The 144,179-nt window shown below is 38.4% G+C and overlaps 1 pseudogene; it reads left to right on the top strand.

Moving 5' to 3' along the window:
* Positions 1 to 88,942: 88,942 nt before the first annotated feature.
* Positions 88,943 to 89,937, top strand: LOC138809210 (serine/threonine-protein phosphatase 2A catalytic subunit alpha isoform pseudogene; annotated as a pseudogene).
* The last annotated feature ends 54,242 nt before the right edge of the window (positions 89,938 to 144,179 follow it).

Below are 144,179 nucleotides of genomic sequence, written 5' to 3'. Positions count from 1 at the left end.
GACCTTGGGCGCGAGAGAGCGTGCACCCGAAACACAGCCGCTTATATAGGAGAATCGGAATGCGGGTCTTTCTATTGTTGGTCGCCTGCCTTTCACCATCACCAGGTGTCATGGGATTGGCTGGGGACTCTACCTGGCTCATGCACGCGCACAGCCCAGGCGTCCCGCCAAGCACCGTCTGGGGTGGTTACCTCAAAGCTGCCAGGGAGTGGGCGGAGTCTCGCCTCGGCTCCCTACAGTAGATTGGTGATGTCACAATGAGTTTGTGTCATAAAGACAATGGGATGACAATCGACCTGATGTCCCAAGGGGTGTGTGATGTTACATTTTCATGTGCACATCTCAACTGTTAGTTCACAATGAGGATATGGGTACACAAAGGAAGTGGGATATCACAAAGATCATGTGTTTATTTTTTTAAAGATTCTAACAAGTCATAATAGATTTGTCATTTCACAATGTGATCTTGATGTCACAATGGCAATGTCATGTCCCAATTGGTTATGTCACAATGGTGATGAGGTTACTTTTGGTTTGTGATGTCACAACGATTGTAATATCACACTCACATGTCAAAATTCAATTGCTGCTAGTTCACAATGATTATACACTGTATTTGCTTCAGGTCCCAAGGGTCATGAATTTACTAAAATGTTATGAGGTCCTATTATACGTTTTTGAAAAAAGATAGGACAGTAGTATCACAATACAATGTGATGTCACTATATCAAGACATAATAATGTTTTCATGTCACATTTAGTTGGTGGTGCCATATTGATGAGGTTAAAATAGGTGTATATCACAATTTTCTGGCAATGTCACAATTACATTCTGGATCTCAATTGTCTTTAACTCACAATGAGTATATGAGTTCACAAAGGGACTGTGATATCTCCAAAGGCATATGTTATGACAAATGTGACGTCCTAAAAGTTTTGTGATGTCACAATGTGATACAATGGTCAGGACCTCTGGCAGTGTGATGTTTCCGTGGTCTGAGGGCACTGTTGATTTCTGATATCACATTTCATACTTGAAGTGTCATGAGGTCAAACATAGATAATGAGTTCTTGACATCTGGTAGGGTGATGTCTCCGTGGTCTGAGGTCACTGTTGATTTCGGATATCACATTTCATACTTGAAGTATCATGAGTTCAAACACAGATTATGAGTACACAAAATTCCTGATACCACAATGAATGCATGACACAAAAATTATGAGGATAGGACAGATTTGTTATGTCAGAGTGGGTTATTGATATCACAATAACAATGTGATATGACAAAGGGATTGTGATGTCACAAAGCTAATGGAGTCATAATGGGTTTCTGACATCAACCAACATGCCACATTTGAGAGAGAATGGAATCACAGAATAGGCATTCACAATGTTTCTAGGATGTCACAATGACAATGTGATGTCAAAATACAGATATAATTGTAGTTTTGTGACATTTTATTTAACCATCTACAGAGGGGCAGCTGGGTTGTTTATATTAACTATGGTGAATAATGCTGTGATAAAACATAGTTGTGTTGGTAGATTTCTTATGCCCTTGTTTCTGATTCTTTGGGTAAATGCTCAAAAGTGGGATGCTGGGTCAAAGGGGAGCTCTATGTGGATCTGTGGAGGGATCTTCATACTGCTTTCCAATATGAAGTTTCCACTCCCAGCAACAATGCAGTACAGTTCCCTTTTGGACACAGTCCCAACAGCATCTGTTATTATTAGATTTTTTTTTTATTTTGTTGGTCATGTGGCCTGCACCATTGGACTGGGTGCTGTCCCTCAGGTCTTCAGCTGAAGGCTAGCGCTCTACCGTTTGAGCCACAGAACCACTTCCAACTTTTTCTGCTTATGTGGTGCTGAGGAATTGAACTCAGGGTCTCATGCATGCAAGGCAAACTCAGGGTCTCATGCATGCAAGGCAAACACTCTACCACTGAGCCACCTTCCCAGCCACCAGATTTCTTGATTGTAGCCATTCTAACAGGGGTGAGGTGGAATCTCATTTTTTTTGGAAGAACAAGGGAAAAGTTTACTGCCAGTAAGGGGACAGGCAAGTCCCCATCTTACCAGGTAAGAGGAAGTGAGAAGTGCTGGCTATTGTCTCAGGTGACCTTTTACTAATCCCATGTATTAAAGGCAGCAACGATCAGCCCCTACCCCCTTTCCCTGAGAGATCACGTTGCGGGATTTTTATATCATTTTAATAGAGTAAGAAATTATATAAATTGTTGTTTTGTATTTTCTTTTATTGTATATATTTTTATTGTAAAGATACTCTATAGAGGGGTTATAATTACATGAGTAAGGTAATGAATACATTTCTTATTGAACATTGTTACCCCCTCCTTTGTTTTTACCCTACCATCCCTTCCCTCCCCACCTCCTCAACTCTTCCATCTCCCCTAAGTTCCTTTTCTACATAGTGTCTTGTACATATCATTGTTACAATGGGTCAACTTGTATCCTTATTTAAGCATTATGTTATTTCCCTTTCCCTCCCTAAATTAGAAAAATGTATATACAAGATGCAGGGCACCAGAAACATTGAAAACAGCAGATTCCATGGGATAAAATATTCATAAGAAACTATCAGCACATTATAAATACATTAAAAACAACAGCAAGGAAGATAAAACCACTTGTGTCCTTATCTTGGGGTTCACTTCGCTAGTTTCATCTTATATGGTCATATGTACATAGTTTTTTTTTTTACCTTTTCTGCTTATTCTAGACAAATACTAGTAATTGCAAATAAGGGAAACCATGGGATCTCTGTTTATTTGGGCCTGTCTTACTTCCCTTAATATAAATTATTCCAAGCCTTTCCATTTCATAACAAATGGGGCCGAGTCATTCTTTTTGATGGAGGTATAGAATTCCATTGTATATATATGATGAGGTCAAACTATGTAAAAACACAATTGAACAGTGATATCACAATGGCAGTGTGATGTCAAAATATCATGTCATGATAATGATTTGATGTCACAATTAATTGGTGAGGCCATACTGGTCATAATGGATTTGTAATGTCACAAAGGGTTGGTACTGTCACAATGGCATGATGGGTCTCAATTTTCTTTAATTCACAATTATATGTGTTCACTAAGGTACCATGGTGTCTCCAAAGGCATGTGTTGTCTCAAATGTTCTCAAGTCCTAACTGGTTTTTATTTTCATAATGTAACACAATGGTCATGATATCTGGCACTCTGATGTCATAATGTTCAAGATGTCACAGCGGATTTTTGATATCACATGTCATATTTGAAATATTATGAGGCTAATACCAGAATATTAGCTCATAAAGGGCCTAAGATGCCAAAACAGATGCATGTTGCAAAATTTATGAGTACAGGACAGGTTTTTGATGCCACAATAGTTTAGTAATATCACAATGACAATGTGATGTCACAAAGTGATTATGATGTCACAATGGTTATGAGTTCAAAATGGGTTTCTGATATCAACCCACACACTTCCTTTTTACAGATAATCTCTTTGCTTTTGCTTGTTCCTAAATGTAGAGAAGACTGTCTCGGTTTCCTACCATGATTTCACAAACATGAAAAGTGAGATCTCCTCAGGGAATCAGGTTCTTTTTTTTGGGGGGGGGTCCAGTCGAGGTGCTTGAACTCTGAGCCTGGGCACTGTCCCTCTGCTCCTATTCTCAAGGCTAGCGCTCTACCACTTGAGCCACAAAGACACTTCCGGCTTTTTTCTTTTTGCTTATGTGGTGCTCAGGATCAGGGACTCAGTTTCTTTGTATAAAATATATTTCTAGTTGTAAAGATTCTTCAAGTGAGTAACTTCATAATTTCCTTAATTTTAATGAAAAGGAAGACAGAAAGTTTATTGGTGAAGTCTCAAGATTAAAGCAGTGGTATATCAAATTAAGTGTAGAGAATTTGAAAAGGTAAATCAGAGATAGGAGGTCTAATCTTATTCAAGTGATCTTTGATCAAGTCAGCAAAACCTTAGATGAATTAAGACTGTCTGACCTGTTCATGCCTTTCTGGCCACTATTTTCCTTCCCTAGACTCTTGGATTTTCCCCCTCTATGTTAGTTCTATTTTTGTTGTCTACTGCTGCCTTTGGTTTGCTAAACTCTTGAGAAAATTCTTTTCCAGGACCTCTTCAGTGTTTCCCTTCCTGCTAATTCTTTCCCTTCTTAAAAAGTAGTCCTGAATTCTCTTGTGATATTATTTTCCTGTTTATTTCCCTACTTTCTTAACTAAGTCCTAAGAAAACTTTTAGTGTCCTTTATTCCTCATCCTCTATTACCTTTTCATCAGTTTCTCTCTGAGGTCTAGCTCCTTAGAAGCAGACTTTGGGACATGGATTCAAATGCAAATAGCTTACATGGAAAATGATCCTGGATCATACAATAGGAGAGGCACAACAGTGAGATAGGAAGAAGGCATCCATTGATGGTATGCAGTCAGAGCATCATTTTTATGCTGATGATTTCCAAATATTTGTCTCCAGCTTGTATCTCAACTTCAGAGTCCAAATTCACAAATCTTCTGAAACCCAACTGCTACAAACATTGGCATAAGGAAAACATTCAAGGCCTAGCACTCCTAATCCCTGAAGATGTTGACATTGAGTAAGTTACTTCTCCAAGTTCCAGGCAATGCTTATGCAAGAACAGGGACAATAATAGTGCCATCAATATAAATGTCTTAATTATGAAATGAGGTTGTTTATGTTAAGTAGTAAGAGGAGTGCCTATTACACCGGAAGCAGTAAGTACTCACTCAGGATCTGCCATTGCTGATGTTATGATAACTTTCTTCACAAACCAATTTCTTTCTTTCTTTTTAAGAATTTGAAAGTCACCATTTATTAACTCCAAATGAAATAATGTCTCTAGTCACTGTCTTTGAGATTTGCATGTGCCATTAAGAGAGAGGTTTATGAGGAAACTTTAAAGTTGGTAAATCGATGGCACTGACATCACGCAAATCTACAGGTCTATATTAACATCTCTCCACAAACTAATTTCCTGTTACACATTCCATGTCTTTGTTAATAGCAATTCCATCTATCACTTGCATCAGAAATTTTAAAGTGCTCCTAGAATCCTTCTTACTCTCAACATGAGGCACCACACCCTGCCAACTCCGACTCCCACATACTTCTTAAATTTGTCATTTCCTCTACATTGTTCTTCCTCTGCCTAATGCCAGCCTTCAGAATTCTTTGGAGGGTTATCTCTGACTACAGGTTGAATATAGTGTCTGACACAAAATAATCACAATAAATGTTTGAATGAATAAATATCATCAAATCATCTCTAATACAACAAATGATACCATCGTACTCTGGGTGCTTTGGAGTTGCCCTAGATTCCACATTTTAACCTCTGCCCTTTAACTTCTACCTTCAAATATACCTTGAATCTGAGCAGCTTTTAACACCACACCTCATCTGTTCACCTAGACTTTGTTCCTCTTGACTTTTAAGGTGCCACAGCACCTTTCACTATTGAAAGGCCATCAATGAAAGAGCTTCACATACATCCCAGGGAACCACGTGGAGGCAAGCAGGCACAGGAGAAAGGTTATTACAAGGTTTATTAGAGAAGTCATATTTCCCTCAAGAGGGAGCACATGGCACCTGTCCATAAGCAGGTAGCAGGAAGATCTGGGGCAGGAAGTGAGGTAGGTGGGAAGCTCAGGTGGGCCTGGCAGAGAAAGGGAGAGGCCAGGTGTACGGTGAGAACTCCAGGCCTGGGAGCAGCTCAGGTCTGGGCTGAGTTGAGGACCAAACGTGAGCATAATGCTTATAACTAGGCCTTTTTTTGTTATCTTTCTGTGTTATCTATTGACTTCTCTAACCTTATTGTTTCACCTGTCCCATTCCCTCACCTTGTTTTGGTCATAGTCATTCCACCAACAAACAAAACGTTCAGTCTTTGCAAACGTAGTTTTCCTGGGTCTTCAACCAGCTGTGAATTTACAGTAGTTTATTTTTTGTGGGTACTGGGATTAGAACTCAGGGCCTGGGAACTTTTGTACTCAAAACTAGCTTGCTACCACTTGAGCTACAGTGGCACTTCCAGTTTTTTGGTGTTCAATTAGAGATAGGAGTTCCATGGATTTTCCTGACTGTGTTGGCTTCAAACCATGTTCCTCAGATCTCAGCCTTTTGAATAGCTAGGATTACAGGCATTAGCCACCAGTCCCCATCCATAGTTCAAAGTCTTAACTCTCCACAATTATGTCCTTCTCTGTATTTTCACATATTACTGTCTTTCTCCATCTTAGAATGTAAGCTTCTTAAACTAGAGTTTATGGCTTCTTTTGATTGTCATCTAGATCTTAAGACCAAAGTTAGCATATAGCAGCACAAAAATAAATATTTGTTAATAAACATTTATTGATTACTCTTTAAAATGAACACTCAATAAGATGTACAAGAGGTTATATCAAAAAACGAACTTTACAAGTTGTGGGGGATGGGAGGGAGGGCAGGGACGGTAAGGGGAAACAAAGGAGGAGGCAACAATGCTTGATAAGAAATGTATTCATTACCTTGCACATGCAATATCAATATCAATAGGTAAACATCAACTATCTTTTATAGGTAAGAATAAGAATTGAACTTGGAAAATTAGAAAACTGATTAATATGATACTTCTACCTTGCTCCTTTTTTGAAAATTCCTTTATTGCCAATAAAATGTGGGGTATTTAAAGAAATACAAAAATTTCCTAATGTAAAGCAAATTGCTATATGTTTGCTGGGATAAAATGCCCAGCAGCAATCCTAAGGAAAAAAAAGTCTTATAACCAGGGTGAATTCAAAGACCATCTTCTATTAATTAAGTCACTCAGTTGACAAAGAACCGATTAACATAATATATAATGAATATTCTTTCATTTCTCAACAAATTACAGCAATACTAACACCTTCATGAAATAGAGCATTTCCAGTTTGATTTCTTTGATGACTGAGTTGAAATTAGATGAAAGGGGCAGGGGTGTTATCGACAGATGTTCCTAGGTAAGGGGACAAAAGCTGCTCTGGAAATTGCAGGTGTCATAGCCATGTCATAGCATCCACCTTGCACTTGTCCTGGAAATTCTCAGCAAGTTTCTTACATTCTCTTGATTTCCTTTGAGAATCCCTGTACCAAAAAGAGCTCTTATGGTAAACTTGAGCTGAGAAACAAATTGATTCAAAAACACTCCCATTATTCCCATTACCAGAGTATACTGCTTCTTTTAATTATAGCACAGAGATTTATTTTGAGATATTTGAGAGGAAGAGAAACTACAAGAATAATTTTAAGGACAAGGACAAGAAAATGTGAGGAGAGCTCTAGGCCACATGGTGTGATAATTTGGCAACATAAACCCCTTTTTGATTTCTACTTAGGTCAATAATGACAAAATAGAATATGTGAACTGTTTAAAGGTAAAGATTTCAGGTTCATATGTCAAAATCAAAATTAAACAAAAATACATATAGATTTTGAATTGCTCATATAGCACAAAGGCTAAGCAACATTGTTATTTTTGTTTCCCTGAACTGTAAAATGACAAATTTGAGATCTTAGAAAAATTATTGATGGAGGAGAAGCCTGGTGTCTCATGCCTGTAATCCAATCTACTGAGGAGGTAAATATTGGGAGGGTTGTGGTTCAAGGTCAGCCTGGGTAAAAAGTTGGAGAGACTCCATCTCAACCAATAAAAACTGGGTGTAATGGCCCATGCCAAGTTTAAGTGGGAAAGGTAAACAAGAGGGTCTAGAATAGTCCAGGCATAGACCAGAAGATGTCTTTAGAAAAATAACTGAAACAAAAACAACTTGGGGAACGGCTTAATTGGTACAACACTTGCAGGGCAAAAACATGAGCTCAAATTGCAGTACTGAAAAAAAGGAAATGAAAAGTTATATTTTAGTTTATTCTTCCTAAATATTGAAAATTTTCATTTTCTTTTAGATATCACAATGACATTAAAACGTACAAAGCATTTGGCTATTATGGTAGAAAATTCTAGCTGTTGACATCGAATTTTTCTGTACTTTCTAGGCATCCAGCTAGACTGAATTTATTGCTGACAGTATCTTAAAGTTACTGCAAAGTGACTCCAGTCAATAGAATGAGAGCAAAGAAAATGCATACTCCTTTAGGGCCAGTCCATAACAGATACCTTGTGTAGTTAGTTGTCTCTGTCCTTTTCCCTTCAGGTTTGACAAAAATGAAAGGAATGTTTTTGAAAACAACTTAATGAAGTTGTTAAAGCCACAGGATGAAAGAATATGAATCTTTGAATCATTTTGTAGGAAGTTATTTTTCAATCAGTCTTTGACCTCAGTGAAGGAAAATTTCTCTCAAATGGACCCTCTGAAATATGGGAATTTATTTTATTTTATTTTAGTGTTTATTTTTTGCCAGACCTGGGGCTGGAACTCAGGGTCTGGGCACTGTCTCTGAGCTCCTTCTGCTCAAGGCTAGTGCTCTATCACTTGAGCCACAGTGCCACTTCTGAATTTTTCTGTTTATGTGATACTGAGGAATCAAACCCAGGGCTTCATACATGCGAGGCAAGAATGCTACCTCTAAGCCACTTTCCCAGATCTGGGAATTTCTTTTATTAACCACATCACCTTACCAAATACAGCAGGTTGGAATGATTAGAAATTAAAGTTCCTATTAGTTCTGTAACCAACTTTTCATTGTGGTGAGATTTTAAACTTCATAGTTTTATATTTTTCTCACTCTATATGTACAGTTTCAACAATAATTCCCCATTGGGAAAATTTTGCTTCCACTGGTATTATATCTTACATAACTGCCCTGACTGAATGTTTCATCAGAGCCAGGGATTTGTGTACTGAAAACTTTTTTTAGGTTAGTTAACAATGAAATTTAGAACTGTGGTCATTTATTAAAAGGAAAATGAAGATAAAGTACATTCATTATGTTAATTCCAAGGTACACAATCATTTTTTCCAAAAGGTATCCCAAAATAAACACCTTTCAAATAAATTGTTTGGAAATCAGGACACAAATTATCATTTTTATTCTGTTGGCATAAAGATAGCTCTTTGAAAAATGAATAATGACCAGTCTTCAAAAAAGACAAAATATATCACCTTGGTGTTCTCTCATAAACACATTGTCAGATAGCTTTATCTTACATGCCTACTGACTAAAGACAGACAATCTCCCCCGCCCCTTTTAAACAAAGGTTTTATTCAGAGACACAATCATAGGTCACAGTATAATTCTCTATACAAGAAAGTTTTATTTTTCAATCCTATAATTTCCATTTTAATGCTACGAATACTTTTGTTACTGGTTCTAAACCAAGATTCTCATATAAGGAATTAATCAATCACAGTTCCAAAGTCACACTCTGCAAATGAGAAAACAAACTGCTCTGGGCTTTACAAATTGAAGATTATGAAAATAAATTCTAAGGTGTTGACTCATGCATTAAATTCTATTACTCTATCAGCACTCAATTTGTATACGTGAATATTTATGAACCCCTGGATGTTTATAAGTAATATGAATGAGAATTTTTGCTAAAGAAAGAATGGGAAGATTGTTTTACCTAAAATTTGAAGAAAAGCTCAACTCTTAAATGTGCTAAACTTCCTTTGGAACAGACATATAAACTTTAGTTCTTGTCAAGGTATTAACTGATTCATTGGTATCTTGCTTTCTTTCTTGCTTAATGTACCCACCACAGCAGTGACTCCTGATTATTGCAAAGCTTTACAAAATGGAGCTGGACATTTGATTACTATCAGTAGTGAATTACTGGTTGGCACTAAGTCTCAGGTGCCTTTCAGAGAAAATCCATTTTGCTTCACATTTCTCATTAATTCTCATTTGTCCTTTTCTTACTTTCTTTCTTTTTGCTCAAATTTTTCCCCTTCTCCTAGACTTAGCCCATTCTTTTCATCCTAGCTCACGCTCTAAGAGAGGATAGTATTTTGTGGCATCTTTGCTATTGCATTTTATCCATCTATTTCTGCATCCCGGAGTCTACCCAAGCTGTTTCTTTAATCAAAGTTTAAAGAAACCCTAGACTAGAATAAAATAGCTTAAAGACCTTTGTCACTTATAATGGACTCTCCTTAACGTTTCAAAATTCTGTTAAGTGTTCATATCTCTCTCTCTTTCTTTCCTTCCTTCTTTCTTTCCTTCCTTCCTTCCTTCCTTCCTTCCTTCCTTCCTTCCTTCCTTCTTTCTTTCTTTCTTTCTTTCTTTCTTTCTTTCTTTCTTTCTTTCTCTCTTCTCTTTCTTTCTTTCTTTCTTTCTTTCTTTCTTTCTTTCTTTCTTTCTTTCTTTCTTTCTTTCTTTCTTTCTTTCTTTCTTTCTTTCTTTCTCTCTTTTCTTTCTTTCTTTCTTTCTTTTTTCTTTCTTTCTCTCTTTCCTCTCTCTCTCTCTCTCTCTCTCTCTCTCTCTCTCTCTCTCTCTCTCTCTCTCTCTCTGCATCAAAAGAGTAGGCATAGAAATGAACAACATTTCAATACCTAGTATTGAAAAAATCTTAGAATTTCTAGGACAGTATAAAATTACCTATAGAATTTCTGGCATATAGGATAGACTCGAAAAATATTAGTGCTTTAGATTTTGCTGCATATAACTGATGCCCAAATTTTATAGCTTAAAACAGCAATCATTACCTTATACATTCTCATAGTTTCTGTGGATCAAGAAGTCCAAAGGGCTAGCTTGGTCTGTCCTTTCTCAGTCTTTCATGCAGTGCAGTCTGAAGTCAACCTGGACTAGTCATCTGAAGGAAGGACAAGCTGGCTTGGATTGTCTACTTGAAACCTCTTTCTCTCTATTATGACTTTTGCATGGAGCTGCTTGGTTGTACACATGGTTGAGTGATTTAGGAAATCAAGATGAAAACTGTTTACAAACTACCTTTTCCATTGGTATTTTGTTAGTCACATATCTATAGTACTGATTTGATGTGGGAGAGGGGCTGGCTACCTAAGATTATGAGTTCCAGGAGATGTTGATCATCAGATTGCATCTTGGAGACTGGCTGTCATAGACACGGATTCCCTCAGAGGAAATAATTTGACTTGACTAGAATTCCTGGAATGCTTTCAATGTTTTTGGTGATTATTTATTCCTTTTTATGATAGTTCAGCCCAACTATTTCCTGTTTTGCTTGCTTCCTTCCTTTCTCTCTTTCCTTCTTTCTTCCTCTCTTTTACCCCTCCCTCCATCCTTCCCTCCCTCCCTCCCTCCCTTCCTTCCTTCTTTCCTTCCTTCTTTCCTTCCTTCCTTCCTTCCTTCCTGCCTCCCTTTCTCCCTCCCTCCCTCCCTCTCTCTCACTTTCTCTCTTTCCCTCTTTTTCTTTCTCTTTCTTTCTTTCTCCCTCCTTCCTTCCCTTTTCTCTCTCTTTCTGTCTTTCTCCCTCTTTACCTCCCTCTTTCTCTTCTAATCTCTCTATCTCTCTCACACATACACCTCTGATTTCACTCATATTTAATCATTTTTGTGTATAATTACAAGTGTTAGAAAACAATAAGAATGGGTAAAATTCTACATCAGAACCCAAAGCCTTCCAGAAAAGTCTGCAGGCCTCTAATCTTTCATTCTTAGTGATTCTAGGTTGCCATCTTATGTCACCCCCAGTATACTTAATCCCAAAATGCATGACTAACATGCTTTCTTCATCCCTGCTTAAAATCCTGGATGGTTTGTTTCTGCAGAACTTAGTCAACTACTTGAAACTGACATAAATGTCTAAATACTCATTTCTAAGTTTGTATGGCAACCTCATTTTCCATCATTTAAAATTATACTCCAGAACTAAACTACCCCATCAGAGGCTGAGAAAACTGATTTTTAGATGTAACACATGAAGTTTTCACATGCTCCCAATGATCGTTGTTATTGTCAAAAAAGGGTTGCTTATTTTTTAATTCATACTTAATGACAAGCATTGAACAAAATATATTACATGTTACATTTCAGTAAAACCTTATACCAAGACCTTCAGACTAATTATCTCCATTTCAGTTGAGATAATAGACTTAGATGTTAATTTCTGTTCAGCTAATACATGAGAAAATTCAAGCTTACCTCGCTCTGCCTTGAAAGGCTATTTTCTTTTAATGCCATAAAAACTCTATCAGGAGGTATTTACTAGGTTTAAATCTTAAACCTGCCATTTGCAGGCAGAACAACTTTATACAGATTGAATTATTTCTCCAAATGCCCATTTCTTCATTTATAAAAATTAGAATATAAGAAAGCACCCTATAAAATGTTTAAAAGCACTTATACAACTTTCATGAGAATCAAAGGCAGAAATAGTTGAGCTGCTAGTACTATTTTATCTCATCAGGACTATTCTCCACTTACTTCAAATGACACATTGTAATTTGACACCATGTCTAATTTGATCAAATGGAATTGTTTTCCCTGAAGTTCCTCTGTGACTTTACTCTTGTAACCATTTACATATCTATTCTCTATTATAAGAGACATTCTGGAACTCTTAAGTGATTCTATCTTAGTTGAAGTATCCTTCAAATCAAACTCTGAGCCAAAGATCTCTGAGTCAAATAGACTTCTTACAGATGCAAAGAACATGGGTAGGTAAGGAAGAAAGCACTCAGAAGAGGGAGGGCCACCGCCAAGTGATTTGTTAGTTATCAAGTCAACTATTGTCGTAGATAATTGATCACTGCTATACTACAGCCAAACTCTGGAAAACTATGTGGAAACTTACTTGTCAGGATTATCCAGACTAAAGGAATCTCACTTTTATATCCCTCTACGGATTAGCTATTGGTTATGTGCTTTTTCTGCACAAGTCTTTAGCTATGGTATATTCCTGTACCTGTACCTGTACTCTTTAACAAACAATATTGCTTTGCTTGTAGTGTTCATAGGCAAAGTGACTTTTCAAGGCTGAAGGCAACCCAACAATGATTCCAGTGCTTCCTTTGACAGTCAGCCTGCTAGAGAGAATAGAGATGGAACAATGGCAGTGACTTGTGTGTGTGTGGCTCACTGTGAGTTTCCTCATTGATGTGCTTATTCATCTGCCTTTGAACATTTGCAATCTCTGTTCACTTGGAATTTTCTGGTGTAAGGATAGTAAGGAGTGTGCAACCAATAATATTTAAAGATACAGAGAAAAGGAATTTTTAATATGACAACAAACTATAGAATCAGTTTTAGCTTTTTATTTTCCCCTAGCTGATTAGAAATTAAGAATTGCAGCCTCCTCCTTTGGTTTACCTTTCACATCCCTTCCCAGCCTCCCCCTCCCCTCCAATCCCAATCCTTCTCCTTCCCCCCCTTCCGCCCCCACCGCACAGACGTTGTCTTGGTAAGAAATGTACGCATTATCCTGCCCATGTAATTGTAACCCCTCTGTACAGTATGTTCACAAATAAAATAAACTTAAATTAAAAAAAAAAGAAATGTGCTTGCTTGATAAGAAATGTACACATTATCCTGCCCATGTAATTGTAACCCCTCTGTACAGTGTGTTCACAAATAAATAAATAAATAAATAAATGTTCTCATTTCCTTGCTCATGTAAAAAAAAAAAAAGAAACTAAAAGAAAAGTGGTTACAACTCTAGGAAGAAGGCCCGACCCTCAGCATATGTGGTTTAAGCAAGATTGTAAGAAATACAAATGAAGATTGTGTGCTTGCTTCAATAGACAATGAGATTTATAGTAGGAACACAACTGCAAGTTAGGTAATCAAGTAGGTTAGAGCTGTTGATTGGCCCAATGACAATAATTCCTGAGCAAACTGCATTGTACTAAAAAGGATGTGCTAAGGTAAGGTGTTACCTGAATTTTGTGTCTCTAATAGTATTCAGGTCATTGCTTCTGCATATTACAAATGATTAGATTCAAGTAGTGTTGGGAAACAATGTGGGATGTAGAAAGAGCTCTACAAATGAAAATATGACATGCCTATCTACATGAATTTGGAGCATCAATTTTAACACTTGTGAGATTAGGAGATCACATTTGTAATAAAAAAAGGTAAATGAGAAATTGTAAGGTTAGACATCAATATCTACTGAATACCTCCATTGAAAGGGGCAGCTTAAGCTAGGTGCTGGTGGATCACATCTGTAATCCTAGCTACTCAAAATGAGAGCCAATGCAACAGTGATACTCACAAGACAGTATGTTGGAAAGAAACTTTACAACTTGGGGAAGTGACCTTGTGGAGGAGGGAAAGTGGGAGAAAAATGAGGGAGAGAGTAACAATGTTCAACAAGAAATGTACTCACTATCTTATGTATGTAACTGTAACCCCTCTGTATATCACCTTGACAATAAAATTAAATTTTAAAAAATAGATAAAAGGGAAATGTACTGAATAGGTAACTTAAGAAATTGTAATCCCGGGCTGGGAAGGTGACTCAGCAGTAGAGTGCTTGCCTTGCTTGCATGAGGCCCTGGGTTAGATTCCTCAGGACTACATAAGCAAAAGGAAAAAGCCAGAAGTGCCACTGTGGCTCAAGTGGTAGAACACTAGCCTTGAGCTGAAGAGCTGAGGCCCAGAGTTCAGGCCCCAAAACCGGACCCCCCCCAAAAAAGAATTGTAATCCCTCTGTACCTCAACTCTATAACAATAAATTAAATTAATTTCAAAAAATAAAGAGGCTAAGATCTAGCCCAATTAGGAAATTCTGTAAGATTCTTATCTCCAATTAACCACCAAAACCCAAAAGTGTAGCTGTGGCTCAAATGGTAGAGCACGAGCCTTAAGCAAAAAAGCTCGGGCTCTCAGTTCAAACCCTAGTACTGGCATAAACAAACAAACAAATATAAATGATCAGATTGAGCCAACATTTGCCATAATGAAATTTGAATTGTCAAATCTCCTAATGGTTCTTAAGACTCACAGCTTGCATTAGTATAGATCTTCAGAATTTTTATGTGCTGGCATAATTTTTATGAAGACCATGATATAGACCAAAGAAAACTTATCAGTATTAGCAGAAAACAAGTTGTCACCCCTAGACCAGATGAATCTTGAATAGCCTTGCAGTTATTAACTCTCTCAAAAATGATGCAGACACAAAATTATCCTTTGGAGAATGGGATGTCTGATAGTGTTGCTCCCATTGTCACCCCTGCCTTTCCTCCCCTAAGGGCTTTCGGTGCTTTAGCTGAATTGTCATCAACAATCTCCCTCAAAGAAGAAGCTGCACACCAGCCCCATTCCTCCTCTAATTATTTAGCTTATGTCATTGAAATGTAAACTTAAAAAAGGCAGGGATACTAAAACATATATCAGGTAGGTTACCTGAAAATTGGTACTTGCAACCTTTTTTACAGTTCCCCAAATAATCCTCAATCTCTATCTAGAATCGGAGAGATAGACATCTTTCATGTCCAAGTTATACCTTCCATTCTAATGGATGGCATTGATAGTTGCTTATTTCAGATGAGTGATAGAAAGTACAATCTAGACAGAGGAGAGAAATGCAAGCAGTAAGAGCAATAGAAAATACAAAATTAAAGGGTAAGGTGTCAGAAAGGGAGAGATGGCATCAGAGATGCCTTGGAAAATTATCTTTCTTTTTTTCTTTTTTTCGTTTTTTCTTGTGAAAATACTATACAGAGGGTTTACAATTACATGGGCAAGATAATGAGTACATTTCTTATCAAGCATTGTAGCCTCTTCCTTTGTTTCCCCTTCCCATTCCTTCCCATTCTCTCCCCACCCCCCACCCAATCTTCTTCCCCCCACACCAAAGTTAAAGTTCATTTTTCCACATAACGACTTGTTACATCTCATTGTTGCAATGGATCCACGTGTATCCCTATTTAAACGATTTGTTTTTCCCTTCCCCTCCACAAATTATACCAACCTCTTTTTTTCATTTTTTTATTTCTTTTTTTATTTTTTTATTGTGAAAATATTGTACAGAGGGATTAAAATTACATGGGCAAGATAATGAGTACATTTCTTACCAAGCATTGTAGCCTCCTCCTTAGTTTCCCCTTCAAATCCCTTCCCATCCTCCTCCCCGTCCCCACCCAATCATCCCCGCTACCCCCCCCCCACCAAAGTTGTAAAGTTCATTTTTCAACATAACGACTTGTACATCTCATCTTTCCAATGGGTCCACCTGTATCCCTATTTAAAAGCTATGTGCATATGACCATATAAGATGATGCTAAGTGAAATGAATCCCAAGATAGGGACACAAGAGGTTTTATCTTTCGTGCTGTTGTTTTTAATGTACTTCTAATGTACTATATGATTTTTTTATTTCTCTTGTATGTTCTTCTTCCATGGTATAACCCCTGTTTTCACTGCATTTGACTCTGGTGCCCTGCATCTTGTATATACATTTTTCTAATTTGGGAAGGGGAAGGAAAATAACAAAAAGCAGAAATAAGGATACAGTTTGGCCCATTGTAACAATGAGATGTACAAGACACTATGGTGAAAATGAACTTTACAACTATGGTGGGGGAGAGTTGGGGACATGGGGAAGAAAGAGACAGTAGGGGAAAAAACAAAGGAGGAGGTAACAATGTTCAATAAGAAATGTACTCATTACCTTACTCATGTAACTGTAACTCCTCTGTACAATATCTTTACAATAAAAATACATATTTTTAAAAGAAAATGACAAATGTGCGTGAATTTTTTAAAATGCCAAAAAGGTTTAAGATTTAATACATTTGAGATAACCAAAACCCACTTAGGAACAAAAAGAACCAACTTAAAGCCCTTCCTTAGGAAAGTAAATAGTAGCCTTAGAATGTTATACAGGAATTTGATCACAAGATAGAGAGAAGCCACATTCTGAAAGGTCCAATCAGGAATCTTTATTAGAAAGCCAACAACTGTGAGGGATACATGTTCCCAAGAAACTCACAGCCTCAAATATACTTAGAACTGTTTTAAAACACTGAGGCATGTAGATAGTAAAGGAAGAGCAGAAAAACAAACCAGATAAACTCTAATGGAGAGTTGAGAGGGATGCCATGGTGACTTGAGGAGGGCCATGAGATGTGAGGCATGGCACAAAATGATGCTGAGGTGTTGGGACCTAAATAAGGTCATGGTCAGGGACAGGGTCATGAGGAACTTGAGAGTTCAAAGAGTCTCATGAGTTCATGGTACAGGTCTGGTGGTCCAGTAACCTATTGTCCAAGTCTGTGCCCGTGCCTCTAGTAATTCAGGCATGCCTATCACCTAGGGGTAGGGGTCAGAATTCACCTATAAGAGTTTTTAGAAAGTCTCTCATCCATCAACATGTCAAAGATGCTGCCAGTTAGAACCAGTATCCATATTTCAAGAACAATCAGAGAAAAGTGAAAAGCAGCCTCAGATGGTGAAATATGGATACTTTGTCTAAATAATACTATCTGTCCTCAGCACCATCTTGGTGTCTTAATAGGTGTTAGGAAATTTTCACCCAGTTCCAAGAACTGTAGAGGTGACATAGGACTCTCTTTGAACTACAGCTGTGTTGTGAGTTGTTAAATTGCAGATGTATCATGGGTTGTTTAGCTCCAGAAAAAAACGTGTTCCAGAGAATACTTGCCCTTGCTTATCCTTTATTGTTCCCCTTAGATAACTGGCTCTTGATTGACCCTGATTGTTACCCCTGGATAGCTTGCTTTGCTTCTGTAAAACACACTTTGCTAGTTCCCATACCATGTGACATCTGCCTTGATGTGGCTTTTGCCTTCATAAACTTTGCACTAGCTGCATTAGGCACTGCAAGTTTTTTGGGGGTATGAGTCTGCTTGCAGTCACTGGTTCACAGCCATTATGAGTAAAGGATGCTTCACTTGCCAGGCCCTGGTGGCTCATGCCTGTAATCCTAATTAGTGAGGAGGCTGAGATCTGAGGATCATGGTTCAAAGCCAGCCCAGGCACAAAAGTCCGTGAGATTCTTCTTTTTTTTTTTTTTTTTGAGATTCTTATTTTCAAAAAACCACCAGAAAATCAGAAGTGGCACTGTGGCTCAAGTGGTAGAGTGCTAGCCTTGAGCTGAAGAGCTGAGTGACAGCACCCAGGCCCAGAGTTCAAGCTCTACAACTGACAGAAAAAGGGGGGCAGGGAATGGCAATGTATTTCTAATGTGCTGTGTTGTATTGTAACTACCTAAAGAAAATAAAACTATAATAGAAATTAATGATTAATTTTTAATTAATTGTTTAATTCTAAACCATAACAAGGGCTGGTTTTGAAATCAAACAGACCTGAATTTAAATTTGATTACACCTCACACCCTTCAGGTATAAATCCAATTTTAGAAGCCTTCTTTTAGGAAAAATAGAAAATATAAAAGTAAAATTAGGAGTGAAGGAGGTGTCAAGTGGATGTGGTGACACAACCTCTGTTCCTGTATTATGTGTCATAATTTGGCAGTATTATTATAGACATATCCTACGTTGTGATGACTGTCAATAGCTAAACATAGGTATGTCACTATCTCCCGAAATGTGTCTTCATTTGCTACTAACATCTCCACTGTCATGAGAGGAAATTGATGACAAAAGTTGGCCCGATTTCAATTGAACTATCTTACTTTTGAAAAGCTAGGAGAAACATATGACCATGTGACCATAATTCTAGGACGTGTGTGTGTGTGTGTGTGTGTGTGTGTGTGTGTGTGTGTGTGTGTGTGTGTTTGCTGGTACTAGAGCTTAACTCAGGGGGTCTCACTCTAGCATTTAACTCTTTCATTCAGGGCTGGAGCTCTATAACTTGAGCCACATTTACAACCTCCCCCCAACCCCAGCTACCCCGATACTTTATTCTTTCTGGTTAACTGGCAATAAGAATCTCTTGGATTTGTCTGCTTGGGCTGGTTTTGAGTCATGATCCTCAGCCTTCTAGGTAGGTAGGATTACAGCTATGAACCACCAGCCCAGCAATTTTAGGACTTGCTACAGAGCCTTGAGAAATTCCATTATGCAAGTGGAGAAGCTGGAGACCAAGCTGTATGATGCCCTGATAATTCATGGGGATTCATTTGTGATGTCTGTTAGTCACACTATACCTATAAATAACCTTTCCCTTTCTCACAGGTCATACACTGGGGAAATAAAGGAATATATGGTTCATGGCCTAAAGTAAATGATCAATGGTAAATAAAGATTAAAAATATTAAATTTTGCAAACCAATGATAGCTCCTTTTGTGTATTTCACTATGGGGTAAGTACCATCCAAACTCTCAAAGGCTATTGAAGGTTTTGTGTGTTTGGGCTTTTTTTTCCCACTTACAGGCAGTCAGAGAGGGCTACTTAAGTATTTTGTATCATTCATTTATCTTGCTAGCGATGTCCTTTGACATGCAGAAGCTCCACAGTTTAATGCAATCCCACTTTATCCAGCTTTTCTTGTATTTGTTGTGTTTCTGGATCTTTATTTAGGAAGTTTCAACCTGTGCCAAGGAGTCCTAGTGTATCTCCTATCCTTTCCTGTCATATTTTCAGAGGGTCTGCTCTTACTTCAAGGTCTGTGATCTATATGCAGTTGAGTCTGATGCAGGATGATATGTAAGTATCTAACTTCACTTCTCTAAACATGTATAGCCAATAGTTTGAGGCCAGCCGGGGCAAGAAAGTGCATGATATTTTTATCTTCAATTAGCCACCCAAAAGCTGAAAGTGGCTATGGCTCAAGTGATAGGGTGCTATCTTTGAGCTAATAAAGCTCATAGACAAAACCATAAGCCCTGAGTTCAAGCCCCAGCTCCAAAACACACACACACACACACACACACACACACACACACACACACACACACAAAATGGATGCACAAATTCATAACCAAGGTCATCTTGCTTAGACATTTTATTTTAATAAAAGTTTCCAAGTGAATATCAACCCTAGTTCTGGCAAAATTGCAGGGATGTTAGGAATGGCTGGCAAGTCAAAATAAGAAGGAAAATTGCCAGAGACCATCCTGAAGAGGAAAAAGGAAAGATAAATGATTTCATCCTCCAGGAAATGGACATGGAAAAGAGAATGAGACATATGACAAAGTGAGACCTCTGAATGCCCTAGGGAAACTTTGTGCTTCATTGCATCACCCAGGGGAGTCAAGGTATACATGGCACTTCTTCCCATAGTTGCTGTACAAGCAGTAATATCGCTTTGGCCAAACCCAGGTGTGGAATCTATTGAGGATAGTCCTGTGAACCAACTTGGAGAACTGAACTAAACAAAAACTATGCTTAGCAATATTAATAAGGCTGACAGAATGCAGAACATGGAAGTGTGCATATGTGTATATGGCTATATGTAATCTTTGTAGCAAAAATTCTAATATGATTTACAAGAAAATACAGATACAAACATGGAAATGCAAATTTCATGTTGCTAAATAAATTCATGTCTACTATCAGTAAGAGAATCTTAGCCAGATCCTGAAGCCAAATTCACCTTTAATTAGCCTCCTCTTTCATTAATCTCCTCCTGTTCTTTTTCCCTCTCTTCCTCTTCCTCCATCTTTATGTTAGTGGTGTTTTAGCTTGTTAGGCAGGCATTCTACCACCTGAGCCAGGCTTCCAGCCATTTTTGCTTTATTTTTCAGAAAAGGTCTCAACTCATGGTTATTCCCAGGTGGCCTGAACCATGATTATCCTATTTATACTTCTAATATAGTTGGGATGACACACAGCACCACTGTCAGCTATTGATTCAGAAGTGATCTTTCCAATTTTCTTTTTTTTTATTTTGGGGGGGTCCGGTCATGGGGCTTGAACTCTGGGCCTGGGCTCTGACCCTCAGCTCTTCAGCTCAAGGATAGTGCTCTACCACTTGAGCCACAGCACCACTTCCAGCTTTTTCCTTTTTGCTTATGTGGTGCTGAAGAATTGAACCCAGGGCTTCATGCATGCAAGGAAAGCACTCTACCACTGAGCCACCTTCCCAGCCCCGATCTTTCCAATTTTCTAAACAAGATTGTCTCTGACTCTGCCTCTCCAATAACTGGGATTATAAATTTAAGCTACTGCAATTGACCTTGTTAAATTTTTGTTGCTATTGGTCATTGTAGGGAGCCGAGGCGAGACTCCGCCCACTCCCTTGCAGTTTTGAGGATTACCACTCCAGACGGTGCTTGGCGGGACGCCTGGGCTGTGCGCGTGCGCGAGCCCGGTAATGTCCCCAGCCAATCCCATGACACCTGGTGACGGTAAAAGGCAGGCGACCAACAATAGAAAAGACCCGTGTTCGAATTCCCTATATAAGCGGCTGTGTTTCGGGTGCACGCTCTCTCGCGCCCAAGCTCTCCTACAACTAAAAGGCTCTCCAATAAAGCGTGATCTGAGAAGACTCCTGGTGTGGTGGTCGTTTTTCCTCGCTGGTCGAGTAGGCGGTCACTACAACTGGTGCCGAAACCCCGGAACAAACCAGGGACGGGACCCGCGCGAGAGGCCGAATCGGAGCCAGAACTCAACACGCGGAGAGGAGACGTCGGTAAATATCCCCCGGTATGCTGTTCACTGTAGATTTAGATATTTATTGGTTGCTTGCATTGCTTCTTCCCTTGTGGCTTGTCTTTTTGATGGTGCGCAGTTGCCTCGAGGAGGGAGGGTTTGATTTAATCCAGGAAGGACGCAAAGTACTAACGCAGCATCAGGACGCAAAGTACTAACGCAGCATCAGGATAGTCTATCAGAGTCAGTATACAGTAATGGGGAGGAAAAGAGGCCTAAAAGAAAAAGGGAAAAAAGACAGAAGGATCCTAAAGAATTAAAGCGAGAGGGGCTGCAGCCCTCACAAAAGGAGAAGGGTTTCAGAGAGGAGGGGGTCTCAAGGAGACTCCCTTGCCCTTCTTTAAAAGCAAACCGGTTCTCAGCCCTACATGTGGAAGGGCGGGACCAAGAATATAGTAATCTTGTGAGTGACTCAGAGGAAGAAATGTTAGAGGAGGAGGGAGAGCAGCTCGATCCAGCTGATAGTGAAGAGTTAGAAGAGGCTGCGGGGGAGCACGTGGCAGACAGATATGGAGGGTGGCGCCCCCTAGGGGTGGGAGTACCGCAACAGCCAGGGAGAGGAAACGGAGCTGGCCCTCACCCGTCGGCCCCCCCGCCGTGCCCGCCGGCAGGGAAGAGTCACTTTATTAAAGAAAATACCTGGTCGCAGCTGGCAGCTGCTTTCCCAGTTTTTGAAAATCCGATTACTGCTGAAAGAAATTTTGAGCCGGTTTCCTACTCCCAGCTTAAGGATTTAGTTGAGGCAGTCCGGACTTATGGAGTGACGGCTAATTATACCACTGCCTTGCTCCGAAGACTGACCTTCAATGCCATGACACCCACGGACTGGTTTGAGGTAGCCCGTACCTGCCTTAATCATGGGCAGTACCTCGATCTCCGGTCTATTGTTCAAGACAAGGCTCAAGCCCAATACAGACAAAATGTCCATGACGGGCACCCGGACTGGACCGTAGACATGCTTCTCGGGCAGGGAATCTACTCGGTAGACCAGACAGGATATCCCTTTGAAGTATACCGCCAGGTAAACGAGGTTTTTTACATGTCCTGGCGAGCCCTCCCAAACAAGGGAGAGGTGGCTGGCAATCTAACAAAAATCATGCAGGCCCCTAATGAGCCATTTTCTGATTTTGTTGCCCGTATGCTAGAGACAGCCGAGCGGGTGTTAGGAAATCTGGAAACGGCCATGCCATTTGTACAACAAATCATTTTTGAACAAAGCACCAAGGAATGTCAGAGGGCAATTACCCCAGTAAGAACCCAAAGCCTAGAAGCTTGGTTAAAAGCCTGCAGAGAAGTAGGTGGCCCCCTGACCAATGCGGGGCTGGCAGCTGCTGTCTTGTCGGCTGCCGGGGCCGCAAAAGATAGTAAAGGAAAAGGGTGTTTCCGGTGTGGTCAGTTGGGACATTTTAGACAGCAATGCCCACAAAATGGTGGTCCTGCACAAAACATACCCAGGCCGCCAAGGACTCCAGGAGTGTGTCCTCGTTGTAAAAAGGGAAAGCATTGGGTCAACGAATGCAGGTCAGTTAGAGACATCAATGGACATTTTATCCCCCAAATTACTCCAAACACTAATTCGGAACAGGAGCCAAAAAACGGAGAGAAGGGCCCTCGTCCCCAGGGCCCGAAAGTTTATGGGGCATTTCAGACTCTGGCTCCCGGACAGCACCTGCTACAACCCCCCAGCCAAGAAGAGCAACCTCAGGCTCCACAGGGTTGGACCTCTGTGCCACCTCCGGACGGGTATTAACACAGCAGATGGGAGTCCAGATTGTGGAGACAGACATGACAGGACCCCTAGATGAAGGCACTGTAGGAATAGTTTTAGGACGCTCCTCCTCCACAATGAGAGGATTAATAATTTTCCCGGGAGTAATTGACCCTGACTATACGGGGACTATCAAGGTCCTCTGCCATGTCCCCCATGGAGTGGTGTCCATTTCTCCCGGGGATAGAATTGCACAGCTCCTGCTTTTGCCTTCTCTTCATGGCAACTTCCCTGCTAAGGAGATAGAGAGAGGAGATAAAGGGCTAGGCTCCACTGGAGTCGACCTTACATGCCTGTCCATAACTTTAGACCAAAGACCCATGTTAATTCTCCAAGTAGAAGGGAAAAGATTTGAGGGACTGGTGGATACAGGGGCAGATCGAAGCATCATCCAAAGAGGGGAGTGGCCAAAGCAATGGCCAACTCAGAAATCCTCCCAGACCTTGCAAGGGCTGGGCTATGCTGATGCCCCACAGTTAAGTGCAAAAGAATTGACTTGGAGAACAGACGAAGGCCAGGTTGGAAAAATGCAGCCATTTGTGGTAGACGTCCCTGTCAATCTTTGGGGAAGAGATGTGCAGCAACAGCTAAAGTTAACTTTAACTAATGATTATTCTGAGGCCAGTCAGAATATGATGAAACAGCAAGGATTTGTGCCAGCCTTGGGGCTTGGTCGGCGTCTCCAAGGACGCAAGGAGCCGATAGAGCCACTTCCTAAACAGGACAGGAAGGGTTTGGGTTTTTCTTAGGGGCCTCTGAAAACAAAGCTTCCACTGAAGGTGTGGTACCCATACCTTGGTTAACGCAAAAGGCGGTGTGGGTTCCTCAGTGGCCCCTCTCTCGAGAAAAATTGGAAGCGGCTCAAACTCTTGTCCAGGAACAGCTGCAGCTGGGGCATGTTGAGCCTTCAGTGTCATCTTGGAATACCCCAATTTTTGTTATCAAAAAGGCCTCCGGAAAATGGAGATTATTACATGACCTTAGAGCAGTAAATGCCCAGATGCAAATTATGGGACCCATCCAAAGGGGACTTCCACTGCTGTCTGCGTTACCTAGGGAGTGGCCTATTCTGGCCTTAGACATTAAGGATTGCTTTTTTTCCATACCTCTTTATGAAAAGGATAGGGAGCGCTTTGCCTTTACTTTGCCCTCGGTTAATCATGAAACCCCGGATGCTCGCTATCAGTGGAAAGTTCTCCCCCAAGGGATGGCTAATAGCCCAACAATTTGTCAATTGTTCGTGGGGGCTGCATTAACCCCTGTTAGGGAAAGATTTCCAAAAGTACGGATTGTCCATTATATGGATGATATCTTGTTGGCTGCTCCCTCGGTAGAGACTCTTCATAAGGTGTTTGGGCAGGTAACGGAGACCTTAGCTAATAAAGGATTAATTATTGCCCCTGAGAAGGTTCAGCAGACTAGTGTTGTTCAATTTCTGGGAACCATTGTTTCCCCTACTGAGATTAAACCACAAAAACTTTCCATTCGAACTGGTCATCTTAAAACACTTAATGATTTTCAGCAATTGGCAGGAGATATTAATTGGATAAGGGGGTTTCTTAATCTCCCTTGGTCAGAGTTGTTACCTTTATTTGCTATTTTGGAGGGCGACCCTGAAGTCACCTCCTCTAGATCCCTGACACCTTTAGCGCTAAATTCCCTACAAAAGGTTGAGGCAGCTTTGTCTAGGGCTCAACTTTCACGGGTTGATTTAAAATTACCTATTGATTTATGTATATTAAAAACAAAAAATTATCCCACGGGGGTTCTTTGGCAAAATGGCCCCTTATTGTGGCTCCACGGCAATTCTGTGGGAGCAAAAACTGTTCAATATTTTCCTGAATTAGTGGCTAAACAGGCAATTTTGGGTATAAAGTATTGTTTGATGCACTTTGCAAAAATTCCAGATAAATTAATTATTCCATACACCCGTGAGCAAGTTGAAATTTTAGCAGCCACAATGGATATGTGGGCAATTCTTGTTTGCTCATTTCCAAATGTAATTGATAATCATTATCCTAAGCATCCTCTGCTTGCCATAGTTAACAAAAATTTAGTGTATTTTCCTGTTGTCACTTCAAAGGAGCCCTTGGTTGATGCTCTGACCATCTTTACGGATGGATCAAAATCTGGACAAGGTGCCTTTTTTGTTCAAGGACACAAACAGCCGGTAGTCTTTAATTTTCGGCCAAATGTCCCACAGGCTGTTGAATGTTTAATTGTGCTTGAAGTTTTTAAAAGATTTGATCAACCTTTTAACTTATTTTCTGATTCATTATATGTTGTAAATGCCGTTGCTTCTCTTGAAGTTGCTGCTTCAGTTAAGCAGGCCAGTACAATTTCTAATGTTTTGTTACAGATTCAGTCCCTTATCTTAAACAGAAAACATCCTTTTTATATTGGACATATTCGCGCCCACTCTATGTTACCGGGCCCAATGGCAAAGTGTAATGATTTGGTGGACCAGGCAACTCGGGCTGTGGCTCTGGTCGCTGCTGATCCTGTAGAATTGGCAAAAGACTTTCATAGATTGTATCATGTACCTGCTAATACCCTTAGGAAAAGATATAATTTGTCCAGGCATGTGGCAAGAGATATTGTTAAAGCCTGTAAATCTTGTGTTACCTTTCTTCATCCTCCCCATGTGGGGGTAAACCCCAGGGGGTTGAGATCAAACGCCCTATGGCAAATGGATGTTACTCATCTGACGGAATTTGGTAAGTTGAAATATTTACATGTGTCTGTGGACACCTTTTCCGGTGTCATTCATGCCAAACCTTTGGCAGGAGAAAAGGTGTCTCACGTCAGAATACACTGCTTAGAAGCTTGGGCAGCTTGGGGAAAGCCCCTTAGACTCAAGACGGATAATGGCCCTGCTTATACTTCCCATGGTTTTCGCGCCTTTTGCGCACAAATGCAGGTTGCCCACACCACCGGATTGCCCTACAATCCTCAAGGACAAGGTATAGTGGAAAGAGCTAATAGAAGCATAAAAGAAATGCTTCAAAAACAAAAAGGGGGAGTTGCTGAGTCCGCGTCCCCCAGGGAAAGACTTTCTCTTGTGCTCTTTACCCTTAATTTTTTAATTCTAAATGACAACGATCAGTCTGCCGCAGATCGGCATATGACAAGAGACTCCATGGATACTAAAGACATGGTTATGTGGAAGGATGTTATTAATAATAAATGGTATGGACCGGATCCGGTAATAACGAGATCCAGGGGAGCTGTTTGTGTTTTTCCATAGAGTCAAGAAGTACCTCACTGGGTGCCAACGAGACTGACCAGGCCGGTGGAGACTGCAGAAAAACCCCCTCTTGAAGATGCAGCTGATCTTCTTGCTGTTAGCAACAGTGCTAATAGCAATCCCTGTGATAGCTAAACCAATGATGCTGTGGGCTGTTACAATTTACTGACTAGATTGCCTCTGTGGTGTCCTTTGTCAAAGAGCGGGTGGGAGTCGGAATGTTTTTAGCCTGCTGCTTGGGAGGATGCGTGGTCTGCCTATGGTTGGTCTGTCGCCTTCGAGCCCAAACCAGAAGGGACAAGGTTGTTATCTTGCAAGCATTAGCCGCTTTGGAGAGTGGATCCTCACCCCAGATCTGGCTGTCGGCCCTAAGAGGCAGTTAAGCCTTACCATTCTGCATAGCCTTAGCACCCCGAGGGATCAGGGGATCCCATTGCACCGGGACAGGTATGCAATTTGCAATTTGGGACAGGGTGCCAGGCAAAAGTGCACTGCACTTGAGGGTACCATCTCCTCAAGAAGAGCATGCTGGGTAGCAAGTGGGTTGATGCCCAAGATCCCACCTCTGCAAAAAAGGCATCGGACGGGCCTGGTCATCACTGGGGAAGGCGCCCCTCAGGCGAAGGCCAGTGCAAGGTCCTCTCATTAATGTCTTAGACAGAGGCCCAACCTCTACTCTTACCTGTTGCCATAAAACAAAGAAGGGGGAACTGTAGGGAGCCGAGGCGAGACTCCGCCCACTCCCTTGCAGTTTTGAGGATTACCACTCCAGACGGTGCTTGGCGGGACACCTGGGCTGCGCGTGCGCGAGCCCGGTAGTGTCCCCAGCCAATCCCATGACACCTGGTGACGGTAAAAGGCAGGCGACCAACAATAGAAAAGACCCGTGTTCGAATTCCCTATATAAGCGGCTGTGTTTCGGGTGCACGCTCTCTCGCGCCCAAGCTCTCCTACAACTAAAAGGCTCTCCAATAAAGCGTGATCTGAGAAGACTCCTGGTGTGGTGGTCGTTTTTCCTCGCTGGTCGAGTAGGCGGTCACTACAGGTCATAAGTCTTGAACTCTGGGCCTTGGCATTATTCCTGAGAATAGCACTTGATTTGAGCCACAATGCCACTTCTGGCTTTTTCTGTGATTAATTGGAAATAAGAATATCATGGACTTTCCTGACTGGGTCGGCCTTGAACCACAATTCTCAGATCCTCAGTAGCTAGGATTATAGCCATGAGCCACCAGCACTTGGCTTCTTGTTGAATTCTCTAAGGGAAAGAATATTATCTATTCCTGTTGAATCTCTTAAAGTGGTGCTTGGCATACAGTAATTACTAAGTATATATTTGCTGCATGCAGGGCAGATAAATGGTGAACAAAGGATAGTTGACTTCAAGCCATTCATAGGAATGGGCCTATTCTTCATGAGCTTTGTTCCACTTGTAATACTTCTTCTAGCTCAAATTAGTCATAAATATTATAGCACATAAATTGTTAGAGCTCTTCCTTTACCCATGAGAAAAAGTGAGGCTTCAAGGAGTGAATGACTGAGAAGATGGCTCAACTAATTTGCAATCTGATCTGTTCTCGAATCCCAGGGATTCTGGCTTTGAATTCAGTGTTGTCAAATTATTACCAGGAGATATCTTTAATCAAGTACATGCAGAAATATTCTCCTATGTTATTCTGTATGTAAAGCATAAGCATGTTCATGTTTGTGCATGTGTACAATGATTTAGACTCTTCAGATTTCTTCAGCCTTATTTGTATGGGAGACTCAACTCTGTTTCACATCCATGTTTAACTGCTGTTTTGAACCACTGTCTTGTCTGCCTTTTCATCTAGTATATTAGATTTTTTCTTTTTTGCAAGTGGATAGTTTATAGAATTAGCCATGTATAGTATTAGACATGATTCTAAAATCCTGATCTTGAAAACAGTTTGTACTCCTCTTGCACATGGCCTGTTCTATGTGTGGTTTCTGTACGAGCAACATTTCTGACTACCTGTAGTACAATTACTTTACATGAGCTATGTGATCTCACTCTTGTCATCTCAGATGCACTCTGCAACTAACCTTACACGACTGTGTCAGTCATCTTCATTAAAAGGTTCCCCAAGCTTTGACACAGAGTGTAGCCCTTGGCAGCTCTTTTCCCAGGGCATTACACATAGTGCATTAAAGATTTTGGTTCTCTCTGCTGCTCCACCATCCATGACCCAGAAGCTGGCTTTCATTGACCTTCCTATATTTAATTTCAATCTCATTTTCTTTCTTCCATTATTATCTTTCTCAGTCTCTGTAATGCCAGGTTTCAGGTCATACTCAGCTCAACTTTCACTTTCTTCATTGAACTTCAATTCTCCTGAGAGTTCATTTTTTCTTTGTTAAGGCTGCATTTTGAAAAATATTCTGAGGGTATAAATGGGTCTTTACTCATGCTTAGGCAAAAGCATGTACTTTATTTCTGATTATAGATTGTAAGAAAAAGCAAAGCATCATTCACATACGAACTGCTGTAAGCATGAGGGCTGTAGTGGACAGGGACCTCTGTTGCCAATGCTCCCAGGGGAGAGGCAGATTAGAAATGAATGTGCATTCAGCAGCAACCAGGTAGTTAACTTGCTGTGAAGAAAAAGCAGCAGGGCGAGGAAACAGCAGTAGAGATGAAGGAGCCACACTTTGGTAGAGTGAAGAGCTGCTCTGAAGACTGGACACTGAATTGAATGAGTAGACAACACAGAGTTCAGAAAAAAGTGTGTTCAGGCAGAAAGATGTGAAAAACACAAAGCCTGAGGTGAAGGCCAAGCCAGGCATTTCAAAGACAAACAAGAATGCCACCTCTCCTGCAGATTGGAGTTCAAGGAATCCCAAGGGTAGTCCAAGGGTAGAAGGCTGGAAATGTAGGCTGAGATCTGCTCTGAGGATCATGAGTCTCAGCCAGCCTGGGTAGAAAAACTCTGTATCCAATTAGCCAGCAAAAAAGAGGCAAAGATGTGGCTCAAGTGGTAGAGTTTTGAGACAAAAATGCTAAGAGAGAGTACAAGGCCATGAATTCAATCCCAAATACTGGCATGCATGTGTACCCATGCACACACATATATACACACACACACATATACAGAGAAGAGGAGGAAGAGGAGGGAGGAGGAAAGAATCGAGGAAGGAAGGGAGAGGGATGGAAAGAAGAAAGAAAGGAAGAAAGAAAGAAAGAAAGAAATGAAAGAAAGAAAGAAAGAAAGAAAGGAAGGAAGGAAGGAAGGAAGGAAGAAAGAAAGAGAAAGAAAGAAAGGGAGGGAGACAGGGAGGTAGGAGAAAGAGAAAAAGAGAAAGAAGGAAAGAAGAAAGAGAGAAAGAGGTGATTAGGGTCTGATCTCAAAAAAATCAAGAAGGCAATGGATAGGAAGAACCAAATGAATTACACACTAAACAACAACTCCAGCTATTGCTAGGGTATGTAGGGGGCAAGGAGAAACAGTGGAAATGTAGGGAATGCTGGTAGGTGACCAATAGAGCAAGACCTCTATAGAACTCAGTAGTGTGTCAGTAATGTTGTGATTCCAGGGATATTTTGCTGTAATATGTGAAGGAAAAAAAAGAGGCAAAAATGATTCCTCAGTTTGAGGCAAAAGGAGAATGGAGAGGCCAATAATAATTTTTGGAAAATTGGGGTATGGGTGCACATTACTGCTTTGTATGGTGGGTGGAAAAGAAATTCAGGAGTTCTAAATAGAGCTCATCAAGGTGGCGTATACCTGTAATGCTAGTTTCGTGGGAGGTGGAGATCAGGAGGATTTGGATGCAAGGCTAATCATAACCGAAAGCTAGTGAGATCCTATCTCATTCAGTAAGCTGGGCATGATATTTCCCACATGTGATTTCAGCTAGGTAGGAAGATTACCGTCTGAGGTTTCTCTGGGCCAAAAGATAATAAATAACACTTGGTCCTCCATTAGGCCTGTGCCTCATTAATTCACTCTGGATAAATCTATAGGTCTAAAAATTCTTTTAAATGCTAAAATGCTATCTGAATTGTGGTATAAAACATAGGGCACATCATCATTTATTCCTCACAAGACTTCTTCAAATGCTGTAATGGATATAAAATAGGCCTAAAATTCAAAAGAGACAGAGACAGAGACAGAGACAGAGACAAGAGACAGAGAGGCAGAGAAACAGAGATAAAAAGAGAGACCCTATCTGAGAAAATAAAGTAAACAGAAAAAAGGGCTGTAGGTTTGTGCTTGCTTGCCTAATAAGCACAAGGCCTTTAGTTCAAATCCTAGTATTCGGGGGCAGTGGGTAGAGAACAGAGAATGTTGAAAGGGGATACATTAATCAAGATGTCATGTCAGAACCTGACACCTTGAAAGAAAACCCATTTGTATAACTACTTAAAGATAATACAATTTTAAGGTATTTGTTCACTTGAAAGAAAGAAAAAGAAGTCTAATTTGTGTTTGACATGCTAGACTTACAAATATAAAGTTCAAATAATAAAAAAGATATTTTATCTCTGTTTTAAATGCATCAATTTAAACAATGTCAGTTCTATTAACATTGTGCTGTTTTTCTTTTCTGAATGCAAGGACTTTGTATGTATTATTTTACTTTAAATCTAACTTATCCCCCTCCCCAAAATTTGTGTTCTTAACATCACACACAAAACCATTTTGTAATTGATTTGCAAAGGGAGTTTTGTAGAAAAGCTTGTGTTTATACTAAGTATCTATGCATGATTTAAAATATACAAGGCTGAAAAACCTCCAAGTGAATTTAGATTTGAAATCTGAAAAGAGAGCCATAAATGCAGAGACAGTGTTAGTAAGAGCTCCCTCGGTCCACTCAGCCTCTGATATTCAGTGATAACAGGGCAGAGTAGGATGAGGTCAGCTTCCTGAGAACCTCCATGTCCTCTGGGGAAAGGACCATTAATTTTTAGAAGCTTGAATATTGTTATAGTTCAGAGTTCGGAACAGACTGGCCTAGAAATAAAAGAACCTGCCTTTCATTCCCATCCCTGCTGCTTACTGGAATGTAATCTTCTGTCTCCACACATTTGAAATAGAGCTGCCATTATGAAGCTGTTGTGCAGAGCTTTTGAGGATTTCTTACCATTATATAGAGATACACTCAAGGACCATGAAAAAATATGCATATACGTTTTATTCTGAATTATAAATATCTGCTAAAAAATCCCATAGCTAGAAATACTTTATGGATAAAATTGAACTGAAAAAGAGATTTAAGGACAGTGCTGATGTATGCAGCAAAGGAACTTTCTAAATCTTCAGAGTAATTCTTTAACTTGTCACAAGTTCACAGTGGTGCTACAGAGCTTTTATGTAGTGGACACTGACTAAGCCAAAAGAATGAATGCCCTTCTTTAAAAAAGTGTAACAGGCTTTTTACAGTGTCCTGGGTCTATACCAGCAGCTACATTGAGATAAGGCTTATAAAATTCCCATTTTACGTAAGCATTTTTTTATGCCAATAAAGTTTTGAGTTATTTATGGAGCAATCTCGGTAAAAATGATATAGTTAAGGAAATAGATTTACAGGAAAAACAAAAGAAAAGAAAAGTGTAATGGAATGTTATTACACAAAACAATTCTAAGGGATCATTGTCACCATTTGATTATGTGTTTCTGAGTTTCTTGGAAGTCCCAGAACAAAAGGAAACATGAACAATGACTCAGTGGCAATTTCAAAGGGGCAAAGAATTTGCTTTGTTTCCCAAGAAAGATACAACTTGGACAGTCTAAGCCCATATTCCCCTTTCTTCATTAAAATGTTGTGACTTGAATGGTTATTAGTCTTCAGACTAAGAATCTACCTTGGCAATTTAAAGGTGCCACATGAGAGAGATCACCCGTGACTTTAGACTTTCTAAGGGTAAACATTCTAAGTGAAATCCAGGTAACAATCTGAAAAGTTATCTATGATTAACAAAATACCAAGAAGTACTAGATTCTCACAGCAGATAGGGCATCAAGCTAAAATATAAAACTATGTCTTTCTGTGTGATACCATTGCTTATTCCTACTTTTATTATCCAAGATAAGAAAACTTTTTGTTTACATTTTGTTTTTTGCAAAAGTTCTGATTTTGAAATCAAAGACAAAGCAATTATACTCAGGAATGAGATAAACAAGGCAGGATATCTTTAAAAAGGAAAACAACATTTAAGATGATAGGAATTATCTGGGTGCTATTGATGGATACCAAACAATCATCAAAGGCAACAACATGTCCATCTTGTGATTAAATAACTAATTTTGGTTTGAAGATTTTAAGTGTACATTGCATTTTCTTAAATTTCTTGAATGCTTTCTCTCTACTTTACCAACTTGTAAACTATCCAGTATACATACCGCAAAATTTCAACTGCTGAAACCATCACATATCACAAAGCACATGCAGTTAGGTGCCTCTGGACACTTAACCTCTCCCCCTATCCTGAAAAAAAAGTGGAGAAATAAGAATATTAAAAGGACAGTACCATCTAAAAATGATGTTCTTGCAGTCCAATATATAGGGGATTCAGTAGTTGAATATAAAATAAAATAAACTGTCACTCTTTAATTTATACATTTCTGTCCTGTATTGTTAAGTAAGAAATGCACATTTATTGTTTTTTTATTATTTTTACATTCTTTTTTATTGTGAAAATACTGCACAGAGGGGTTACAATTACATGGACAAGATGAGTATATTCCTTATCAAGCATTGTAGCCTCCTCCTTTGTTTCCCCTTCCCATCACTTCCTATCCTTTCCCGCCCCCCCACCCAATCCTCCCCGATCTCCCCCCCACCCGCACCAAAGTTGTAAAGTTCGTTTTTGACATAACGACTTGTACATCTCATTGTTGCAATGGGTCCACCTGTATCCCTATTTCAACGATGTGTTTTTCCCCTTCCCCTCCACAAATTATAACATCAAATACAGTGAAAGTAAGGATCATACTGTGGGGGAGGGACATATAAAGCAACAAAGAAATAATCTTATAAATGTGTTAGAAACAATCTCAAGAAATAAAAAAAAAACATTTGAGTACATATCTTAGGGTTCATTTCCCTAACATCACCTTATCTGACCTTTTCTGCTTGACTCAGACATATACTAGATATTGCAAATGAGGGAAACCATGGGACCTATGTTTCTTTGGGCCTGGCTTACTTCACTTAATATAACTTTTTCCAAGTCTTTCCATTTCCTAACAAATGGGGCAATGTCATTGTTTCTGATGGAGGCATAGAATTCTATTGTGTACATATACCACATTTTCTTGATCCATTCATCTATTGAGTGGCATCTGGGTTGGTTCCATATCTTAGCTGTAGTAAATAGTGGTGCAATAAACATAGTCGTTCTGGTAGCTTTAGTGTGGTCTTGTTTGTAAACATTTGGGTAAATGCCAAATGTGGAATTGCTGGGTCATAGGGGAGCTCTATGTGGAGTCTTTTGAGGAAACTCCATACTCCTTTCCAAAGTGGTTGAACAACTTTACGCTCGCACCAACAATGCAATAAGGTTTCCTTCTGTCCACATCTCCTCCAGCATCTGCTTTTATTAGAGTTCTTGATCATAGCCATTCTAACTGGGGTGAGGTGGTATCTCAATGTTGTTTTGATTTGCATTTCTTTTATGGGTAGGTAGATTGATTGTGTCTATTGGCGATCCTTCTTTCCTCTTCAGAGAAGTTTCTCTTTAAGTCTTTAGCCCACTTATTTATTGGGCAGTTGTTTCTTTGAAGATTTGTTGTTGGGGGATTTATTTTTTTGAGGTCCATGTATATTTTAGATATGAGATCTTTGTCCACTGCATGGTTAAAAAAGATGTTCCTGCAGTCGAATATATAGGGGATTCAATAGTTGAATATAAATTAAAATAAACTGTCACTCTTTAATTTATACATTTCTGTCCTGTATTGATAAGTAAGAAATGCACATTTATTGTAAAAAATTATTTTAAGTAGAATATCTTGAGAACAATGAGAAATAATCATCTGTAAACAGCCCGAACAGTTACTGTCTTAGTGAATTTCCTCTAGCATTTTTCTGTTTATTTCACTAAAAACATTTATGAATTTTCTAGTGGCAGAGTCTATGCTAAATACTCTTTTTATTTTGATACTGAGGATTAAACCTAATTGTATGTACTTTAGGCAAGTGTTCTACAACACTTCAGCCTTTGATTTTTATTTTGTTTTTGAGATAATATCTCACTCCCTTTGTCCAAACTGGATTGAAATCTATGATTTGATCTTCCTGCAAGTAACAGATGTGAATCACCACTCTAGGTGGTGATTTAACTCAATACTCCCTCAACAGTGTGTGCATGTAAACACACATCTACTCACATATTCTCCTTCTCTCTCCTCCCTCAACACTTGTTCTTTTCTGTTTGGAAGAGATTAGAATCAGTCTCAATCACTTCATGGCACTCTAACCCTGCAGCTGGAAAGGTCGGCACCAGGACAACATGACAGGAGAGAAGAACTCAGCCAACCAAGTCTAATATGCCAATCTTGCCTCAGAAAATAGAATTGAGGACCTGAAAATGAGGCAGCAGATAGGAGTCTGTGATGGAGCTTAAGTCTATTTTCAGCCACAGTGCGTTCAATGAGTGGAGCAATCAAGCCTGGAGGAAAAATGAAGAGAATGAGAAACTACGTAAGCTTGTGTCTGGGGTTCAGAAGAGAGAGGGAAAGAAATGGAAAGACAGAGGGGAAAGAGAGAGAGGAAAAGAGACACACACAAACACACATACACATACACAACGAGAGATTGCACTCTTGGAGCATTTCCAATATTCCTCCAAATAAATGTCTATCTTCCCTTCAAATACATTTTGAACTTAAACTTTAAGATACCATGTTAATGTGCATTGATAATGATTGTCTTGCTCTGTACAAGGCATTATTCCAACTATTTAATGTTCATTTATTTCATTAAATACATTTTAATCTTTATATCAACACCTTCTAAAATGTGAGTGTTACTGCCTTCATTTTACGTGGGAGGACTGAACCTCAAAAACTTAAGCAGGAGGCATTGGTTAGGAAGGGCATGCCCATATACTTTTCCTGCCCCCCATGTATATATATAATATATTATAAATATTATATATTATATATAATATAGGATATTATATATAATATATAATATTTATAATATATAATAATATAGAATATTACATATCATATATTATAATATATGATATATATAATATTATATATATATCATATACATAATATATATTATATACAATATATATTATATATATACATGGGGCAAGTGTAGTATATATATATAAAATATATATATATTATATAATATATATATTATACACACACACACATTTACTTTTCCGTTCCCTTTGGCACCTCCAATAGAACTGAAATGGAGGTCTATTTTTAAATATGTGTGCAAACCAGCATCAAGAATACAAGAACAGGGCTGGGAAAGTGGCTCAGTGGTAGAGCGCTTGCCTTGCATGCTTGAGCCCTGGGTTCGATTCCTCAGCACCACATAAGCAAAAAAAGAAAAAAGCCGGAAGTGGCTCTCTGGCTCAAGTGGTAGAGTGCTAGCTTTGAGCTGAAGAGCTCGGGACAGCGCTCAGGCCCAGAATTCAGGCCCCATGACCGGACCAAAAAAAAAAAAAAAGAATACAAGAACAATATAAGAGATGGGCAAATATATTTGTGTGAAAATCTGAAAAACAACTCCTATGCCCCAGGCCTGGATTTCTGTCCTGTACAGGGAGGGGCCTATTTCTACCTCTACTCTCCCAGGCCTCCTGAGCAGGTGCCTGGGAACATAGTTGGAGAGGGACTAATAAGGCTTTTCAAATGAAAGACATCAGTGAATTTACTATAAGAGACAAATGCAGAGGAATTAAAATCCACATAGACATTGACTGCTTTTCTTTACCTTGACTTTCAAAATTCTTTACTTCTTCACATACCCCCAAAAGCCCACTCTTGCTGGGCACCCGTGGCTCACCCCTGTGACCTTAGCTACTAAGGAGGCTGAGATCTGAGGATCGCGGTTGAAAGCCAGCTCGGGAAGGAAAGTCCATAAGACTCTTATCTCCAATAAACTAGCAGAAAACTGAAAGTGGCAGTATGGCTCAAGTGGTAGAATGCTAGTCTTGAGTTGAAGAGCTGAGGGATAGCACCAAGGCCCAGAATTCAAGCTCCATGACTGACAAAAATAATTCCAAATGCTAGCTGGGCACCAGTGGCTCATGGCTATAATTCTAGTTTCTCAGGAGGCTGATATCTGAGGATCAAGGTTCAAAGCCAGTCCGGACAAGAGACACTTATGTCCAATTAACCACCAAGAAAAATAGAGTTCAAGTGGTAAAGTGCTAGCCTTGGGCAAAAAACCACAGGGACAGCATCCAGGCCCTGAATTCAAGCACCAACACCAGCACATGCACACATGCACACACACACACTCTCTCATACTCTCTCTCTCTCTCTCTCACACACACACACACACAAAAGAAAAAAGAAAATATAACTTCATCAGTTTACCTAAGGAAAATTAGTGTTCCTTCATACAGTCTGATGGTCGGCAAATGTTTGTGAGCTCCCGAATACACTCCTAGACATCTGTCATCAATTCCACCTTCAAAACTTTTGCCTTCAATCAGGGTTTCTAAGAACATCGATACAATTAAAGTTAATCAATGCAGCTTTTATTGTACTTGGTCTCATAAAAAATATAATAATTCTACTTTCAATGAAGGGAATTAATTAGCATGGCCTTGAGACATGGCCCTTCATTTGAAATGTTGTGTGTGTTGTATTACTGTCATAAATTTTCATGATGTTTTTTTTTCTTGAAAACAGTATGTATATATTCCTTCAGCAAACATTTACTGAGTGTGTGCAGTGTTGCAGAATATACTGAGTGCTGGGAGCCCAGAATGCCCTAAAAGGTCCATCCACCTTATGTATTATGTACATAATAAAGTTTGAAAATCTGGATCATTTTAGCAACTGAAGGAGAAAATCATTTCTGAAACTATAAGTCTCTTTAGTATGGGGAATAAGTCTGAGGAACTTGTCTTCCTGGTTTCCAGCCAGGAGATCTATCTATTTAAAATCACTTAGCATCAGAATATGTAAGCAAATGTTTAAGGGCATCAAATGATTACAACTAAACATGTAGCATGCACATGTTACTTGGATATGGTAGTTTATATTTTTTTTCAAAAAAATGGATTGAGAAAAAGACTTTTCTCCATATGAAAGGCAATGTCCCCAAATTCAGTTTCTTTATTACACATTCATTATAACTCTAGCTTTTGTTGGGAGAGAAATGAGATCCTCATTCAAAAACATAACTGAGAGCCATTGTTACATTCTCCTTTCTGTCATTGTCAAAGATGCTTCAGAGAAAACAGAGACCTACAAAGATATGAGTCCTGGCACATATTGTAAATGCCAGCATTGAATGATATCTCCATGGTAAGAAGGAGAAACTACACACATTTTCATCCACCTGAACAACCCATCCTATTGCTTTGCCTCTGAGCCTGGATGAGTTTTCCTATTTGTCCTGTGGCACAGCTTCTGTGGAAGGCGTATGACTTTTCCTTTATTCAGCAGATATAGAGTCGAAACTCTTCCTGCAACCATTCGGAGAAGCTATCACCAGGCCACAAGAAGTACAGATAAAATTTTCATCCCATACTCTCCCCTCACAGTACCCCTGTCCTGAAAAAACTGCTTACTGAATAAAACGGAACAATGATTGCACATTGATATAAACCTGAGAGAGCATTATCACATTAGTCATAACACCAGAGAGGAACAGGCAGAGGAATCATTATCTGAGTGTCACAAGTATCAATTGACCTACTTCTCCACATACTTAAGTGGGACAATTAATAGATGTTTGCCAGCTGCCAGTGGCTCACACCAGCAATCCTAGCTACTCAGGAGACTGAGGTCTGAAGATTGTAGTTCAAAGCCAACCAAGGCTAGAAAGTCCATGAGATTCTATTCTCCAATTAAGTACCAAAAAGCTGGAAATGGTGCTGTGGCTCAAGTGGTAGAGTGCTAGCCTTGAGCAAAGCAGCTCAGGAGCAGCACTCAGACACTCACGCCTCAGAACCAGCACACACACACACACACACACACACACACACACACACACACACACACACACACACACAAAGATAGATGCTTCACATTTTCCTGGCCAAGTTATTTTTTCTTATGCTTCTTTAGGTGAAGATTTTGTAATCTTGATGTCAATTAATAACTGTGCTTTCTTGGGCTTATTGTCCTCAAATTCATCTTCCTTGACTTGTAGAATGAAGACATTTCTTTGCAAAATTCTTACAGTGGGCAAATCCACTCATAGTATTCAATGTACATGTGTGAAAATATAATCAGGTAAATTGAGGGCATGGAGTTGGGAGAGATGGAGAAGAACGATCTAAGTGGTGACATTGATCAAGATGTACTATACTCACAAAGTGACATGTTAAATTAGAACTCCTTTGTACAAGTACGTAAGTATAATTTTTTAAGTAGAAAAAGAATGAAACCAGTGCATCAGTGCAATCCATACCTCTTAGGTCTAGATTGTGCATAGCTGCCTCTTTAAAAGAATATAGGACAGAGAAGAGTGGAACAAATCATTTCCAGAATAACAGTGATCAACTCTACCCCGAAGTTAACATCAATAGTGATGTTGATATACACCCTTGATTTCATGCACTGAGAGCACATTTTTCCCCAACCCCCCAATCCTGGGTTTGAACTCAGGGCCTAGATTCTGTCCCTGAGCTTTCTCCTCTCCACCCCTCCCCCCCCAACCGACAATGCTAGTGCTCTAACACTTGAGCCATAGCTCCAATTCTGGCTCTTTTTGGTTACATGGAGATGAGTCTCATGGATTTTCCCAGCGCAGGCTGGCATCGAATCATAATCCTCAGAACTCAGGCTTGGATTATAGGTGTGAGCTACCAGTGCCCAGATTGAGAACATTCTTTTTCTCTGTAATTCTCCTCCCCGAAACCTCATAGCCACAATCTTATGAGAAAAGATTCAGAGAGCTCCCAACTGAAGAATATTCTACAGAATGCCCTGTCCAATACTCCTAAAAAGGGAGAAATATCATCTCTTTCCCTTTGGTGATTATTATATGACAATAATAATAGATATTATTATAATGCTCACAATATGTATTCCCATCCCAATTGCTATCAGGCTTGGTTGTAAAACTAACTTTTTGACAAATGACATATGAGAAGTGATGACGTGTCTTTTCTGAGTTTTAGTCATGTGGTTTCACACTGTTCTCTTCCCTTGGGAACCTCCAGCAGTCAGTCTGAATCACAGAATGGACACCATGCTGAGTGGAAGTGGACATAGATTAGGCTGATAGCATGATAGAGTAATGAAAGTTGTAAGCTATTGCGTCATTGGGGTTGGTTTGCCACAGTATAATTAAGCTCACATTGAGGTCCCAGAACTAGGTAATCTGGGCCTTTCTCTCTTCTGTCCCCTTCTCATTCTTCCTGAATAGTCCCTCTTCTACGAGCTTCTCCTCAGGTGACACCAAGTCCTGAGTCTCCCTATCCTAGAAACTGTTTTTAGGCTTAAGCATTGTGGCTTCCTTTCTTACATTTTCTCTTAGCTGTTTCTTCACTTTTGTCTTTCTGGAGTTTTCAGCCAGAAGCTCTCAAGTGTGATGGAGCCTCAGATAAAATCCCTCTGCCACATCTGCCTTGCTTGCTTTCACTCTTCTCATGTTGGCATACTATCAAACCAGAATAAGATGAAGCTCCAGAAACCCTTTGGATAGAAAAAGAAACCACCACATGGGAGTGAGGGGTGTGTTTGAAGAGATTGGGAGCTGAACACAGGCAAGAAGGCTCATAGCTTCAGCCTCAGCTGTCTTCTGAATCATTGCCCAGTTACCAGATGTAAGTCTTTGCTCCAAAGTCAATGTGGCGAATTCTCAATTCTTATTGACTCATCCACAATCACAGACCTACTTAGGCATCCAAAATGACTTAAAATATAGACTCTCCAAATCATAGAAATCTGTATCAGAGAAAATGGGCAGAAAGAACTTCAGTTAATCAGGTTCAATTCATTTTTACATGCTTATAATTTAACTGAGAGAACAATATCAAACTCACTCAGCCTTCACAAAATCAAAATATCAAAGCAACTACTTTTTATAGGAAGTAAATATTCACATCACAAATCAGAATTTCTGAAGGGGTGGTGTTCTCAGAAAGTAAGGAATGAGGGCTCAGGACACATTTCACATCAGCATCAAGATTAAATTCATTAGCACAGAATGCAAAAGTTGCTTGCTCTCAGCAGGTAAGAACCTATCATTTTTTTCTGGCCCTTAGTAAAAAAATGATGGAAGAGTTTGATTTCCTTTCTCAATTTCAATCTTCAAAGTCACATTGTCTTCTAAGAAAGTCATTTATCTCACTCAACTGAAAATACAGAATACGTCTTCAAAGGAGGGTCTTCTGGGCATCTGGAAGCAAATAGGAGGAGTGAAACAGGCTGCAAGATGCTTGATTGTTCAGGAATAGAATGTTTGTCTTCCTCCACAGCCAAGCTAGTTTTGAGGGCTTTTCCGTTCCACAAGCCAGGTGGGATGGTGGTTAGGTAGGAGGGGAGAAATGTCAGAGAGTTTCAGAAAAAGTCAAAAGAAAGGTGCATGGCTTTTCTTCTCAGAACAGAACCTTTAAATAGGACATGGTCTTTCTCTTTACACAACACTTAATTATACAGTAGTCTCCTTCACTGTAATTTACCCTTCTGTAGTTAGTTACCTGTGATCAACTGTGGTCTGAGTAGATTAAATGGAAAACTCTCATATTTTAGAAGAGAACACATTCATATAATACCTTTTTTGTTTTTTATTTTTGGTTTTTTGGATGTAAGGTCTCACTGTATATTTCTCTCATTATCTTCCTGCATTAGCTTCTGTTTCCTAGGATTACAGGTGTGCACTTCCACACCCATTTCACATTACATTTTTACAGAATATTGTTACAATTCTTCTATTTTATTAGTTACTGTTATTATTGTCTTACTGAACCTAATTTATAACTTAAGCTTTACTGTAGCTATAATTGTCTGGGAAAAATCATAGTATATATGGTCACCTTGGTATTTATAGGGTTGCTTCCAGAACTGATTGAGCATACTAAAATCAGCATAGGATCCAGTCCCATATAGAAAATAGCATAATATTTCATACAAACTAAGTTACACTTTAAATCACATCAATGTTATATCTATTACAAGCATACATGTAACGGTATGTAAATAGTTGCTATATTGTCTGTTTAGGGAACAACAAATTTTTCCTATTTTAAATTTCTGGTTGGTTGAACTCCTAAGATGTGGAAATTCTGGATACCTAGGGCTAACTGTATAAAGTACTTCACTGATTTCACGTACTCACTTGGAATGTATCTCCAGAGGCTAATCAGGAACTACTAAAAAGATAAAAAGACAGAAACTTGACCTTCTTATTTTGCCACAATTACTCATTAAATACAATATGGATAAATTTGATTCTGTACCTTCTCCTCCTCCTCCTCCTCCTCCTCCTCCTCCTCCTCCTCCTCCTCCTCCTCCTCCTCCTCCTCCTCCTCCTCCTCCTCCTCCTTCTTCTTATACTTCTTCCTTTTTTCAGTGCTGAAGATCCAACGCAGGGCCTTGCACATACTAGGCTTGTTCTCTACCACAGTTCTATATCCCAACCCTCTAGAGCTTCTAAAAAGCCTAAGATGTTGACTCGGGTTTCCTGAGAGAAATTCATGTTTAATTCCTTGTTTCTTTTAAGGTTATCAAATGAATAACTTTAAATTTGTAAGATGTTATTATACTAAATATGAAATAATAGTTTTAGGTTACTAGGTGGTACCCAGTTTCCTCTTAGATAGAAAATATGTGGCTGGCTTCCAACCAAAATCTTTACATCTCAGCCTCCTGAGTACCTAGGAATGCAGGCATCAGTCACCTCTCCTGGCTGAGACAAATAATTTTGTTAAGGAAAAACACTATGATATGGAATATGAGGCATGAAGAATGTGGGCTAAACAGGAATATTTTGAAAGCTATAACAAAACTGAAGTTATCACAAATTTGCAGTCTTCAGTGAGGAAAAAAAATGAGAAAGAAGTTACAGAAGCAGAGAATTAGAAACTAAAGAGAAGTTAGTGAATAATTCATTGTTAGCAGAAGTACTGATGATTATTGAGCAACTGGAAATACTTTCATTCTAATGCAGTCCTCCATATCAGGTCAAGAAAGTTCCCATATAGGGGTTGGGAAGGTGGCTCAGTGTTAGAGTGCTTCCCTTGCATGCATGAGGCCCTGGGTTTGATTCCTCAGCACCACATAAGCAGAAAAAAAAGCCAGAAGCGGCACTGTAGCTCAAGTGGTAGAGTGCTAGCCTTGAGAAGAAGAGCTGAGGGAGAGCACCCAGGCCAAGAGTTCAGGCCCACAACCGGACCCTCCCCCACCCCCCAAAAAAAGAAAGTTCCCATATAATAAGTTTGACAAATTTTTACCATTCTGCTATTTTAACAGGACAGAATTATTTTAGGGTCACAAGCAGGGAATTTCCGTGACCTGTCTCCTCTACAGGCATGGAACCCCAATTTGCGAAATGCTGATCATACTGGAAACAAAATTTTGCTTGTAAGGACTATCAGATTTTTGGCACATGTGCTCAGGATGTTTTTCCAGAAAACATAAATCCACACATAGAAGTTAGATAGTCACAGCTGTTTGAATTGGCATTAGTAATAATATTTTTATTCTTGATGTGCCATATATCTATATAAAACAAAATGAAAACACAGCTTGTAGCAGAATAAACATGAGTATATGACCTAGAATTGGGATATGGTTAGTAAACTCTAGGGGATTTTCTCATAGCTTTCAGACTTTTCATAAACATAAATAATTGAAACCAAGTGAGATGGTTTATACCTATAATCCTAGCTACTCTGAAAATGGACTTGTGGATAGTCGGAGTTCAAAGTCAAGCTGGAAAACATACAAGAGACCTCCATCTCAATCAATAAAAGCTGGGTGTGCCAATGTATGGCTTGTCTTCCTACCTGTGTTGGACATCCAACTAGGAAGTTCACTATCCAGGTAGCCTAGGAATAAACAAATGCAAGACTCTATCTCAAAAACAACCAAAGCATGCTGGATGTGGCATGATTCAAGAGGTAAGGTGCTTGCCTGGCAAATGCAAGGCTCTGAATTGAAACCCAAGTACCTACAAAAAAATTTAAAGTAAATAATATGAAATAATTCTCTAGATAACTACACACTTAGTGTAATTATCTTATGTATTCTCCAAATAATGTTGTAGTGAAGGCAGAGAATTGAATAAGCCAGATCAATATAATACTCCAAAATCACAGAGTGGCCAAGAGGTCAGCTTTAAGATCATTCAATGTCTGGATCTTCCTGTTCTTAGATTCACAATCTTATGGGGTGGGGGGAACGAATGTATAAGGACAATGCATTTATTTACACGCTTCATCCAGTTTCACTTATTGAAATCCTATCTCAAATGTAATGTTATAGAAGTGGTCCTTTGTGTGTATGTGGATGGTAATTAAGTCATGGAGGCAAGCCTTCATGAATGGGATTTAAATAAACAAAACCAAATAGATTTCACTCCTGATCTTTAATACAGAGTATAACTCAGAAAAAAAATCTTGACTATGCTGGCATTGCAATCTTGGACCACCAGGCTCCAGAATGTAGAAATAAATTTAGTATTTATAACCAATACAGTGTCTGGTAATTTGTCATCATAGGTCAAAAGGACGAACAGTAAGCCAGCTGAAAAGGACTGTTGTGGTTTCTCTATGTTTTATTCTTCCATCTTTCCAGAGTCCCTGTGATGTTGAAAAATGTTAAGACTCCATAGGGAAAAGTTTTAAAACTGCCTTCTTGTCCAACTCTGACTTCAAAACTTTTGGAATGTAAAGAATGACATCAAGTACTCAAGAGACCTAAGACAAGACAGTTGATCCTCGTCTGCTTTACTCTTCAGCACCTGGTGAAAATTTACACTATATAAACAAGTCAACTAAAGGTAGTTATAATAAATTTTAAAATGCATAGCCAGAAAACACTTTATGAACACTCTCACTATAGTCTCATTGGCTCCCATGTCAAAATAGGAAACTACGGCTGAAAGAGAAGTAGGTAATTTACCCAAGTTTGCAAAATTGGTATATTTGTACATTTAAATGCAGACTAAACTATATCCATACTTAGGCTGACATACCATGTGCATTTATTTTTCTGCAGAAATAAAAGGCTCACGAACTTTGTTCCATGTTCTACACTCATATGGGCTACCATGATATCTCTATCCTTGCTGCTGCCAAGTCATATCAGCTGAAGTTGATACATTTGTACCCACTCAAATACAAATGGCTGAGACTTGGGCAACTGTACTTTTAAATCTCCCATGCAGTAATAATGTGTAAATAACAGTATGAAATGCTGAGCTAGAGAATAAAACTTCTATGATGATGCTAGGCCCACCTCACATATCTTTATCTTTGTCTCTTTCTTCCTTCCTTTTTAGTGCTGGGGATTGAAACCAGGGCCTTGTGCATATTAAGCAAGTGCAACAACACTAAGCTACATGGCCATTTCCATCTCTCCAATTTGATTCACTGCTACCCTGTTCCTGATACTTTGCCTTCTTTGGTCATAATATTTGGAGACTACTAAACTTCATAATTTTTTCATCTTTTTTCTCCCTTCCCATGTATCAAGACACTGTGCAAGAAGGATTTTCCTGACCTCCCAAGGCAGAGTTCATGGCTCATCATCAGGTTCTATTTTACCATGCATATCACTCTATTATTACATTTGTAATAACAACTCACTTAAATAATTGTTCTCTTCTTCAGACTATTGGTAGACTATTGTTCAATCCTATTTTTTATATAACCAGGAATAGAATTTTTCTTGTCTTGTTTTCCTCTTTTTGACTTGGTAAAATTTTCCTGATTTTGAAGAACTATTTATTCTCCATGAATATTGTCTCAGGACATTTCTGCATAATGTCTATAATAAAATTAAGCGATTTCCAGCCAAAGAAGACAACTCAGCATTCTAGAGGTTAATGATTGTACTCTGGATTCCTGAGCGTTGGGCACTGCATTTGGCATCTCTGTTTTACAACAATGGACAATCTATATTGAAAGTTGCTTTTTGTTGTTTCCTATTTTGAGCCATATGAAGTATTTAAGGTGTATAGCAAGTTAATTGTGGAAGTATGAGCTGGTAATCTTTTTTAAAAATATTATTTATTGTAAAGATACTGTATAGAGTTGTTACAGATATATGAGTAAGGTAATGAGTGCATTTCCTATTGAGCATTGTTACCCTTCCTTTGTTTTCCCTCTATATTCCCTCCCTCCCTACTTCCCCAACTCCTCCTTCCCCCTACTCTCGAAGTTGTGAAGTTCGTTTTCAATGTCTTATACATTCCATTGTCACAATGGGTCAACCTACTTGTTTCAGCATTTTTTTTTATTTCCATGCCCCTTCCCAAATTAGAAAAATGTATGTACAAGATGCAGGGCACTGGGACTGGGGTTATATGAGCTGGTAATCTTTAGCCTTCAAATCTTAAAACGAAAATAAGCAATGCATGATGAAATTTGTTCATGAGGATACTCTCAACCTCCTGATTGATGCTCGGATTCTACCATTAAAGTATAATCTTGTTAGAATCAAGTTTTGATACAGGCTAAAATGCAAATACCTGTGGAAATGATGACATTAAGTTGATATTAGTTAATTATGCCTTCCTATTAATGAAATAACTTAGAAAAGGTTTTTACAAAAACTGGATGATAGCAAGAGGGATTTTAGAAAAGTCATTATAGTGGGTAAGGTGTATAAAATTGTACAAAACTGGAACTGTATGATGGGAAAAGAATAAATTCGCAGAGAGGAGTAACTTACTTTTCTAGATGAGCCAAGTTAAGATGAATTACTATGTAAGAAGAAAGTTTGTATTTGGTTCTTTCTAACAACTAGCAGATACTTATTTATAAAAAATAAATACTAGAATGAAAAATTCAAAAGAAATTTGATGATGCATTTAATATTTTGGAGACACCAAAGATTTTTAGTGTAGAGACAGTTCAATAAATTATGGTATTTATAAGCACTGGACTCCCATGTAATCATTATAAATGATGTTCTTAGAACAGTGCAATTTCTTAGGATGTTATTAGATAGGAAATATAAGCATGATATAATGCGATGAAAAGTCAAATTATAAAGTAGGCTCACACCTGTAATCCTATCTACTCATAAGGGTGAGATTTGAGGATCATGGTTCAAAGCCAGCCCCCACAGGAAAATCCATTTAACCACCAAAATGCCAGAAGTGGAGCTGTGGCTAGCCTTGAGAAAGAAAAAAAAAAGCTGAGAACAATGTGCAGGCTCTGAATTCAAGCTCCAATTTGGCAATAAACAAATGAATAATCAAACAAATATATGACCCCAAAGTTGTAGGAAAATATGTATATGCATATATGCATGGCAGAAAGGTCTAACCGTGTGTTCCAATGTTCACCTTGTGGAAGTCCAAAATGGGATCAACATAAACATTTACTTAAAAAAAAACAAAAGTGACAATATATTGAAAATGATCTGTGCAACTTGTGGGGCATTGAGAGAGGGAGGGAAAGAGGAAAAAATGAGGGAGGTGGTAATAAGTTAGACAAGAAAGTAATCACTACCTTATTATGTAACTGTAACCCCTCTATACATCACCTTGACAATAAAATTAAAACAAAAAAACTAAAAAAGAAAGCCAAAAGCTTTTACTTATTGTATTTAAAACTATATTTTAAAAGAATTATAGGCATGTTTTAAAGTTCTAATGCATTGCCCCACTGTACTGGACTGGAATATGGGGAGAATTATTTACACGAGTCCATGAGTAAGAGTCCCAATAAGAATTCTACAAAGAAATGTTAACGTGACCAAAGGGTCCTACTCATAATACCTTGCTTCTACAGCAAATCACACAATCCACCAAATCCACATAATTTGATCATTTAAAGGCAAATGATGAACCAACTTCTCCATTTGTAGAAATACATACCTGTGACAAGGATGGAAAAGGTACTGAGAGCCAAAGTGAATGATACACAATTTTGAGAAAGATTCCATAGATAGATGTGTCCCACACATTTCCAGCTCTCAGTCTGGGAAAGTCAGTCATTCTTGTCATACTAATAAAAACCACAAAAATGCTAACTGTGGGATTCAAAAAGATTGCATGAGAACATGTGTTCATTGTGACAGCACAGCAACATCAGTGCAAATTACTATGTCTCTCTTTCCTTGCCTTATTCCCAACTCATTCTTCAATTCTGAAGGTGAGATTCTGGGGAGCCAGTTCTCTTTGCTCCAATAATTAATGAAAGGAAACAGGTTATTGGAGATAAAATTTCTACACACATAGTTCTTGCATTCTCATTCTTTATTAAGCTTACTGAGTACTAATGGATTATAAAACACAAGAAACTCTTAACTTTTCCACTAATTTTTTAAATGCCTCCTGTAAGAAGAATCAAAATTAATGAAAGAAATAACTCAGAAACAATATAAAGATATTTGTGGTGTATTGATACCAGGAGAAATTGAAATGTCACATGTAAATACCAAATGACATTTACAAAGCACAAACCATAATTATTCTGTGAGCTAATGTGGTAATTACAGATTTATACTTTCCAAAAAAATCACCATTGAGAATACCACAGCCAATTTCAATCACAGAAACAAAGCTGCAAAGAATTTCTGAAATGTTCACCTATTCAGTCCTAAAATTGAGAGGGTTGATTCTTTTGATGTGGATGGTTTGATCCTCTTCCTCCTCACAAATGAATGTGCCTATGTAGAACAATTTATAACTATATTTTAACTTTACGGGTGTCTTGCCTTTCTGGTCTGATCTTCAGTCTGAGTACCGCTATTGAGCATATGTAGTATATAAACATGGGCCATACCTTAACAACCAGAAGCATGCTCTAAAACAGTTCTAACAGAAAATCTGTGATGATGGCAATATTCTATACATGTATTGTCTAACAGACTAGCCACTGGCTACATGTAGCTACTGAATATAAAATGTGAATAGTGTCTGAGAAATTAATTCTTCCAATTTTAGTTAAGTTAAATGAAATTTTAAATAATGAGATTCATCTACTCACTGTTAGCTGGACAGCTCAGTTTCCAAATAAGGACGCTGAAGTTCTCGAAAAGATAGTGACAAAATTTAATCCAAGCTGGGCAAAGGTGGCTAACACTTGTAATCCTAGTTACTCAGGAGGCTGAGATCTGAGGATCTCGGTTCAAAGCCAGCCCAGGCAGGAAAGTCTGTGAGGCTCTTATCTCCAATAAACCACTAGAAAACCAAAAGTAGCACTGTGGCTTAAGCGGTCGAGTACTCACCTTGAGCTGAAGAGTGCAGGGACAGCGCCCAAGACCAGAGTTCAAGCCCCACGGCCGACCAAAAAAAAAAAAAAAAAAAATATATATATATATATATATATATATATATATATATATATATATATATATACATATACATAATCCAAGTGAAGAAAGTTCCATTGGATACTAACTGCATGTCTGTGAATTATCTGAGTTTTTCTGTCTTATAGAATTCAGTCATCACTCACCTAGATTGACAGCTGGGTGGAAAGGGGTGGGGATAAACACAAGCTACTTGGGATACTGAGAACTGCTCCTTGAAGGTGAGAGTTGTGCATGAATCTTTTCTATATTTAGTAGACAGCAAAGTGTCTAGAATGCTGTAGGTAGAAAAATGTATTTCAAAGTGTAAAACAGGTGCTCTGTTTATGAAAATAGGAGAGAAATCAGACAGGTGAATTCTATAAATATACAAGTAATATATAGAAATTTTGCTACATTCTATTCCATGATAGGTTCTGGAATAAACTTCAGTTTTCTGTACATACTCTGTAAATATTCACACGCTAACATACAGAAATGTAATCCTTTATTACTGTTAAAATACATAGAATATCTTCATAAAATATGTTTGTGGATCTATTTTTTCCTTAATTTCTTCCACACCTGCATTAAAAAATGGCTCTAAGAGAAAAGTTTCTAGATGTGTAAAATATGAACTCCATCTATTTCTTTTGTAGAATTTGTACTCGAGATAGGATTTAAGTCCCTATTTCTTCTTAAGGCTTAGGGCTAGCAAAAGAATAAGTAATCTCAACAAATTGTCATGCCTCACTTTTAAGGAGAGCTATGTATTTATTATGAGAAATATGTATGGGTCTTGGTAGCTAGGAATATTCAAGAAACAAAACAAAAAGAACAATTCCACAGCAGTCTCAAGTATTTGCATATCTCCAAGTGAACACTAGCTGCTCTTTATTCTATAGTATATTTACAAAGATATTTTTACAAGCTGTTTCTAAGCTATTGTCATCCTCCAGAGTAAAGTTCAGGCATGCCTATTGCTCATTATATAGATTGCAGTTGCTCAAACTCAGAACCCGTTGTTTATTTAGGTTTCATCTGGCTATCTTTACCTCATTCAGTAGCACTGAGGGCTCGGAGATTTACTTCAAATATATAAATACACAAACACACATCACTAACTTCACTATTGCTGTAAAAATTAAGTGCCTTTTGCCTCTGACCCAAGAGTATCACAAATTGCTTAGCATCCATGTAAATGTGACAAGTTCATTATTAACTTGCAAGTAGTTTAAATTTCTAGCTTCATAGAAGTCTAAATACTCATATGAAGAAAAATATATACCTAGAGTTTTGGTGTGCTTCTACATTACAAAGCTCTCAATTTTCATCTTATTTTAAATAAATTTTTGCCACGCTGACCCCAGTAGAGTCTGCTTAGCATGGGAAACCATCTATCAGACCATGATAGGGGCTTCAGAGACCTATCTCTGAGTTTCTGGGACTTCACCGAAGTCTACCTCAGAGAATGGGGCTTTACAGAAACCTATCTCCAAGTTTTGGGACTTCACCGAAGTCTACCTCGGAGAATAGTGCTTCTAAGAGGTCTATTCCTGGGAAAAGGCTGGCAAAGCCCCTAGGAAAGATGTGGTTTTTGCCTATCTTTTCCTCATAAGAGTGCCTATTAATCTTTTACTGTTTCTACTGCTCTTTGTACTTGCTCATTGTCAATGTTTCCCTATACAAAGCTCTTTCTTAAGAGTGTTGACGACTCCAAAATCTGATGAGTGTCTTAAAAATATGACTAACTCACCAGAGTTAAGTGCTAACCTAAAGCCCCTCTTATGGAGGCTAGTAGACAAGTCATAAGCAAATATAAAAGTATTGGGGGTTTCACAAAGTCACTTCAGCAGAAGGAATTGTTTGTAAGAGATTTACAAAAAGTTGTAGGTGCGGCTAGAACAGAAAGAATGTATGGCAATTGCTGAGATAACTACTTAGGAGAAAGAACTTCCTCATTTACTAAGAGACTTGCTAAATCTAGTCTCCTTGGTGTTTATTATTAAAGAAGGAAGAGAAAAGATCTTATGGGACAATTAAGGCCTCTATAGAAATAAGGTAATGGTTAGTTGGTGACAAACATCAAAACCCATTATATTTCTTAGAGATAAGCCGGAAACAAGTGCCTATCAGGCGACCAGTTGGTGACCACCCAAGGATGAAGCCCTGCAGCAAGGTTGTGTAACCTTTTGCCCTTTCAGGCGACCAGCTGGTGACCGCCCAAGAATGAAGCCCTGCAGCAAGATTATGTAACCTTTTGCCCTTTCTTATGGAGACTTTTTGCTATAAAAGTTTGTTATCCTCTGCATTAAATCGCACTCAGCACTCAGCACTCAGCACTCAGCACTCAGCACTCAGCATCCACTCCTCTTGTGTGTGAGTTGTCTGTTTGCCATCTCCCCACCTATTTCAGTTCCTCCCCTAGGTGTCCTCCGTCGTCCCGACAGAACCCGGTCCGCGGCAAATTTTTAATTGTAAAAATACTGTACAGAGGGGTTAAGGTTACGTGAGCAAGGTAATAGGTACATTTCCTATCAAGCATTGCAAAGCAGCTCAGGGGTAGAGTGCTTGCCTTGCATGCATGAGGCCCTGGGTTTGATTCCTCAGTACCACATACACAGAAAAGGCCAGAAATGGCACTGTAGCTCAAGTGGTAGAGCACTAGCCTTGAGCTGAAGAGCTGAGGAACAGTGCCCAAGCCCAGAGTTCAGGCCTTATGACTGGCAATTTAAAAAAATATTCTGTATCAATTTTCATCTTATTTGCCTTATTTTAGAAATTGGAAGTCTCATATTTCCATCAGAACTAACTAAATTTAATGGCTGCAACTTTCTACAGGGTGTTTAGGACCTAATATGTTGTGGATATGCCCCAAGGCTTTTTACTAAATGCCGAGGGAAAGAGATCCAAAAATGGGAGCCGACTGGCAACCAGAGCATTATTATGTAGCTTTAGTTCATTGTTAAAAAACAGGAGTGCAAATCAATATGATGGTTCATAGTTACAGGACCAGAAGACATACTGGAAACTGACATCAGAGAAGGGTCAGTCACTGTAGGAAAACACAAAACAGGATGCACCAAAGGATGCAATCATCAATGTCCATATAAGCAACACAAGATGGGATAAAGCCATTGCAAGCATATATTTGATGAGTGGTTCACATCAAGAATATACAAAGAACATCCTCCCAACAACAACAAACAACCTGATTTGACAATGTGCAAAGAACTCAGATGTTTCTCCAGAAAAGACAATTAAAGTGTTAACAAGCACATGAAGAAGTTGTTAACGTCACTATTCACCAGAAAAATGTAAGTCAAAACAATGAAGAATATGACCATTTCATATGAATTAGTATAACTACAAAAAACAAAGTAACGATACTGACAAAAGTGTGATAAAATTGGAACCTTTCTATGGGAAATAATGTGGCATCTTTTCAAACAATTAAAAACAAGATCATTCATGCCTATAATCCTAACCACTCAGGACAGGAAGCTGAAATCCAAGGATCAAGGTTCAAAGCTAGCCTGGGTAGAAAACATGAAGTGGACCTGTAGTTGAAAGTATTAGAACACTAGCCTTGAGGAAAAGTTCAGAGACAGTGACCTGGCCCTGAGTTCAAGACCATGACAAACAAACAAAGAAAGAAAAGAGAATTGTCATATTATACAATGGCTCCACTTTTGGTCATATACTCTAAAGATCTAAAGCAAGGTCTTGAAGAAATCTTTGAACACACATATTCATTTTTTACAATACTAAAACACGGAGGCAATACAAATGGCTATCAAAAAATGAATAGATAAAATAAATGTGGTTTAAACATACAATGGTATATTACTTCAACTTTTAAAAGAACTATGTTGTGACAGATGCTATATTATGGATGAATCTTGGGGACACTGGTAAATGAAATAAGCTGTAAAACCGAATTCAGAAATCCTTACCCAAAAAACCATCAGATACATTCACCAATGTAAAAGCAAAGGAGTTTTTATTGCAAGCTCCAGCTTGGTCCTCCGTGCACCAGGTAATGCTAAGAGGCCCTGAACCCAGGGTTATAGTAATTTTTATACACTTTTTTAGGGAAGGCAGGGACTTTGTATACATCACAGCATCTTACTACAAATTATTACATGTCGTGGGGAAATCATAATACAATTCTATAGTATGATTGGCACACTACAAAGCAGAAACAGGCTGTTGGTTAGATCAGAGGGGTGACACACTTTTTTTGGGAGGGGGTCCGGTCGTGGGGCCTGAACTCTGGGCCTGGGCGCTGACCCTCCACTCTTCAGCTCAAGGCTAGAACTTTACCACTTGAGCCACAGCGCCACTTCCGGCTTTTTTTCTTTTTGCTTATGTGGTGCTGAGGAATTGAACCCAGGGCCTCAGGCATGCAAGGCAAGGGCTCTACCACTGAGCCACCTTCCCAGCCCCTAGGGCTGACACACTTTAAATGGTTGGCTTGCACAACAGGGAGTCTCATGGAGGTGTGTGCTAAACTGCAGGGTTCCTTTCTTAAACAAACACCACCTGTGGCCTTAGTGCTGGGGTCACCATGCCCTCCAGCACCTGCCTGCCTGCTATTTTCTCAAGGATTGTTTATGTTCCTAGTGCCCAAGAATTGCTTTTTCTGTTCATTCCTATGCCAGGCTCATCTTCAGCTGCATAACTCATACTTCAGAAGATGACAGCTAGCTCAACAGGGAGTCACTCAGGCCTCAGTCTCCTCAAAGTCAGTGATAAAAAGATCAAATATTGCATAATTCTACTTATATCAGTTACATAGAACAGTCAAATTGATAGAGACAGGAAGTAAAATTGTACTTGATGGAGATCTTGAAGCAGAGGAGAGTGGAAAATTATTTTAATGAATATAGAATTTTAATCTTGGAGGATGAAAAGAGTGTGGACATTGAATGTATACAATATTTTAACTATACTTACTACTACTATTCTGTATTCTTAAAATAATTAAGATAAGAAAACCTGGAAGAGGAGAAGAAAGAGAATGATGAAGGAGTAAATATAATCAGGGTACATTGTATACCTATGTGGATATATCAAAATGTAATCCACTTATATAACTAGGTAATGCTAATACAAAGTTTAAGAAAGATGATAAATTTTGAGTTGCTTGCATTTGAACACAATTACTGATACAAAAAGAAAAAACAACCCCAGGTTCGGAAAACAATTTAAATTGCCAGTAAGCAATAAACCTGGGTTCAAAACTATATCTCACTTAAGTGTTTGAAGCTGTTTTTTTAATGTAACGAGAGAAGGCTCAGGGAAATCATCTCTTTTGTACAAAATACTCAATTTGCTGTAATTTGGATGTTATCATACACATTTAAAAAATATAATAACATATGTAGCATCTGAGATATGTTTCCTCTTTTTCTTAAGCTTCAAAGTAGTTTCTAGTTGCACACAAAATGCATCATCTATTCTGTTTACAAAACAGTAAAACATTACAGGTGAGGTCTATAGCCCTTGATATACATAGCAAAACATCTCAGGTGTCTACCATAATATCCACCCTTCCTTTCTGAATCAATAGAGACACCTTTCCATTTAACTGAACTCCAGGCTAATTAAAATAATGATAACATTTCCCACTAGTGATAATATTTAGATAACAATACAGAGAAAAATGTTACCTGATAGCTTCTAGAATATTGTCTTAAAGAACAGTCTGCACATGTTCTGTATTTCTTTATTTCCTTCTTTCTGTTCCTTCACCTCACTTTCTGGAACTTGAAAGTGATTAAGGGCATTTTAGCCTACACCTTGGGCCAAGACAGTGAGGGCTGTATCCTAACGTTGGGGTATACCTCCATCTTCTTGGAATCTTCATGCTTTTACTGTCTTCCTCTGGACTTTCAACAGATAAGAGATTAAACAATTACTAGTTGCATTGTTATGATCCATTTGAGTTCTCCTTTCCTTAAGATACCTACACTGTGGATATACACTCACAGAAAATACATTGTATTGCTTTTTAGTATATATATATATATATATACATATATATACATATATATATATATATATTATCCTTTAGGTAGTTGTACAAAGGGTCATCACTCAACAAGTCAGTTATCGGTCCTTCATAATTTTTCTTTCAAAATGACATTACCAGTTATATAAAGAACACACTGTTCTGCTACTAAGAACTTGCTTCATCTGTAGTTAAATTCCTAAGTATATGCTTTCAGATGCACAAATACGATCTTCGGCCTGAATTTAGCTCAGAATGTACCTTCAGGAGAAAGTACTTCCCACAACAAAATACAGGACTATTAAGATAATACAAGCACTCAGGAATAGTGGCCCCTACTTCACCTGGCTGTAGAAATACAGTCCAGTTATTTCTCTGCCCTAGATTTGCTAACGGTATCTTACCATATTAGCTCAAAGAAGAACTGAATTTGCCCTCTGTAAGGAGAAATCAAGTTGCATTCAAGGTAAGTATACAAGTTTAGGTCAGAGGGCTTTGCTGCTTCAAACAGCTATTTAGGCATTCAGTCTCTCTGTCAGCATAGTGTTTCATGGGATTCCAGCACCCTGTGAGTAACAAGTGTAGATGTGCCACTCAGAGAGAGTTAAACCATTTCAGCTGGGTAGTTATGGATAACAGGTGATGGTTGGAATTGGCTCCATCACGGTGGGGATGAATGATTCAGCAAAAAATACACACCTTGTTCCTATCAGGCTTCACGTGCTAATGCATGTTCTGTTTCTGACTATGGTCTGGGGCGTGACCCTTTACCTTCCATCCAACAAAAGTGTTTTCCCCACTTGTGCTCTGAGATGGGGCATCCAATAAGGAAACTTCCTACTCATGCTCCGAGACTGGGACACCAATCACGAGATGCCATGCAGCACAAGCCCACCCCTTGACCAATCAATCCAGGAACACGCCCTACAGGGCAGAGTCAAAGGGCTCTATATATACTCAGGGATGTGGGCTTCTTCAGATCCGCTTTTGGCTTCTCCTTTTGCTGAGGGGTCTCTTTCACTTCTCTCTCTTCGCTTTGAAGAAAACCTGTTTTAGGGGGGAGATAGGAAGGGAAAAAGACAAATTGATTCAATAGGGATACAGTGAGATGAGATGTACAACACGCTATGGTGAAAAAAAACTTTACAACTTTTGAAGCGGGGTGGTAGGGGGGTTGAAATGGAGAGGTGGGGAGGTGAAATGGTGAGGTGGGGGTGAAATGGGAAGATGGGGGTGAAATGGGGAGGTGAGTTGAAGTGGGGGGAGGTGGGGTAGAGGAAGTGTAGTCGTGGAGATGGGAGGGCAGAGATGGTAAGGGAAAAACAAAGGAGGAGGCAACAATGCTCATGTAATTGTAACCCCTCTCTACGGTATTTTCACAAGAAAAAACTTATTTTTTAAAAAAAATTTTCTGCTCTCGTATTCTTTAAAGAAAACAAACCTGAGGGGCTGGGGGTTTAGCCCAGCAGAAGGGCGCCCAGAATAATGTAATGAGCACCCTGTAAGACTTCTTAAAAGCTGCTTAACTACTGTAAGAGGTAATAGAAGACTGCCAGGCAGGCAGGATTAACTAAGATGTGGGAAGTGTTCTCATACTCTTCATCTAGAGGGCTAGAAAATATGTTGATCTGCTAGCTGCCTCAAGCAATTAAGAAAGTGGCTTGCATTTTCTAAAACCTAAGACCAAACTTTCAACTTTTCCTTCCCACCAAAAATTCTCCTTCAGGCATCTTCCTACCATAGTGTCTTGGCAGCTTGGAAATGCTCTGCCTCAGAAATGTGGCATCAAGAAAGTGCCCTGTGGTCAGCCAAGCCGCTAGGATCTGACTGATTCATCTATAGCTCTGAAAATGCTGCAGCCCGCTCTGTGTTCTTTGCTATGTCCTCAATATGTGTGCTTAAATCCACAGCTATGTGCCTCCTCTTTCTAGTATCCATAGGAGCAGAAGTACAAGGCAGGTTCTTTATATGAAGCAGCCACACACAGTTGTTGGTTTCATAACCACCCACTGAGGTGGGTTTGCCTAAGGGAACCAAGGCAATATGTGAATAAGCTGTTTCACCTCGAAGCTCATAAGCCTCCATTCCAAAGAGTGAGCTGCTGACAATAAATTCTGTCTGGGAATGGACTCTGTAGGAGTTAGAATCTTTTCTCTCCAAGTGATTGCTTGAAGTAAAGCAACTAAGAATAGCCATCTTACAAAAAGCTATTTTAACTAAAGAATATCCTGTTACTAGAATGGTTCTAGAGACTTTTGAGGCATGGATTAACTCATAGAGCACAAGCTAAGATTTTTCTAAAAATTTCTGGCCTGGTTGTCCTGGTTTAGTTGTTTGCTCTGAAACTGTTAACCCCTTTGAAAATAGCCAGCTGAGCTTCAAAATTGACAATTGAACAAGACTGTGAGCACAACTTCTGATCAAGACAAGTAGTAACTCCTTAAGGGTAAAACCTGGGCAGATTCCCACTCAGCACTCTGGAACTGCACATCCACCCCCTCCCCCATGCCACACCGGCCCAGCCTCACACATACACAACCCCAGCCTCGGGCTGGCCGGGGTGTGCTGGTGAGAGGCCCGACAGCCACGCGGATGGGAGAGTGGAGAGAGAGCAAGGGGAAGGAGGAGGCCCCACCCCAAACGGGATGGATGGGAAGGGGACCGCCCTGATCCCCACCCCACTGGTATTGGAAGGGCTCAGGACAACTGCCCGCCCACGTGGGGGTGGGGGTGAAAAGACAAACCCTTGTGTGGAGGGCTGACTTTCAATAGATCGCAGCAAGGGAGCTGCTCTGCTACTTATGAAACCCCGACTCAGAAGCAGGTCGTCTATGAATGGCTTTGTGCCAGGTTCCACACAAAGGTGCGTTGCATGACAGGAGGGGGGCAGTGCCCTTTCCGGCCGCACCCTGTTTCCCACGATGAGAGGCTCTCAGCACTGGACCCCAGTCCCAAAGCGGGGTGGTGGGGCGATGACCCCGTGCAGACACCAGGGCCGGTTGCTTAATTGGCTTCCTGTCAGTAACATGCCCTTTCACAGAAATAACTTTGCCATTCAAAGTTCTTTCAAGTTGATGGTCTTTCCTGGGATATTGGGGTACACTATGGGATTATTCCCAACAATTTGGGGACTTGTCCAGGATCCTTATTACTCAAGGGGAACCCCTCAGGAGGAGACACATCCTTTTTGAGGTAGCTCAAGCTGGGTTAAACACCCTCCCATGTGGTTAATGATGAACCCAAGATGGAAAGTTTATCAGCAATGTCAGGAAGGGGCCCAAGGAAGCACCCCAATAAAAAGTAACCTCAAGCATTGACCATGAGAAGAAAAATTTGACTAGAGTATAGTACCTTGTTGGTGGGAATTTTCATGGTCTGAATATGTCTTAGGCACAAAGAGAATTTGAGTCTTGACCTGCGTGTTCATTCTCTGGCCCAAGAAAAAAATGTGGGAGCTGGAGGAAGACATATTTGACAACTCCCAATAAGGGGAGAGTTGAATATGAAAGGGGTGCACAAGAAACTTACAATAGGGAGGATTAAGTGCACCCAAAACTGAAATCACAAGAGACCTGATAAAATGGGGAATAAGAATTGTAGACCTAAGGAACCCAAGAAAAATGGATCCATAGACCTGCTCCTGATAATCCACTGGAAGAATGTTGAAAAAGGTCTGAGAACACTATAAATGATTTTCAGGGAGAACTCAAAATATCCTACTCACTAAACTCCTTCAGCTGACCCACTTTGACTCTGAGGCTTGGATGGATCCTATAGCTGATCCACAGATGTATGGCATTGGAAACTGTTTCAGAAGCAGACTTTCAGGATACACTTACAATTTAGGTCAAAAGCTGGGTGCCAATGGCTTGCACCTGTAATACTAGCTACTCAGGATCTGAGGGTTGGGGTTCAAAACCAGCCCAGGCAGGAAAGCCCTTGAGACTCTTGTCTCCAATTAACCACCAGAAAACTGGGAGTGATGCTGTGGCTCAAGTGGTAGGGCATTTGTCTTGAGCTAAAGAGCTCAGAGACAGCACCCAGGCCCAGAGTTCAAGTCCCACAACCAACAACAAGAAAGATGCTTGGGTGAAATGGATTAAATATTCTGTCCACCATTACTGTTAAGATTGTGTGGCACAAAGGCCAGAAAAACAAGTGGTCCACTTCCCACTGTGATGAACCTCTGATCCCTAAGGGCATGGAGTGCATGATCTGTTGGTCAAACACGGCCTGGGGAAACTTGTAAGACCCTGCTGTTGCTGTTCACGAGAGTAAGGATCTAAGACAAAAACCCCATCTTCCCAAGGCCAACTATACCCCTTGCCTGTCTAGGTTGGGGGGACAATTGGCATTTCTGGGAAACTTATCAGGATGAGTGAAGGCTGATCCTGTGAAGAGATGAGCAGTATGCACTAACCATAGCCAGGGGAAATGTCTGATGGTATTGTGGAGGACCAGAGTTTGAGACCTTCCTGGCCAACTAGAGAAGAACCTGTGCTTTGGTTCAATTGGCCTTCACTTTCACCCTAGCATTTCACCTACCTGTCCATTCTCAAACATTTTATACTAGGTAAGGAGAGAGCCCTTCCCTAGTGGGTCATTCATATCTCATATTTTCATGGGTCCTATTCGGGATTCCCCAAAAGTTTCCAAAAAGTTCAAAGCCAGAAACCAAATAGCAGCTTATGAATCAGTTTTATTCTGATGATTACTATAAATAAAAAATGTAGTTTGGGGGCTGGTAAACTATTTAACTAGCATTCATATGAAGTCCTGTGTTTTATTCCTCAGCACCACATAAACAGAAGAGGCTGGAAGTGGCACTGTGGCTCAACTGATAGAGCACTAGCCTTCAGCAAAAGAAGCTGAGTGACAGTGCCCAGGCCCTGAGTTCAAACCCCAGGAGTGGCAAAAAAAGAGTTTTGTTAAAAGATTTTTTAAAAGCCATAAACTAAATAGTCTAGTAGGATAGCATGGGAAAATTAGTTCTAGAAATGTTATCTGAAAAGGGAAGAGTTCATGTGGTGATTGGAGGCCAAAGCTGCACAAAGGCCTTAGAACAATAGAACATTGGCAACTAAGTTAACTAAAATCTCAGATGAAGGGCTGGGAAGTTGGCCCAGTGGTAGAGTGCTTGCCTTGCATGCATTAGGACCTGGGTTCGATTCCTCAGCACCATGTAAGCAGAAAAAGCCAGAAGTGGCACTGTGGCTCAAGTGGTAGAGCGATAGTCTTGAGCTGAAGGGCTGAGTGACAATGTCCAGGCCCAGAGTTCAGGCGTCACAACCGACAAAAAAGGGAAAATATTAAAAACCAGATAACAACAGATGGCTGGAGGGAATGTGGACAGAGGGGAACCTTGCTGCATTGTTGGTGGGAGTGTAAACTTGTTCAACCACTTTGGAAAATAGTATGGAGGTTCCTCAAAAGACTCCACATAGAGCTCCCCTATGATGCAGCAATCCCGGTTTTGGGATTTACCCAAATGTTTACAAAGAAGACCACACTAAAGCTACCAGCACGACTATGTTTATTGCAGCATTATTTACCATAACTAAGATATGGAACCAACCCAGATGCCCCTCAGTAGATGAATGGATCAAGAAAATGTGGTATATATACACAATGGAATTCAATGCCTCCATCAGAAAGAATGACATTGCCCCATTTGTTAGGAAGTGGAAAGACTTGGAAAGAAATTAAGTGAAGTAAGCCAGACCCAAAGGAACATAGGTCTCATGGTTACCCTTATTTGCAATAACTATATGTCTGAGTCAAGCAGAAAAGGTCAGTTAAGTTGATGTTAGGGAAATTAACCCTAAGATATGTATTCAAATGTTTTTTTTTCTTTCATGCGATTATTTCTAACACATAAGATTATTTCTTTGTTGCTTTGTATGTCCCTCCGCCATGGTATAACCCCTGATTTCACTGTATTTGATGTTGTAATTTGTGGAGGGAAAGGGAAAAATCAAATCGTTTAAATAGGGATACAGGTGGACCCATTGAAACAATGAAACATACAAGTTGTTATGTTGAAAACGAACTTTACAACTTTGGTGGGGGGGTGAGGAGGGAAAGGTGGTGGGTGGAGGGAGGATGGGATGGGAAGGGAAACCAAAGGAGGAGGCTACAATGCTTGATAAGAAATGTACTCATTATCTTGCCCATGTAATTGTAAACCCCTCTGTACAGTATTTCCACAATAAAAAACAAAGAAAAGAAAATAGAAGTAACAATAAAAAAAAAAAAAAAACAACAAAGGAGGAGGCTGCAATGCTTGGTAAGAAATGTATGCATTATCCTGCCCATGTAATTGTAGCCCCTCTGTACAGTATGTTCTCAAATAAAATAAAATACAATTAAAAAAAAAAAAAAAAAAAAAAATAAAAAAAACAGGTGTTGGTGGCTCACACCTGTAATACTAGCTACTCAGGAGGCTAAGATCTGAGGATCACGATTCAAAGCCAAGCTGGGCAGCGAAATTCCATGAGACTTTTTGCCAATAAACCACTCAGAAAACCAGAAGTGATGCTGTGGCTAAAGTAGTAGAGCACTAGCCTTGAGATGGAGAGCACCCAGGCCCAGAGTTCAGCCCCAAGATCTACCAAAAAAAACCCTACACCTAAATAGTTTCCTACAAAGAGGGAAGGAGTCTTGGGGGTTTCTATCTAGCAGGAAAGCTGGTTTCCCTTCTAGTTGGGAGGGGTATTGCCTTCTAGTAAGGAGGGGGTTTCTGATCAATTTGATTCAGTTTCATACTGCCCAAATAAGTGTCTAATGTTTGTCAGGTATTGACTTGTGAAAACATCCTGCATGGGGAACTCCAGTCTTAATGACCTTATGGTGACCATGCTTGGCTCCAGGGCCTCAATCCACCCTCTAGTTAATCCTACAATGTGGTTGCCACTTCAGTCTTGGAGAAGACACTGTGTATGACTTCCAATTTTGAGTCTACCAGGACTGAAATTGAAATGGATAAGCAAGGTAAATACTGTGGTGATTCTGTCCACATTCTAAGTACTGCTATGACTGTGTGGCAGGGAGGCCACACAAGTAGTCCTATTTGTGCTGTCATGGATTTCAGACCCCATGGGCATGAAATGCATGATAGGTCATCAAGACAACTTGGAACACCCTGTTGCTCTTCTCAAAAGGAAGAGTCTATTTCAAAAACCCCTGAAACTGATTAGCTCCATTCTTTCAAGGCCAACTATACCTGGGGAAAATTTGACATTTCTGGGATACTTACCTGGATGTAGTGAAGGCTAACCCTTTGAGATGAGCAATAAGCACTAATGATAGCCAGGCGAAATATCTGGTGGTATTGCAGAAGACCAATGTTGAAGATATTACTGACCAACTGGAGTGGAATCTGTGCTTTGGTTCAATTATCCAACCTGCACCTGACCATTCTCAAATACCTTAGGTAAGGAGAGACTTCATAGTAGGTCATTCAAGAATCATATTTACAAATATGGTATTTAGGAGCCCCTAAAATTTTCCCGAAGTGCTTAAAGCTAGAAACCAGAAACAGCAGTTCAAATTAGTTTTATTCTTTTGATCTCCAAAATCGATTATTTGAATATGTGCTTTTATTTATCAGCAAGGTTTGTTAATTGGAAATCCTGCCAAGGTGGGAAAAAACTAGGAGCCACTGGAAGGATTGAATGGGAGAAATTAGCTCTAAGTATAATACTTGAAAGGGAATCTGTGTGGTAGTTGGAGGCCAATGCTACAGAAAGACTTACAAGTATTTAATACTGGCAAACAAGTTACCTAAGAACTCAGGTGAAGCTGAGTGTAATCCTAGATGTTCAGGTGGCTGAGTTTGAGGATCTGTGTTTGAAGTTTACCCGGGCAGGAAAGACAAGACTTTCCAACTAACCTGCAAAAAGATAAACTACTGGAGTTGTGGCTAACGTGGTAACCTTGAGCAAAAAAAGAGATGAGATCAAACTCCGGACCAGCCTACAGTCCGTTAAAAAAAAAAAAAGTTTGTGTCTGTGTGGTGGCAGGTCCCTTTACTAGCTTGATGATTGAACAAGCATTTTAAAAATGAGTCATGGTGTCAATATTTACCTCTTTAGTAACTGTTTTCAGAGGAATGTGTGGATGGGTGCTTTATCTCCTGTATAAAAGTTTTGTTCAGTGACTGAAAAACTGCCTTAACCAAACACTCTTTAATCAAAATACCCTTTGGATACTGCTGAATAGGAAAGTCAGTGCTTTAGGTTGGAAGAAAAAGTAAAATAAGGTGGGAGAATTGCAGAAGGTAAGTCTTCTTGACTGATATAAGCACTGCCCTTGTAAAGGTAGTCACAACCTTACCAAAGCTATTTTAGAGAAGTGCTAGGGGTTGGAGGCATGGCTCTAGTGGTAGAACACTGGCTGGGTAAAAGTTGGTTATTTTTCTTTTAACATGGCCAGGTGTTCTGGGGGTTGATTATTGAAGCTTTTGAATAGTTTGAAAGGGCTCTAAAATTTGAGCTATCATGAAATATGATCCAAAAGTTCAAATTCAGGGGACCCAGTGGTAGGCTGCCCATCCAGTGTGCTTATTCAACTTGGGCATGCAACAGACAACAAGGCAAAGTTTGCTCCTGCAAAAGGCATTCTGAGTTGGTGTTCTTAGGATACCTTAATTTCCCCAGGAATTTCCAATACAAATCTTCCATGCCACTCATGAGGGATCCTAGGAAGCCATCAAGAGGAGAGACACACTACCATTCGGTTGTGGCAGTCTCATGCATGGGCTAAACCTACCATCCTTTGTAGCTGACAATGGACCTGAGATGTAAAATTAATCCGCAACATCAGGAAGGGGTCCAAACAGGCACCCTGAGAAGCAAGCAACCTCATGCATTGGCTTCGGTAGAAAAAAATGAAACTATGAATACTGCTTTGGTAGTTGTGTGTTTGCAGGGGCTGTGTGTGATAATTGTCTTACATACAGACTCTTAAATTCTTTGTGACTAAGAGTCTTAATCTGCAACTTCATTTGTCCAGCTGTGGAAGAATGAAATGTTGGAGATGGAGTCATCTCTGAGAAAAATCTCTAGTAAGGGAGTTAAGAAAAGGGGTGAACAAGAGATGAAATGAACCACAAGATAAGTATTCAAATGTTTTTTTTTCTTTCTTGCGATTGTTTCTAACATATTTATAAGATGATTCCTTTGCTTTGTATGTTCCTCCTCCACAGTATAAACCCTGCTTACACTGTATTTGATGTTGGTATACTTTGTGGATGGGAAGGACAAAAACAAATCGTTTAAATAGGGATACAGATGGACCCATTGCAACAATGAGATGTACAAGATGTTATGTCGAAAAACGAATTTTACAACTTTTTTTTGGGGGGGGGGGCGAGGGAGATGGGAAGGGATTGGGAAGAGGAAACAAAGGAGGAGGCAACAATGCTTATAAGAAATGTACTCATTACCTTGCCCATGTAATTGTAACCCCTCTGTATGGTATTTTCACAATAACGTCTGAAGGGCAGAGTACACCAAAAAAAAAAAAAAAAAAAAAAAAACAACTTCCATTTCAGCATGTCTCTGTGATTTGAGAATTCTAAACTTAGGAAGCCTAAGAAAATTGGAGCTAAGAAGGCTCCCTCAGACATTCTTTATATTGTTGTCTTTTAGGGAGAAGGTGGGGAAAGATATGAAAACATGTATTAAGGCTGAATTTTTTATTTTTGTGCTCTATTTCTAATGTGCACTTGTTAAATCTTGTATATCCATGTCTGTGTAAATATCTTCAGAAGGATCTGTTGCAGGCATTCAGTAATTAACTGACTTAATAGCAAAAGGTTCTTGAAATTTTGTTATTTACAATGTTCCAGGTTTAAGAAGTTATCATTGCGATTACATTTAAAGAAAACTTCATATAGGATTACTTTTTCCTGGATATTCAAAAGAATGTTATGTAGGTTTGAAAGTTTTATAAAAGGAAAAACCAGCAAGTAGAGGAAACATGGTAATGATGAGTACATGTTTTTGGAATAGTTCTATAACAGGCCACTGAAGATTGTTTCAAGGGCTGGGAAGGTAGCTCAATGGTAGAGTGCTTGCCTTGCATGCATGAGGCCTTGGGTTTGATTCCTCAGCACCACAGAGGCAGAAAAAAGCCAGAAGTGGTGTTGTAGCTCAAGTGGTAGAGCATTAACCTTGAGCTGAAGAGCTGAGGGGGAGTGCCCAGGCCCAGAATTCAGGCCCCATTACCGACAAAAAGTTTCAAACAGACTTGGGTGAGGAAAATGGGGTGGGGCTGTTGTGCGACCTTATCAAGCATGAATGTCAGAACTTAGAACACCAGAACAAGGTCAGCCTAGATATGTCATAACCTTCCTTTTATTCTGTATATTTTTATTGCAAAAATGATGTGCAGAGGGTTACAGTTACATGAGCAAGATAATGAGTACATTTAATATTATAAAGATAAACTCTGTTTATACCCTGGATCTTCCAGGGTATTTGAAAAGGTGGGAACTGCATGACCTCAGTTGAGCCAGGCCCACTACTTAATCAGTCAGCTCAAACCTGCCAACTATTAATGAGCAAAGTTGGATCATCAAAGGAAAAAATACAATCCAAAAGCAACTTTATTTAAGTCATAGAAAGGTGTCTGGTATTGCAGAGGACCAGTGTTGGAGACCTTACTGGCTAACTGAGTTGGAAACTGCACTTTGGTTCAACATACATCCATTTTACCCAAGCTATTTGAGAATGCCCAGTTGAGAAAATGCTAACATCAAGTAAGGAGAGAGATTCATCCCCAGACAGTCTTCAACTTTCATCTTTGTGTAGATGCTATTGGGGTCTCCCAAAGAGTTCCTAATCAAAACCTGCTATTTCATTTCTAGCTTTAAACTGGTAATACCTATAAAATGTAGATTTCGTTCTATCCATTAGTAGATTAGATTATCTTTATTATCAGCAGAGCCTTGATAATAATACTAGACACCATCAAGGTAATAACAGAACAACTAAATGCCACTAGTAGGATGGCATGGAAAGACTAGCTTTAGGTATATTAGCTGGAAAGGGAATTATTTCTGTGGTGATTAGAAACTGGTGCTGCACAATGGCTTTACATAGATTGAAGGCTGGCAAAAGGTGTGCCATTTACTAGCTTGTTGATGAATAATTTGGAAGACAAAGGAATGGTGCTGTCCAAATTTGCCTCTAGTACTTGTTTTCATAACAATGCCTTTGTTGGTTGTTGTATGAATGAGGGCAAAACACCCATTTATTAAATAGTCTCCCTTTGGATACTGCTGAATGAGAAAGTCTAGCAAAGCTGACTAGGTTTGAAAAAACAGATAAAACAAGGCAGGACTGTAGGAGTTAGAATCTTTTCTGCCAAAGTGCTTGACATAAGCACTGCCTTTTAAAGAAGAGCTGCTATCTTACAAGAAGCTAAGACTGCTTTTCTGACAAACTTTGACCAGATATCCTGGTTTTTCCTAATTTGAAAGTTTATCTGAGCAAGAAAGTTTATGATCCCAAAATTCTGATGAGTGAGAGATATGGTTGACTGACTGCTCAGCATGCTTGCTTGGCTTCCTGTCAGTATCAGATTCTTCTGCAGAAGTAAATTATGCCTTGCTGGGTTCCTTTCGAGTTGTGGGATATGAAGTGTCACATAGGCGAAAACATCAAAATATTTACAACAACTGCTCTGATGAACTTAAACTCCTTATTTGGGATAGCTTTGGAAAAGCACAAGTTAAAACTGTATATTAATTATACAAAGGGATTTTACTGTTACTTCCATGTATACAAGGTGTACTTTTAAAGAATTTGATCACTCCTCCCCTTTTTATGGCCACCTTTATAGAATGTACTTCAATCATCATCTCCATCACTTTCACCTTTCCCGTTCCCCATCTGGCCGGTTCTTGCTCCAGTCTGAGGATTCTTGTTTGCCTTTTATATCTTTTGCATAAGTTATTGTAAGCAAAAATACTTACAGAAAATACACTATAGACTGTGCTAACAAGGTTAAAAAGTTTTAGAATGGAAGATGCATTATGTTAACTCAGATATGCCTATCTTCAAACTTTTGTTTTCATTCTTTTCCATGAGGGGCCTGCTTTCAAATCGGAAGTGTTTATTATTTTCTGTTTAACCATTGAATCATAAGCATCTCCCATTACTTATTCTGAAAACATAGGCACCCATTGGTGGTGAGCCTGTCTGTTAGTGAGCAAGGGTATTTTTCATTTTATTGGAGCTTTAGTTCTGGTAATAGTTTATCTGCTTCTCCCTCTGCAATTTGCTTTTTGATCTGCAGTCTTTCCTGGAATAAAGCTGAGCAGTGGCAGAGCAAGTAGTCCAATGCTATGTTCACTCAGTTTGCTAGACAGCAATCTGCAAAGTAGGTATGTGCTCAAGGTGGTCCATTGAGGCATGGTGACAAACTATTATGTAAGTTATCCATACACACAAGGGAGTAATCTGTTTTTAGCAGAGATGTCATGAATATAAGATTTTGAAAATATTTTGTGGACTTCTCTACAATTAGGCTTGAGTTAATTTTGTGTTGCTATTACAAATACTTAATAGTCACCTTAGAAAGGCTTATTTTGGCTCAAAGATTTTGAGGTTCCAATCTATAATTGGGCAGACCTATTGTTTTAAGGCCTCCTATGTGGAGGATGGGGATGACATGATGGGTGTATGGTGTAGGAAAACTATTCACTTCATGGTCAAGAAAAATCTGGGGTCCCATTTCTCACTTCAAGGACACACCCTACATAACCAGAAGACCTCCCATGACACACCCTAAATAACCAGAAGACCTCCCACTAGGTCTTACATTCTCATTTGCACCATCTCCAAGAAGCTAAGGGCAGAGCCTTTAAAACACAGGCATTAGGTGGACACTTAAGATCCAGCCTATAGCATTACTTTTTGAACCGTAATGTGCATATAAATTATTTGGGAATTTTAAATGTAGCTTCAGATTCAATGGGGCTGGGGCTGCTGAGAATTTTTGAGTTTCTAATAGGTTCTATATTAACACATATTTGGGTTTGGGGATTACTTTTTGAGTAACACTGCTCTTTGTACCACATTTGTGCCATAAACTTCAAGTTTTCAGCTAGTATCTTAACACTGGAGGAATGAGAACAAGCAAAAGAAGATACATAGCTATTAGGCCCCTAAAAGCCACAGAAGATAGGCAAAGAGGTAGCTTAAACACTAGCATCGGTTTATTTGGAAGAAAAATCTACAGAAAGGGTCTCAGATGTTGTAAGGTAAATTATCAGAATTCAGATAAACCACATTTTGAGAAGTAGAATCTTGGAGTTTTTGTAACAATGCACTGCCTACAGACTGCTAACTGAATAATGAGGCCTGCAATCCACAAATACACTTAACACAGCTAGGGAATAGGCTGGAGAGGAAAGAACAAAACCCCAAAAATTCAGCTCTCTGATGGATAGCTGAATTGGACACCATGATGACTGGAGACAAGCCAGGAGATGAGAGAAAGGACAGGAACATGGGGATACACATGGCATGGTGTCCCGCACCAGGGGGATGGGTCACAGGACACTCAGTCCCAGGCACTGAACTGACAGGTTCAGTAACCTATCAGCCAAGTAGCTACTCCTATCTCCAGGGATCCAGGTGTGCCTATCACCTGAGGGGGTGTGGGAGCATCACCCTCCCCTACCATGAAGATTTCAAACCTTAAATTGACTTACTCAGGTACCAGCAGAACTTTTCCATCTAGGGTATGCTTAGAGGGTACTCAGAGGCTGGTGATCCAAGCCATTTAGGGAGTTAATCAATGCAGTGTGACGACCCCCCGCCCCCACGCCAAAAAAGAATGTAAAATGTGAAAATAGAGACTGAACAAAATTATTGAATTTTAAGAATAGGGCCAAACTATGCAAGGCAGGATTGAACTGGAACAACTAGTTATGAGGAAAGGACTAGGCCTATTTACCCCCTAGCTGTTCCTTCTACTGTAATTACTAGTTTTGAAAAAGCAAAACACCTGGCCCTGAAACCAGGAACTGCCCATTGCTTTAGGTCAAGAAATTGTTACAGGAGTACTTACAGTTTTGTTTTGGGAACGTTTGTGACGTATGAGCTTGCAAAATAAAATAACTGCTAAGTTTTTCTATACACCACCTTGCTTGAATCTGCTCTAAAAGAATGCATTTTTTTACCTTTATAAATCCTGAGCTATTTGAGTTTGGGACTGCTCATTCCCTAGATGAGTTAACCCTGGCTGGTCAATTGAATAAACTATCTTTTAAGATACTGGTCAGCGTCTGTGACTTTGTCCAGGGGGTCAGTCCACTTCATCTAGATGCCCCAGTGAGATCCTATTCTCGCCTGAACAGGACGACCCCTGTCATGACCTGACTTCTGTGTCAGGGGACAGGCCACATGGCTGCACCTAGTGGAAGGCCTTGAGAGACATTCCTCAGTCCCAGGTGCCCTTGCTCTGTGAAACCCCTGAAATGAACTCTGGAGTTTGTTCTACCAGTAAATTTCTGCCTGTAATCATCATGTAAAAATATAAATGAGTTGTTTTAAATTCCCAAGAAAAGTCATCAAGTTTTGGTGTTAGCAAAAACTTGAAAATTAAAGTTCTTCTTCAAAATAAAGCAATATTCCTTCACATTTTTGATAAGTCAGATAATTGGATTACAATATGAACAGCTTAATGCATTAAAACACCAGATCTTTGGTTTTCCGTAATATCCAAGTTACTATTCACTGGCAGAAATTTCTTCGGTTGTCTGGCCTCAGTCCCTCCTGCTGCTAGAAATTTACTTTCTCCCCTGAATCCCCTTTTCCCTGGGGAAAGAATAGCCATGGGTACAAAACTGTGAAATCAGAAAACAAAACAAAATTATTGATAAAGGGCAAAAACCTCCTGGTAAAGAAAAATCCCAGACAAAGGCTGACTAGTAGTCAGCTTTTGTCCCTTCCCCATCCTTGATAAAAAAAGCAAAAGAACATCTCTCCCTCACTCAATTTACCAAACTGGCAGCTTTGCAAAAGGCTATTGACAACCAAAGCTTATCACCAGCTGCATTAAAGAGCTGTTAGGAGCTTATAATAAAAATAATTTCTAAAGTAGTGTCAATAGCTTTGATAGTATTGATCATGCTGACCAAGTCAAGATTATGTTTTGCCTATGCTCCTGTGAGTCAAGGCTATGTTTCTGCCATGTTTTGCTTCTATAACCTTGCTTTCTTGCCTTGGTAACAAGGCCTTAAGCCCACCAATTGAAGACCACCGCTGAGTGGTCCCACTATGAGTGGCCTATTACAAATGATTACATATGATATTACCATAAAGATCAAATTAATTTAAAGGTCATATAACTGTAACCAATGAAAAATTCACCAAACCTGCCTTGCATAGCTTGTATATATAACTCTATCTAACCTACCCCTATAAAAACCCATCCTACCCTGAGCTCAAGGCTGTTCTCCTACTTTCCCAGTGGTAGGAAGTGGTCCCATGTGGTGGTAATAAAGTTCCTAGATCCTTTATCTGGGTTTCATGAAGTCTCTTTTGGATCCAGGATATAATAGATGTAGGCCCAAGTGAGATCCAGGACCCCAGGCCTTGAGCTCAGGGACTTTGGACTGGTGTCAGAAGGGCCACTCCCTAGGGGATGGCTGTGGAGAGAAGTTCCTAACAGGAACTTAGAACTCAAAAGCCTCTAGAGGTAACTTGAAATGCCTGGCCAGGTATAGTGGAAGCGGCAGAAAGGGAGGTGGGATGCAGCAGAACTCCCAGCCACGGAGGAGTTTGGGATGCGCTTCTCCCCAGTGGAGGCAGATTAGGGTTCTTAACCTGGAGTCTGGCCTCACTTGGGTTGTCTTATTTGTTTTGTCTGTCTGTTAGAGGTGCCTTCTGGTGCTGTTTGCTTAGGTCTGTCTGACCATTTGGTTTGTGTGGCCACCTATCTGTGTCTGTTTTGGTTGACATTTCTGTCTAAATGTCTGAGAACCACAAGCATCGAGAAAGGGATGAGATGGGGAATCTCCTGTCAAACCTGTGTCTCCAACCCCAACCCCAGATGTTGGAGAAACCTTGGGATGAGGTGGAGAATCTCCTCTCAAACTTAGGTCTCCACTCTGGTGCTGATAAAATTCCAAGGGGAAAGCTTATTTGGTCCAAGCAGGAAAAGTAAGAAACAACTTCTATTTAAGCTAATTCTGAGATCACTGATATCTTGCTTTTTACAGATATGCACCAAACTTCTTTATCCATCACTTTTGGAAATGTTTTTAGATCCCTTTTCTTATTTTCAGGAAAAAGCCAGGGCATATGAGTACTGCTACCCAATGTCATCTCTGCACTCTCTGCCAGGTAGATTGGCCGTCCCTTAATGCAAAATGGCTGCAGGAGAGCTCCTCTAAACTTACGCCTCTCTTCTAGGTTCAGAGAGTTATTTTGGGGCTCTCAGTCACCGAAATCAGGTCCCCTAAACGCCAGAGCTCACCATTCTCTGAAAAAATAAACCCAGACAATTATTCAAGTTATTAGAATCTGTTATTTTTGTTCATTTGGACATCTCTGGGGGAATAAAAGTTTGTCTAGGCCTGGTCATAGACCTGCTCTGTTTTGTCTGTGTTGCAGCAGTCGAGAGGTGGGCATGGAAGGTTGCAAGACCTTACAAGCTTCAGGCTGCATTTTCCTGCAGAGGCAGCCGGAGGTGAGGGCATAGACAGTTTGAGCCTAGTTTGGACATTTGGCTTGTCCGAACAGCTAAAAATATTGTAAAATGCTCTTCTCTAAAAAGAAATTTGGATAAAAGATAGGCCAGTTCAGTTTCAGGTGACTCCCACCTAGCCTTCCTCCAGTGGAAGTTATTCACAAGGCCAATTGGTAAAATGCCTTGCTAAACAAGCAAGCCCTGGGTAAATGAAGCTCAGCAAAGGCACTATGTTTAACAAATCTTAAATCTTTAGATCAAGATTCTGGAAAATGTAAGACTGATTTTCATTTTTGTGCACTTTAAGGTTTTTATGAGTATGTTGGAACATGTTCAAGATGAAAATCAACATGCTGTAAAAAAAGAGTTTAAACTCTAAGGAAAGTCATCAGATTTGTATGCCACATATCTTAAAGGATTATTGTACTGTTTTAAACAGGTAGTTTAGTTAAACTTTCTAAGAATTCTTTAATTTACAAATCAAAATCCGTATTTTAAAATTCGGTATTTTAAAATGCAAAGGTTGTTTACACTGTAATCAAGTTATCTGACTCAACAAAAGGCATTGGCTGTTTGGGATTTAGTTCCCTCTGCTAAAACTTGGGGATACTATTAGAAATTTAAATATAAAGGTTTATTTAACACTGTCAAAGATTTTACCTGTTCTGTCTGAAAATTTACCTGTTCTGTCTAAAACTATTTCATTCAAGAACCAAGAAAAAAAAGGGAAAAACTTATTCTCTAATAGAAGACCTGTCTTTAGAGGTGAGGGATGTATAGGCAGAAGTGCAGCTCAGCCAGTCATGCAGGGTAGGACAGGCCCTGGGGGGATTCCACGCATGGTAGAAGAGGGCAAGCTGGCACAAAGGCAGTTCAACTAACCCTGAAGAGTTGGGTGCATGCACATTCCTTAGGAGGGACCGTGTGGCCTATCTTTGTCCTGTCCCTTTCTCTTGCAGACAGACACAGGAAACATAATGGTAAAAATGAGTGATGTCATGATCTGATTGGTATTCCTAAAACTGCCACTTGGATGTATTAACTTTGAAAAAGCCTTAAAAATATGGTTAGAAAATTTATCAGTATGTGATTTGCTTTCAATGATACTCTGAAATTGGATATATTTTTTAAAGGCATATAGGTGGACTGGGAAGACGGGTCAGTGTTAGAGCACTTGCTTCAGCACCACATACACAGAAAAGAAACAACCAGAAGAGGCACTGTGGCTCAAGTGTTTCAGTGCTAGCCTTGATCTGAAGAGCTGAGGGACTCCGCCCAGGCCCAGAGTTCACACCCACAACCAGACTCCCCCCACCAAAAAAAAAAAAAAGGCATATAGGTGTTAAGTCTAGCTTATTGGTACAGTGCTGGTGATTAATTCTTGCATTCACAAAAAATGGTCATTTGAGTTCAAAAGTTTTTAATGTATATCTGTTTTAAAATGAGCAGCCAAGAGGCAATAGTGGTACCTAGCCTCAAGATTTCAAAGGAGTTTTCAAAATACAAATGAAAACTAAAGTATAAAATGTTAAAGCAGAGATTAATAAAAGGTTTAAATTAGTAAGTCTTAGTAAGGTTTAGATTAGTAAGTCTTTAGCCCACTTATTTCTTGGGCAGTTGTTTCTTCAAGGTTTGTTGTTGGGGGATTTAACTTTTTGAGTATGTATATTTTAGATATGAGACCCTTGTCCATTGTATGACTAGTGATGATCTTCTCCCAATCCGTGGGCTTTCTGTTGATCTTGCTAGCTATGTACTTTGCCATGCAGAAGCTCTGCAATTTCATGCAATCCCATTTGTCCAAACTTTCTTTGATTTGTTGTATTTCTAGGTCTCTGTTAGGAAAATTTTGGCCTGTCCCAAGGAGACCTGGGTTTCTTCTATTCCATCCTGTAATGTTTTCAGAGTGTCTGCTTTGACTCTGTGGTCTTTGATCTATTTGGAGTTGATTCTGATGCAGGGTGATATATAAAGATCAAGCTTTAGTTTTCTATAAGTAGGTAACCAAATTTGCCAGCACCATTTACTGAAGAGCCTGTCTTTCATTCTATTTTTTTAGCCCTCTTATCGAAGATTACAAAGTTATAGGTATGTGGGTTCATTTCTTGGTTTTCAATTCTATTCCATGGGTCCTGAGATCTGTTCTTGAGCCAGTACCAAGCTGTTTTGATTACTATAGCTTTGTAGTAGAGTTTGAAATTTGGTATTGATATTCCTCTAGCAGTGTTCTTTGTGCTAAGGATCGCTTTTCCTATTCGGGGTCTTTTATTGTTCCATAAGAATTTTTGGATTGCCTCTTTTATTTTCCTGAAGAATGAGGTTGCAATATTGATAGGTATCGCATTGAATTTGTAGAGAGCCTTGGCAAGTATTGCGATTTTCATGATGTTGATCCTTCCAATCTAAGAGCATGGAAGGTTTTTCCAATTTCTAATTTCTGTTTTGATTCCTTTTTCAAGTTTTTAAAGTGGGTTCCTCATAGACTCCACATAGACCTCCCCTGTGACCCAGCAATCCCACTTTTGGGCATTTACTGGAATGACCACAAACAAAGCCATACTAAAGCTACCAGCACAACTATGTTTATTGCAACATTATTTTCCATAGCTAATATATGGAACCCACTCAGATGCCCCTCAGTAGATGAATGGATCAAGAAAATGTGGTATATATGCATAATGGAATTCTATGCCTCTATCAGAGAGAATGACATTGTCCCATTTGTTAGGAAATAGAAAGAATGGAAAAAATTATATTAAGTGAAGTCAGCCAGGCCTAAAGAAACATAAGTCCCATGGTTTCCCTTATTTTCAATAACTAGTACATGTCTGAGACAAGCAGAAATAGTCAGATACGTTGATGTTAGGTTAAATGAACCCCAAGGTAAGGACTGGAATAGATTTTCTTTCTTGTTATTGTTTCTAACATATTTATAAGATGATTTCTTTGTTGCTTTGTATGTCCCTCCCCCATGGGGAGGTTGGGGAGGAGGGTGGGAAGGTATTGTAAGGGGAAACAAAGGAGGAGGCAACAAATGTACTCATCACCTTGCCCATGTAATTGAAACCCCTTCGTATGGTATTTTCACAATAACAACAACAACAACAACAAAAAACCTTTGAACTTAAAAAAAATTAGGATTGGATGGGCTGGGAATGTGGCTGGGCTGCGAAGGTGGCTTAGTGGTAGAGTGCTTGCCTAGCATGCATCAAACCCTGAGTTCAATTCCTCACTACCACGTATTCAGAAAAAAAGGTTAGCACTACGCTAACCTTGACCAAAAGAAGCTCAAGGACAATGCCTATGCCCTGAGTTAAATCCTAAGGACTGGCAAAAAAAAATGGAGATGAATTCCTGGTTATAAAGTTTGAAAGTAAAATTGTTAATATTTGTCTCAAAGTGCAAAAAGGAAAAATTAGGATTACCAAAATAATTGCTTAATTACTATTTCAGTTTGCTCTTATAGGTTTTTTTTTGTAACAGTTCCCAGCAAGCCCACAAAAAGGAGTAAGGATTCTTACAATTTTGTCAGATATAACTTTCAGCCCTTAATAAGTTCTAGGTAGACCATGCTTTAAAAAACTATTTCTAATGACCATCTTTGTTTCTTTTAATGGCAGTAAACATGGCCTTTTGTTTAGACTTGTTGATCTGAGAACTGTGGTTCAAAGCCAGCCTGGGCAGAGAAAGGTCCCTGTGAGATTATCTCTAATTGGTCAGCAAAAGAGTTGCTTTGGGGCTCAAAGTGGCAGAGTGCTAGCCTTGAACTCAGGGCCTGAGCACTATCGCTCATCTCTCCAGCTCAATTCCAGTGATTAAGGAAAATGCCAAGGCGTGTGTATCCCAGCATGGAGAAAGACACTCCTGGGAGCCTGGCAATGATGAAACATCCAGATGCAGTTACAAGCCACTGCTCGGATGGCAGAGATGGTATCAGATCCTGTTTGCCTTTTCAAAAATTGATGGACTGGGAAGGTGGCTCAGTGGTAGAGCGCTTGCCTTGCATGCATGAGGCCCTGGGTTCGATTCCTCAGTACCACATAAGAAAAAAGAAAAAAGAGGGAAGTGGCACTGTGGCTCAAGTGGTAGAGCACTATCCTTGAGCTGAAGAGCTGAGGGACAGCGCCCAGGCCCAGAGTTAGGCCCCACGACTGGACCCCCCCCCCCAAAAAAAAATTGATCAGCGCCAGGAAATCATGAGAAAGTAAATTGTAATCATGCCTTTCTAAATGTTTGTCTGCTTCGTAACTGGGCAAGAATGTGCCAGTCATCTAAGTGGGTTGTAAAATGTGTGGGATAGTTTAAATTCCCAAATTAGGGCTTTGAGCAGATACAGGGCATAACTATTGGAGACTTCTTAAATTACAGGAGGGGTTCATTTTACCTAACATCTTATCTTATCTTTTCAGCTTGTCTCAGACATATACTAGTTATTGCAAATAAGGGAAACCATGGTGAAGAGCTACAGTAACTCCATTTTAAGATCAACCCCTCTGAGCTGTGCTGCCCTCAGAGTAACCCCCAAAGAGAAAGTTCTCAGAAAAACCCCAGGTTGACACCAACCCTGCCCATCCTTAAGGAACAGAACAGTTGCCTAAGTGTTCCATCAGAAAAAGGCAAATATGGTCAGGGCGGACTTATACCCCTTGAACTTGTGGACTTGCTTTTGTGGAAACCCCCTAAACTTGTTTGTTTGATACTATAAAAGCTGTGCTAATTTTGTGCTCGGGACCTCTTAGCGTCACCGGTTACCAAGTGTGCGGAGGACCAAGCTCGAGCTTTCAATAACCACTCTTTGCTGTTTGCAAAGAGTCGGTGGTCTGTGAGGGGTACCCGAAATCGGGTACTTCAATGGGATCTATGTTTCTTCGGCCTGGCTTACTTCACTAGATAAGGACACAAGTGGTTTTTTCTTTCTTGCTATTGTTTCTAACATATTTATAAGGTGAAAGTTTTGTTGCATTGTATGTCTCTTCCCCCACAGTATAAGCCCTGGTTTCACTGTATTTGATGTTGGTATACTTTGGGGAGGGGAAAGGAAAAAAACAAATTGTTTAACTAGGGATACAGGTGGACCTATTGCAACAATGAGATGTGCAAAATCCTATGTTGAAAAGCAAACTTTACAACTTTGGCGCCAGGGGTGAGGGTATAGTGGTGGAGATGGGATTGAAGGGATGGTAGGGGAAAAACAAAGGAGGAGGCAACAATGCTTGATAAGAAATGTACTCATTACCTTGCTCATGTAATTGTAGCCCCTCTGTATGGTATTTTCACAATAAAACATATATATATATATATGTGTGTGTGTGTGTGTGTGTATATATATACATGTGTGTGTGTATATATATATATATATATATATATATATATATATATAAATTTAAAAATTGCAGAAGGGAGCAGCCCAGGGTAAAATTTGGATCTCTTCCAGAAAAAAAAAAATCAATGAATTAATGTACATAAGAAAAAAAGTGGGGATTGAGGTAAGGAGGGTAGATCTGACTGGTGCCATATTGGCCACATGATGGATGATAAGGTCTCATATCTTGTCTTCATGCCGGGGGAAGGAAAATGCCTCCATCATCATCTGACTCCCAGGTGATGGATATTCCCAGATCACTGGAGACAGGGGCGAGCACTAGGCTGCTAGAAATTACCAGTCCCAGGCACTGGACTGGCAGATTTAGTAACCTGTGGACCTGTCCCCTGCTGAGACCCTATTTAGGCCCAGCCCAGCCCAGCCGCCATTATGCCATGCCACATGTGTCGCTGTGATCATGTCTTGTCTTCTGACTCATCTCCAGTCATCATGGCATCACAATTCAACTCTCCATTGGTGTTGAATTGGTTTGTTATTTTTGTTCTTTCTTTCCTCTCTAAACTGTTTCCTAACCATGTTTTTTGTGTTTGGGGGCTTCAGGCCTTTGTAAAAATGGGTGGCCAGCAGCCTGCTAACTGAGTAATAAAGACTCCAATATTCCATCTACCTAAATGTGGCTTCTAGGATGCTTTACCTTAGAATATGCCTAGTGAAGAACTTCTTCCAGTCTGTGGGCTTTCTATTTATCTTGCTAGCTATGTCCTTTGCCTTGCAGAAGCTCTGAAGTTTAATGCAGTCCAATTTATCCAATCTTTCTTTGATTTGTTGTGATTCCAGGCCTTTATTAAGGAAGTTTTGACCCGTGTCAAGGAGCCCTTGTGTTTACCCTAATCCTCACTGTAATATTTTCCAGATGTCTACTTTTACCTAAAGGTCTTTGATCCATTTGGAGTTGATTGTGGCTGCAGGGTCTATACAAAGATCTAACTTTAGAAAGATTTTTTATTAAAACAAAAACACAGATTTCCTTTTTCTAAAATCAACTCTAGGTTAAACTCGTTTTACATTCTTTATATTCTTACACTGATTTACACTAGCAGATATATGCATTATAAATTTGTTTGTGTTTACAACATTAAGAAAATGTTAACTAATTTTCTGAAATTTTCCTTACTACAGACCTTGGGAGCTATTTACATTCCTTTGAAGTAACATTTCTTTAAAGTTCTGAGAATACAGAAGAACTGTGGGCCTCTTTATAAGCTAGTGTATTTGTGAAAGTTTTTCTGTAAGGTATAAGTTCTGAGTAATCATAGTTTTTGTTCTTGTGCTTTATCTCCTTTGGCATTTCCTTCAGTAGATGTAAACTATGGTAACCATATGCACAAACTATCTTCAGTGTATTTTTTAAAACTGGCTCCAAAACTTGACATCAAAAAGCAACTGCAATTTGGATCCGCAGGTTGAACATCTCTTTTGAGACAGGGCAGGTATCAGAATTGGGAAATAAAATCTCATACTGAGTAGGTAGAACAGAAATAAGAAGTCTTTGTAGATGGCAATACTGCCAGAGGCTATCTACAAATTCAATGCAATCCCTATCAATATCCCAACCTCATTCTTCAATGAAATAGAAGAAGCAACCACACAATTCATATGGAACAAGAAAAGACCCCAAATAGCAAAAACAATCCATAACAGAAAGAATAGAGGAATATCAATACCCAATTTCAAACTACTACAAAGCCATAGTAATTAAAACAGCTGTGTACTGGCAAAAGAACAGACATGAGGACCAATGAATAGAACTGAAGACCCAGAAATGAACCCACAAACCTATAGCCACTTAATCTTCAAAAAGGGAGCTAAAAAATAGAATGGAAGAAAGATGGCATCTTCAGTAAATAGTACTGGCAAAATAGGTTAAATGCCTGTAGGAAACTAAAGCTAGATCTTTATTTATTTATTTTTAGGTAAAGGGTATGTTTATTCATCATTCAGGCTGGCACAAGGACATGTTGGTCCTCCACATGGCTGGGAAAGGCCTAGGAATGAGAGCTGGGAAAGAGAGAGAGCTGGGAAAGAGAAGAGAAGGAAAGAGCTGAGAAAGAGCTAGGAAAGAGCAGAGAGAGGGCATCTAGGCCTTATCTAGGGTATGGGCAGAGAAAGATGTGGCCACATCAAATTCAGATGTGACGTATTCCAGCTGTCCCAGTTGCCTAGGTAACACAGGTACTGGGTGGAGACTTTGCTGAGAGGAGGGTGGAGTCTGCTAGCCATCCAGGAGCCAACCTTGCATTGCAGCATTTTAATGATCATGAAATAGAGCGCAGATTCTCTGTAGCTACTTCCTGCTTAAAAGGGGCACCGGCAATAGGGGTAAAAGGCTGGAATTTGGTCCCCTCCCAAAGAAGGCAGAGAGCAGCAGCTGTCCCTTGGTGGCATGAGACATTAGATGAAGTCTAGAGAAGTCTCATTAGCATTGAGGAGCTGTAAAACAAATACCAGAGAACAAATAAATGGCAAGAGGAAGGACATGGAGCTGAAAATGTTGGTAGAAATGTTCCTAGCTACTTCTGACATCTGGCAACTAGGTAGAGAAGTCAGGTGACAAAGGCAAGAATATAAATTCCTGTTCAGTTAATAGGTAGACAGGTATAGACATTGGATGGGCAGGCTTCTTACTTCTACTGACCTCCCGGCTCTGGTTAATTTTGAAAGGGCAGGCACTAAGCAGGTCATCTCCTCTTACTCTTCTCTATGTTCCCTTGTTCCCCAGACTGGCTGAGTCTAGGTGCTCGTTGCTGGGATGGCTTGTCCCAGTTGTTATTCAAGGTCTGAACTCAAGGCCTGGGCACTGTCATTGAGCACTTCTACTCAAGGCTAGTGCTCTACCACGTTGAGTTACAATAGCACTTCCAGTGTTTGGCTGATTAGAGATAAGAGTCTTGAGCCATGCTTCCAGCTTGGCTCCTTGCAGGTTAGTTTGGAGATGGAGTCTTAGGGATTTTTTGAGAAACCTAAGCAACTCCATTTTTATTTAACATTCTATCTCAGTTCTGCGACATGACTCGTGATCCACTTTAACCCCCATGCCAGGAATTTAAGGCAGAAAGCCATGCACAAACAATTCTTGGAGCCATAGGTGGCATTTGCTTAAGGCAGGTGATTGCCCCTGAGTGACATAGGGCTAAGAGTTTCAGTTAAAACCATATAATGGCCCACCCAACCGGTTCTTCAGAGCTCGGGGTGAAACATGCCATGTATATTGTTGTACTATGTGTGATTCATAACTATTTGTGGTCAAGCTATGGAACAAGGATATTTTTCTATAAATGTCAACCAATTATATTTGCCCAGCTTAGCTTGTTCTAAAAGTTAACCAATCATGTATTTTTTATGTAAAAGTTCCTTCAAGTTGTTTGTTTAATACTATAAAAACCGTGCTGATTCTGTGCTCAGGGCCTCTTAGTGTCACCGGTTACCGAGTTCATGGAGGACCAAGCTTGAGCTTGCAATAAATGACTTTTTGCTGTTTGCATTGGTTGTGGTCTCTGGTGGTTTGTGTTGGGGCATCCAAAAACGGGATACTTCAGATTGGGGCTCGTCCGGGACGCTCCCCCCCAGAAGCCCACCCAGATGCCTGATCAGTGAGTCGTCTAGCCGGCCAGAAGTAGAGTGCAGCTGCTTTGTGTTAAGTGTTTCATGTCTGACTTGCAAGTAGGGTTTTGTGGCTGGCCAGAAACCTTGGTGGACACACTATAAAGTAGCCTGTGGGGCTGGTTGGAGATGTCCCCCGGATCCCCAGTGGGGGTAAACTATCCACTAGTGTGGAAGCTTGAGTCTGGCACTTTCTGACTGATAGTTTACAGGGTAGACTGTCCACTAGTGTGGACCTTTGGGCCCGTCTCTAGTCTGGCACTTTCTGACTGACAGTCTACAACACGCATGCTGTCCTTGTCTTGTCTGTGTTTGTAATTTTAATTTGGCTCCTCTTTTTCTTGTTCATTTAAAAACTGCCACTGAACACCTGCAGGTGGCTCCAGCAAGATCTTAGACTCCGGCCTTGGCCTGGCGGGTATGAGCATGGGGGAGAACCTGTCAGTCTGAGGGGATGGCCGCTACAGACTTTTTCCCTTGCCCCAAGATGACTGGGAATTCTCCTCTGCCTTGGAAGTTCCCTGGGTCAACGTTTGCAGGAATCTAAAAGAAAAATTCTCTGGAATGAGTAGAGGGGGTTTGAGTGCCTTGGTAAGTGGATTTGAGATGTTGCCCCGTTCACTGAGACCTGATTTTCTCTTTGTGTGGCCATTTGTCTGTCTTGTTTACTTCGGTGTGTTTTCTTTTCTGTTTTCTGAGGTAAGGAAGGTCTGAGTGAGAATGGCAGGCTCACTCAGCAGACTCTGGATTCAGCTTGCTGAGTGGGAGCAGCACAGAGTTCTGGTAGGATGAGCTGGGGGCCAATTAGTCCCCAACTCAGCCTTTGGTTCTTGTCTTGTCCTGTTTTAGAATTGGTACCAGTTTTAAATATGGGTTCTTGGTTGTTGTGTTTATTTGTGTTTTAGTTATTTATTTGAACATCTCTGGGGGAATAAAAGTTCCAGCCTCTGGCTGGGCTCCGCCACAGACCTGCTATGCCCCCCTCCCTGTGAGGCATGGAAGGTTGATGGACTAGTTTGGTTTCCTTCAAGATTCAGGCTGTATTTTCTCCTTGTGGAGGCTGCCGGCGGGGAGGGTGTAGAAAGACGTGTGACTGGTTTGGACTGTTCAGCTGGTCCTGACAATGTAACAATTTGTAAAGTGCTTTTGTCTAAAATTGGATAAAAAAAATCAGGCCAGTTTAGTTTCAAGTGACCCCTTCCCCCAGCCCTCCTCCAACAAGAAGGGATTCAAAAGGTCCATTGGTGAATTGCCTTGCTAAACAAGCAAGCTCTGGGAAAATGAAGCTCAACAAAGTTACTTAGTTTAAAGAAATAGTGTTTTAAATTTTTGTTTAAAAATTTTAGAAAATGTACATACAACCGATTTTGATTTTTGCGCACTTTAATATCTGTGTGTTTTTTTAATGTGTTTGTGAACATGTTCAAGATAAAAATTGTCAGCATGCTGTAACAATTGGCTGAAATTGAAATTTAAATGTAAAGGTTAGTTTAACACTGTCAAAGACTGTACCTGTTTTGTTTGTTTAAAACCGTGTATTTCATTCAAGAATCAAGAGAAAAGAAAAGGGAAAATCTGTAGGGGTGAGGGGTGAAAAGGCAGAAGTGCAGTTCAGCTGGTCATGCATGGTATGACAGGCCCTGGGAGAAGTCCACGCATGTGAAAGAGGGCAAGCTGGCACGAACGCAGTTCATCTAACCCAAGAGTCAAATTGGGTGCATGCCCATTCCATAGAAGGGGCTGAGTGGCCCATCTTTGTTCTCTCTTTTCCCTGCAGAAGACACTGAAAACATGATAGTTAAAATGAGTGATGTGATGATCTGATTAGTATTACTAAAACTGCCCCTTGGATGTGTTAAAATTAAAATTAAGAAGCCCTTTAAAAGAGGGTTAAAAAGTTTATTTGTATAATGTGATTTGCTTTCAATGATGTTTTAAAATTAGGATGTTTCTAAAAGTCATAAAGGTGTTAAGTCTAGATTTTTGATACAGTGATGGGGACTGTAATTCTTGCATTAAGGAAAAATTTTTATTTGAGTTTAAATTTTAATGTATATCTGTTTTAAAACAAGCAGCCAAGAGACAATGAGTGACACTTAGCCTCAAGATTTTAAAGGATTTTTTTTTCAAAATGCAAGTGACAACTAAAGTATAAAGTATTAAAAGAGATTAATAAAAGGCTTTAAGAATTAGGAATGGAGTTTTGGATATAAAGTTTAAAAGTAAAATTATATTTGCCACAAAATGCACAAAGGAAAAAATTAGGATTACAAAAAGAATTGCTATTCCACTTTGCTCTTATAGGTTTTTAACAGTTTCCAGCAAGCCCAGAGCAAAGCACAGAGGATACTTACAAGTTTGTCAGATGTAACCTGGCTCTTAATAAGTTTCAGGTAAACGCATGCTTAAAAGGTACTTCTATGTTGACCACCTTGTTGCTTTTAATTGGAGTAAAGTGGCCTTTTATAAGACTCATTGATCAGCAAACTGGTTCAAAGCCAGCCCGGGCAGAAAAAGGTCCCTGTGAGCCAGCAGAGTGCTGAAAGAGCAAGCAAAGTTGCTTTAGGACTCAAAGTGGCAGAGTGTTAGCCTTAAGCTAGAGAGCTGAGGGACAACACTCAGGCCCCGAGATCAAGTCCAGAGACCAGCTAAGGGAAATGCCAATGAGGCATTTACCCCAGTGTAGAGAAGACACTCCTGGGACAAGAGCAATGGAGGAGCATCCAGAGGCAGTAAGCCATTGCTTGGATGGCAGAAATGTCAGATCCTAGAGTCATTTGTGTGTGGCCCTTCAAAAATTGGTCAGAGCCAGGAGGTCATGGGAAGATAGTCACGGACGTTAGGCATGCTTACAAACTATCTACCTTGTAAGGAACAGAAACTTGCCAGTCCTCTGTGATAGTAAAAAGCTAATGTTATAAAATGTGAGGGATAGTTTAAATCCCAACCCCTTTATGTGCCAAGAGTTCTAATTGGCAGTAAATTTTGAGCTGACACCAGGAACATGAAATTCATCTGCTCAGAAAAAAGTTTGTAAACCTGAGAGTGTGTTTCTATTGACATCTGTCTGAAGGCCTGCAAAGGTAACTTAGGCTTTGTTAGAGTCACTAGAGATCACATTCCTAAGTCATCCAGAAAGATGCTTTTACAAACCAGAGTGCTAAACAATCTACTCTGCTGTAGCCAGAGAAATGTTCTGTGCTGTTGTAAAAAAAGTTAAAATATTGTTTTTAATGGCATCTAACCCTGATAACCTCTTTGTAAAATAGGCTAAGGTTATAGGTTCCTGGCTAGGTAGGATCAACACCCCTGAAGTCAGCTTGAAGAAGTTACAGAAGATGGACCTTCGCCCATCAACCTCCTGTTAAGATCAAGAGTCCAGAGTCAGTTTTGGAAAAATGAGGCAAAATAGATAAAAATATAATGGTGTTAACAGGTGTGCAAGTGTGGAGACTGCATCTGTCAGAGATGGTTACAAGACTAAGCCTTCTTTGTTTATTTACAAAAATATCTGGTTAGAAAGAAAGTTGTTATTTTGGTAAATTGTTCAGGACTATTGTCTAAACAGTCTTAAAAATCAACGGGGCCACAGCCTGCCAAGCCTATGTAATGTATCCTTAACCAGTCTGTGTAGAAATTTGCCTCCCAGCACAAGGTGTGACAGTTCCTTGGGGCCACTGAGAAAGTTCGATGATAGTCTGACAGTCACCTAGAGGAAATCTACATTGTCACAAAAACCACCTACAACATGGTAAAAGTAGACTGAACTCCTGCCTCATTCCATCACCTAAGATTGCTTCCTAGTTGAAGGTTGCTAAAACTAAGATCTTGTGAGACATTCTTTTGGGTGATATCCAGAAACACTCTCTATTCCCACAGTGGATATTGGGGGCAAGGATATCACTGGCTTGCTAGCCTTAGGCACTTCAGTGCATAGTGACTGGAAATCCGCTCTTAAAGTTACACCATAGTTTGGCTCTGATATGGTAATAACCTGCTGAATGTGTTATCAATACAGATAGTAAAAGGAATGAGACCAGCCCTACTCTTAGCCTTAAAATTTAGCAAGCTTCTGCATCTCAGTGGTGCCTTGAGGCTGTTCTGAGATTAAAAAAAAAAAAAACTCAAGGAATTGTGAAGAAGAGGAGGGTAGCAAAGAAAGCCTTGGGAAAAAAGTTGGGGAAAAATTGGTATCTTCTGGATAAGAAAGGATTTAAAAAGTAAGGGCCTTTGGTACTGTTAATTTTGTTACTTACAATCAGACCTTGTAAAAAGAGATCAGCGCAGTCCATCTATTAGTTCTGAGATCCCAATACCAAACTGTAAATATAAAAGACTGTACCAATTAAGGGACCATGATTAGTCCCTGATGCTCTAGAAGAGGAGAGAATGAAAAAGCTAGGCAACTCCATTTTTATTTAACACTCCATCTCAGTTCTGCGACTTGACTCCTGACCCACGTTAACCCCCATGCCAGGAATTTAAGACAGAAAGCCATGCACAAACAATTCTTGGAGCCATAGGTGGCATTTGCTTAAGGCAGGTGATTGCCCCTGAGTGACTTAGGGCTAAGAGTTTCAGTTAAAACCATATAATGGCCCAACCAACTGGTTCTTCAGAGCTCAGGGTGAAACATGCCATGTATATTGTTGGACTATGTGTGACTCATAACCATTTGTGGTCAAGCTACGGAACAAGGATATTTTTTTATAAATGTCAACCAATTATATTTGCCCAGCTTAGCTTGCTTTAAAAGTTAACCTTAAAGTTGTTTGTTTAGTACCATAAAAACTGTGCTGATTCTATGCTCAGGGCCTCTTAGCATCACCAGTTACCGAGTGCATGGAGGACCAAGCTTGAGCTTGCAATAAACGACTCTTTGCTGTTTGCATTGGTTGTAGTCTCTGGTGGTCTGTGAGGGGGAATCCAAATACAGGGTACTTGATTTTCAGCCAGGGTTAGCTTTGAACTGAAATCTTTGCCACAAAAGCCCTTTATTTTTTCCAATTAAAGCAACAAGGAGATCAAATAGAATAAGCAGAGCTTACCTGGTCTTCATCAAGAATTGCCAAAAAATATTCTGAAATGACAAAACTCATTAGATGTGATGAGAATTTTAGCACAGATATGCCCAGTATTTTAGGTCCATGTACTCAGTAGAATACACAACACAAAACAAAAAAGGCAAAACTCATCCTAAAATTTTGACAACAATGTTTAGACATCTTTGCTAACAAAGCACATCACATGGTTGGGCCTTAGTTACCAGGTCCTGTGAAAAGAACAACTTGTTAGCAAGGCACCTTAGAATAGCTGGATGGACTAGTATGCTTGGTGGAAGGTTAAGGGTCAGATGGGGTCAAACTCTTAACCCACCATATGGCCAAGATGGTCAATTCAAGATGGTGAATTTCTGAAAAATGCAAAGAAACCCTGAACAAATAGATCAAGCCAACATTGGCTAGCCTTTGAGAGGGAACCTAGAGGGGGGTCCCCGGGACCCAACCTGCTTCACAGTCTTCAAGACACAAGCCAAAAAGTTGTAGAAAAAAATGATAGAAAGTTGGATATGAATGGCAGATAGAGAGCAAAGAGAGCCTGAAATTAAACAGACTTCTGACCATTTACCTTGCAGTAGCAAAAACTGTGTACATCTGAGAATGGCTTAAAATTAGGCTCTCTGTCTCTCCCGGGAGCGCAGGAAGCATTTCAAAGGGATTTCATGGCTCAGGCGTGATTCGCAGCACCCCATTAAATAAGTAGGAGAGTCCGGTGAGAGAAGGGAGCTGACCAGGCAGAAGCGGTGTCCCAACTTCCCCCAGAGCCCTCTAGAGAGAAATGAACAAGCCCCCAAAGGTAAGCGTCCTCAGCTTCAGAGGTGATCGGCCTTTCAGCTAGAAGCCATAGGAGCTGTCTGGCGTGGTGCCACATCTGGACAGAGACTGAGCAACAAAGAGCCATAGAGAGTAGTTTCACTCACCAGAGTAGAGAGGTGGTGTGGACGTGGTTGTGAAGGCCAGCAATGGTATCTATGCACTGTGTTCACAGCAGACAGACTGGTTCCCAAAAGGCCATCAGAACTGTGGGTATTCCTCAGAGCAAAAAGGGAAAAACAAACAAACAAACAAAAACAAAAAAGAGGAAAAAAATAGAGTAATCCCAGCTATCCTGACTTTAAGCCCTCTATCCGAGTCATGGCACCATTTATGTCAGCTTTTTAAAAAGAGGTAGCCGAATAAGAACTGCACCACACACCTGGTATTCAGGTAAGGGGTAGGTTTATTCATCATTCTGGCTAGGACCAGGCTATGTAGGCCCTCCATATCGCTGGGAAAGGCCTGGGAATGAGAGCTGGGAAAGAAGAGAATGAAAGAGCTGAGAAAGAGCTAGAAAAGAGCAGAGAGAAGGCTAGATCTTTATACACCACTGAAGTCTTTGATCCATTTTGGAGTTGATTCTGGTGCATGAAGTCAAAGCAGACACCCTGAAAACATTACAAGAATAAGAGAAATCTAGGGCTCCTTGGCACAGGCCAAAATTTTCTTAATAAAGACCCAAAAACACAACAAATCAAAGGTTGGACAAATGGTATTGCATGAAACTGCAGAGTTTCTGCATGGCAAAGGACATATCTAGAAAGATCAAAAGAAAGCCCATGGATTGGGAGAAGATCTTCACTAGCCATACAATGGACTAGGGCCTCCTATCTAAAAACTACTTAGAGCTCAAACAATTAAATCCTCCAACAATAAATCCTCAAACAACATCCTGATTAACAAGTAGGCTAGAGACTTAGAGTTCTCTGAAGAAATAAGAGTGGCCAATAGACACATGAAGAACTGTTCAACTTCTCTAGCCATAAAAGAAATGCAAATCAAAAGAGCATTGAGATTCTACCTCCCCCTAGTTAGAATGGCTAGAATCAAGAAATCTGATAACAGATGATGGAGGGGATGTGGCCAAAAGGGAACCCTACTACATTGTTGGTGGGATTATAAACTTGTTCAACTACTTTGGAAAGCAATTTAGAGGTTCCTCAAAAGACTCTACATTGAGAAATCCCACTTTTGGGCATTTACCAAAATGATCACAAACAAGACCATACTAAAGCTACCAACCCAACTATGTTTATCGCAGCATTATTCACCATAGCTAAGATATGGAACCAACCCAGATGCCCCTCAGTAGATGAATGGATCAAGCAAATGTGGTATATGTACACAGTGGAATTCTATGCCTCCATCATAAAGAATGACATTGTTTCATTTGTTTGGAAATGGAAAGACTTGGAAAAAAATTAAGTGAAGTAAGCCAGATTTAAAGAAACATATGTCCCATGGTTTCCCTTATCCGCAATAACTAATATGTCTACGACAAGTAGAGTAGGTCAAAAGCTACGTACACGTGAACATATAACCTGATGCTAAGCAAAATGAATCCCAAGATAGGGACACAAGTGGTTTTATCTTTCTCGATGTAGTTTTTAATGTATTTATAAAAGAAACAGAAAAATCACATAGTACATTGTATATTCTTCCCCCATGGTATAATCCCTGTTTTCACTGCATTTGATTCTGCTACCCTGGATCTTGTATATATATTTTTCTAATTTAGGGAGGGGAAGGGAAATAACAAAATGCTGAAATAAGGATACAGTTTGACCAACAACATGCTGAAACAAGGATACAATTTGACCCACTGTAACAATGAGATGTACAAGACACTATATTGAAAAGGAATGTTACAACTGTGGAGAGGGGGGAGGGAGGATTTGGGGAGGAGAGAAAGGATAGTTGTAGAGGGGGGAGGGAGGATTTGGGGAGGAGAGAAAGGATAGTAGGGGAAACAATGGAGGGGGTAACAATGCTTGATAGAACATGTACTCATTTACATAATTGCAAAACCTCTGTACATTATCTTTACAATAAAAAATATAAACGTTTTTGTAGAGATGGAGACCAAGCTTGTCCTTAGGAAGCCCAAAGAAAAATGTGGACTCTATACAGGTGTGTGTTGGGGAAGAGGTGGGAGAGATTGTCTACTGCAGTGCTGACCAAAGCTTTTTACAATGTACCTGAAAGTACAAGGGTTTTCTACTGATCTTGGTGTTCAGGCGGTGGTGGGGGAGCAGCGCAGAGCAGCCGCCAGTTCCAGCATGGCATCATGGACATGAAGTGGCTCACCAAGGTGCTGGACCCGTGGATAGAATAGCTGAATAAATGCAAGCAGCTGAGTCCCACATCAAGAGTCCCTGTGAGAAGGCTAAGGAAATCCTGAAAAAAGAATCCCATGTACAAGAGCTTCCATGTCTAGTCACACTGTGGAGATGTGCACGAGCAATTTCAAGATCTCATGGAACTGTTTAGAATTGGTGGGAAATCACCAGAAACAAATTACTTGTTTATGGGAGATTATATTGACAAAGGATATTATTCACTTGAAACAGTCATACTGCTTCTAGCTCTTAAATTTCATTACCATGAACACATCACCATTCTTCGAGGGAATCGTGAGAGCACACAAGTTTATGGTTTCTATGATGAGTGTTTAAGGAAATATGGAAATGAAATGTTAGTCAAAAAGGTCTGTAAACTTTTCCAATCTTCCTCTCACTGCATTGGTGGATGGGCAGATCTTCTAACTGCATGGTGGTTTCTCAGCATCCATAGATACCCTGGATCACATCTGAGCCTTGATCACCTACAGGAATTTCCCCATGAGGGTCTGTGACTTGCTGAAGTCTGATCCAGATGATGGTACTGTTTGGGGTATATCTCCTCCAGCTGGTTTCACCTTTGAGCAAGATATTTCTGAGACATTTAATCATACCAGTGAAAGGGCTGACATTGGTGTCTAAAGCTCATCAGTTGGTGATGGAGGGATGTAACTGGTGCCATGACCAGAATGTAGTAATGATTTTCAGTGCTCTATTGTTATCTTTATGGTAACCAGCTGCAATCATGGACATTAATGGCATTCTCAAATATTCTTTCTTGCAGTTTGATCCAGCACCTCATAGAGGTGAGCCACATTTACTACTTTCATGGTATCTGAAGCCTCAGACTGCACATCTATGTTTAGTGATGTATTCTCAGCTACAGAACCAGATCTCGGAGCTGAATCTCCTCATTTTTCTGAATATCCTCATTTTTCTCTAGCAAGGATTTTTTGGAGAAACTTCACATATGATTTTCCTTGTTCTTTAAGTTGATCTATTAGATTAGTAAATGCTCAACATTAACAGATCTTGCATTTTTGCCCACAATGTCTTGGATTTGGTAATATAGTCAGGAACTTGAACAAGCCTACACCAAACTTGTTCTTTTCTGATGAAAAGAATTCTATTTGCCTTCTTCTGTTGGCCACCTCAATCCATGTTGTTATGTCGATCGTCAACACATTCACTGCTCCAGTTGGGTAAATCCTGATTGTTCATACTTTTGTCAAAAGGACCTCCTCCTGTGGCCATGTTGGCTTTCACAAATAACTTTCTTGGTCAGTTGGTGCTGAAGTCCTGGCCCAGGGCATGATCTCCGGATCCTGCCTCTCCCTCTGACGACCATTCATCATGATTTTTCTGTGTGAGGTACAGTTCAGTGCCCAGGAGGATGATGAACCCTGACATGGATGCAGTTGATGTGGAAAATCAGATAGAACTAGAGGGAAAAACACGACTTATTAATCAAGTGTTGGAACTTCAACACACACTTGAAGATCTCTCAGCAAGAGTAGATGCAGTTAAGGAAGAAAAACTGAAGCTGAAATCAGAAAACCAAGTTCTTGGACAATATATAGAAAACGCCATGTCTGCTTCTAGTGTTTTCCAAACTGACACAAAAAGCAAAAGAAAGTAAGGGATTGAGTTCATTTACGGATTTGCTGCTTCTCTTTCTCCCTCTCTCTCTTTCCTTCACTCCATTCCTTCACCCTCCCTTCCTCTCTCCCCCCTTTAAAATGTGGGTAGATTCTAAAAGTTACAGTACCTTTGTTTATGAAAACAATGTCAAATATAGGCAAAATTAACTACTTAACAGGAGACTTCCATTAGTCTGTGTATTATGTTAGTCTAAGAAAATGTGCAGATATCTTGTAGAGACTTTATGATTAGAATTGCATATATTTTAACTTGAAGATGAATGTCTTATTGAATTTGCGTTGATATGTAGGCTTAGGAATGTCATTTACTACATGCTTACTTAGTGAGATATACAAGAAAATAACCATGTTGTGAAATGTGACCAAAATCATGTACTGAATGCACAGCTTTATGTATGTATCTGACCACCATTGTGTGCCTCTCCTCCATCTGCCTCATCCTCCCTATTTCTCTTCTCCTAAGTCAAGATAGTTTCACATTTGCAAAAGTACTTTGAGTAGTAATCACCTAACAGTAACCTGATGTGTAAGTCCTGATGTTAACCAAAACCTTTCCTAAAGTTTGTCAGTTGTGTTAGTAATAAGATAGGACTGATGGTTTCTGTTTAATTATTTGAAAACAGATTTGGGCTATAAAGAGGATTTTAATTTGAAACTAATTTATCAAATTGAGATTCGTTTAAAAACAAAAAAGCAACTTAATTTTGCACCAAATAAGCAACTTGGTATCTGAAAAGATAAACATTTTGGTTATGTATCTATTAGAAGTAGAAAATCTTGGAGGAATAAATAGAAATAGGTAAAAAAAATTGATAAAAGTAGCAACTTACTCCAAATGTTTTCACTCCAGATTTGTATTGTCTCTGTCACAGAACAGACTTATGGGGAATATATATATATATATATATATATATATATATATATATATATATATATATGAAAGTGGGTTAAGTTTGAATGATCTTATATATGCCACATACTATGCTATACCAGCTCTAGAATTTGGTTGCAAGGTTTATTTGTTGTACCGAGTCAATTAACTGTTACCAAATTCTTTGATGATTGTACTAGTATTAGAATCATGAATAAGTGATTTTTATATGTATAATTGGTAAGCTCAGTATTTTTATCTCATTCTTTCTATAAATTCAACTAATTGGTTTGTAGAATTTTAGTCATTATTTTAATTTTAAAAATGTAGTTCATAGATTTCATTTGGTAAAGAATCAATATCAGAGGTAATATCAAGATATTATACTAGGAAAAGAGATCCACTAATATAGCTTATGGTTATTAGATTTGAACTACTTTAATCATGGGATAATTTTATGTGTTAGTATAAGATTTGATGAATGACTTTAACTATATAAAGATGTAATAGTCATACTGCAAACATTTTGCATCCCTTTGGTGACCTAATTTTACAAATATTTAAAATTGTGTTGCATTTCTTTTTGCTGTTTAAGAAAAAGATGTTTCAGAGAAAAGAAAAACACCAAGCTTTCTCTTACATAGGCTACATGCTATTCTATACCAGCTCTAGGGTTTGGTTGCAAGGTTTATTTGTTGTACCCTGTTGTAACCAACTTTCTTTTCAGAAGCTAGTTTTTGCAGCTCAGAAAGAGTGAATTTCCTGTCCACGCTTCACATCTGTTGTCTGCTGTAAAGGAGACCCAAGCAGTGGTGGGCAGGCCCCCCGAATCCAACACCAGCGGCAGATCTTCCTCAGAGAGCTTGGCAGGGAGGCCCACAACTTCCTTGCTCACAACATGGAGCCTAAAATTCATCTTTCTTACGTTGGCTTCTCTGTGTCAACCATTGCAGCCAGTGCCATCTTAGGACCTCATCGTGGTGGGGTCTTAAGCATTTTATTATATAATAATACAAATTCTCACAACTTACATTAAATTATTTACTCAGGCTTCTATGGTAATATCATATTTTCTTTTTTGTCTCTTTAAGAGAGAAACAAAGAACACTTCAGTACAAATGTTAATTTCAAACTTTCCCTGGGCACTATGGTGAAAAGAGACAATTAAGAGGTTACTCTCTATCTTAAAAAGAGGTTAATGTAAATGCCTAAATCAGAATTAAATACTTGCTAGGTGGAGCTACAAATGTGTCATTGTAGTTTACGTGAAAAAGTTTATCCTAATACTCTGTATTTTATTGTTACTCCCTAACTTTACCCTAATACTCCCTGACTTTATCGTAATACTCTGAAAGTCAGGGAACAACAATAACATACAAAGTTTCACTTAAATGAGAAAATGACTTAAAAGTTGAGAAAGTTCAAGGATCAGAAAGACAGGTGTAGCAAAAGATCTGCTGAACAGAAGTGGTAGATAGAAATAAACTAAAATAAAACTAAGTCTTTCTGATCCTTGAACTCATTTTTTATTATCTCCAGTTGTACATGAGTTACCATTTAACAAAGCAATTTATGAATACAACTCACTTGATCAGTGGTACTCAACATTCTCACTCACCCCCCCTGACCTTTTCTTAGTTGTTTGGAATATACATGGAATTCTTGATTTCTCCCCCTCTTCATTTGTCTCTCCCCCTCTTCATTTGTCTACTGCTCTCTCCTTGGCCCCAACTACCTCTTGCAAGTACTGTTTCTTGTTGCTTATTTTGTTGGGCTATCGCTTTGCCTTCTAAGGAATTTTGAGTACTTTGAGCATTTGCTTAAATCTGCCACTTGGATATCATCCAGTGTTTACTTACAGGTTTCATTGTTTAAATATACCAACTTTTCTTGATTCATTTGTCCATTTAAGAGCACCTGTGCTGATTCCATTCCATACTGGATATCCACTTGCTATTCCTTAGGTTACACAGGCTTTTTGTTCACTCATAGAATCCAGCCAAATATCACATGACTCCAATCCTAAGTGTCTGTTACTTTCACTGATCTGTTTGTTCTTCAATTTCTATCTGCAAAATGGGGTAATTGGACACACCATCTTTCTAATGTTGCTAAAATTAGCAATTATGTCAATATACAAAAAATAATTGAAACAGTGCCTGACACATAATGTTCAATGTTATGTGAATCCATACCATAATTTGCTGATGTTTAAAATGAAGATAACAAGAAGATGACAATTCTGACCTCGTAAGATTAAGTGAGATATTGAAGTATCTAACTTATAATAAATATAAGATCCCTTACTGCTTTCATTATAAAGTACTTTTACAAAACTAGGTGCTGGTGGCTCAGGCCTGTAGTCCTAACTACTCAGGAGGCTGAGATCTGAGGATCGTTGTTCAAAGCCAGGGCAGAAAAGTCCATGACACTCTTTTTTTTTAAACTAGGGCTGAGAACTGAACCCAGGGCCTTGGGCGCCCCAGTCGGGCGCCCTTCCACTGGGCTAAACCCCCAGCCCCTCCATGAGACTCTTATCTCCAATAAACCACTCAGAAAACCAGAAGTGGCACTGTGGCTCAAGTGGTAGAGCGCTAGCCTTGACCTGAAGAGCTGAGGGACAGCACTGAAGCCCAGAGTTCAAGCCCCATGACCACACCAAAAAAGTACTTTTACAGTTTGAAATAACATGCACGCATGTGCATGCGTATACACATACACACACACTTAAGGAGTACCATGGTAAACTCTCAGAAGACAGTTTTAGAAATCTGTGAAGTTGCCAGTAAAAGCATTGGCTTAAGTTTTACTGGGGCAATGTATTTATGCCTAAGGTCCAAAAGTTGTCAACTTCCAAAAACTGACATAGAAATTTACATGATATATTTGATGAACCTTTTGAAGAGGCTTATTTATGTCATTTTAGAATAAAGCAATTCTATCAATGTCGATAAAGCTTTGCAGCACTCATTTCTTCCACCCACTTGAACAACTTTAAAGTCTGTAAGCTTGTCAAGAAGCTGTTTTTCATTTCACTTCGAAACTGTCCATGATAAAAAACGAGAAAGCCTACATTAAAGAGCATTTATAATAATAGTAATAAAACACCCATACGCTTGGAGATAAACCAACTTTAAAAATGAGTTTTGGCTCTCAACTTATTCTTTCACATTAACATATTTTGAACAAAAGCATGCAAATGTTTGTGTGAGTAGTTGTTTCATAAATAGAGTTTTCATAAATAGAGTTTTTTTGAGGTTTTATATTTCACAGCAAAAAGATATTAAGTAGAAGATACAGAGATTTCCTATATACCCTGACACACTATCACTATCCTCTGAGTAGTACATTGTTACAAATGACACCTCACTATCACCTGAAGTGTCCCCCACAGTTTGTATCAGGGTTCACTTTTGGTATAAATTTATACACATTCATGGAATGAACATCAGCATGAATCTATCATGATAGAATCAATTGATCTCTTTATCCTGCTTTCTTATTGCTTCACTCTGTCTCTTTGCCCCTGGTAACTACTGACCTTTCTACTGTCTCCATGGTTTTGCCTTTGTACATACATTTAATAAATAGTGCATACATCTCTACTATTCTGATTAGTTTCTTTTAACAAGTGATTGCTTAAATTTCCTCCATGTCCATTGCTAGATACTCATTTATATTTTAGCACAGATTACTACATTGGATGTGCCACAGCTTATTCATTCAGTTAGTTACTGAAAGACATCTTCTTTCCAAGTTTAGACAAGTATGGATAAAGCTGTTGTGAAAGCCCACATTGTAATTTCATTTTAGACATGAGTTTCTAGCTCTTCTGTGTAAATAGTAAGGAACATGATTTCTGACAAAACATTTTCACCATATGACCTTGCCATTATGTTCCTTACTTCCAGTGTACCTGTACAATTGCATTCTCCACCAAAAATGAGTAAGTTTCTGTTCATGTCTTCAGCATTTGGTGGAGTGAATGCTCTGGATTTGGGCCCTTCTAATAGGCTTATAATAATACCTTTTGGTTTAAAGCATCATTCCCGTGCAGCATTTTTCAGACATATTTGTCATCCTTGCATATTTTTGTAATATACAGAGTGGAATTTTTTCACAAGTTTTTGCTTGGGTTGATTATTAATAGTATATTTATCAGGCTATTCAGACTTTTTTCTTGTCCCTTAGTAAGATTTTATCTTTTTCATTACTGAGTTTTTTACCCCATAATTGTCCTCTGTTTGGAGTGAGTTACATGGAAATCAGCTGCACCAATACCTCAATCTGTAGTAACACCAAATAAACTTTAAATTTTGATATGGTTTGCACCAATAAACTTTAAAAAGTCTTGGTGTAGATCAATTGAAAAGTTTAAGTTGAATTCTTTTAAATCAAAGCTAGTTTTATTTTTTAAAAAATAGCATTTAAACTAGAGATTTGAGAATCTTGGTGTCATGGCTTCACAGTTTGAAGCTAGTCTGGTTAGAGATGTCTGTCAGACTGTTACCTCCATTAGACAAAATAAAAGCTGGAAGTGGAGCTATGTCTTAAGTGGTAGAAGGCTAACCTTGACAAAAACTCGGAGACAGTGGCCAAGCCTTGAGTTAAACCCAGGACTAGCACCAAAAAAAGGTATTTAATAGGATGGGATTTGTGCATTTAAAACTATGACATTAAGTATTTCAAAGAAAAGATAAATGAATGAAAGTAGAGTCTATGTAATGGACTTAACAAAAATTGCTTAAAATGTCCATACAATAGGAAGCAATGCATAGATTCAATTCAATCTTTTAAATTTCCAGTGGCACTATTCATAGAAATAGTAAAAAAAAAAACAATAGAATATACAAATGGCACCACAAAAGACCTTCCATAACCAAAACAATCTTGATAAAAATGAGCTGGATTATAACTCTAGCTACTTAAGAGGCTGAGATCTGAGGATGACAGTTCAAAGCCATCCTAGATAGGTAGTCCCTTTATATGATTTCTTTTAGTGAAATGAGCTCCTTTCCTATAACTTAGCATACTTCTTTCCCTCTCCACAGCTTAACATGCTCCCTTCCTAGGCAACACTAGGCCCATTTAGTAAATAATCAGCCTCCAACCCCCTTTATCTTGGGATGGCACTTCTCTGGGGCAGCTACCACCATATAAGGCAACAAGAGCCCCTAACAGTGACCTTCAGTTCCAGGCAATTGCAGGACCCCTTATCTATCTATTATTTGGACAGCAGCCATAAATCCTAGTCTGCCATGATGAAGCCCCTGGCCCACACATCCACACCACGGTCTCCTCCTACCCCCTTCTAGCTCCTCCTAAGCCTCCTAGGTAATATAGGTCACCTCAGAAAATAGCCAGTGCTTCTTCTCACTTCTCCCTTGTGGGAAGAGGTCTTGCGGTTCCTTTCCCGGCAGGCAATAAACCTTTCTTTGTTCTCTGTACCTGCATGTCTGCATGATTTTCTGACACAGAGTAATTTATTCTTACAATTTCTTATAGAACCATTTTGAAAAATGTGTTTCTGCCTAGTACTTTGGAATGTCACAAGTATTATACTGGGATGGCATAGTTAAAATCCAGTTTATGCTAGGTACCAGTGGCTCATGCCTGTAATCCTAATTACCCAGGAGGCTGAGATCTGAGGTTTTGGGTTCAAAGCCAGCCCAGGCAGAAAAGTCAATGAGACTCTTATCTCTAATAAAATACTCAAAAGGCCAGAAGTGGCACTGTAGTGCAAGTGGTAGAGTTCTAGTCTTGATCACACAAAGGCTTAGGGACAGTGCCCACACCTTGAGTTCATGCCCCAGGACTGGAAAAAAAATCCAGTTTACTATCCTCTCACAAATCCAAGGAAGTCATTCAATTTTTGGAAAGTTCTAACAATGCAAAGCACTTTATTTTACACTTCAATAACAATCCAGAGTTTTCCATAGCTAGCTATGTTTAGGATGGCACAAAACAGCTAATTCTTGCTGTATCATTATGGTAGGTTCAACCATGGTCTCTCAAGAAATAGTTACATTCTAATTCCTACTGCCTGTGGGTGTTGATGGTAAAGAAAGATTTGATTAAGAATCTTGAAACTGGATTATTCAAATGGATCCGTCATGGCTATAATCATGACTGTCCTTAAACTAAACACAGAGAAATATAGGTTACATTATTTCCTTCATTTGTGGTAGCTACAATGTGCCTATAATTTTCTAAAAACCAGAGGTTACGCAGTGGGTGAGCAAGGGGTTACAAATGAATTAACTGAAGTGTGATAGACTCTATAATAGAGAGTGCAAATAAAATAATTCTTTTTAAAAAACTCTTTAAAGTTCTTTAAAAAGTCAAAGTCCAACAAAATAAAGACCAGGAAATGGGTACTAGTAAGAGAGGCAGGTAAGGCCAAGTGGAGGGAATGAAGAGAGAAGGGGTAGAATACAGGCAAGTATTAATTGTATATACCACAGAATTGAGAAATATAAGAGGAGTGTGTCAAAAGTGGTGATGATGTTAAAGTGACAACACAGATTAAGATGCATTGTACACAAACTGCTGGGCTAAATGGCAAATTTAATGAATAACCCAAAATTAAGATAAATGAGGGAAAGGGAGTGTTGGGAAAGATGGATGATTAAGAAGTTTTACAAAGGTGTTTCCATTCGCCATAGCATAGGTAGATTTCATTAGAGAGGGGGTAATGTGATGAAAGCAGAGTTGGGATGATTATGCTTTGGTGATGGAAGAAGACACCACAGAGAAAGAAATACTAATGGTCACTAGAAGCTGGAAAAAATAAGCTAACAATGTTCCTTCAGCCTCCAGATAGAACCTATTTTAAGTTTTCTAGTTATTTTGGAGATGGAATCTCATAGATTTTTCTGCCCAGACTGGCTTCAAACTGCCATCCTCTAAATCCTGCATAGGTAGGATTACAGATATGAGCTACTGATACCTGGTTTACTAGGGGTTTTTTTTTTCACAACAAACTGCTACTTGGCCTATTATTTGGGGTCTCCTACACCTCCTCTCATTTTCCACCATTTTTGTTTTATATCACTGTACAAGGCTATATGGCTCAATTTCAGAGCTCTTCAACTAAAAGTTACTACTTTTCTAAGAAATTCGGTAAGTTTCATTATACTGCTTTCTGTTGAAGAGCTTTAAATAATCCTTGCCCAATACTATTTTTGTTATCCAGGACAATAGATTATTATAGGCAAATGAAAAATTCAGGACAGTACTCAAAAAATAGGGCATTTCATTTCGAAATAAATTATCTCTTACTTTGTCTCAGGGTATATTACAAGGATAAAAAGAAAACGCTAGGGAGGTAGTTAAACAGCACTTAGTCGTATTTTGGAGCAGCAATACTGTATTGATTCTATTTTACTTATTCTTTGAGTATGGTCAGTTTCCTACTCTACAGCTTACCTAAGTATGGTAATTTCTTGTGTCCATTTTTTAGTACACTGTAGCTTACCAAGTTCCTCAGTAACTGAGTATACTGGCTATTTCATTTTAGGACCCTTAAATACAGTTTATTTTTATTCTGGGATTTGCCTTCTGGACTTTGCATTATATTCACAAACTGCTTTGTTGAAAGGTCAACTCCTTTGTACAAGTAAAAGATTAAAATAAAATCACAAGTTTCAGTGACTTTATAAGTTGTTAAACACCTGTCTGGCTGAAAAGTGGCACATTTGGAGAGAGCATGGAATATTCTAATTCCTGAGTGATGTCCTTTTATAATCCTTAATCTAGGAGTAAACTTTTTCTGAGGACTTTGAACCATCCTAGAAAATGATCTAACAAAGAAGGGATGATGATTGACATCTGAAGGGGGGCAGTCTTGTAAGGTTCATCCCTGAAGTGGACAGACCTGGTGATTTACCAATATGTACCAGAGAACTGAATTACATATTTTTGAGAAAAACGCACAGATCTCCAAGAGAGTTGAGTGTGAGAATAAAGTTATCTTTCCCCTATATTTGGGCACAAAATATAATGGGGAATAGTATTTCAGAAGCTAAGAGAAGATAAAAATGTGATGCCCAATAACCAGTAAATAGTTAACTCAACCTGAACTTTTGTGTTGATTCCTAGCCCAATTTGCTTTCTTTTTAGTTGTCTTTTTTCTAAGTTTTAGTAGCAGTTTCTATCTATAGTGAAGTTTGTTGACCGTATATAAGGTAAAGTTCCCCAAGTTCCTCTTCAGGGACCTGACATGGAAACTGTCAAGAAGAAGAGACCATTTGTTCCAACGTAAGTGCTCCCCTTCCAAGGAAGATTCCCCAAATATGAAGACTGTTATTGGAATGGGGATGGGGTCGCATGGTTACTCTTTGGAGGTCATGTGAATCAAAATGTCTACTATTCTGGTTTTTCAGTTAAATTAATTTTTGCAGCAAGAAATGAGCTTGATAAATGGTTGATTATTAAGGGTAATGTTGGTTCTCAGATCCAAGGTTGGAGAGTGGATATCATTGTTAAAGACATAGACAATCTGATTCTCAGTACAGCCCTTTAGGGGAGGTGTGGATGTTTGATTCACCATTCTTCTTGATGACATCTGAAAACAGCTACCAAATGTGAAACCAGGTCAGTTTTATAACTAATAGCATTGGATAAGTTACAGGTTACAAATGACAATTTCTGAAAGGGCTATTTATTGTCTGGGTGGCATGGACTATGATGATGAATCACTCTATGATGTCAAAATTATCATGGATGATCTCTAACCAAGAAATGTAAATATTTGTTGAAACTAGGGTTGTTGATGACACTGGTGAAGTTACATTTCTCAGGGTTCACATCCATGAAGAACACTGAAGTATCAGAAAAGGTACACAGATGATGAGCTTGTTGGCTTCCCACTTTAAGCCCAGTCTCCTCCTAGTGAAGAAGTCCACTCCTTTGATACTGGTGGAAGATGAGGACGGGCTTTACACTGATAACAAGTTTCTCAGTCTCAGCTCTGATTGTGCATCCCATGGACTCACACTGGAACACGTAGACTATATAGTTGTTCAGAAAGGTCACATTAATGACTATGTTATCCACTTTGTCAGAGTTATGGCATCTCTGGTGACCAGGAAGCAAATAATAACAAAATTCATTTGCTTTGACCTTTACTGTTATGACTTGAGGACTTGGTGGAACTTTATGCAGAGGAGTAGAAAACCTATGAATTTTGAAATTCCATTAGATATTAGTTTCTTGCACACAATGTGTCTTACTTTTTACAGAAATCCCGTTAGCTTGTATTTTTTCATTTGAAAAAATAGATCAAATTTCCTCACTCTCTAGGATTGTGACCCTGAAGAAATAACTAAATCTCATTTCTAAAGTAACTCAAAACTGTTCTGAGTTCATACAAATTTCTTCTTACCAACAACTTTTCGAATATGATACTTCTGCTTTGTTGATCTTGTTAAGCACCTTTGGTTACAAAGAACTTGATGGAGACTACCTAGAAGGGTCAGCACCACTCTTGAGAGGCCAAAGCAATCTGGCAATGAAGGAGCAAGCATCACAGCTAACTAGTGAGGGAATCATTTTCCCCCATAAGTTTATTTTGGTACATCCTACAAAATGAGGGAGGGAATTGTAGTTTTAGACTACTTTATCATAACAATGATAATCTCCCCTTTATTAAAGTAAGGAAAGACTCAGGCTTGAATTTTTACTGGGAAACCTCATCTAGCTAGTTCTATTTTTTAAAAAATGCTCTGTTATTTATATGAAATTCTAAGCCCCTGAATTACAAATAAGCATCCAAAGTAAAGACCTAGTCATGCTGTATCCTCTATAAACCTCCCCAAGTTCTAAGGCTCTTTCTCTCCTTATCTTTCTTTTGTCTCTAAAAATTTCTTCAGTGTCTATAAGCTGTTCTGCTGAAATTCAGGTGACACCTGTTTCTATTGTACTCAGGCCACCATTTCTGCAGATGTCTTCATTGGGTTGTCAACCATCCAACCTGTGTAAAGGTCTAAACTCAACTGAAATATACATGTTCATAACCAAGACAACTTTATTAATGAAAAACGTAAGTTTAAATTATTAGTAATAAGTTTTGTACCTTCTATCTTAATTTTAACCTAGTTAAATTCAGATGATTTGTCATCTAATATCTGTAGGTGCAATGCTAGAGCTAAATGAGAATATAGTCAGTTGATTGAATTAAGCTTTATTAAATGCCAATCATTTACTAGTCACTATGTTTAACATTGAAAATGTAAGGCAAATATCTATAATTTATGGAAACTTTTAATTCATGATACTAGTTTTACAACATCATTCTACATTTTATAAATAAGGTTTAGAGAGTTAGGTAATTTATCCAATAGCATAAAACAAGGGTCAGTCCCTGAGTTGATATGTGCTCAAGGCTAATCCTTATGTTCTTCATGCTACCTTATTTTACCTCTCAGAACCTAAAAATCTAAAACCTTACAATTTCAGCAAATATATTCACTTAGTATTTTCAGTATTATAAATTGCTATCTTTTATAACATTGCACATGGCCATGTTTCAAAACTGAATGAAACGTAAATAGTTTGGAGTAGTCACACTTCTTTGAATCCTAGATTTTTTCAATTGCAAAAGAAGTTGGTTTCAAAGATGTTCAGATGGTTTGGAAGGTGCTCAAGGCAGGTAAATACAGATGTGCAAAAACGATGAGAAGAGAAAAACTAGGAAATGGTAGACTCTTGATGATTAGAGGAGGGTATACATTGCTTAGCAGAGGGAGAAGAGAAGAAAGGTTGACTAGACCTTTATATGAAGTTGACTCACTAAAGATCTTAAATAGGGGAACTATGTGAAGAACTGTGTACTAAGATCCACCTGACAGGAGTGTACAAGTTGAATCAAGAGGTAGAGGAATGAAAAAATGAGGAAACTGTGTCTGATGACATGTAAATAGCTTCATGGTGGTGAAGGCATGGACTTAGTGGCAGTCATGGAGCCAAAAAGAGAGGACACTTCCAACCACTCACTAACTGTCTGATATTATATATCTGCAGAGCCACCAGGCACTGGTCTCCCCTCTAGAAAAAAAAGACTACAACAGAGAGGTGGGGAGAAGGTTAGCAGAAGACATGGCCATTGTAAGAACACCAAAGAAATAATCTAATGTATCAGGGAAAGTGAGATACCAGATCAGATGATAGGAAGCAATAGTACATCAAGGAAATACCAGCAGGGCTAGAAGAAACCCATCAGAATCATATACGCCCCTATATGCCCATATAGGTATATCTTAGCAAAACAGTGATTATTCTGTTTTAATAAAGATCTTGATGAAACTAAGACTATAGAAAAAATATTTAACACCTTTGAAATACTACTTCTACAAGGCAAGATGAGGTGATGTAGATCAGGGAAAATGAGACAAAGGAAACAGCAGCATGGGATTCAGAGACATTGTATTAATAATGCTTCTGTGATTTTAATAGAATTATCTTTAAAGCCTACATCATAAGCTGCGGAATTATTTAAAAGAAAAAAAGAATAAGAGTAGATCTCTTTCTCTGACTTAGCCTGCTTGTCCAAAATAAATGTGATCTGAAAACTGAACAAGGATATTTTATAGGGACTCATCGTGGAAAAAAAAAAACACTTGGGAAAAATAACTTGTCTCGATAAAATGTGTTTAAAAGTTTTATTTATCTCATGGATGGACACTTGTCTTGGAGTATGTGGAGTATGTGGAGTATCCTGTCTTTGAAAGGCTTATCAGACATCAATGACCAAAATTTAACAAATAGGTCAGTTTAGAAGTCTCTGAGCCTAATTGATGAAAGTGTACCTTATATGTTTATCTTTGTTCTCACACTTGGTATATTTAATCACTCTTATTAAATGTGAGTCAACCCCTCAACCTCCCTTTGAGCACAGGTATGATGAATGCCTTAACATTATGAAGTATTTATGGTCAGATATGTCCATATCCATGTCTGGGTTGTGCACTCTCTTTTTATCTTCACTCTGCTTTACTAATAAACTTTCTTGGCCTATACTTTGTGTCCTCAAATTCTTTTCTGAGACAACATCAGGAACTCCATATGCTAGGGCTATGCAGATGACTCCTCCCTTTTGGAGACCTCCTCCCTGGGGCATCAGGGATCAGAAATACTGTAACAGTGGTATTATTTTCAGTGTGCTTGTACTGTGGGTTGCTTGCTGGGAGAGTGTTGTGTAATTTGAAAATGGCTGCCTAAGCAGGGGCTGGTGGTTCAGAACTGTAATCCTAGCTAATCACGAGGCTAAGACCTAAGGATTGCAGTTCAGAGCCAACCTGAAGAAGCAAACTATGAGATTCTTATCTCCAATTAAGCATCAAAAAAGGCAGAAATGGAGCTGTGACTCAAGTGTTAGAATGCTAACCTTGAGTAAAAGCTCAGGGATTGTGTCCAGGCTCTGAGTTCAAGCCCTAGATCTGACACAGAAAAAGGCTCCCTGTTTTGAGCTGTAATTTCTACATGCTAATTTACAGTCATGTATATTTTCTATTTTCCTTATTCGACTGTCCATTTATGAAACATAATTAAGATCTTGTAAGCTATAAATAAGGTAGAGCTACACTTGTGGCAGATTCTTTCATGTGACTGATTACCTTTGGCACAAACTCTACAGTTGCATGAGCTTCTTAAATGAAAGCCGCATGATGATCTTTCCATCTGTCAAAGTTGAATAATTAAAGGCATCAGCAGTGCATGGAATTAACATTTCATGTTTTTTTTCACAGGCTTGGACAGCATCCATCATCAGTTTGACAGATGGAATTTTTTTAACTTCATTTTGTTCTCATTTCTATAGCTACATAGTCCCTTTTGAGGACCCCTTGGAAGATAAAGAATCATGGCACAGGATAATTGTCTGTAGGCATGAACAGTTAGCTTGCTTCATTATTTATCACCAGAAACTCTTAACTGTGTTCCATTAAAGACCAATCTGCCCAATCTGACATAGGAGAAAACTATTAACAGGGGACATGTGGATAGTTGGCATTCTCTTGCTGGAAATAGAAAGGATGACATCTTTGCTTGGTGGAAAAATTTTCTGAGAACTTAGTTCTAGGTGTTACTACAAGAATTATAGATGGTTTGTTGCTTGCATCTACACATTCTAGCTTTAGTTATCCCTTTAATAATAATTACTAGAGTTGTTGACATATCACAGATTCAGTCCTCTCATGTTAAAGCTGATAAACTTGAGAGCTAAAGTCACAGGCTTAGTAACAGAATCATAGTATTTAGAACAACCTACGTAAATAGATACATGTAGCTAAGTAGTGGTCAGAATGATTTATTTTGTTTTCAGATATATAAGAAAGGCCATAAGAAAGATGGAGCAGGGCTGGGAAGGTGGCTCAGTGGTAGAGCGCTTGCCTTGCATGCTCGAGGCCAGGGGTTTGATTCCTCAGCACCACATAAGCAAAAAAGAAAAAAGCCAGAAGTGGCGCTGTGACTCAAGTGGTAGGGTGCTAGCCTTGAGCTGAAGAGCTGAGGGACAGCGCCCAGGCCCAGAGTTCAGGCCCCATAACCGGGCCCTCCCCCTAAAAAAAAGATAGAGCAAAAAAATCTATTATTGCAACTGGACGTAGAAGTATAGACAATATTCAAATCAGAGGGACGAGTTCTAAAAATATCAGCTATTGGGCATTTATCCATGGAATAGTTTGGTAATATGGTCATTCTTTTTTTGTTGGTGGTGGTTGTCAGGCCTGAACTCTGGTCATGCTCACTGTCCCTCAGCTCTTTAGCTCAAGGCTAGCACTCTACACTTGAGTCACAGCACCACTTCTGGCTTTGTCTGCTTTTGTGGTGATCAGGAATTGAACCCAGGGCCTCATGCATGCAAGGGAAGCACTCCACCACTGAGCCACTTTCCCCGCCCAATATGGCTATTCTTAATCTTATTGCATCATTATCTTGAAGCAAATTCCAGGAGTTGAGGCAAGGTGATGAGCATGGAAGGTTATACTAGTCCCTTTACACTTGCATATGTCTAATTTTTCCATAATAAAACTTAAACATGATGAAATGCTAGCAGTCTCACTGTGGAAAAAGTGTGTAGATTCATAGTAAAATGCCTACAGGAAATTCTCAAGAACCTGTGCCCTATGGACAATCTGTCTCAAATTCTGAGAACCTATTCATATAGTCAGAAATGGTTTAGTGAACAAAATAGTTTGTCCTTTTCCATCTTTGCCTGTGAATACACTATTTGCTAGTTGATTATGTTTGGCTGGGTTCTTGACAAAAAATCAAGAGAAAATGTTACATGTTTTGTATTGTGCATGTGTGCACATATGCATGTATATAAATATTTAGTATAAAGAATTGGCTTATGTGATTATGGAAATTGAGAAGTAAAGGATCTATAGTTGAAAAGGTAGAGACCAAGAGAAGAGAACTATATAGCTTCAATTCTAGTTCAAGTACATAGCTTCAGTTTTAATTTAAGTAGAGTTGCTCAGAATAACATTTAAACCAGGCACCATTGGTAGCTCATACCTTTAATCCTAGCTACTTAGGTGGCTGAGATTTGACGATGTCAGCTGGAAACCAACCCCAGCAAGACAGCTAGTAAGACTCTTACGTCTAATTAATTATAGAAAAAGCCATAAGTGACATTGTGGCTTGAGTGGTAGAACATTAGCCTTGAGCAAAAAGAGCTCAGGAACAGAGCCTACATCAAGAGTTTGAGCCCCAGGAGTGACAAAAAACCAAACAAGCAAGAAAAGTCAAAGCAACAACAACCACAAAACACAAAAAAACCACAAGCATAAAACAAAAACAAAAACATTTAAACCAACATGTTGCCCCCCCCCAATGACCCAATGACATTGATGTAGACTTTACTATTACAGTGCTTAATAAATAATATATTCAGGGGCAAAAACAAGTGAAAAATTAGGCAAATCAGTTGCCTAACAAACCAGTGTTTCCCTTAGTGAATCCATAAGAAATGCAACAGGGTGCTATAATTCCAGGAACTTAGTAGGCTCTCAAGATAAAAACCTCAGGATGCAAAATTAACTGTCCATCTCACAGACAGCTATATTGGAAAGATTTCTGTGGCAAGTAATTGGTTTATGTTACAACTGCATCTATTTTCACTTCATCCTTTTCTGGAAGAAAAGTATAAAACAAAGAAGGAAGTTGAGGGGAAATAGGGAATAATGAATGTTCTGGAATTAGAGATAGGAAATACATTACTGGATACAGCATTGGGGTTTTTAGAGCTTATTGCTATGTCCATACTAGAATTGCTATTCCTCCCCAAAGATTATTCTACTCCCACCTCTTAATTCGGAAGCTGGAAAGGATCCCCTTTAATTTTTCCAAGTAGTTTCAAATTGCTTTGTCTTTTTGCTGAGCATGTATGGTGACGTCTCTACCCCACATTTTACCTCTACCAACATCTTTGTGCACCATAGTTTACCAGTTGAAATGGCATTCAAAATAGCCTTGAATGTTCATTTTCTCTTCTCAAAGATCCAAGAGAGAAGAGGTCAGTGCTGGAATATCTTGTTCATGGAAGTAGGACAATAGATTTAATGTCAAATGTTAATAGAAACTTGTCAAGTGATCTGCTTTAAAAATGGTAGAATTCATTATATTCAGAATTTCAGTTGCTCATTATTTAAATTTCCCACTTTTTTACTGCATTATAAACACATACAAAATTTATTTTGCACAAGTGTACTCTCTAACCAACCAAATAGATTTGATTTAATGATTGTAGGGATAGGCCTAGTCCCAATTGCATTAATACATAAAATATTTATGACCCACAGAACCCTAATGTATGTGCAAATGTAAGTGTGGTGTTGGGCGACACAGATACCAGCACGAATGCCTTCTCTGAAATTAGATTAACTGCTCCAGACACCATCCTTTGATACCATTTGGTAATATGGACTACAAGATAGAAACCACAGGCAAAGAACAAAGAAGACAAGGAAGAAAGCTAAGAGAAACACACAAGGCCTGTACCTAAAAGCATGAAGGATATCATCTTTAGGCAGAAGTAGCAAGGACGAAGTGGATTTCGACATAGGGCTAGCCAGGAAAAAAGATGTGAAGAGAAGGAGAAGCTCCCTCTATCTGCTGCAGGAAGTATACAAGTGTAAGAATTGGTTGACATTTAAGAAATAAATGATATCAATTTCTACTTAGTTTTAAATGACTTTTTGCCTGGAGTAAATAGTGGTGAACCATATATGAATAGAACTGCTGAATTGAGTGATTTCGGGATAAACAGTCACTTTAATGGAAAAGTTATTATAAGCAAAACAAAAACATCAAGTACATCTGCATAAAATATCTCTTAGAATTATTCTTGTGTTGAATTGATATTTTTTATTTGCAAGTATATAATTTTTAAAAATCTAGTTTGTTAAATTCTAATGATATTCAAATAAAGTAATCAGGGATGCTATCTCTTCTGGATAGAATAATGGTTTAATCAAAATGTCTCTAATTCCTTTGATCTATTGATATGATTTCAAAAAAACACATGAATCAGTAGTTTTTCATAGTCAGTATAGATCAAACATAATACACATTATATTGAAGATACTGTTTGAACAGATTCCCAGAAAGACACATTTCTTCCAGTAACTCACTTGTCCAAATATTGTAAGTGTCTCTTTGAATGGTGCCATTAGAGAAAGTATTAAGTTAATGTTCTTTTTTAATGAGAAAACAACTTTCATATATTAATCAAGCTATAAAATGTATTTTATCTGACTTCTTCTTGTCCTCTTTATATTTAGATATCTTGTACAAATGTTCTACTTAATGGTTTCAGACACAGGTAAATAGATGCTTCCAAAATGACATGAAAAATAAAGTCTTACTCTAATTTGATGTTTATTGGGATTAAAATGCAATAATTTGCTACATTTTCCATGGAGTGCTTTACTTGGTTTTGTGTGGATATTGGCATTAGGAGGGTTGTTTTGCTAAGTAAAGGAGCCTCATAAAATGAAAATAAATGCATTTGAGCAGACCCAGGACTTTATAAAGTAACAAAAATGTCATTACAGGGGGGAGGCTGGGAAGGGATGTGAAGGGTAAACCAAAGGAGGAGGGTGCAATGCTTGGTAAGAAATGTACGCATTATCCTGCCCATGTAATTGTAACCCCTCTGTACAGTATGTTCACAAATAAAATTAAATTAAATTTAAAAAATGTCATTACATAATACTAGTACCTACAAATATGAAGAAAAACAGCAAAACAACTTTGAACAACTAAAGATATTCTGAGATTTTAAAAGACTTCATTCTAATTTTGGCACATCATCACACTTTGTTTACTCCCTGAAAGAAAACTGGAATGCAAGAAATGGTTCAAATAAACATGTTATATCAAAAACCAGAAGAACCCAGGCAAGATTTAGAGCACATATTTCAAAGAAAGTAAGGAGATTATAAAAAATGAAAACAACGCATAATTCATGACAAATCTTGGTTTATTTGAAATGTCCTTGAATTTTAATTGGATACCCAGATAGAACCTACTATAAATTGTCCTATGATGAACCCATGGAGTAAATTTTATATTTGTACAATAATTTAGAAGTGCTATGGCAAACAGGAAATGGAGTGGAGAATTTTCTGATGTAAAAATATGAGTTCCTGTTCAAAACATTGAGTTGGGAAGTTTGAAATAGCTGATAATACAATATATGAAACACAGGGAAAAAGTTGTTTCTCAATGAAGACAGAAGAATTATTAATATCCTGTATCTTAGCGTTTGCTTACTAAGGCAACTTCATCATTTATGACTCAATGTTGTTGACAACATAAATGTATCTCATGCTGCCTCACAAAATCTATGTATGTAGTTTCTCTCTCTCTCTCTCTCTCTCTCTCTCTCTCTCTCTCTCTCTCTCTCTCTCTCTCTCTCTCTCTCTCTCTCTCTCTCTCTCTCTCTCTCTCTCTCTTTCTGGTCTTCAATTTTTTTTCACTTGTGGGGCTTGAACTCAGGAAGTAGCTGCTATGCCTGAGATCTTTTTAAAGAGTTCAAGGCTAGTGCTCTAGTACTTTGGGCCGCAAAACCACTTTTGGTTTTCTAATTATTAATTGGTGATAAAGAGTATCAGAGACTTTCCTGCTCGGGCTGGATTTGAACCTTGCTCCTAAGATCTCAGCCTCCTGAGTAGCTAGGATTACAGGCAGGGAGCTACCAGTGCCAAACTAGGTCTTCAATTTTCTATGTACTTAATATTTATGATAGCCATATACATTAGCATAAGTGTACTCTGTAGGCAAGTGTGGTAACTATATATGTTATGAAAGTGATAGACTAACAAGATAGGTATATATGAAAAAGTAGAATTTTAGAAAGAGCAGGTACTTGAAAATAGAAACTTTTGAGAATTGTGTTACAGGTCAAGTTTTTTTAACTAAGTAGACTATGTAGCTAAATGGATTAGATAAAAGGATAATTTGAGCCAGGTGCAGGTGTCACTCCTATAATCCTAGTTATTCAGAAGTCTGCAATCTGAGGTTTGTGGGTCAAAGACAGTGTGGGCACGAAAGTCCATGAGACCCTTATTTCTACTTAACCAACCAAAAAAGAGTCAGAAGTAGAGCTGTGGCTCAAGAGTTAGAGCACTAGCTGTGAGCACAAAAGCTTAGAGTAAAACACAGGCCATGAGTTCAGACCATAGGACCAGCACAGAAAGAAAAAAAAAGGTAAAAGGTTTGGCAGAAAACAAAGATAACTTGCCTAGGGAAAAACTATTGTAAATAATCCTTTATAGATGTCAAACTTGTTAGAGCAAATTTTCCATTCATTCACTTTATAGTAAAGCAAATTCTCAAATGAAAGTTCTAAATATAATGACTGAAGACAAAGCATAATCCATATTACAAATGAGTGCCCCAATTTTGGAGACACTGGCTGGAATAGAGCAGGGTCTAATTACACAGTCTCTATTACTGGCTTAAATAACAGAATTGTGTTCTCTCATAGTACAAAAGACTAGGCTGAAATCAAAATACTGTCAAGGGCCATGTTACTTCTAAAGTCTTGTGAGTAGTAGTCTTTGTTTTTCTTTTTGGTTGTTGCTATCCATCCCTTAGGGAACTTTTGGCATACAGATATTTGCATCCAGTGTTTGTAGTATTCTATCTGTGGATAGATTCCCCTCTTCCTTCAAAATTCAATATGACCTCATTTCAGAATCCCAGGAATTATCACCCCAGTATATATTTCTATGGGACAAAATTTAATCCTATAAATTTAGCCTAGTGTAAAGTATAACACAAACATTCATTTATTTTTATTCATTCACTGTTGATTCTATTATTTTGGGTGCCATGATAATATCAGTCAAGTCATCCTTAAAGAATTTATCATTTGAATCAAAATTATATCCTGTACCTGTATCTACTTTGTAATTTAAATTATATGTAGTTTATCACTCAACAAACCCTTTTATATTTCGATGATAAATGCTCAGCTCAGTCCTGTCATATATATGCTGAATAATATTAGTAGCTATGTGTTCTGTTTACATCAGGAAATTAGAAATGAAGTCAAAATACAAATAATGGATGACATCTGTTAACCACTTATAAATTACGTGAAGGAAGAATCCTACAAAATAGGATATTTTACAATGCCTCATGAGAGATGAGCAAAATCTAAAGACACTGGCTCATAAGACAAAATGTATCTTTTTTGACAAATTAATGTCTGATTATTCATGACATGCCAGCTAATGTTCTGAGTTGTATTTTTGAAGAATCAATAAAACTTTGGAAGTCAGAAGAGGCCACTTACTCACTGAGGAATAAAATGAAGGCAGATATTAATGTGAATCCACAAGCATAGTTTCATACGAATTTCAGTATTCAAAATATTGAGAGGAATCTTAAGGATTACTTCATTTAATACTATGTCCTCATAATGGGTATCTGGAAATAAAATCAGGACAAATAATGAAATATATGTAAGCTTAGAATAGTTAGTCCCCTATGATTAATTTATGTAAAGGATCATATTTTATATCTTCTAAACTATGGGTACTGAAAATATGCCAAAACTTAATGAACCATAATCAGAACAAGATGATACAGCAGTGGGGGTGGGGATGAGGAGAGGGTAAGGCAGCGGATAAGCTCACAATTTACCTTCATTTCTGTTTTTAGTCTTGTATCTGAAATGTTTCAGCAGACCTATGATTATTAGAACCCTATAACAGCTGCTGCCAGTTGAAGAACCAATATTAAGAAAGGAGAAAGCCTTGTACCACTAAAAACAACATGGCATTGAGATGAACTCAAACATCAGCCAAATAAAGCCAGGCAGTGGTAGCCCAAAGCTGTAATCCTAGCTACTCATGCGGCTGAAATGTGAAAAACCACAGTTTGAAGCCAGCCCAGGCAGGAAAGTTCATGAGACTTATCTCCAAAATTAACCAACAGAAAAAAAACAGAAGTGGAGTTGTGGGTTAAGTGCTAGAGCGCCAGCCTTGAACAGAATATGGTAAGAAGCTGTTGCCCAAAGCCCAGTACCTACCCACTCTCCCAGACACAAAATCGGCCAAAAAAGGCAGTTGACAAATGGAAGTACATGCTGCATTAGCAATGCTACCTGAGAAAAATAAAATCATAACAGAGAAGGGGGAGGAGCAGTGAGAATGACCTGTAGGAAAATGAGCTAGAAAGAGGCCAAATTCTGGGAAGGTAAGCTACTGCTTGTGGCCAGGTAGAGAGAACACTGACCATTTTAAAGAAAAGATAGTTATGTTTTTTATTATGAAAATACTGAACAGAGGGGTTATAATTACATGAGCAAGATAATGAGTACATTTCTTATCAAGCATTGAAGCCTCCTGAAAATAAAATTATATTTTTAAGGACAGTGGGTCATGTACTAGTGAGAACATTAATATTGAATGACCTTCCTGTTGGGAAATGAGCCACTTAAGGAATAAGCATCATTATCTTGCAATAGAGGCGTCTTTAGATTCTTCTAAACATGGCCAGAGCAGCGTTTTCTTATGGAAAGCTCATTACCTATTGAATCATCCATTCTCCAAACTATAATAATACTTTTCTAAATAGAGCCTCATTGTTCATGCAAATAACTTTTTCTTCTTTTAGTTTTTTTCTAAACTTTAAGTAGTTGTACCAAGGAGTTACCACTCAAGAAATCAGTTTATAAAAGAGTCTTAAAGACTGCCTGGGATGGCTTTGAACCACAATCCTGAGACTTCAGATTCTTACATAGTATTACAGATGTATAGTTAGTATAGTTAGTGTTGCCTGGCCTAATTTTGTCTTTTTAATAATTCAAACTTTTATCTAAATGTATGCAGAAAGTTTTTTTAAAAACATAAAATTTCTGGGAACAAAATAAAAAAAAAAGAAATGAGTTTATGAATACAGTGCATCTAGACCAATGTCATCCCTTTTATAATTCTTCTCATCTTCAAACCTACTCCTCCCTTCAATTTTCTTAGTTTTGTAGAATATGGATTGAATTTCATGACTGTATTCTTTCCTCCTTCCTCTTTTCATTCTCTACCTCTTTCTCCTCCCCCCTACTACCAGCCTTTCAAGAACTTTCTTTCTTAAATAGTTGTACAAAAGTGTTTCAATTCAACATGTCAGTTTGAGTACAATGCATCTTGATTCTCCCCCATCTCTCTCACTCCTACTTATCCGCTCAAGCTCCCTGGAAGGAATTTCAAAATCGTTTAATATTCACATGCTTCACATGCATAATTTCCTCAGAGGGCTTAACTGTTAGGTCTTCCTGCCTATAATCACCTTCCTTTTGGAAAACAACCTCGAGCATGTCCCTTGAATTCTTTGCTCCAGGGATGGGAAAATGAGATGGTCCTGGCCAATCAAAGCTGCAAATCTCTTCGAACAGGTGATTTCTCATGGTGCATGACTGCAAGCATGCCAAAGACATTTGGCTTTTGATCCTTTGCTTGAAGCTGAGGAAATAGCCATTTTTCTACTGGGAAGGATAGTGTTTAGCAAGTTGCTCACTTCAGTCTGCAATGACTCATTCTTGAAAGCTGAACACAACTGGAAAAAAGTAAAGACAGATAGAGAAATATTACTGATGTGAGTGTTAGTGTTTCTGGTTCAACTATGTCTGCAAAAGTTGTCTTCGTGTGCTTTTCAGTTTATTTGGATAAGTTTAGATTAAATCAGATCTTCTGTTGCTTTCCATCAAAGAATGCACAAGAACTTGAGTGTTCAGGCCTGAACAATGGCACAAGGCCCAATGCACTTTGCTCCCAAACTATATGCTTCCTGTTAACATTTTCTGTCATCACCATCTGCCTGCCAGAATTACATTGATTTAGGATGGTAAGACGTTGTTTAATATATCCAGACACCTCAAACTGAATATAAAATGTGTGTGTGTGTGTGTGTGCAAATACACATGCATGCAGGAGGTGTTGAACAAATTTTAAAAGCATAATCGTAGTTGCCAGAAGAGATTTTTCTACATTCAATCTTATCTACATTCAAACTTATTTGAAAAACTAGAAATGTTACAACATTTTAAGTGGATTCAAGTTGCATATAAACAGCGTGATTATCCTTTTTTATTATTACCACAGAGGAACTTTTCCCATAAGCCCCTCTTTGCTCAGTGAGAACTTGGAACATTATTTTCTCTTCTCCCCAAATCTGTTTATTCTGCTTCATATTATATGCCTATACATACTTGACTTGATTCTGGACTGTAAGCAATTTGAAGGAAAGGTTTGTTTTTGCTTTCTTTTTTTATTTTTCTTTATTATTGTTGGTTTTGGGGTTTGTACTCAAGGGCTTTCTACTTGCTAGGAAGATACTCTAACACTTGAACCATGGCCCTCATCTCTTGATTCATCTTTGGTAAAGCGGTCATTACGGTTTTTTTTCTCCTATTCCATATTGAACCTAAATATGGCATTCCTTTTATTAATATAAGCCTATGTTCTCATTTCATCGTTATGAAAAGCCAAGAAAATAAAATGCTACAATCTTTAGTTCCAGTTCTTCAGGGAAGGCAAACATTCATCTGAATTTATGCAGTCCTCAATTGCTGCAAAATGATGTCCAGAAGAAAGAAAAAAACCTGAGATTCAATTACCATGGAATATCCTCTGATACCCACACAGACTTTCATTTGTTACCTAAATCTTTTAACTAAACTTTGCAGCTTTATGTTCTGATGGCACCTAAAGCATTCCTAGTTTGTTTCCTCTGCCAAAGTCTCTGTCTAATCTGTCCCTTCACTTCTTTCACTCCAAAGTTTAGAATTTCAGATTGGTGGATGAAGATATTTCAGAATCCATATATGTTTGTTTGTTTGTTTTTTGGTCGGTCATGGGGCTTGAACTCTGGGCTTGGGTGCTGTCCCTCAACTCTTCAGCTCAAGAAGAGCACTCTACCACTTGAGCCACAGAGCCACTTCCAGTTCTGTAGTGGTTTATTGGAGATAAAAGTCTCATGGATTTTTCTGCCCGGGCTAGCTTTGAACCATGATCCTCAGATCTTAGCCTCCTCAGTAGCTAGGATTACAGGTGTGAGCTACTGGTACCCAGCTCCATATATGTTTTTATCTGCTTGCTTTGAATTCCAGACACTGGTGGAACCAATCTTCTCAGTTTAGTCTTAATACTGTAATTGCACTGCCAGATCCTGTTCCTCTTCCATTTCTTACCTTTATGTATGTATGTGTGTGTCAGTCTTAGGGCTTGAACTCATAACCTGGATGCTGTCTGTGTGATTATGCTCAAGACTAGTGCTCTACCACTTGAGTGACAGCTCCACATCTAGATTTTTGGAGTTATTTGGAGATAAATGTCTCATAGACTTTCCTACCTGGACTGGCTTCAAACCATGCTCCTCAGATCTCAGACTCCAGGGTAGGCAGTATTACAGGCATGAGCCACCAGCACCCAAGCTTTCTGTTGTCTACCTTTTAGAATAGGTTTTATAAAATTATATCATTGATAAACAACCTAACAAATATGTTAACCCAATCTTTAAGTTGAGGTTGGTCTTTAAATCCTAGTACTGCTATATCACAGCTTTGCCATCTTGGGTAAGCTACATAATTTTATTTGATTGTATTTCCTCCAAATTAGAACTTATAATTGTATAAAATTTATAAATTAAACAGGGATTTCCCTCTTACCTTCCTTTTTTTGTTCCAGTTAATTACCTTTGGGATTTCAGTTCCAGTGCTTCATTTTCATGGTTGGCTTAATATCACAATTAGCAAGAAGTCCACAAATTATTTCTCCACTCTCTTGTCAGCCTATTTCTAGTTTCCTTGTGTTAGAAGAGGCCCTAGTGGGCCTGTTAAGGCATGGGAATGTATGAGGAAAAGAAAAATGTTGTTGGTTTGGTTAGTTGGTATTAATATGCATTCAGCAGCAACAGCTGCTGGCCCTAGGATTGGGGGAAATCAAGGGTAGCTTTGGGAGTATTTGGCATGATTGGATGAAGCAAGTGCTATAGAGCTACAAACAGCAGCAGCAATTATTGCATATCTGCAATAAGTTAAGAATATAACTGTTCAAACACCAGTTCTGGGGTTTGACCTTGGGCTTGACACTGTCCCTTACCTTTTTCACTTAAGGCTCTACCATTCGAGCCACATCTCTATTTCTAGCACTACTTTTGGTAGCTAAGTGGAGATAAGAGTCTCGTGGACTTTCCTGTCTAAGCTGGTTTGAAGTATAATAATCAAATCTCAGCCTCCTGAATAGTTAGGATTTCACCCCACACACAACTCTAACATCTAGGAAGCTGATTTCCAAGTTGTATAAAATCTTTACTTTCAAATTTTCTCTAAATGAACTTAGTCAAAGGATGATGAAATTAAGTTGCTAATTATTTGCTAATTTGCTAATATTTTGCTAGTAATTTGCTAATTAACATTCAATAAGGCAATATATTCATGTAACTTTTGGTGCTATATTTTCAACTGGACAAAAATTATTTGCATTCTTACAAAAAAACTCCAAGTAACATATAACACATATCATTACTAACTGTGCACAAAGTACATGCTCCTAAATTTCCTTGGGCAAATTAGTTAAATGATCTTCTCCCAAGACAGTGAAAAATAGGCTGCCCTGCTTTTTGCCTCATTTGAAAAGTTTAGATAATGATTTTGAACAAAAATAAGAAAAAATGCTATTGTTAGGGAAGTGCAGCTTCAGCACAAATCTCTACCAATCCAGAAAACTGCAATTGAAGTTGGTATTCTGGAGCCATTGCTGTTGAGTAAGGATGGCAGTCTTAATGGGTACCTACTGCGTAGTCTATGTTGAGAGACAATGACAATAGTTGCCATTATTATTTTTTCTTTTATCATGCTTGAATAAACAATTTTGATAGACATTGACTCATTTTCTCAGTAATGTTAGCTTTAGGACTTGTTCTTTCTTAGGGTCTTCATTCTATTCAGTCAGGCAATATCCTACAATACCATTTATGAATCCACTAGAGTGGCAAGGGAAGAATTCACTATTCATTCATTTGTTGGCTTTTCTGAGTCTTTAGAAAATGTGCTGTAAAATCCATGCCAGAGGGAAAAGCTATGCCTTAGTTTGTACTGTGCCCCATTCAGGGAGGAAAGTCTTCTCAGCTTGCCCAAGTAGCCTTGTTATGTTGCTTTATTGCTTATGTGGCAGAGGATTTAGCCCCACAATTCCAAGATAAGCCTGGGTTTAAATACAATAGCATCTGAATACACTTTTATTTATTTAATGAGTAGGTAAAGAATGGTGATTACTCTGGATTGGAAAGATTCATTTAAAAACTACCATATGATTAGCAATTCCACGTATGAGTACATATCCACAGAAAGTAAAATTCATTTTTGAGGTACTTCCATACTGTTTTCTAGAGTAGATTTACTAATTTAAAATACTTTATTTCCTTCCATGACTTCATTAGCATTTATTTTTATTTCTTTGATAATGCCTTGTGTAATTGGAATGAGTTGGTATCTTCGTGGTTTTGATTTGCTGTGTTCTGATACTATTTTTAAAGTATTTATTGAACATTTGTATTTCTTTTGAGAAATTCTTATTCACCCTACTTGACCTTTTTTGGTTGGATTACTGGATTTTTGTTAATTTTGCTGAATTATTTATATATTCTAATACTAACTCACTTGTCAGATCAATAGCAGACAAGTATTTCTTTCCATTCAGTAGGTTGTCTCTTTGCCTGGTTGTTTGCTTTGTTGTGCAAAAGCTTTTCAGTTAAGTGGAATCTCATTTATCAGTTCTTACTTTTGTTTCCTACACTCCTGGAGTCCTAACCAAAAAATAACTTCCAATGTCTACCAGTGTTTTCCTTATGTTTTTTTCTAGCAGTTTCAGTGTTTTAGGTATTACATTTGGGTTTTTGTCTGTTTTGAATTGAGTTGTGTGATTGGTGAGAGAGTAGTTAAATTTCAGTCTTCTACATGTTTATATTCCAGTTTCCCACTGCAATTTGTTGAAGAAGTTGTCTTATTTTTCAATGTATATTTTGGGTCCCATCATCAGTAATCAGTTGGCTAGATGTGTGGGTTTATTTCTGGGATTTCTAATGGCTGTGTGTCTGTTCTTATTCCAGTACTATGCCATATTGTTTCCTGTGGCTCTGTAGTATCTCTTGAAATCATGAATTATAATCCCTCTTTCTTTTTGATCCAGATTGTTTGGGATGTTTGGGGTCTTTCTTCCATTTGAATTTTAGGATTGTTTTGCTAGTTCTGTGAAGAATATCATTGATATTTTGATGGGGATTGCATAAAGCTACAAATCATTTTGTGTGGTATGGACATTTCCATAAAACTAATTCTTCTAATTCATAAATGTGAGAGACCTTTGTATCTTTAATTGGCTTCTTCAATTGCTCTTATCACTGTTTCAGAACTTTCATTCTACAGGTCTTTCAGTTACTTGGTTAAAGTAGATTTCTGTAACTAATATGAATGAAATCAATTTTAGTTTTACATTCCACTGCTTTGGTTAATTTATCTCTTCCAAGAACTTATTGGTGGCATATTTAGATTTTTATGTACAGATCTGTATTTGTAACAAGGGTAATTTTATTTCTTCTTTCTTTATTCATGTTTTAATTCTCACTTACCTCATTTTTCTAAACTTTCTAATACTTTTTAATGGTGGATATTCCTGTCATGTACCTGGATATTAGAGACAACACTTTAAATTGTTCTGTATTCAGTATGATGTTGGTAGTGTTTATCAGACATAACAGGAAATATAATGCTTTTTCAGGGCTTTTTCCATAAAGATGTTGAATTGTATTAAGTGTTTTTTTCTATATCTTTTATGGTGCTCTTATGATCTTTCCCCTTCATTTTGTTTATATGACATATATATTCATTGATAGTTTGAACTATCCTTGCATACCTAGGATGAAACTTGGTCATAGTGTATGATCTTTGTGATGTGTTGAATTCAAGATGTTTTTGTTTTATTTCTGTGTGGTTCTCTGCAGAGGAGTGCTAGACTCAGAATGAGTATGTGCTTCCCCTTTTTGTTATATGGCATAGTTTGAGAAAAATTTAACATTAGACTTTAAAATAGTAAAATTTCAACAGCAAGCCACTTGATCCTGAGTTTCACTTCGTTGGGAAAATTGTAATTTACTGGTTTAATTTCATTACTTGTTATTTGAGTGTTTTTAAAAAATATCTTTTTATGAAATGCAAATCAAAACAAAGTTAAGATTCTACCTCACCCCAGTTAGAATGGCTAGAATCAAGAAATCTAATAATAACAGATACTGGAGTGGATGAGGCCAAAAGGAAACCCTATTGCATTGTTGGTTCCATGGTTTCCCTTATTTGAAATAACTCGTATACGTCTAGGACAAGAAGAAAAGATCAAAAGCTATGTGTGTATGACCATATAAGATGATGCCAAGTGAAATGAACCACCAAGACACAAGAGATTTTCATCCTTCTTGCTATTGTTTTAAATGTATTTATAATGTCCTATGTGATTTTTTTGTTTCTTTTATATGTTCTTCCCCCCATGGTATAACCCCTGTTGTTACTGTATTTGTTTCCAGTGCCCTGCATCTTGTTTATACATTTTTCTAATTTGGGGAGGGGAAGAGAAATAACAAAATGCTGAAATAAGGATATAGCTTGACCCATTGTAACAATGACATACAGAACACTATACTGAATATGAACTTTACAACTTCATGGGGGTTGGGAGTAGTCGGGGATGTGGGGATGGAAGGGATGGTAGGGGAAATACAAAAGAGAAGGTAACAATGCTGTCTAAGAAATGTACTCATTACCTTACTCATGTAACTGTAACCCCTCTGTTCAGTATCTTTACACTAAAAAATATATACTTAAAAATACTTTTTTGTTCTTGATTTCTAAATCCTTGATGGTTATTTGTTTGAAATTGTTAGTTTATTTGAAATCATTTTTAGTGTTTTTTATATAGTTGCTCTTTGTGTAGAGATTTCTGTCATTACTGTTCTTGCTTCATTTTATAAGTTTGGGTATGGTGTCTTGCTATGTTTGTTTTAGGGAATTTCTTAATTTTCCTATGGCTCCCTTAGTGACCCATTGTTATTCTAAGCTGTTGTTCTGCCTCATTGTGTTTGTATGATTTCCAACATTTCTTTTGTTTTATAGCATCTAGTCAAACTCCATTTTGTTCAGCAAAGACATGATGTTTTATTGTGCACTTAATGGTGTCCCAAAATTCTTGAATGTTCTGTTTGTCTTCCTTTTTGGGAGGGAGGAGCTGGGAGTCTGAATATAATATTTCAAAAGGCCTATTTTCCAAGTTTAAAAATTTTTGTTTTACTTCTACTTGATCTAGTCTGTTTGTAAATTTTCAACTGAGATTTCTATTTGACTTATTGATCTTTACATTTCCAAGATTTGCATTGGATTTGTTTTCAAAATTCCTGTGTCTTTGACTCATTCATTGCCTTTCTAACTTCATTTAAGCAGTATTCTCTTCTATCCTATGAAATTTTTTTATTTGTTCATTTTTTTTGTGCTGAGACTAGGGCTTGAACTCAGAGCCTGGGTACATTCCCTTAGTTTCTCACTCATGGCTACACTCTACCATTTGAGCCACAAGATCCACTTCTTGCTTTTTGGTGGTTAACTGGAGAAAGAATCCTATAGGCTTTTCTACTTAAGCTGGCCTTGAACTGCAATCCTCAGATCTCATCTTCCTGAGTAGGATTACAGGTGTGAGCCACCAGTGCCCAACTTTCCAGGCAGCTTATTATAGTCATTCATTTAAGATATTAAAATGCTTCAATGTCTTTGCAATCTGTTGCTAGAGAGTAATGATTTGGGGGAGATGTTGTACTACCTTATTTTTCATATTTCTTGCATTTCACTTTGAGATTTGTATATTTGGTGGTCTTTGATCAATTTTATGAATTTGCTTAATAAGAGTTGCCTCATAAAACATTTGTTTTGAGGTACCATTTTGTTGGTTTCACTCCTTTGTAGACACTAAAATCAATGTAATCTCCCTGTAGCTACTTTGGTCATAATTAGTGATTTTGATCACAAGTAAATACTATGCTAGAGACAGAAGCTCACTGTCTCTGGAGGTTACAAAAATGGAGGCACTAGCAGTTCAAACAGGTCACAGGGTAGTAATTCCTCCAAGGAGGGTAGTGACTCCTATCTGGCCATGGGAGTTTCCTCAGGCACAGAGGCAAAAGGCCTTATGCATTTGTCCTCTGACCAGAAGGTTCACAGTAAGAGGGGTGGCAGCAACTCGTTACCCCACCTGTGGTGTTAATATCTAGTTCTGACAGCAGTGGTTGTTCATACATTATATGAGCAGTGAGCAATAGAAGATGCCCAGCTATGATGGCAGCAGCAACCACACAGAAATACCAGCAACTAAATCCCAACTTTTTAAAGAGTGGAGCTGTCAAGGCAAACCATTCCTGTCACTAGTTCCTTGTCTGTATAGACAAATATTCTGGAGTGATTTGGGCCAGATTTAGCTAGATTTCTGTGTCTGAATAATCTCTGCTGCTAGACAATTGGGGTCATTCAACTGCCTTTTGTTAAATAGACTTTGTACCTCTTTTCTGCTCATTTTGTGGACTCATCTTTGAATCTTCTTGGTTAGAATAGTTACTAAATGTCTTCCCAGTTTCCTATTTGATCAAACCTGACGCATTCTTGTTGGGAATCACTAGCTGACTCCCATTGGTAAAGGCCCTTTTACTCTTCTGAATTAACCCAATGTATATATGCTGATGATTTCCATAGATAAATAGGAAGCAATAGTGATTTGTGATTTATGTTATATAGAACTCAATTTGGTTGCCTAGGAAACAAAAGGGAATGGTGTAAGCTAGATGATATATGTAAGTCCAGAGTGTATGTAACTATAGGGACCATTAGTTACTCAGAACTCATGTGGTTAGCATCTCCTGGCATCATGTATGGTCCTGATGGGACTTACATACTACATGATTGCAACTAAGTCTCATTTTCAAGAAATGTAGAAAATCTATTTTTAATTTCACAATTTTTAGAATGTTTTCATTTTTTAAAATTTATTGGTATCTGTGAATTATGCCATGACCATTTCAAGATATTTGCAACACTCTACACAAAGTGCTATGAATTAAAGGCTTGGTAAATAACTGTTCCCTTACAGAAAATAATGCCAATAAGTTGGATTTGATCCACAAACCACTCATGTTTGTCAGATCCCAAATGGATTCTAGAGATGAAGACTTGCTATAGGGGGCAAGCCATGCTTTTCCAAATCTGCTCTCCTTGCCATTTTGTATTTTCATTCTCATACTCAAAGTAAAACTTTCCTAGTAAAATTTTAGTTTTTAATCATTCAGCATAGGTACTTTTTAAATTATTGATAGTTATGCAGTATCATAACAATAATGCTTCATTATATATTTTGAGAAAACTGAGCATGTGTCTATACTGATTTATTTTTAGTATACTTTTAGTTTTAATAGTTTTAATAGTGTCATTGATGATATGACAAAGAAAACGCTAAAACCATATGTAATCCAGCAAGTGATAAGATAAACTTTTATATTCATGTTTCACAGATTGGCTCGTTATTTTTATTGTCTTTAAGTAGTCATACAAAAGAGTTATATTTAACAGAGTAATTTTTCAATGCAAAGTATGCTAATCGGTGTCACCCCTTCAGCATTTTCATCCCTCCCTCCCAACCCAACTCTTCTTTCACTTAATTTTGTAGAATATGCATTGAATTCTTGACTATATTCTCCCCTCTTCACTCATCTACCTTTTTCTTCTTCACCTCACTCACCTCTTTCAAGTATCTTCCTTTATAATGAACATACCGAATTCTAATCTGTTGAAATTACTTCAATTTGATTTCCTGTAATATCTGTTGGTAGTATACTTACACAGGAGTAAAGGACACACTGACAAAGTGTAAAGATGTCTTTATTTGCACAAAAATTCAAAACACCGAGGTAAAAATATTTCTTGAGATCGAATACCCAAAATGTAGAAATATCTTTACACTTGCAGACCTATGGTACTTCCTTCTAACCTGAACGCGATGAATAGAGGCTGGACACATAACTGCTTGCCTAAAACTACAAGCCATGGCTATTTGTATTGAAAATAGTGAATTTTCATTATATGTCATCCTCATGTAGACAGGTAACCAAGAATAAAATAGATTGAAGAATTCAGTTTAAATGTGGAATGCCTTTTCCTGATAAAGTACATCTTTACCATCTAGCACCGGAATATTTTAACGATGGTAGATTAGGTGCAGAGCTGGTTCTCTTGTTATTTTTGTTCTTGCTGCTTTTATTGAGGATTTTACTAAGGATTGCATTCCGCATTTTGTGCATGCTAATGAAGTACTGTATCACTTGCCTTTTTGTTTTTATTACTTTTGAGAACAATAAACCTGGAACTCAGATCCTCTTGCCTCAGCCTCTTGATCAGCTGAGATTACAGACATGTAACACCAATACAGCTAAAAATTTTGTTTGGCTTATCTGTTTATTGCCAGAACAGGTATTGAATAAAATAAAACTTTGTTTTCTTTTTGACTTAGGGACCATTGTTGCTCAACATTCAAACCTATACTTAGACAGGCACAACTAATGGAAAATAAGACATTTCTCCTGAGAATCATTGTCATGGTTATATAATAAAATTTCCCTGTCACTATAATTGATATTCAAATCACTGTTGGCAGAGCAAGCCAGTTTGAAAAGGAATTAAAGCTTTCCCAAAGAGAATCTATGAGCCCTTTCTGTTTTTGATACTCAAAAATATGTTTTAAAAACTACTTCTTAGGTGTGAGTATTCCCAAAAAAGGTTTTCTAGTTGGGAAACCATTGGGACACTAGAGCTTAATGGGAACTATGGCTGGGTGCAGAAAGTCTGGTTGGACATGGTATGTGGAGAAAGCCTCAGTGCAGTGGAAAACTGCTGGCTTGTGCTTGCTCTAGCCAGCATTTGAGGAAAGACATGGGATTCTGAGAGCTTAACATTACAGTGATCTTGTCCAAAAACCGGATTAATGTCTTGTCTTTTGTGTGCCCAATTTCTACTACATTCTGATGTCCTGTTATCTACCTTTGGAATGTACTCCTTGATTTGTAAACTAAAACTGCCTCATGTAACATATACTCTTACCAATTAAAAACAGAGGAAGAAAAAAGCTAGGGTGCTAACTGAGGTCTGTCCCAGGGCTCCCCCTTGTCTCTTTGGTCACACATGTCTAGAGTAATCCTTTTTAAGTTTTCATGGTAACTACTGGACAGAAGCAGCAAGAAACATTCTAACGTGAAGGCAGATTAGGCCTTGCCATTTGTGTGAAAAATTGTTTGCAGTGTTATGTTTTACTAAGGCTTGCCTATTTATTCAGATTCAGCTGTGAGGCATAAAGCCATGTTTGAGGAAGCAATGGTTGATCTTAGAAGCATAAACTAAAGTAGCAATAGCCTTAGTGGACATGAAGAAGTCCATTGAACCAACAAGAATGAAACTGTGGAAAAATGACACTGGCCCTATAGGAACCCTTCTGAGATTAGTATCCCAAAACAAGTGGTGACAGTGTTCAGACCAATTGTGCTAATAGAATAATTATATTTCTTTTATTCTTTGTTTGGCATTTGGAGAAAACATTAGTTCCTTGGGATTGAGTAGGGACAGAGTAGAACTCTTCTTGAAAGACTCAAAAAAAAGGATACAGAACAGATACAATTGAGTTGAAAGCCAAAAATTGTACCTATTTGTAAAATGTATCTGTATTTATATTTATACGTAAATTTGTAATACATACTATGTGTGTTGCTTGTACATTAACTTTAGTTGTGGAAGGAAACAAACCTTTATCTTTCCCCAGGAAGATCTCATTTCCACACTGCATTCCCATGATCACAGGCCTATTTTATATAAGGGAAATGTCCCTGATCACAGGAAAAAACATGGAATTCCCTGTAGAGTCAGCACAGAAGAGAGTAGCATATTCCTTCTCAATGCAGAAGAAAGAAGATCTTCTAGAAAGTGAAGGAAATCTATAGAATGCCAAGCAGCAGACACATATGGCTCAGAGTATCCACACTAGGCACATGTACTAAGCCTGGGCAAATTGTAGATTTTTTAAATGGCCAGATTCTTTAATATTCAAGCTATATGGTCATGTTTGTGTTGTCTCCATTCTTTGGGTAGAACGCATGAAGCCTGGGTCAACTTGTGAAAGGGAACAACAGAGGCGACTAACCTAGACTTGAGTTGATCCCTCTTAAGACACAGGTATCTTAGTAGAGCCACTGGAAGCCCCTGGATATTCTAATAAAGTTGACAGATGGAGTATCAAAATGGTAAGACTCCAGAATCTGCTTTGTGATGACATTGTTTCTGCTCCACACTGATGAGCATGCATCACCAGATTATCTACCTTTATTTAATATCAAATGTTTTCACCCATAAAGGTTGAATAAAATCGACATTCAGAGATATTGCCACCTGTGTCTTCTAGAAGCTGTAGGCAGGTTACTCTGAGACTCAGGATTCATAATAATCCCAGATACAAGGTTCACAGTCAGTGTTAGAAGATATAGTTAGAAAATAGAAAGTAGAAGTGAGGATCTTGAATGTGCTCAAAATAGAAATGAAAAAATGTATAATCATGGATGTGCTAATTACCCCTAAGTTGATCATGACACAATATATTTATGAATCAAAATACCATACTGTACCTATAGATTTATACAGAACTGTCAATCAGAAAGAAATTTAATTTGAGGTGTTATTTATAAAATGGAAATAAACTAGTTAAGTTCAGTTGCAGTGAGGTAAGATATTCTGCAATGTCATCTCCTCAGGGTTATTTTTATCAATAGACATATCACATAACTTGCTATATCAGAAATCTGAATCATTTGGAGAAACCCTGTTCTCAGAAAACTTTTCTGCAAACTTAGTTTGTGATAAAAAATATGCATGTTCTTTTTGAAATATTTTGTTAGATTCAATTAGTAAAAGTCATTGGCTGCCGCTAATAACTGTCTCAAATGCAACAGGAACCATTTTATGTAAACACATTATAAATAAGTGATGAAAGGAACTGATGGAAATCTTTCCAAGGAAAAATATGCCTCATTAAATGAGGAGAGAAAGTGCTGAAAATTATAGTATGGTAGCTGTGTGTGTTGACTAAGACTCCTATTATACGAATGCTATTCCCTATTGCTCTGTTTCTGGCTAGAAAATGACTGCATCTTTGATCTTCTTTCTTCATTGTCAGAAGTGATCACACACCCTCCCACCTTCTGTCCCTTCTTGATCTCCTTTCCTTCCCTTCGTCTCCCTTCCTTCCTTCCTTTCTTGTTTCTCTCACACCATCTACAGTTGGAACTTTTCTGACTGTCTCCTTGCCCCTACCTCAAGACCACTTTATCCTCACTGTAAGATCTGAAGCAAATATTAACATTAGACTATTAAGTGGGTATAAACTAAATATATGAGAGTATCATCCTCAGGTCAGCCATTCCTGGTTCTGAGGCTTCTAGGTCAGCCATTCCTGGTTCTGAAGCTCTTAAGAATTCAGAAAGAGGAGGGAGCAAGGAATAAGCATGGAGCAAAGGATAAGTACAAGACTTCCTTCTGAATGAACTCTATGGTCCTCTGTGGTAAAATACTCAAACCCCACTCCATGACTGCTCCCTGTTAAACTTTATAAATTTCAGGCGACTAATCTAGGTTTATCAAACTTTCCAAAGTAAAAGCACATATTTGTTGAGCAGTATATACCACGTGCTGCATAATTGTTTTATTTTATCCCACTTAACTCCTTCAAATATCTCACAGACCAAGTGAATAATTATCCTGATTTTAAGTTGAAGAAAAATGAGACTGTAAAATAGATATTACTTGATCAAATTCTCACAACTGGAAAGAAACCAAGATCAGAACTCAAATTTATCTAACTCCAAAAGTCTAGCTCCAGAATCCTTCAATCTTGGATATTTCTCACTTTATTCCACTTTTAAGTTTGATTTTCACCTAACGTCCAGATTATTTTCACAGCCTGGTAACTAAGCTTCAGTCCTCTCCCCTTCCAATCTATGCCATATACCTCAGAGATGCTCAGAACTTCCTTCAGGCCTCACGTTTGAGCAGGTCAACAATGAAAAGACCAACAAAAGTCAATGTCCTGAATATTCCAGCATGGACTCAATTGTCTCCAATATCAGAATTTATTCAGAAGCACAAAACAGCTACAGTTTTCAGAGATGTTTTAAAGTTTACACAGGGCACAGGGGACTATTCTATGACATTGTGAATCATTTCTACCATAAAACATTGCCTTTTTAAAATTGACTTTGACTCTTCCAGCAGATTCTTATGTGATTTACTTGTTCAATTTCACCAACTGAAACCATGGATAGGCAAAGCATACGGATGCCATATTTTGTAGGGATAACATGCCAAACCTGGGCTGTACAGTAGCAGAAGGTTCATAACTATTCTTTATAAGTGCTCTTTCAGGCTTAGAAAAGCCTTGTATCCTTATCACAATAAATAAACCATTCCAGCTTTCTATGGCTTTTTTTTTAGTAATCAGTCCCCCAAGAGGCTTGTCAGAGAACAGAAGAAACTGAACCAACAGCAGAAGGGAGCTTGTGTCTCTATCATAAAATAAAATAATCCTTTAAAGTAGCCTCATAAATATTTAAAACTTGCAGAAAAAATCATCTCAAAGCCCATTACTTAACATAGATGTATTCTATAGTTTTTAATGTAAATAATATTAATTTCAAGAGTTTTTCACTTTTTGTTTTTCTTCATTGAAATGATAGTGCCAATAGAAGACACAAATGAACAATTTATAAAAGAATTATAAGTGGCCAATGAGCATGATATGCTTAATGGTAATTGGAAAAATGAAAATTAAAGCAAAGCAAGAGCATTTATTGGCAAAAATTCAAAAGACTAACTATGATGCTTTTGTTGGTTAGGGAAATACTATACTACATTTCTTGGGGTTATATAATGGAGAAATATTAGGAGCATTTCATTAATATTCTATTTTAGAGCCAGTCCCTGGTGGCTTATGCTTGTAATCTTAGTTGCTTGGGAGGCTGAGATGTTAGAATCACAGTTTAAAGCCAGCCCAAGCATATAAATCCATGAGACACTTTTTTCTCATTAACTGGCAAAAAGCCAGATTTGGAGATATGGCTCAAATGGTAGAATATCAGCCTTGAGCAGTAAAAATTAAACAAGAGTGTGAGACCCTGTGTTACAACCTCAGTACTTGCACAAAAAAGAATATTGTTTAAGTAACATTTGCAGAAATATGCACTAAAGAAAGCAAAGATATGTGTACAATGATGGTAACTAATTCTTTGCGGAGTGAAAAAACGGAAGCTGTTAGAAAATGTTTAAATAAATTACATCATATTCATACTGAGGTCTTCAACAGTATTTAAATATATGAAACAATATTAACAATAGTGGCAAGTAAGGAAATATTTATAATGTATATCACTAAATAATAAATATTTCTACAATATGCTTAACAATTTTGTTATGAAAAAGTGAGACATGAGCTGGGCACCAGTGGCCCATGCCTAAAATTCTAGCCACGCAGAAGGCTGAGATCTGAGGATTGCAGTTTAAAGTCAGCCCAGGCAGGAAAGTCCATGAGACTCTTATCTCCAATAAACCACCAGAAAACTGGAAGTAGTGCTGTGGCTCAATTGGTAGAGCACTAGCCTTGAACTGAAGAGCTCAGGGACAGTGTCCAGGCCCAGAGTTCAAGTTCTGTTACTGGATAAAAAATGACACATGAGTTTATACATATATATATATATATATATATATATATATATATATATATATATATATATATATATATATATATATAAAATGTGATCTATTTGGAGAAGAATCCATGTGCTGCTGAGAAGAACATATATTCTGGTGTTGCTGGTTGGAATATTCTGTAGATGTCAGTTAAGTCTAGTTTGGTTTATTCAGTTGTTTAGTTCTGAGGTTTCTCTGTTGAGTTTTTGCTGTGTTGATCTATGCCGTAGCCTGCCAGCAACGAAAGGGAATCCTGAATTAGGGGGTGAGGATGAGGAAAAAAATACACAAGAAGAAGGATGATGGGGCCTGAAGGTCTGCAGCTCAAGACCGCAGCACCGTTTATTTTTAACTTTCCCTAATATATACTATTAGAAGTCAAGAGGTAACATAAGGTTACAATAATCCAAGAAACAAGGAAAATTTCAATAAAAACAGAGTGCAATAAAAACAAGACAAGTTCAACTGGTAGAAAGTAAAACAAACTCTGCAAACATAAAAAGCAATCCCGGGCACCTGGTGTTATTCTAGTAAGCCAGTTTCTTGTATGTGCCCTCAAGTGAGCACAGGGGTCAAGATGACCTTTGAGCTTTACTGTGGGCGCTCAACAGATCTATACAGCGGCAACAGTGGTGTGTTAAAGTCATCAATGATCAATGTGTTTGGATATATGTGTGCTTTTACTGTAAGTATTGTTTGATGAAGTTGGGTGCTCCGACATTTGATGTAGATAGATATTTAGTATGGTAAGATCCTCCTGTAGGAAAGGTGCCTTTATTAGTATGTAATAACCTTCTTTGCCCCTTTACACTAATTTTTAATTTGAAGTCTATTTTATTTGACATTAGGTTTGCCACTACAGCCTGCTAATAGGGACTATTTGCTTGATAGATTTTATGCCAAACTTTCACAAAGCAAATCTGGGCAAAGTCAGAATTATTGAAATCATTCCCTATATTCTCTCAGACCACCTAGAGTAAAATTAGAGCTCAATACCAAAAGCCAATATAGAAAATCCTGTAACTCATGGAAACTGAATAACACATTATTGACTCACCAGTAGGTCATTGAAGAAATCAGAATGGAAATGCAAATGTTTATGGTTTTTAACAAAAATGAACACACCAAACACCAACTCCTCTGGGACACAGCAAAGATATTGCTCAGAGGAAAATTTATAGCTCTGAATGCCTACATCAACAAATTGGAGAAATCTCAAACCAACAATTTAATGGTGCACCTTAAGCTCCTTGAAAACAAGCAACAAGCCACCCCCCAATCCAGTAAATGAAAAAAAAATAATTAAATGAGAATTAAATGAATTAGAGTCCATAAAAATATAGAAAGAATCAACAAAAGAGTTGGCTCTTCAAAAATTAACAAAACTGTCAGACCCTTAGCAAATCTTACTAAAAATGAGAATATATCAAAATAACTAATTCAGAGATGTGAATGGAAACATCACAACAGATAAAACCTTGATTCAGACCTTTATAAGGGAATACTTCTCAAACATTTATACTAATACATTTGAGAATCTGGAAGAAATGGAAGAATTTCTACCATATATTGATATGCCCAAACTAAACCAAGAAGATTTAAACTAACTAAATACACCAATGTCAAGTAATGAAATAGAAATGGCAATAAGAGACCTCCCATCCAAGAAAAGCCAAGGATCAGATGGATTCATAGCTGAATTCTATAAGGTCTTCAAAGCAGAACTTACACCAATATTCCTCAAACTCTTCAATGAAATTGAAGGTGAAATTTCTCTACCAAACTCATTCTACAAAGCCAGCATAATCCTCATCCCAAAACAATACAGGGACTCATCAAAGAAAGAGAACTACACACCCATTTCTTTGATAAACATCAATACAAAACTTCTGAATGAAATTCTAGCCAATCAACCTGAACAACTCATCATAAAAATTATACACTATGATCAAACAGGATTCATTCCAGGGATGCAAAGATGGTTTAATATATGCAATCAATTAATATAATTCATCACATCAATAGAGGCAAAGACAAGAAACACATGATCATCTCAATAGATGCAGAAAAAGCATTTGACAAAATCCAACACCCTTTTATGATTAAAGCTCTGGAGAAACTAGAAATCCATAGGAACACTCCTCAATATAATAAAGGCTGTGTAAAACAAACCTACAGCTATTATTATACTTAATGAGGAGAAGCCAAAGCCATTTCACCTAAAATCAGAAATGAGACAAGGATGTCCATACACTCTCTACACTCTTCAATATAGTGCGGGAATTCCTAAGACAAACATCAGGGAGATCCAAATAGAGAAAGATGAAGTAAAACTCTCCCTCTTTGCAGATGACACGATCCACAGACTCTACTCCCAAGTTACTTGAGCTGATCCAAACCTTTGGCGAAGTAGCAGGGTATAAAATTAACCTACAAAAATCAACGGCTTTTCTGTATGCCAATAATGAGAAGAGCAAGGCTGAAATTGGGAAAGCAACTCCTTTTGTAATAGCTCCACAAAATACCTAGGAATTACTTAACTAAAAAAATGAAAGACCTCTACGATGAAAACTTTAAAAACCTGAAAAAGGAAATTAAAGCAGAACTAAGGAAGTAGAAAAACCTCCCATTCCCTATATTGGAAGAATTAACATCGGGAAAAATGGCAATATTTCTAAAGGCATCTACAAACTCAATGAAACACCTATCAATATCCCAACATCATTCTTTAATGAAATAGAGGAAGCAATCCAAAAATTAACATGGAATAATAAAAGACCAAGAAGAGCAAAAACAATCCTTAGTAGAAACAACAGTGCTAGAGGAATATCAATGCCAAACGTCAAAATCTATTACAAAGCTATAGTAATCAAAACAGCTTGGTACTGACACAAAAACAGGCCTGAGGAACAATAGTATAGAACTGTGAAGACCCAGGAATGGCCACCTACTCTTCAATAAAGGAGCCAAAGAAAATAAAGTGGAAGAAAGACAGCCCCTTTAACAAAGTGTGCTGGCAAAATTAAACCTGTAGACAATTAACGTTAGATCCTTATATATCACCCTGCCCCAGAGCCAACTCCAAATGGATCAAAGGCCACAAGGTAAAAGCAGAAACCCTGAAAAAATTACAGGAAAGAATAGGAGAAACTCCAGGGCTCCTTGGCACAGGTTGAAATTTTCTTAATAAAGACGCAGAAACACAACAAATCATAGAAAGGTTGGACAAATGGGATTGCATGAAACTGCAGAGCTTCTGCATGGTAAAGCACATAGCTAGCAAGAACAATAGAAAGCCCACGGATTGAGAGACGATCTTCACTAGTCATGCAACAGACAAGGGTCTCATATCTAATATATACTTAGAACTCAACAAATTAAATTCCCCAAGAACAAATCCTCAAAGAACCACTGGGTTAATAAGAGGGCAAAAGACTTAAAGAGAGACTTCTTTGAAGAGGAAATAAGAAAAACCAATAGACACATGAAGAAATGATCAATTTCTCTAGTCATAAAAGAAACGCAAGTCAAAACAACATTGAGATTCCACTTCCCCCCAGTTAGAATGACTAGAATCAAGAAATCTAATAACAACAGATGCTGGAGGGGATGTGGCCAAAAGGAAACCCTACTGCACTGTTGGTGGGAACGTAAATTGTTCAACCACTTTGGAAAGTAGTAGGAATGTTCCTCAAAGACTCCACATAGAGCTCCCCTATGACCCAGCAATCCCACTTTTGGGCATTTACCCAAATGCTCACAAACAAGGCCATACTAAAGCTACCAGGCCAACTATGCTTATTGAAGCATTATTCACCATAGCTAAGAAATGGAACCAACCCCAATTCCCCTCATTAGATGAATGGATCAAGAAAATGTGGTATATATACACTCAATGGAATTTTAAGCTTCCATCAGAAAGAATGGCACCACCTCATTCGTAAGGAAATGGAAAGACCTGGAAACATCATACTAAGTGAAGTAAACCAAGCACAAAGACACATAGGTACCATGGTTTCCCTCATTTATAATAATTAGTATATGTCTAGGATAGTCCTAGCAAATGAGTAGAATAGCTCAATAGCTATGTACGCATGACCATATAAGATGATTCTAAGTGAAATAAACTCTAAGACATGGAAACAAGAGGTTTTCCTTTGTTGTTTTTTTCATATACCATGTGATTTCTTTTTTCTTTTGTTTTTTTCCTATGGTTTATTCCCTGTTGTCACTGTATTTGATTTTGTTACTCTTGGTATTGTATAAATGTTTATCTGAATAAGGGAAGGAAAGAGGAACAACAAAATGTTGAGACACAGAACAACAGGCAAACCAATGCAACAGCAATACACACAAGATAAAATTTTGCAAATTAACCGTACTACTTGTCGGGGGGATTGAAGGGGAGGGAAAGTGGGAGAAAAATGAGGGAGGGGTGACAGGTTTGACAATAAATGTACTCAACCTTACTTCTGTAAGTGTAACCCCTTGTACATGATCTTGAAAATAAAATTAAAATTTTTAAAAAAGATAATATATATCAAATGAGAGAAGGAAAATATAATGGCATTAACTGCAATTTTATGAAAAGACAGAAAGTCAAAAAAACAGGACAGGTTAACTTTTTGAGAAAACATTTTAAACATGACGTGTAAATGTAGTTGTGGTTTTGTAATGTGATTGTACAGTAATGTTAATAATAAAATACTGAAACATAGAATTGACCTACATATTTTTTTTCTTGTTGTTGTTAGTTGTGGAGCCTGAACTCTGGGTCTGGGTGCTGTCCCTCAGCTCTTCAGCTCAAGGCTAGCACTCTACCATTTGAGCCACAACACTTCTGGGTTTTTCTGCTTATGAGATGCTGAGGAATCAAACCTAGTGCCTCATGCATACATGCAAGCAAGCACTCTACCACTGAGCCACCTTCCCAGCCCCGAAATGCATATCATTTTAGATCCTCCAGAGCCAATAAGTATTTTGCCCAATTACTTTCCTGCTTTGAATAACCAGTACTGTAGTAATAATGCAGCACATCTCATTGCAGTAATGTGCCACTTCATCCCCCAATACCCCAATATTCGACTTTCACATTGTTGACACTTTTTTATTGATTATGTTGAGCATGCATCTATTTTGACAATACAGGTTTTCATTTTCTTTATTCTGAATGAATTTACAGGTTAGAACATTGGGATGAAATTAGTTTTGGGGAGGTTAAGAATCCTAATAAACTGAAGAATCCTGTTGAAACAAATCCTTTTGCTTTTCACTCCTCTTATTAAGGTCTCCTATTGTCAAGTAGTCTCTCTAAATAGTCAGGACGTTGTTTTATTTTGATAGCTATCCACTTTATAGTTTTGTAAACATGATAAACAGTGTTTCTAAACAGTGTCCATACCTACTTACTATTCTAGAAAGCGTTCTCCAGATAAGGACAATGTTATAGTACATTTTCCCCCCTAAGGCAATGAATTTGCTTAGCCAGAACTGCCTTTGGGGGAAGAAAAATATGATAAAGTTTGAATAGCCCCAGAAAAGCTATGCTTTTTTTCTTCGATAAGATGTCTTGAACTCTGTGAGCTTAATTGTGATATATTGATGCACTTCAAGAGATACATATTCACCTAAATTTTATTTTCCCCTGCTTTAAAATAATATAAGAATTCTTAAATTTTTTTCCATTAGTTTATTCTCAGATTTCTAATTAGGAAACAGTTGAGGTTAGACACTACATAAGAAGTCCTAGGAAGTAGGCTCATTGTTTTTGTTCTGACAGTAGTGGGATTGGAACACAGAATTTCATACTTGGCAGGCATTCTGCCATTCTCAGCACTTTTGGCTTTATTTTTTCTGGTAGGCATTAATAGGTCTTCTGATTTTGTTTTGTTTGGGCCTGCCTAGAACTTTGAACTTCCTCCATGAGCCTAGTACCTTGGCATTGCAGTAATTGGGATCACAGACTTACGCCATTATGCTCAGCCTGTTGTTGAGATAAGGGTCTCACTAACTTTTTGCCTGATTCCCACCTGGAACTCTTCTATGCACTAATGTCTTCTTCCCTAATAGCTGGGATGACAGGCAAGTGCCTCAGTGACTGGTAGGAATTAGGTTTTCTTGATAGTAGTATAGAGCACTATGTAATGACACCTTTATCTGAAATCCTTTGATATCAGAAATAATTGGCTGATGAAAAATACCTTTAAAAATTGTCTATTCACTGTGTTGGAAATAAAAACTGCCAAAATGGCAATTTCATAAGGTGACTTGTTTTTCGGCAGTAAATAATTGAAACACTGTCAAATAAGTGGAAGAACTTAGTCATATCCTCAGGTCTTGGGGACTGATGCTCATGCATCTTTCCATGTTACCTTGAAGGGTCACAGTGACAAAGAAATAGCAAAGATGTTTTAGCCAAATGACTAACATGGAAGCAAGGGAGAAGAAAGGAAATGATGACTGTTGCCAAGGAAAAAATACACAGATATTTCCACATTCTTTTTCTCAAAATTCTTAACCTTCCTTTCCTTCTTGGAAATGTTGGGTAGAAAACTGCTTGCACTTCAGAAGTTTTTCATGACTGTGGTTTTGAGTTTTCTTTCTGTCCAATGATCTTACATGCTCCTCTAATGACTTCTAACATCTGAGACACTCTAAAGAGATTTGGCTTTTCCTCATATTCTGTGGACCGATAAAGCTTCACCATAATAACATTCCACCTTGAAAGAAATGAACAAGTTCTCAAGGCATGTAATACCCTAAAGAATCTTTAAAAAGTCATCTAGTTTTCATATCACGTTACTACTCCAAAGTGAGAAAAATATCTCAATAATTTCAGAGAATAACTTGAACTTTAGATAAAGACTACATTCAATGATATTCCTGTTAAGTTGATGTTTAAGAGTTCAACATGGAGATAAAAAAATCCTTAAGATCGGACAGCCGGTAATGTGAATAAAAGTTATACCATAAATCTATGATGGAATTGCATGCAGTCCCCCATGAATTGTTTTATTCTGAGCCCTCCAAATCTTACATATACTTTTTTCTATGCGATTAGCAACTTTAATTGTGATTATTCCAATTTCTTAACACTTAATTCCTGAGCCCTGACCCCTCTGCAATGATGATGGACAATGTTCAAAACTCATTATCTTACTTCAAAATGTCCTTTTCTAAAACAATCCCATTCACAATAACCTTAAAAATTGAATGCATAAGAATAAACCCAACAAACGGGTGAAGACCTATTTCGTTATGAATTACTATTGTGAAAATGAATATACCAAAAGCAATGTACAGATTCAATGAAATCCCAATCAAAATCTCACTGTTGTTCTTCACAAAAAGTAGAAAAAATGGTAAAATTCAAATGGAAACAAGTGATCCTATGTACCCAAAGCAATTCCAAGCAAGAAGACCAATACTGGAAGTATCACAATGCCTGACTTCAAATTATATTACATGTCAATAGTAATAAAATTAGTATGTACTACTGACACAAAATTCATGAAGACCAGTGGGTGATGGGGTGGGGAAGAGGGGTGGATAAGCCTATGCAGGTACAGTCATTTGATTTTTGACAAAGGCACCAAAAACATACTTGAAAGAAAAGACAATGTCTTTAACCAATGGTGCTGAGAAAGCTGGATAACTACATATAGAAAAATGAAAACACACAGCTTACCTCTTATTCTATGCAAAAATTAATTCAGAATGGAAGTTTTGAAACTTCTAAAGGAAAGTAAAGGAAAACTCTTGAAGATACAAGTATAAGTAACGCCTTTTATAATACAATTCCAGTTATTCAGAAAATATGAGCAAGCATTGATAAATTAGTTCGTATCAAATTTAAGAGCTTCTGAACATCAACCTAAAGAAGTGGATAAACTATTTACCAGCTAGTCTTCTAATAAAGAACTAATAACTTTCATAATTGAAAAAGAAAAAAAAACTTCCATAATTAATAAAGAAGAACAAAAACCATGAAAAAATTATGCTGGAAATATTAATTTAACAGTTATTTTTTTCAAGTTTTGGAATGTATCATTCCTGGTGAAAGTCCTATTGTTGTTCTTTTTTTTTAGTCAGTCCTCAGGCTTGAACTTAGGGCTCTAAGGACTGCCCCTGAACCTTTTTGTGTTCTAGGCTAGCACTCTAACACTTGAGCCCTAGCTTCACTTCTGGCCTATTCTGAATAGTTTATTGGGGATAAGAGTCTCACAGACTTTCTTGGCTGGGTTTGCTTCAAACTGAGATCCTCAGATCTCATGCTCCTGAGTAGCTAGGATTATAGATATGGGCCATCAATATCTGACTACTTCTGCTGTTATTCTAATGGGCTTTCCTTTTAATGTAAATTATTGCTTCTCTCTTAAAGCTTTTAATAATTTTTATCATATATTTACAGTTTTAACTATTGTACATGTATATAGTTTCTTTTCTTGTCACTTTAGTGTTCCAAAAGTTTCCTGTAGCTGGATGGACCTTTCATAGGATGGAGGTAATATGTTTACTAGCCCTCTAACTTGCATCTCTCCTCCTGATTCATAGGTTCAGTTCAGACAAGTTCAGGTGCCATTTGCATTTCTTAGTATACTTTTTTCAATTTTCATTTTTAACTGTAATATTTTAAATCATTTTAGAGTAGTTGTATAAATGGGTTTTAATTCAACATTAGATTTTTTTTCTGATTGATTCAATTACTCTTTCTTCAGTCCCTTATACTCTATTTTCATTTCTTCTATCCTAATGACAAGGTTTTCAATTGCATTTTACATGGGTTATTGATCTTTAAGGTTCTAGGATTTCAATTTTACTTTCAGCAATTTTTATATATTTATTTCATTCCTTCTCATACACTGCATTGTATTTCTTTATTTGACTCAGTTGTTTATTTGAATTCTCTTTAAATCCATTTAACAATATATTGTTGTTTTCTTTAAAGTCATTCATGTGCTTTTATGCATATCTCCTTTCATTTCCTTAATCATTGTTACCATTATTTGGGGGGGGATTCTTATTCAAAAATTTACCAATTTTATGATCATTTAAGTCATTTATTGTGGAATTATTGGTATTTGGAATAACTTATATTTGCCTTTTTTACATTGTTTCTGCCCATGGGCTTATATATATATATATATATATATATATATATATATATATATATATATATATATATATATATATACTTGAGACAAAGTCATTGCTCAGAAGTTCATCTATAACCTTCCAGATAAAATCATTTCACCAGGAAGGGCAGGGTAGCAACTGGTTTGAAGTGCTATTTATCACCACTGGACTGGAGGGGTGGTTCACTAGATAAATATCCACCAGATCCCAGTCCTGATCCCCTGACTCTCTGATCAAGGCAAACTCCCAGATCCTTTTGCGTACATTTCTTACCAAGCACTGCAGCGTCCTCCTTTGTTTACCCTTCACATCACTTCCCAGCCTCCCCCCTCCCCCCCCATCCCCATTCTTCTCCTTCCCCACTTCCCCCCCCCCCCCCGCACCGACGTTGTAAAGCTCATTTTGGACATGACAACTTGTACTTCTCATTGTTGCAACAGGTCCACCTGTATCCTTAAACAACTGGTTTTTCCCCATCTCCTCCACAAGTTATACTGACATCAAATATAGTGAAAGCAGGGGTTATACTGTGGGGGAGGGACATACAAAGCAACAAAGAGATAATCTTATAGATGCATTAGAAACACATGCATGAAAGAAAAAAAACATTAAAATACATATCTACGGGTTCATTTTCCTGACATCACATTATCTGACCTTTTCTGCTTGACACCCCCAGATCCTTTTGTAAAAGGGTTGGTTGCCTGCTTTATTTTTTTTTAACTACAGAAGCAAGCTTTCTTTGTTTACGGTCATCTTGGCAGGGCTGGAGGGCAGAGTTAGTACTGGGGTTTGAATTTAGGGCCTCAAACTCTTACTTGGCATTCTCACTCCTGACATTCTACTACTTGAGTAATGTCTGCAGTCCAGCATTTTGCTAGCTAATTGGAGATGCAGTTGTTTGAACTTTTCTTTCCCAGGTTGCTTTAAACTACATTTCTCAGATCTTGGTCCCTTGGATTATAGGCATGAGCCACTCACTGGTGCCCAGCCCTGGAAGCCAGTTTTGATTGTAAAGGAAAACTTGGTTCAAAAAGAATTGTACTCATTACTCCGTTACCTGATTTTTGTAACTATAAGCCTTCTGTATATCAACTCTACAAAACACACATACACACACAAATGAAAACTTAACAGCTTATGGGCTAAGCAGTTTCCCACTTGCTCCACCCACCACTATTTCTGTCTGTGCTAGCCTTGGTTGATCCTTCTGCATCAGAATGCTGTGGGGAGCAAATGGCACACTGACAGAGGGGGAATTGAGGAAATTAGTTGCCCAGCCTGCTGCTCTTAATTATTTTTTATTTTTGCATTATTGCAAGACTTCATTTTAGTATAACAAGGTTAAAATAGGCAAAAGAAAGGAAAACATTTCATGATCTGTATGCAGGAAATGAGAGACTCCTGCTAGTCTCCATTCATTTTTTTGATAAGTTTTTTTTTATTGTGAAAATACCATACAGAGGGGTTACAATTACATGAGCAAGGTAATGAGTACATTTCTTATCAAGCATTGTTCCCTCCTGCTTAGTTTCCCTTTACCATCCCTGCCCTCCCAACTCTAACCCCGTCCCCCTCACCCCTCCTTTCTGCCAAATTAGTAACGTTCATTTTTCGACATAACATCTTGAAATTCTCATTGTTGCAATGGGTCCACCTGTATCCTTATTTAAACAATTTGCGTTTTCCCTTCCTCTCCCCAAATTATACCAACATCATATACAATGAAAACAGGGGGGAGAGAAATACAAAGCAACAGAAAAAAATCATCTTATAAATATGATAGAAACAATAGCATTTGAGTACTTATCTTGGGGTTCATTTTGCCTAACCTGAACTTATCTGACTGTTTCTGCTTGTCTCAGAAATATACTAGTTATTACAAATAAGGGAAACTATGAGACCTATGTTTCTTTGGACCTGGCTTGCTTCACTTAATATAATTTTTTCCAAGTCTTTCCATTTCCTAACAAATGGGGCAATGTCATTCTTTCTGATGGAGGCATAGAATTCCATTGTGTATATATATCACATTTTCTTGATCCATTCATCTACTGAGGGGCATCTGGGTTGGTTCCATTTCTTAGCTATGGTAAATAATGCTGCAATAGACATAGTTGTGCTGGTAGCTTTGGTATGGTCTTGTTTGTGATCATTCCGGTAAATGCCCATAAGTGGGATTTCTGGGTCATAGGGGAGCTCTGGCCTTGTCCATCATTTCATTCCCTTCACAGAGGAGAAAGCTGTGGTAACACATGATGGAGAAGCTCCTTGCACAGACTTACCTAACAAACAACAAACAAAGCCAGAAGGCAAACTCTGGAGGCCAAAGAGTAAGCCAGTGAGGTGCTCTGTCTCCAGCTTTGCCTCAGGCAATGAATCTCTTTCTATCCTTGATGAATATAATGGCTCTCTTCCACCAGCTTTGGTAGGCAGGTATTCTAATACTATAAGTATTCCTTATTTTAAGGCCCCAGAATATCTGTCTCAACAATAGACCCTCTCGTGCCAGGCTCTGGTGGCTTATGACTGTAATCCTAGCTACTCAGGAGGGTGAGATCTGAGGATCGTGGTTCAAAGCCAGCCAGGGCAGGAAAGTCCCTGAGAATCTTATCTCCAATAAACCACCAGAAAACAGGAAGTGGCACTGTAGCACTAGTGGTTGAGCACTGGCCTTGAGCTGAACAGCCTAGGGACATAGTTCAAGCCGAGTTCAAGCCCCAGGACCAACAAAAACAAATAAACAAATAAAACAATAGGCCCTCTCTCAAAGGCGATTTTTAATCAGACCTAATAGTCTTTCAATTGGTAGTTGTATTCCATGTGAATTTTTTATTACATGTATGTTTGTTCTTGTGTCTAATACAGTAGTTTCTTTGCAATTTACTATAAGTTTCTTTTGCTATATTTGCTGAATCAATAGTTATTTTTGATATTAGTCTGAAAAATTCCTTCAAGAAATAATGAGTGATGCATGCAAGCTCAGGTTTCAAATTCCAGCTGTTGGGGAGACAGAAAAACATTATAGTTTAAGGTAAGCCTGGGTAAAATGTTTGCAAGACTCTATCTCTAAATTCAAGCAAAAAAGTCCTTGTGGTGCGGTTCAAGTAAAGCACTTACATAACAAGGTCCTGAGTTAAAATCTCAGTACTGATAAAAATTAAACAAAACAAAACTGGAAGTCATAAAATTTCTCTTAGATATTTTTTGTCAGTCGTGGAGCTTGAACTCAAGGCCTGGGAACTGTCCCTGGGGTCTTTTGCTCAAGGTTAGCACTCTACCACTTTGAGCCACAGTGCCATTTCCCGATTTCTGCTGGTTAAGTGGAACTAAGGTTTTCATGGACTTTCCCTTCACCAGGCTGGCTAGGATTACAGGAGTGAGACACCAATATCTGGCATATTTTAGAGTGTGTATGTGCCTGAGGCTTGAATTCAGGGTTTTTGTTCTGTCCCTGACCTTTCATGCTCAAGGCTACCACTTGAGCCATAGCTCCACTTCTGCTTTTCTGGTTCTTAACTGGTGGTAAGAGTCTCATAAGCTTTCCTGCCAAGTCTGGCTTCAAACCATTATCCTCAGATCTCAGCCTCCAGAGTAGGTAGGGTTACAGCTACCAGCACCTGGTTCTTTTACTTTTTTTAGTTAAAATCAATTTTGCTCAATCCTTTATCTGATAGATGTATTATATCTGATTCTACTACTTGAAGATGTCATTCCATTACCTTCAGACATCTGCTATTGCTCCTGAAAAATCTACATTCTGCTACGTAAAAATTAATTTTGATGTAACCAAGTAATTACTGTTAATTAAAAAAAAATGATTGTCCTGTTGAAAAACTCCCTTCATACCTTCATATTAAGATAATATTCTCTCCTATTATATTCTATTAATGTTACTCATTTGCTTCCCAGATTTAGATTTTTAATTATTCTGAACATATATCCTGGGCATGTAGTATTAAGAATATATATTTACCATTTCATTTTTGATTTACTGCTATTTTTCATCATCTTAGAATGATTTTTAATTGTAAGTTCTGCCAGGGACCATGCAGCCCCTGTGCAGACACCTTCCTACCCCTTTGCCAATTTTCCACCCAGTATCTGTTACCTAGTTAACTAGCATACCTGGAAACAGTCACCTCCCCTTTCTGCTAGGTCACATCCTGGCCACCTCTAGTCATATGCCTCCCATCTGACCATAGGAAGATCCCAGGCACTGAGGTCACATCCAGATCCAGTGTAGCCACACCTTTCCCCTACCTGGCTACATCTCCTGCAGTCCCTGGCCTAGATAAATCATAGTAAATTAAGATTAATAGACTTTTTCAGAGAACCACACAGACATCCAGGTACAGAGAACAAACAAAGGTTTATTGACAGGAAAGGGGGCCTGCAAGACTCCTTCTTCCAAGGGAGAATGAGAAGAAGCACTGGCTATTGTCTGGGTGCCTATATAACCTAGGGGTTTAGGAAGGTCTAGAAAGGGTAAGAGTGGTGTGGACATGTGGGCCAGAGGCTTCAAAATCATGTAAGACTAGGATTTATAGCTGCTGTGCAAATGGTAGATAAGGGTCCTGTAGCTGCCCAGACCTGAAGGTCACTCTAATGGGCTCTTGCTGCCTTATATGGTGGCAGCTCCCCCAGCGAAGTGCCATCCCAAGGTAAGGCGGGTTGGAAGTTAATTATTTACTGCCTTTACTACCTGGGCCTGGTGTTGCATAGGAAAGTGGCATGCTAAGCTGCGGAGAAGGGAAGGAGTGCACTAAGCTATAGGAAAGTATTCATTGCCCTAACAATAAGACCTGGCCCAGGAAGTGGGTCTCCCCATTCAGCCATGCCTTTCCACCATGCATGGTGGGAGCAGCAGTTAGGTAAATACACATCTTTTCCTGCCTGGATACTGCATGTTCTCTTCACAGGCTACTTAATGAAACCTACCCATTTAATATACCTTACTTTCATTATTTATAAAGTTTCTTTACTCTAAATAACCTTGTTAAAATCTTTATTCTAATTAGCATGAAGTTATATAAAATTATCTGTATTATTCTAATTACCTTCTTAACTATTGTATGTATACTTTCCACATATATTTTTCTTTATATGTCTTACTTTTGATTTGAAATAGAAATTTTTATTTCTCTTGAGTTTGCTTTCCCCAAATCTGGCTTATAAAATTTGTCATTTTAACAATTTCTACTTGAAAATATTTGTATTAATTATAACAATCTGTTTTAAAATTCATAGCTTGGGCTGGGAAGGAGGGCGATTGCCTTCCATGCCTGAGGCCCTGGGTTCAATTCCTTAGCACCACATAAGCAAAAGGAAAAAAAGCCAGAAGTGGTGCTGTGGCTCAAGTGGTAGAGCACCAGCCTTGAGCTGAAGAGCTGAGGGACAGAGCCCAGGCCCATAATTCAGGCCCCACGACTTTGCCCAAAAAATAAAAAATAAATAAAATTCATAGCTTATCTCTTTTTATTTGTTTGGCCTTTTAATCACTTTTCATTATTGTTTACTATGGAAAATACATCGAATTACGATGAAACATTAGCTGCATCTAATATTTTTTAAATAGTAAGTCCTAATTTTCATTACTTTATCATAATTTTCAGCTTTTGAATAGACATTTGTGACATTTCCCAAACCTGAAAGTACATACTGGAACATTTAAATAACATTTTATGAAACAAATACTGAGAAATGGTTGGGCTTTTATTTATTGGTTTTAAAAATGTGTTTTCTAATCTTGTCTGTTCTGCTCCAGTGGATAAACTTCAACAACTCTAACAGTTGCTAAAAATCTTGAATTTCCTTTTTCCGACTTTCCTGAGAAACATAAATTTAAAATGTGTAAGTACTTTATAATAATTAATGCAATCCTGACTAGGGTACTATTATTTTTTCCACTTCAGAAATGAGGAAACAAGCAAAATCATATTAAGTAATCTGCCCAATGTCAAAATCTAGTAAACGAAAGAGACAATTTTAATTTACATGATCTGGGTATAGAGGCCATACTTTTAAACATTGCTCTATTCTCTTTGTTAATTTTGGACCCAGTAAATCCCCATATAAAACAAATTTTTATTAAGTCATACAGGCTGGTGTTAGTTATTACCTGAGGAGTTAAAAGACTGGTATGGGTACAC

Source organism: Dipodomys merriami, unplaced genomic scaffold (genome assembly GCF_024711535.1).
Source record: "Dipodomys merriami isolate MVZ:Mamm:240054 unplaced genomic scaffold, mDipMer1.0.p SCAF_1021, whole genome shotgun sequence".
In the NCBI taxonomy this organism is placed as follows: domain Eukaryota; kingdom Metazoa; phylum Chordata; class Mammalia; order Rodentia; family Heteromyidae; genus Dipodomys; species Dipodomys merriami.
The sequence above is the reverse complement of the archived record's forward strand: the minus strand, read 5'-3'. Positions and strand labels throughout refer to the sequence as shown.